General features: G+C 40.6%; 2 protein-coding genes across 4 annotated transcripts in view; one reads left to right on the forward strand and one right to left on the reverse strand.

The window, feature by feature from the left end:
• Positions 1-384: 384 nt before the first annotated feature.
• Positions 385-63,055, reverse strand: SLC7A2 (solute carrier family 7 member 2). 3 transcript variants are annotated; one of them, XM_060778563.2, is made up of 13 exons: positions 62,933-63,054; positions 25,008-25,189; positions 23,148-23,538; positions 22,107-22,262; positions 20,958-21,123; positions 18,885-19,021; positions 18,089-18,311; positions 13,489-13,628; positions 10,482-10,584; positions 8,982-9,184; positions 8,133-8,299; positions 6,799-6,907; positions 385-5,653 (listed from the first exon to the last, which is right to left on the reverse strand). In XM_060778563.2, exons 3-13 carry the CDS (start codon positions 23,521-23,523, stop codon positions 5,457-5,459), a joined length of 1,977 nt encoding a protein of 658 aa, XP_060634546.2. In that variant the 5' UTR covers positions 23,524-23,538; positions 25,008-25,189; positions 62,933-63,054; the 3' UTR covers positions 385-5,456. The 3 variants fall into 3 exon arrangements, with proteins under 3 accessions (XP_060634546.2, XP_060634551.2, XP_060634549.2); XM_060778568.2 differs by lacking the exon at positions 13,489-13,628 and adding an exon at positions 13,071-13,207 and having other exon boundaries at positions 62,933-63,053; XM_060778566.2 differs by lacking the exon at positions 25,008-25,189 and having other exon boundaries at positions 62,933-63,055.
• A 23,874-nt stretch (positions 63,056-86,929) lies between these two features.
• MTMR7 (myotubularin related protein 7) overlaps positions 86,930-144,179 on the forward strand; it is a 58,918-nt gene continuing 1,668 nt past the window's right edge. Inside the window, exons 1-14 of the mRNA XM_060778579.2 lie at positions 86,930-87,040; positions 107,263-107,385; positions 109,698-109,860; positions 114,296-114,453; positions 115,470-115,598; positions 115,992-116,126; positions 119,754-119,886; positions 124,051-124,160; positions 125,940-126,065; positions 126,212-126,261; positions 128,130-128,330; positions 129,675-129,806; positions 139,856-139,982; positions 141,944-144,179. The exon at positions 141,944-144,179 is cut by the window's right edge and continues 1,668 nt beyond it. Of these exons, the coding sequence (XP_060634562.2) occupies positions 87,017-87,040; positions 107,263-107,385; positions 109,698-109,860; positions 114,296-114,453; positions 115,470-115,598; positions 115,992-116,126; positions 119,754-119,886; positions 124,051-124,160; positions 125,940-126,065; positions 126,212-126,261; positions 128,130-128,330; positions 129,675-129,806; positions 139,856-139,982; positions 141,944-142,306 (1,974 nt within the window). The 5' untranslated portion in view covers positions 86,930-87,016 and the 3' untranslated portion in view covers positions 142,307-144,179. The remainder of the gene's footprint in view (positions 87,041-107,262; positions 107,386-109,697; positions 109,861-114,295; positions 114,454-115,469; positions 115,599-115,991; positions 116,127-119,753; positions 119,887-124,050; positions 124,161-125,939; positions 126,066-126,211; positions 126,262-128,129; positions 128,331-129,674; positions 129,807-139,855; positions 139,983-141,943) is intronic.

Genomic DNA, 144,179 nt, shown 5'->3' on the forward strand with positions numbered 1-144,179 from the left:
CTATCTGCAAAAGTCAAAACCACAAATACAAAGGAATGACTGTACTGTTAAACACAGGGATAGTTGGCCAGAAACTGTTTGAAAATTAAGAACAAGACTGTTAAAATTGCCAATTAAATACACTTCCACAGGGAAGTGTATTTAATTCCAGAACGTGGAAATAACTACCATAGTTGTAAATAAACAGTTGCATCAACCCATAGTTTTTTCCCTAATAGCTAAGATATAGCTAGTTTCACGAAATGATAAAATATGTGTAAAAATGACCATTAAGATTTTTGCTTTAAGATTCCTACAAAAAAACAAAAACAAAAAACAAACAGGGACGTTGCATGAGCGTATCCCTTCCACTGTGGATGTTAAAAATAAAAACTACACCACATGTAAACTTTTGCACTTTATTTTAAAAAATATACAATAAATGCACATGCATTGTCATAAGCAACATTTTTCACAACGAACAGCACCAGTATAAATTTTTCTTGAAGTCTACAGTAAGAATGAATCACTGATGTTTTCTTGTAAAAGTGAAAAGCCCAAAGCACCAAATATTTTATTTTTAAAAAATACATTTATGTACATAATTTTTTATAAAAAATCTGATTTTTCTCTAGTAAAGTTTTAAACATCTTGAATAAATTTAAAAATAATTTTCCGCATTTATGTGCACAGCAAACATATACATGATAGCCATGATTACAATGAACATTTATATAATTTATTACCTATAATGACATAGCCAAGGTAAGCACTTTTTAAGAACATTTTAACAATATCAAAGGACGCAAAAACATTTTTATATGCTGTGACCTTCTACGATAGTTCCTCCATCCTAGGTTTGACATCCAAGTTTGACACCACTGCTGTTTGGCATACTGGTTTGAGTGCTAAACTACAACTCTGGAGACTAAGATTTGAATCCCCATTTGGCCATGGAAACCCACTCACTGACCTGGGGCAAGTCAGGTGCTTTCAGTCCTAGAAAACCCCTATGATGGCCTTGTCACCATAAGTCAGAAACAACTTGAAGGCACACAACAACTAGAGTTCATAGCTTTCCTTAGTTGACAACAGAATTAGTCTGCCCAAGGCCCAGTTGTTGCAAGAGGAGAACTGTAAGCATATTTTATTTTCTTATTAAGATCACGGAGACATAAAGCTGCTAGGTGTTGGCTAACCACACACTACTGCCAACCTCAAGCCAAAGGCTTTAGTTTGTCTAACTGCATAGAGACATTGGGTTGTTTTTCTAAAACATACAAAAATATTTGAGCAATAATTACATCGAAGCGATACTGAGGACACTGCTTTATTTGCTGCATCTGAAAAACAAACAGTGTAATTGTGAACTGAATATACATTCAGTTCAAAAACAGAATGTACATTCAGTTCTAAAACACAAGTGATCATTTATCTAGATTGTAAAAAGTAGCTATACTTAGGTTGAGCATTACAGAATTGTAAAAAAAAAAAAAAAGAACAGGAAGAAAGGGAGAATGCAAGAAAGAAAACACTGATGTTTCTACTGTTTGGGCATTGTTGAGTAGTATGACTGTTATACTCACAAGGCTTTGTGTACTTGCAAACAAGTAAAATGGCATTTAATTTCATGTTAAAACAAAGTTGTTGCTCACTCAGTTGTATAACTTAGTTTGTAGATCCGGGTAAGTCATTCTAACCCTCATCTGCTTCATAGGTTAAATAAGAGAAACTATTCTGGTAGGGTCTCTTTTGGTCTTTTATTGGCTAAATGCAATCTTGGGCTAATTAGAGTAAGTGGGTTCTCATCCAGATTACTCCAAGTAATAAAAAAGGCTTATTTCGTATATGACTTCTTTCAAGATAAAGGTATAAATATCTATTCCTTATATCACCCAGATTTAGAAACGTTTTTTACATGTCAGAATTCCAAATGGGAAGATGTGAAAAAACTTTTAACATTCAATCAGTGTTAGAATCGGTTTCTCCTACTTTTTTCTACATATATAAAGGGACCTCTATAACCGTGGATGGGAAAGCTATTGGCCTGGAGAGAACATACATTGCCTGGAAACATTTTAAATTATTTCCTCAAGCCATAAGACTCCATGCACCAGTATTTTCAAAATGTAACAAGAGACTCCACAGAAGAAATAGACAACATGTGGCCAACCAAATGATTACAAGTTCAATCATTCCTCACCATTCAAATGCTGGCTAGGGCTGATGGGAGTTACATTCAAACATCAGAATCTCAGTTTGGCCATTCTGTTCTATAGTAACGTCTCTGAAAGAAGTTTCTCTATCATTTGAACAGATTCCATCTTAAAGATGCCCATAATCCAAATCATGAATATTTTGCTGTGGATGTATGATTTTATCACTTATATAAATTGTAGGTCCTTTGGTTGAGTTTCCATTGTTTGCAGCAGTTTCAGGAGCAATCAGACATTAACAAAGCTTTTAAAAATTATTGGTTAAAATCTATACAAATTGTATCAATCTCTGAATTTGGCATTATTCACAATTTTAATAAAGTGAATGCTTTAAGAAACTCTTGCAGTTATGTGTGCATATTTATATATATTTCAAATAGAACCACTATTTAGAGCAAGACATTAACTACTGCACTATTTTATTCATATTCCACAATGGCAGCAACCAAAACACTTTCTCTCTTATCATACTGCCCATTTAGAATTTTACATTTATTTCTATAAATGTTCTTTGACTGCATGCATAAAAACAGATGAAAATATAACTGTCCCTTAGCCTATCTTACATTAAAAAAATAAATGAAAATAGATCTTTGGAGTTGATGCCGTATCTGTGGTTCTTATTAAACCCAGTATTCCTGGGCTGGCTTCAGAAACGAAGTGAGGTAAAACAGAGAAGAGCAGTGCAACATACTAGTTTTCTGTTTCCACTACAGTATTCATATTCACATTTGAGTAAGTGACTTGAAGGAACATAGATACCAACATATTGTGTCCTGTTAAAGTATCTGACTATTATTATAGTAACAGTTTAAGATAAATTAAATTTTAAAAATTTGGGGGGGGGGGAGGGGAAATCTTGCCATTTTAACTTTAAATATGGTTTTCTAACCCCATAGTTGCAATGAAAAACTTAAAAGTTTCATCACACATGATCAGCAGGCATTTTACTTTTTTATTTCCACAGCATGGCAGAAGTATATGGGGAGATGTAATCAAAGAAAGAGAGACAATCGGAAACTTTTCTAAGCTCTATTTCATTCATTCCTACACTAGCCTATTTTCATTATCCTTTCCCTAATCTTTTGCTACCAAGGCAGTCAGGCAACCAGGAGATTTGGGATATGTCATCAGGAGAGATTTTTCTTCTCAATAAAAGGGATAGAGACAGTATAATCACAGATTTCTTGTGAAAACCCCTATGCCGTTGCATTTTGTTATTGTCAATTGCGAGACAATACATACTTTTCCCTAATCAAACAAGGAGGAGGAAGCACATACAACTAAACGGTTTTGCTTCCTCTTTGGCTGGCTCATATAACATATATTGCCTCATAAAAGTACAGTTATGTGAGAACCAAATCCTGGACATGTATAGAATACTCCTTTATCGTAAGTGATGTGCAACAAATACAACTTGCCTGTTGGACACAGTATCAAGCTATGGGCCATAAATGTGAGTGAAAATATGCAATCCTGCAGTGATGATTAGTACTAAGTAAGGTGCCTACATCTATCACAAAATACATATATACAGCTTTACTTCAAAATGAGTTACTTTTTTGGCTTTCCTCCCCTCTCCAGCATGAAAAACATTCATTTTTAACATTCTGTAGAAAAATAATTAATATTAGTGCAGTTATGATTTTTTTTTGTCGTGTCAGGAGCATCCTGTTGTGAGAGAATTGGCCGTCTGCAAGGATGTTGCCCAGGGGACAGCCGGATGCTTTTTGATGTTTATCATCCTTGTGGGAGGCTTCTCTCATGTCCCCGCATGAGGAGCTGGAGCTGATAGAGGGAGCTCATCCGCCTCTCCCCGGATTCGAACCTGTGACCTGTCGGTCTTCAGTCCTGCCGGCACAGGGGTTTAACCCACTGTGCCACCGCAGTGGGTCAAATGTTATGATGAAATGGATAGAAATATTTGGTAGTTCCAGCAAGGAACAGCATATTTTGATAGACCATGATGGGCTTTACTGAGCAGAATACAAGCTGTAGCAAATCTTGAGTTTTCCAGAGAAAATTAAAAACTTTTACTTCTGTTTTTGATAAAAGTGTAATTTAGTTATACTTGAACCCAAAACAACTTGCTCAAACAAGCCAGCTTCCTAAGTCATAATTTGGTTTTCTTTTTCAAAGAACCATAGTTAAGATGAACCGCAATTTGTTACTTTCAAACAGATTGCTAGACCATTGTGTCCATAATATTATAATAAAGCAATTCTAGGCGGGAAGTTTAAAATTCCTTAGCACTATGAATTTATTTGGATGGCCAGAGATCTAACAATTGTGTATGCAGCAGTCAGTCAGCTGAGGATGTCGTTTTGTTGTTAAAGGCCTCTAGCAGGTACTGACAACTTAGACTGTTCATAATGTAGCAAAATCACCAAACAATTCAACAGGTTAATCTGTACATAAGAAAGCCCCAAATTCCATTGATACATGCCATTTGCCTGTACTTATTTTTTTCTGTAATTCAGCAGCTATATTTACTTTCAGACTGAATAAAAACATAATTTCAAATATAGAAATATATCCATTTGTTAATATTTACAAACACTGTTCTTGAACATAAGAATTTTCAGGAGGATATTCATGCTTTACATTACCTGCAGATAAAAATGTAGCAATACTAAATGCATACCATTATTTCATAAAGACATACTATACAGCATTGCTAGTACATGCCAAAATGTCTCCGCTTTATATTCCCCAGCCCCTCCCTCCCACCTAATCGGCCTTATTTTGGAAAAATTTCAAGAATTAACATTTCTGTGAATGTAGAGCAGCAGAAGAAAGTCTACTTATGTGTGGCGATCTAAGACTACTACCACATTAAAAGAACAAATGCAAGAACGCACGTCTTCAGCAACAAAATATTTAACTTCCAGGTTTAGATACTTTGAAGAAATTAATTACAATGTGTTCTTTGACTTGATGTTGTAGGATGTAAATAAGGAAATCCTGAAGATTTTTTAACAATGACAGACAAGTAAGATGTGCCCACTGGAAAGCTTCTTCCCTTCTACTTCCTTGGTAGTTTTACTTCAGAAACGCACATATGGACGATCTCAGTTGGATGAGATATCTAGCAGCCAGTCCAGATGATCTTTCATGTTTTCTAGCAGACGTTTTCATAAAGCAAAAGCAGATTACTGCTGGCAAGTTTTTAGCCGTTCCATTCCACCCCACCCCCAGCAACTAGACTGTGTGACAATTCATTGCTTGTAAAGCATACACAACATGGCAGCTGGCAAACTATTAGCATTCACTTGTCCTTTCATCAGTAATAAACTGAGCACTTTCACTTGCATTTTCATTCTCATTTGCCTCTCTTCTATGGTCCTTTTCTAGCGTTTCACTTCTTTCTGAGCAGCTATCCTCTTCTTCTTCTTCTTCCTCTCGAGGACAGCTTTCCACACTATGTCGAATTCCATAGGAGAAGTAAATCAGAAAACCTGACAAAAGAAAACAAGAGCAAACCATTTTTTCCTCCTAAACTTGTGATATATTCTGCAATATTTCTATTCATGATTACCAAAATACACTCAGCGTCATATTAGATCAGTATCATGGGCATAGTCCTCTGCCTACTTATACTGAGCATTTAGCATAAATGTTATTTCACAATTTTAAACAGCTTTTTTGCAATTAGCTGAACGTAATATACATTACATTACATGGAAAGTTAGTCCAAGAGAGAGTGAACAAAAAGCAAATTGAATGATTTTTTTTCAAGTTTCTAAGTTTGATCCAGATAACACTAGTTGGAATCCATGATTGCAATTACAAACATGTAACTTAACATCCTTCAGTACCATGATTGTCCAAGCGTTGTGTTCTTGGTTCTAGATTGATTATTTAACTACCTACTTAGTTATGTAGCTAAATCATTTTCCCAGTTTGATCCCCCAAAACTTTACTTACTGAAATGTAGCTGCTGCAAGTGACAGGGGGCAGGGTGTAGTTGACTGAAGTCTCCACCATTGATTCCCAGTGTGACTGTCAGAAGCAGGATCCTTATAATAATTCCATTTCATAACAGAGATCACTTGTGCAAAGGAGGTGGAAATGCCAGTCAGCTACATCCCAATCAACAGGAGAACAGTCTCTTATTGCTTGCAGTAGCTGCTACCTGGTAAATCCAAATTGGGGGCTTTCACAACCCGTATATATTCCCTTCACTCTCAAATAGGTAGATATTGTGAATATAAATTTTAGGTTCTCCTCTGTTAGGACAAAGTAAGGAAAATCTTAACAGCTCTGAGTTTCTACTCTCAAGAATTTGTGGATGGGAAAATGTTCACTTTTGGAAAACACCTCCTCTTGACTAAAAATACTTCCAGCAATTCTTCCTTCAAAGGACCACAATATCTAAGACACAAGCGGTGCCAGAGAACTGAAGCCCGCTAGTCATATATAGTTGGTCCAAAACTAAGGGTCTAAGTCTAGGGCTAATTCAGAAACTTTGTGGAAAACTTTTACATCATGCAATGAGCCACATTCGATACCTATCCATTTTAGAAATCTAAGATATAAGAAATTGTCCTTTATTTGAAGGATGCTCATGACAAGATTCTTCTGCTCTTCCAGGTATACCTACCAAGGGCCATCCAGATGCTAAAACGGATCCAAGTTTCCCCACTTAGCTGCATCATTAAGTAAATGTTCACTAAGATGCTCAAAGAGGGCAGGAGTGGCAAGAGAGGAACCTAAGGACAAATATTTTACAATTTCAGTGTTTTCCCAAAACATTCAGAACATAACAATAACACTGGAATAACTACCTCATTTCTTTTATTATAAGACATTGAATATATGGTACTGTAGCCAAAAGGGAAGTTGATGCAGCTATCTCTAGCTGTAGAGTAGTGCTTCAAATGTGCGCACAGAAACTCAAGTACTGGTTAATAGCAGGACTGGACGACAGTGGAAGTCTGGAGACAAACTAATTCACATCACAGAAATTATCATGGGCTGCAGAAGCCTCTAAAATGTAAAAGAAAAAAACTCCAGCAGGGGGCACTGGGGGATCCAGGCCTAAAAAATTACTTTGATGGATACTCTTTGGCTACCCTTTTTTGGTACATGCATTAAGGTTCAGTTCTCTGACTTAAGGACATCTCCATGAAGAATGTTCTTAAGTCAGTGAACTGAAGGAAGCTTAGATATTAGGCTAAGGGACAATACTATTCTAGATGGACTAGTGCTTTGATCCAGCACATATAACCATTGTCATATATATTATTTCAAGACTATAATATTCCTAGACTATAATATGTACTTCAAGAGTCCCTATCCTTAAGTTTGTTGTCATTTGCTAAATGTGAAATCAGCAAGATTGCATAGAGCAGATATCCTCAAATTGCGGCCCTCCAACTGTTTGGGCCTTCAACCCCCAGAAGCCCCAATGAGCTTGTTCAATTGTCAGAAATTCTGGAAGTTGAAGGCCCAAACAGCTGGAGGGCCACAGTTTGAAGATGCCTGGCATAGAGTATTACTTCTAAGTAAATACACAGGATTATACTGGAGAGGGAAACTGCTAATTGGGATTGCTGAATCTACACCTCTTCCAACCTGTTCTACAATGGAGACCATTTTTTCAAGTTTGCTATTTAACTGGTTATTTACATTAAGAAGAATAAGTATTTCAACACCATACATACTAGCTTACCCATTCTGTTTTGAACTTTCACAATATATTTGTTTCATCAAATTATTTGCCTCTTAAGCGGACTTAAAAGGCTAGTTTATAAAATATCCTAGTAAATGAATAAACTATTGGGGTTATTTTGTAGCATTTATACATTTATCTTCAGTACTGAAACAGCAGTGGTGGCAGTACCATTTTGCTTAATTTTCCCCAAAGGGTTAGAAGGACTGTTGAACATATACCATCCACTGTCAAGGACTCCAGTTCTTTAGTTGTTTTCTCACCATGAATGCCACCTTCTGCTGACTCTGCGGTTGTCTCCAGATGACAAGAACGATGACGACAAATAGAATTGAAAGAGCTGCAAGGAGACAAATACTCCAGAGCTTCAGATTCGCAAGAAAATCTATCCCATAAGTGGTCAGGATGCTTAAGCCGCACACCAGGAGAGCTAGATGGAGGAGATTAAGGGAAACAGGAAAGAAACAGATTATTTTTGTGCACTGCTCTGAGTCCTCTTCGGGGTTGAGAAGGGCGAGATATAAATATGGAAAATAAATAAATAAAATTTCAGTATTTCAAAATCTTAGATATTTGAAAAAAAACTTTAGTTATGAAATCAGGATTTTCAAAAATGAAAGACATCCACTTTTTTCTGAGTTTATCATTCAAAACACAACTAGACTATTTGTATCATTTCAACATTACTCGCAGCCAAAACTTACTAGTCATCGATCTTTTTTCTCCAGTTCTCTACACTGGACATTTAATAGTAATAATAATAATTTTATTTTTTACTCGCCTCTCCTTGTGGCTCAAGGCAAGTTACAGCATAATTAAAACACATAAACATTATAAAATTCTATAAATATACATATTTCTATAAAAGATACATATTAAAATGTATTTCATATAAAATACATATTAAAAACACAGAACAGAGATTAAACAGAAGACACAAGTTTAAAATTCATGCTAAAAACTGGCTGGGTAGGCCTGCCAGAAAAGATAATTTCCAATGAATTCTCTATCATCTTACATATGAATCTAATGTTTTGTTTTGTTCAAATGCACTTTGCTTATTAGTTGGAATTTCAAAGATGTTCCACATACTTAAATGGGTTTTGACTTACCCAACAGACCTACAAGCAGGTTAACCATTGTAGCAGACTGTTCAGTTGGCAAACTTGATGGATTTATCAGTGTTTGTAAGCTAAAACCGTGCCCTGGTATCATGCTAATTTGAGATTCACTTGCACATTCACTTTCAGGTTCTGCGAGAGCTTCTTTTTCAGCTGAATATTTGGCTTGCTCATAATTCAAACTGGGTTGGTACCTGTATGCACAAGAGAAAATGATTGTGTGAAAGCAGATTTGATGCAAAGAAAATATTTTTAAACTACACTGAATAATACATCATACTGCAGGATATATTTTGGAGGCTGTCAGGGGTCAAAAGACCCTCCTGCACACTTTATGCGACATCCCTTCACCATTTGTATAGCTGCATTAGTTCAATTCAAATCATACAAATCATTGCAACCTCCACAATACAGATGACATGATTCATTTGAATGTGATTTTTCTGCTTCTTGGAAGGGGGTCGGACTGGATGGCCCATGAAGTCTCTTTCAACTCTATGATTCTATGAACTGTATGCCTGTAATTACCACATTGTGAAGCCTTGTTTGGCTCTGAATAGTGAAATTTCACACCCCATTGTTCCAGAGGGCTGCAGCAGACATTAAAGAGGTTTCATTTTGACAGACCATTTTTTGCTGCCATTTAATGAAAAGTAAAGCTGTTCTAGGCTGCGGACCCTCTAAAACAGTTTTAAATACATTAATCTGGTCTGACCTTTTTAAACTGAATTTTTTATTGTTCCTAAGAGCCACACAGAATCCCACAAAAGGAGAGATGTTTCCCACTTTGCCCTAAGGAATGCCAGGAGCCACTGGCCGAAGAAGCAAAGCAAGACTACTACTATATATGCTAGGTTTGCTGAGGGAGTTTTCTTGCGAGATGTATTCAGAGGAGGTTTGTCATTTCCTTGCTTCCTCTTAGGTTGAGAGTGTCATTTGCTCAGTGGGTTTTCATGGCTAAACAAGAAGTCAAAGTCTCCCAAAGTTCTATTTTAACACTTAAACCATTGTACTAGCCACTGACACTGGAGGGAAATGAATTTACTGTTGAAGAACAGCTGAAGGGATAAGAGAAAACCCACCCAGATTCCAGTTGTTCACAATGTCTTTGGCAAGGGAGGACTTCCATTCTACAACAGCCAACATTCTACAACCAAAAATGCCAAGAGTTGAATTCTTTCCCACATATATAACATTGGAAAGAAATCAACAATAGACAGACATTGCTGATAGAAGGAATAGTACAGTATATTTCACTACTATTTCATTGCATATCTTCTTACTATTCCTGGGGTATTTGCTATGATTTTTATTGTTTTTAAACTGCTTTGTATTGATTTTGTGCATACCCTATGTATTGGACAAGCATTTTGTTTGTTTAAGCATCTTTGAGAGAGAATAAAAAAAATCATTAGGAAATTACTAGAAAAGACTGTATTTCAAATGATTTATCAATAATAAAATAACAATGCATTAAGAAAAGGAGCTCACCTAAGAATAAGAACACAAGCAGCGACCAGTGAGTATGCAAGAAGTGTTCCGATAGACATCATGTCTACTAAGGCTTTTAGGTCAAAGAGAAAAGCCATTAGAGCTAGAAGAAAAAGAAGAAAAAATGTATTAAAATGTTATATATATTCAGCAAACTATGGATGATTGCTACTCAAGAACATCTAATGACTTTCCCTTAGAAAGATGCTTTTGCATAATTCAAGAAAAAATCTGCATCTTATAAATTATAAAAAGAACAAAAACTCTGTTATGCCAATATCAGCATTTCTGTATTACAGAAGTATTCTGTAACGTTTTTGTTATAATTTATTCAGAGGAATTTTACTGAGTTAATTCCCCTTCGTAATGTTATAACATCACTGTTTATACAGGGGTTTTTTTTAGCCAATTGCTTTTAATAAGGAGAATGATGGAGCATTTTTCATGGCAAACATGATACAGTTAAATACATGCATAAATGTAATGGGCAAAATGCACTGTGGACAGAGCCTTTTGAAACAGTGGGCATTGAGAAAGTATTGGTTTGTCTCAAATCTCATTTTTTGTGATAGGAAGTATTCTTGGTGCACTGTGCCCATGCTCCTTTCCTTTTCCTGCAAGAAGCTCATGCAAAGAATTAAGTATATTCAGCATTCAAACATTTATAAAAGATATTCTTTGTTTAAACAGTGTTAAAATGGAACAAAAGTATGTCAAGGGGTGTATAGGCTAAATATACTTTTTAAAAACATGGGAAATGATGTTCAACATTCTTTGGGGCAACTCCAAAGGCTATTAGGGAGATTGGAAAAGAAGGAAGGTTTGTTGCACTAGCACTGCAGTACCATAGCACCCACCATTTTGGGATATGTATCAATGCAAATCATTGATAAGAAAAGGGAATTCCTACAAGAGGGAGAAGGAATGGAAGAAAACATTCCCTAAGTTGGTTTCTGATGCAGCCTATGATTTTGTGGACCATTGTGTTATGTCTAGGTAAGATCTATTTCAGATGAGAAACCAAGGACGCTTCCAGACAGGACTAAAATCTGCACCAAATCAGGTTTAAATAACCTGCTTTGGCATGGGTTTGAGTCCCCACTCCCCTAAAAAAATCTGGGCTTTCCCAGGGGGGTGGCGTCTACATGCCATCCCAATAAAAATCAGGATGGCATGCATCCACCCTGAAGCCCCCAATTTCATCCTAAAAGTTAAGTAAAAGGTACCTGAATGCCATAACTTCTCGTGTCCTCCCGGAGCGAATAAATGATGCCTGAGAACAACCCTAAAGAGGCTGTGGACAACCTTTAAAAGGCACCAAATTGTAAAAACGGATCCTGAATAACTCTAAAGAGGCCCTGAACAACATTTAAAATGCACCAAATGGGTGCCTCCAGGAGTCCAAAAGGTTCGGGATGACAATGGAAACTCACCCCCGGGGTAGTCCTGAGACTACCTGGAAGTGAGTCTGAGCAGGCCCAATAACTCATTAGACCCATACCTTTCAGGAAGGCCCAGAGCTAATGGGATATCAAATTAATTCGGAACAAACCAGGGAAACCTTGGTTTGTTCTGAATTAATTCGTTTTTACTGGTGCCATCGTTTGGACGCCTCCAGTAAAAACCAAAACAGATCCCAGTTTTTGGGCCTGTCTGGATGAGCCCCTAGTGTTAGTTTAAAGGCAAGTGTTTCGCTTACATTTAAAATCAACATTAACTTTCATGCATTTATATTGGTATGGATAGGCGCACCTAACTCTAAATATTGAGTTCTTGGATGTTAACTTTTAAAAAATATATTGCTTTAAATCTCATGATGTCATAGAAACCTGCAAGCAAAATTATAGGAGCTTGAAGAAATGAATTTAAAATTAAATTTAAAAAGATGATTCTTCTCTGGTTCTACTGATAATGCGTTTGGCCAACTGTTTCTCTTTTCTCAAATCTTACAGATATTGTATGAGCAAAGAAGAAGAAAAAATCTGTGAATATATGAGTTTCATTTCATTACATTTCCAAATTCCAAACTTTTGAATTTTATTCTAAAGGTAATATCTAATCTCAACACTGTTTAGAACAGAGGGGTTATCATGCCCAAGTGTTAATAGCAATGCCATTTTGGAACAGGAAGAGAGATTAATGAAGGAAAGAAAAACAACGCACCTTTCAAGCTATATTCCACTTGCACTTTTTAAAATGTTGAATACAGCTTAAGCAGAGCTTTCACTACAGAGGTTTATGTAGGAAAGGTTTATATCAACATTGCACAAGGCACATGAAAAAGCAGGGGAGTTTTACCAAGGTATTCACATATGCTGCCATTATTCCACATGCACAACCAAGCATCATTGGTTACATTAGACAAATGGTTTAGAAAATAGAATAATTCCAGAAAATGTCTTCTTCTACCACCACCACCAACACCTTCCACCACCAACACCTTCACAATTCAGAGTTTCATTGCCTTCCAATTAGTAACCAGTTTCATTCCCCATTTACATGCATGCAGGCCTATGTTATCACAGAATTATGCATGTGAACACAGGATTCAGATCCCAGTTAAGTGGGACCTGGGTCGACAGAGCTTACCGGCAATGAGCCCTGCTGTCATTGTGGCAGCAACTGGAGACTGCCTCTTGCTCACTTTGGCAAGAAATCTAAACAGTAACCCGTCTCGTGCCATGGCAAACAGAATGCGGGGCAAAGGGAACATAGAGCCCAGAAGACTAGAACAAAAAATAGTTCATTGTTCAAGTACTATAGTAACAATGCTACATTATAAAGACTACCCAAAAACACACAAAATCAAGGGAACTTCAAAAGTAAAATGCACTTTTGTCAGAAGAATTTCAATAACCAAAAATAAAGTTTGTGAGAGCAAAAGTTTTAGTTTTTCCGTTTAGGGATTCATATTTTATAATTGGAACCATAACTGCCTTATCCATGTCTAACTTTGGTCTTTGACAGAGTTCATTTTCTTGAACAATTCGTTTGCTTACAGCCTCACCTGCTACAACCCCCGATGATAAAGTAGCAACAAGTGGAGTCTTCGTTTTGGAGTTGATTTGAGCTAGCCATTTGAAAAGCAACCCATCCTCTGCCATAGCATAGATTACCCGCGGCATTGGGAAAATGGATCCAAGGAGACTGGATAAAAAGCAAAAGAACATGCAACATGGCCAACACAAATACATGCAATGCATTAGGGAAAAGCAAAACAATGCCAATTAACAGCATGTGATACCAGAAAGATGATTGACATTTGGGGGACAAGGGAGAAAGGAGATACCTATGCAAGTCATGTTACAGTAAAGATACAAGTTACTTGAACCCTTCAACTAACCTTTCTGATATCTAAAACCCACGTTTATATGTAGACAGATTGATGTTCAGGTACATTCCCATTTTCTCCCTCATACAGCCTGTAGTGAATTCAATCAAGATTTTGAAATATTCCATGCAATATTTAGAAGAGTTCTTATCAAGTTCTAACACAACAATGTGTTTGTAATGCATTAAGAATGAAGGAGCTGGGCACTTGTTTAATCAATTATTTCTAATACTTTGAGGCAAGAGAATTTCAGATCTGATAAATAATCTGTATAGTTCCAAAAATGTGGATTTTTTATTCATTTTTTCTTTTTCATTTTCATAGATCATGCAACCCTTAGGTTTGGGTCATGCAATCCTAACCTCAGTGAATGCGGAAGGCTTACTATATTTCAGTTCAGTGCCCTGGAAAGTAATTCTATCTCTATCATTTTAATTACTTGTAAATATACTTTTTTTCATTTGTGTACATGCTCTTAATGGATGGAGTAAAATATTAAAGGAACGACGGTGACGCAATGGGTTAAACCCTTGTGCTGCTGAACTGCTGACCTAAAGGTTGGCTGAACTGCTGACCTGAGGGTCAGCAGTTCAAATCTGCGAGATGGGGTGAGCTCCCGCCTAGCAGCTCCAACTCCTGCCAACCTAGCAGTTTGAAAACATGCAAATGTGAGTGGATAAATAGATACCTCTTTGGCAGGAAAAGGCAAAAAGATGCTCCAAACAATCTTGCCGGCCACACAACCAGGAGGTGACAATGGAGGCTCCTTGGCTTGAAAATGGCACAAAGCACCTCCCCAGAGATGATCACCATCTCCAGAAGCTGGAAATGAAAGGAGGAGCCCCTGCCTTTGTTTGTGTGTCTCATTATATATGATTGTAAAGGCATTGAATGTTTGTCTATGTATGTAATACTGTAATCCACTCCGAGTCCCCTAGGGGAGAAGTGTGGAATATAAATAAAGTGTATTATTAAAAACTAGTAACTGAAGTAACTTGTGTCTTTACTGGAATCCTTTCAAAAGATGGTACCACCATGACATATCTAGTAATATTTACAATGCAATTAAGCATTACCACACCATGACAGATTGCATCAGGCAGCAGAATTAAAAATAGGTAACCTCATCCCTGCAGTCGGCAATCCTTACCAAAAAAAGAAGCTCGAATCTAATTATATAATCTATTTAAAATAAACATTTAAAAAGAAAGTTTATTCTTTTTTTCAAGTGACGCCTTTGTTGTATTTCTGCTTTACCAAAGTCAGAAAAACTCATTCAATAAGCATAGAGGATCCATCCCAGACTGCAATGGGTCTCCAGGATCAGATTGCTCTCGCTTAATCCATTTTGTTACATGGTCGTTCTTGAAGATTTGTTGGGAATTTGAGCACAATTGCAGTGCCAATTCATATGACTTCACCAGTTAGTGTTCTGGCAACATGGATACAACTAAGTAAAACATTTGAAATCTGAGCAAATACATTTATCCCCAATTTGCATATTAACAATTCCTGAGATTGCTAAGTGGCATGTTATCATATGACAGTAACATGAGTCTACTGGTCACAGATTTCAATTACTTGCCCTCTCAGCTGCATTCTATCTACATTTTAAAGGCTTGTTTATATTTAATGGAGGCTTTATGGCCCCCGACAATGCATCTCTGGACTGACAGGACAAAAATAATTTAAATGCTCATTTGTTTATCCTAGTCATATTACATCTATCATGTAGCTATGTTACAGAAGGTTTTTTTAAAGGCTAAGGGACTTTCTCGCCCATTGCAAACACAAGATTTTCAACCCTTTAGCAATGGTTAAGAGACTGGAACCGTGCATTCCCTTTTTTACTCAATGAATTATCCTCCTTTCTTTCTCTGGTTTGCATGAACCATGGCTCAGAATTACATTAGCCTCAAGTTAAACTAAAATGTCTCTTGCAAATTAATTTCAACCCAGTTACATAATTTAATTAGAAGGGCAATTCAAAGTAGCACTGATGTAGATTGAAGTCTTATACTGGTCAGAAAATGAGTCAGAGATGTGGTTCAACAAGGCTACCCTTCTAACTCCTGACAGATGTACGCTTAACAAGTCAAAAGAAGTAATGAGGGATTCACTGGGAAAGGATGAGAGAGGTCCTTTGCTTCAATTTTTTGTAATGTTGTGAGTTTATCACATGAAAATAATTCAGGAATTCAACCAATTTATGGCAAATGTCCTTTGCTGTAGGATACTGGACAGGTTGCTTACACTGTATGTGCCAAATTTAAATATCACATCAGCTAAGCAGTCTTAGCATTAATAGCAAACAAGCATATGCAAGTGTTAGGAAGCCAAGACAGCATTACTAGTTTTAAACATTAGATCTGGTCTTTGCAAAATGCTGAAACCAGCACTTGGTGCAGTGAAGTCACATTTACTTCAGGTTGAGCAGGACAAGAAAAGTTGGTCTTTACACTATTTGGTTCCTTTCAATTTCACAAATCTTACAGGAAATCTTCCTCAAGTGGCTTAAACAATTGACAAAAACCAAACTGGATGCAGCTTCTCTATATACAGTCTTATTTTAAAATATGAGGATATTATGCACATCAATTAAAAAGCAACAACCCGATTTTGATGTATGTGAGAGTGTCTTGTGATGCTATTTTGTTAAACGTATGCATTCTTTATGCAGGTCCATTTTAAGAATGTCAAAAGATTTTTTTTAAAGAACTCAAAGGCATTATTCTTGGTTGGCATTATGTATTGCAGCTGCAGATTCATAATCAAGAGTCATAGATCTCTAACTGTTCTATAATCAGCAACTCTACATAATATGTAAATGAAAAAGGTTTGTTCAGCTGGCAATCAGGGTACAGGGGGATGACATTTCTAGCCTCCTCCTGCCAGTGAATGAGGTTGTGACAATCTGAAGCAGGTCCACTTTTGCAGTTCCTCATCAGAACTGCATTCTTTGGCAGAAGGGATCTGGAAAACAAATCCTCCTGCAGCCTGACTGCCAGATGAATAGAACTCCTTTGATGTGGCTGCAGGCTTAAGGTAGGTCTGGGGGCATCAGGCCAAGGAGGTCTGGGGGCATTAAGGTAGGTCTGGGGGCATGTATAAGCTGAAGGCAGGTTTTGGGGCCAAAATAATGGATTTTGGTATGATCCTTGGATATATTGAGAACAACAGCACTGACTCAAGGGGGTAGCCTCTCCTCGCCTCAACCTCAATACTCAAAAAGGTCAGAAGTGGTGCCATGACAAAGGGAATAGAGAGTGTCAGTGCTTCTTTCAGATTCTCCCAGGATAGATACTACTCCAGTCATATATACCGTATTTTCCAGCATATAAGACAACTGCTCCGCCCTTCACTTACACCTTCCTGGTGAAGCACCCCCTCACCTCATCATCAGGACCACATTAAGTCACTTCTTTTTACAAATTGTGATTAGTGGATTTTCTTCTACCATACTTGTACAGAACCACCATTGCTGCTTTCATACAGTCGCCACATTCAACAGGGATGCGGCCGCTGCCATTTTTTAGCTCCCCCCACCATATGTGGCAACTACAGATCCTCCAGTCTGGCTTGGAAGTTTCAGCACCCACTCTATAAGACAACACCTGGCATATAAGACAACTCCCAACTTTTGATAATATATTCCTGGATTAAAAAGTATATAAAATATAGCTTCAAATAGCACAGGAAAGGATTAACAACCCTGTGGGGTTTGTTTTGCTGCCCATGTCCCTGTTCAGAAGACTTCGCCTCACTTTCCTTCCCATAATAATTGAATTTTGAAAATTTTGGCTTGTTGTGGAAACAAGGATAGGTGAGAAAGCTTCAGTGGAGACACCTTTTCCCAATAATAATTCTTTCCCTTCCAAGGGGTAGATTTCTCTCACTTCCTGTTGTCTCACCCCCTGTTCTTAACTATGAGTCATTTGTAAATCGGGTGTTTGTAACTCGGGGACTACCTGTATATAGGGTCATTACACATTCATAGCTAAGTAGGCCATTTAGGATCTTGATACATGCCTCTACTTATATTCTTATATTGTTTCAGTTGTGGACAATACTCAATAGACTGTGATGCGCCATTAATACTACAGGTAGTTCCCTTGAAAGTAAATTCTCTAGTTCAGTACAAAGGTGACATACCAATTAAGAACAGCGAGCTCAACTACACATTTGTGCAGGATTTGAAAAACAACATGCAGGCTTAGAACATCTCTATTTTCTCAATAAAAGAGTTAGGTGACAGTTCACTTCCATTATTTTTTACCTTGTTGACAGAGCACATAAAGATCCCACTGCTACAAGGTATTTTGCTGGTCCCCATCCAACATATTCAAATGCTACAGGGAGAGGGCTTTTCCCATCTATTAGGTAGTATGGCATCATAAGAGTTAAAGCAGCTGAAACCCCAAAATAGGCCATAAAACAGACAAGTAGAGAAGTTACAATTCCAATAGGTATGGCTTTCTGGGGATTCTTCACTTCTTCCCCTATGGAGGAAAGATAAACATGACATATTTATTGTCTTCATTATTATAATTATTTTTAAAAAACTGATTTAAAAAAAAACACAACCAGAACGATAACAATTAAACATAGGCATGACTTGATAATAAGATAAGATTGCAAATAAAGTTCAATTTTTTAACAACAGAAAATATACATGATGCAGAACTGATCATTTGTTTGAGGAGGTCAATAATAAAGTAGCAAGATCCAATAAGACGATTACATGTTCAGCATATTTCTCTCCAAAAATGTTACTTGCATTATTGGTGGCTTAGTCAAAATAAACAGCTTCTCAACCAATGTGACATTCTGAATTTTATTGTTTTATATTGCAAAAATTGAAAAAAATATAGCTTGGGAAGAAAAAACATATTAAATAAAAAAATTTAACAATACAGAGTATGCACTCTAATCATTAGAATATGAACTTTTCCACACATGCCTAGGAACAGCCAAAAGGAGTTCAAAATATATCCAATACAGACAGTACAATACCACACATATAAACTACAGTTTCAACCTAACAATCGCAAACAATGGACAAGTAAACTTACCTGTCGTTGCAATGCAATCAAATCCAATGAAAGCATAAAAACAAGTTGCAGCACCAGCAAGTGTTCCAGTAAAGCCATAAGGCATAAAGCCACCAACTCCAAATGCACTTGTTACATTCTCAGAAAATGTTACATTTCTAAAAAACACAATTTCAAAGATTTTCAGAGATGTTTTAAAGAAGGTATTTTTTACCTACAAATTTTACCCAAGACTTGCTTGTTTAGGTAGATGTTCAATAACATCTGTAGGTCATATTTGTTATGACATTTCTTTATAAACATATGGATTTTAAGACCTTGCGATCAATGACAACCACCTTAATACAACTCTCAAGAGGCATTGGTACACACTGCCTTTGTGTGTGCCAATGCCTTTTGAGAGTTGCATAAAAAATAAACTATCTGAAAGACAAAGTTTCCACATTTCATCTGATTTTCTTTTTAATAGCATCCCTCCTGAAGCCAGCATTAAAATGTGCCATCATATAAAATGTCTACACCAAGACTGTTTCCCCATACAACACAGTATATATGTCTGGAAACATTGTGATATTTTGTAATTGCCTATTATATGAAAAGATTTTGTGGTGACCATAATGTCTGGCCTGAACTGTCAGGATTTCTACAAGGAAACAATTTTTGTTTCCTGATAACCTAAGATTGTTCCAAAGTCTAAATTTATGCACCAGCTGCGCCTGTACCTTGAGAAGTCTGATCTGGCCACAGTGGTCCACGTTCTTGTTGCATTCCAAATAGATTACTGCAACGTGGGGTTGCCTTTGAAGACTGTTTGGAAACTCTAACTAGTCCAACGGGCATCATACAGGGAACACTCCCCCCCCCCCCCCCCCGTTATGTCAGCTCCACTGGCTGCCGGTCCAGTTCCAAGCACAATTCAAAGTGCTGGTCTTGACCTACAAAACCCTATACGGTTCTGGCCCAGCGTACCTGTCTGAACATATCTCTTTCTACGTCCCACCTTGGAGTTTAAGATTTTCTGGGGAGGACCTGCTCTCGGCCCCGCCTCTGTCGCAAACGCACTTGGCAAGGATGAGGGACAGGGCCTTCTCGGTGGTGGCTCCCCACCTGTGGAATTCACTCCCCAGTGAAATTAGATTATCAACGTCCCTCCTTTCCTTTAGAAAGATGTTAAAAATGTGGATGTGGGACCAGACCTTCGGGTAATCTTGCTGACAATGACAGTGACAATGATGACAATCACTATGGAAATAGACTATGGACATGCTTGATGGAGTCTCTAACTACAGAATTTGGCTCAGATAAGGCCACCAGGCTGTTGTTGAAACAGAAACAGATTTTAATGAATTGTGATTTAATTTTTTAAATGTATATAATTATTGGATTTTATTATGTATTAGGGCGGGGAACAAATATCTGAAATAAAAGAATAATAATAAACTAAAAACTAAAGGTCTTTTCTCCATCTTTCTGTAGTGTAACTAAAGTTGAAAGTCCTTTCTCCAACCCCGCAAAAGCATGCAATTAAAATCCACATCCTTTTTCCTAAATATGGTCTCCGTCCACATCTAGCTATGGAGCTGGTAGTTGAACATCAGTTCAAATGTTACATTGTCCTTGGAAACATTTACATGTAATACTAACGCATAACTTAGCACTACATGCATGAATACAAAAACTGGGCACAAAATGCGTTCACATCTGTTTCCGTACAACCAGAGGACAAATTCAGTTTGATTCCTCATTTGTTGTTATGCACAAATCGGGCATTTCTACTTGAAACCACTTATGTTTATCAAACATGCTGGCAAAACATCCCAGTGTTTGTTGTTAAATTGTTCAAAAATCATCTAGAAGTTTAATAAAACCCTTCACACAGTTCTTGGATTCCTTAGATAGGAATTCATTAGAGTGAAGCTGCTTTATTCCTCCCAGTCTCATGGGAGCAGGGGAGAAGGAAGATATGTAGCCCCAGCACTTTCCATGAATTCCTTTCTACACAAGTTATATTGTACTTGTCCATGGTACTACATGCAAAATACTCGCAAACAAAAGCTAACAGTCAAGCAGAAGTAGAATAAACACTGAAATTACATGACTTCCACGGTGTAGTTTATAAGACGTTCTTCTGTTATCTTCCAGTTATCAATGTCACCTTTCACAAAACCAGAGATCATAACAAAGAGAAGGACCAAGATGTTAACAGCAGTGAAGATTTTATTCACCCAGGCGGATTCTTTTACTCCAAATGATAATAGGCCTGTAAAGCAAGAAGGTTTTTTTTTTATGAGCAATTGCATATGTAAGGTTATTTCTTTTCAGGCAGGCTTTGAAAAAAGAAACTTTTTAAGGCTGAGCCAGAGGGTGCTGTGAACTGTTTTAACTATGTTAATGGGTTTTTAATTTGTTTTAATAGTTTTTAACTGATTATTTTTAATAGTTTCAATGTTTAATTCTGTTTTTATGTTTGTATGTTTTCTAGATTTTAAACTATATATTGGATTGCTTTCACTGTTAGTGATTTTGTGTCTCTTTTTTAGAGAGAGAAAGCAGGATATAAATTATATAACAACAACAACAAACGACAACCTGCACTGGTTGTAAAAGTGTAATTCCTGATTCCTGTAATAGTTCCAAGTAGGTTTTGAGATTATGGATTTTGGGAATCACACAAATTGAAATACCATTTCACATGGCATTGCATAATATATAGCATAAGGAACTCGGGCAGACGATTCAGAAACCATGCTTGTAAAAGCTATTCGACTAAAGTTACTTTAGTTGCAAGAGAGCTTCCAGAATCCCCCAACTAGAGGGCTATGTTGGATGGACGATTCTGGCAATAGGAAAAGTAACTTTTTTTGGCCTTCAACTCTCAGAAATCCTAACTGGCTTGGATTTCTGAGAGTTGAAGGCCAAAGCATCTGGGGACCTACAGGATGAGATCCACTGATTTAGAGAAATCCAAGTGATTAAATGAATACTTTTCAAATAAATGTGTCTTCTTGATGCAGCTACACCAGATTAGCAACTTTATGTTGCCACCTTAAGATCCTACATCAGAAGAAAGGTGGGATATACAAAAATAAAGTAAACAAAAGTAAGTAAATAAACAGCATAAAATCACGACAGTCAGAGTTTTAAAAACCATTTTTTCTTACAAAATTAAACGAATCATACTGGATGGTGCGCCTTAATTCGAATTCTAGGAATATGATAAGAATGAATTTTAAACATTTTTACCTGCTAGAAGCAATATAAGGCAGACTGCAAAAAAATCTGGATATTCTGCTAGACCAGAATAATTCATTCTGAAATAGGTTTTGAAAAAATAACCAATTTGTTTTCCAAGGAGTTCATCAAAGGTACCACTCCATGCTCTTGCTACACTTGATGTACCTAAGAAAACAGAACAAAATAGAACATACTATAGATTACAAAAAGGATTACAACAGTACTTTAGTAGCTTAAAATACAAATCCTACTTGAATTTAGAAAGCAGTATCAGAAGTATCATAATTATGTCGGAATCCAACACTACAGTATCAACACATTAAATCTTATCCAGATCCTTGATAAAGGGTGCCTTTAAAAATCAATATAGTTTTATAATATCTCGTTTCAGTAGCATAATGTTGTCTCCTTTACTCAAACCTGTCCCACTCATTATAGACAAAAATCACATGTTTCCTAAAATACCTAAATAACTGGAAAGGCCTAATTTGATACATTGGCTCTGTAGTACCCAATGAAATAAATAGTTAATTTACTTAATCTTTATAATAAATAGCTGTATGAAAAATCGTTTGGTGAGCTTGCCATCAGAACAAACCACATAACACAGCCATGTGGATAAAGAAAGATATGCTCAGCTGCAGACGTTGGTTCTTCAAAGAAACTCATAAGATATATTTGCCTTGCTACTCCATCTTCAAACGTAAGATATGGTTGTACACACAACATAATGTTTAACAAGGCTTAGATGTTATCCAGGGTACCATGGTCAAGAAACCTTTTAACTAGTACATCTATCACTGATACCACTACATTCCAATGTATCCCAAGTCTATTCCCCTCTTACAAGGGGAATATGTTGCTAATCACAGGATCCTGGTCCATTCATACTATTACCAAAAGTACAGAAAAACTAGGCTTAAAAAACATATGTGTCCAGATGACCTCTCACACATACGGATTCCAAGTACTTAGCAGGATCCAGGAGGCAAAAGCCAAGCAGGTTTGGACTGGCATTCTCCCAATAGTCTCAAAGGCTTCCAAACTCACCTATAACATAGGACAAAATGAGATTCCAGCCGGTGATAAAAGCCCAGAGTTCGCCGACAGTTACATATGTATACAGATAAGCAGAGCCAGTCTTTGGAACTCGAGCACCAAATTCGGCATAACAGAGGCCTGCCATCACAGAAGCTAAGGCCGCAATGAGAAAAGAAAGAACTATACTAGGTCCAGAATCTGCTTTGGCAACTTCTCCAGCGAGGACGTAAACACCAGCTCCCAGGGTACTTCCCACTCCAAGGGCAATGAGGTCCATGGTTGACAAACAGCGACATAATTTGGAATCTTCAAGGCTGTCCAAAGTTACAATCTTCCTCCGGAAAAGGCGCCGAACAAATGACAAAGCTGGTCCACAAGTAATCATTTTGGATTGGGAATTCTGAAAAATAAGAGAGTGGCTGAAATATTGAAATAGTAACGATACAGTACTTAGTCAGATAAATGCTCCATCTAGCTCTTGATTGGCAGCAAGCTTTCAAAGGTTTCAGGTAAGCCCATACCTAGAGATCACTGGTATCAATGTTGACCTCCCATCCAAGCACAAACCAGACCTCACCCACTCAGGTGGGATGATGATACACTGTGACTTATATGTATTTCTAGTTACTCATTTCTAATATTTGATACATAGTATATGTAGAAGGAATAGCACATTTTGTAACACTTGGAATTGCAATTGTGTCTGTCCTCCAATGGAGGGCCATTATGTTAGTGAAACAGTTTTCCAGCTTCCCAACTCTGCTCCAAAGGATCTCCCAACTCCAATTTGCAGGACAGGCAAATTCAGCTGTAAAGATGAAGCAAGCTGACAAAAGAGTGGATAAAACTGCTACTGGAAATGCTGATCAGAATGTGGTTATGGGAATGTCACAGGTTTTTTCTAGACAGCACCTATGACAAGCATCTGCCATCATTCTGTTGTTATTGTTGATGTATGCTTTGATGTTGTTTCCAATCCATGGTGACTTTATCATAGGGTTTTCTTGGCAAGATCTGCACAGAGGGGGTTGCCTTGCCTAGAGCTGAGAGAGCGTGACTTTCCAAGATCACCCAAGAGTTAAGCATGGATTCAAGTGTTGGCCTCCAGAATCATAATCCAACACTCAAACTACTACACAATACTGGCTCTCATTTGTTACCTTGTTTTGTTTTGTTTTGTTTTTAAAAAAAACTAAACACATCAGAAATTATGCATTACTTTTTCCTATCATTTTCCAGCCTTACCCCTTCAGAGCACCTTCCCATTCTTAAGCTATAAGAGTCAGAGACTACACACTGTTCAGTTATCAACCTGCGACCTCCCTGAAAACATTTACAAGACTGTAAATTTTCAACTATGCTATATGTCCTACTCCATTAAGGATTACAGTACTATAGCAAATTTTAATAATGTAACCTTACACTCCTGCTGAGTTCAAAACCTTTTCTACTTCCTAGAAAGTGCAGAAAAAATTATAAAAATATAGCTTACTTTTTGAAAATCCTTATAACAAAACAAAATATTAAATGCCACATAAGGATTACAAACTTTCAATAACTTAATTTCAAGTTAATCTAGTTAAGATTATTTCACAGCAATTATCTAGATTTTGAACATTAAATTGCTCTCTTCTTCTTGAGGATTTTTCTATATTCCTCCAAAATATTATAAACACTCTAGGTTTTTTATCTTTAGAAAGCCAGGTATTCAACATTAACAGTCTACTTTGGTGCACTGTTTGCAGACTGCTAAGCCATTTATAGAAAGTGACTCAAAGATTTTACAGACACCATTCAATGTCTTCTCAAGTGTTTTCAGTTGTTTTATAAAGCAACTGCCAACTTTCTTTCAGCCTAACCTTTACTTACCCAACAGAAATATTCAGTTTATGGACTTCTGGATTTCTTTGGTCTAGGAACAAATGGTGGAGGAAGATTTTTGCTTCAATATCTGCCTTAAAAGTCGAAGCAGTCGGTGGTGTGAAGCTGCAAGCTCTAAGGGGGTGGAGGAAAGGCAGCCACAGGTGATTGGATGACGGGAGCCTACCCACCTATTTGGCAAACAAAAATAATGTTTTGCTATTCATATAAGTCATTCCCATTAGACACACAAAGTCAAATTTTGCTGGCTCGCTTTCCTGTTTAAACAGCAAGCGGAGCATGTGGGGAATATACATCCACTAGAGTCAGAAGGCTGTTCATCTAATTGACAGATTAGCTGGAGTTATGCACCTCAGTACAACTCAATGTTGCATGTGAAAAAGTTACTTCCACATGACCAATTATGGCCAGAGCATGGAGTTATAGTATAACTTGACTCAAAGAAACACTGTTTTACTGTTTCTACACCAAGGCGCATGGTGCAATTACAGCTTCAGGAAGCAGAAGTGGACTTCTGAGAAAAGCCATGTGTTTTTGATTTGGGGCATCCCCTAAATTAATGGCTCTCAACCTGTGGGTCTCCAGGTGTTTTGACCTACAACTCCCAGAAATCTCAGCCAGTTTACCAGCTGTTAGGATTTCTGGGAGTTGAAGGTCAAAACATCTGGGGACCCACAGGTTGAGAACCACTGTCCTAAGTGAATCCAGAGTGGCAAGCTTTTAAACAGCAGGAGCCACCCAACAGAAGCTGTAACTTGGTCCCACAGATGTGTGCAAAAAAGCATGTTTTACACAACAGACATCTAGCTCAGCTCTACAAAAATATCCAAGAAAGTTTTCTAACCACTTTCAAACATTTTTTTTAAAGTAAAACAAAACAAATGCTCATCTGCATGCTTATTCACACATTGGCACACATCCTTTACAAACACAGGAGCAAAGACTATGTTGCTATTACCGCAAAGCTAAACCATTCAATCCTGTTTTATTCTCCTCCACGCCCCCCGTTCTGCTTCATGTCTCTCACTCCTCTGCAGAATAAAAAGTACTGCAGGATTAAGATTTATAAGAAAGGACTGAAATGGAAACCACCCTCATTGTAGTAAAGAAATGCACAGAACAGCCTTCTGGTGCCAAATAACACCCTTTCATATTTTAGGAGGCATTTGGCCTAAAGGGTTGTTTCCCTTTTGTTTCTGCTGTTCTGTTAAAACTTTCGTTTATTCATTCTGGTTGCTATGCTTATTTTCTCCCGCCAGATTTAATTCTGATATTGGCTTGAACCCTCCTGTTGACATTTGCAGGTATCGGTTGAACGTATATCTGTGCATATTTTATTTTAGTCATTACAGAAGTTGATCTTCTTTTCAACCCTCTCCAGCAACCAAAACCCTAGCTATCCTGATTCACTACTGAGGCTCCTTCTACACTGCCATATAAAATCCAGATTATATGCTTTGAACTGGATTATATGGCAGTGTAGACTGAGATAATCCAATTCAAAGCAGATAATCTGGATTATCTCCTTTGATAATCTGGATTATATGCCAGCATAGAAGGGGCCTAAAATGTTGCAGTCACCCCACCTCACACACCCAGCTACGCCATGGCTGCTAGAAGGGGGCATCAGAGAAATATGTAGCTGTATTCTCATAGCCAGAGGCGGAATAGTTATATGAGACCTTCAGTAGACTCCAAATTTTCCCAGCAGATAATGTAATCATTTTACATCTGGATACAGGGACATAGCCAGATGATTCTACAATCCATCCAGTGAAGAAGGTGTTGGGCACATATGTGATAGCAAAAATAGAAATGTGCCTTTATGAGTCAGACAAGATTTTGAAGCAATAGAAACAGGGTTTGGGATTTGATAGAGAAGGGTGTGTTGACATATTTTGGATTGAGGAGACACAGGATAGCCACTCAGATGGGGAAACTGACTACCGTTTTGGTGAGCCTAAAATAATGTTATATTAGAGGTTAATATATTGTTCTACTGTGCTTAATCAACCTATAATCAATGCAGTTTGAAAAATGTCTTGGTCTGTTTCTATCAAACCTGCACAGCAATACAGGAACCACAGAAACAACACAGCCACATTTAAGTGATAATCTTGAGGCCCAAGAAACCAGTCCATGAAGATATTAAATAGAGGAATAAGAAAATTGGCAAGGCAAGTGGCAGGATTCCTAGTGTTGAAACATGGGACTGGATCTACACTGCCCTAAATCCAAGGAACTAATCCCACATTATATTCTTACCCCAGATTATCCGGCAGTGGAGACTCATATGATCCAGGGCTCTTCCACACATTCATATAACCCAGAATATCAAGGCAGAAAATCCCACCATCTCTGCTTTGAACTGGGTTATCAGAGTCTGCACAGCCACATATTCTAGTTCAAAGCAGATAATGTGGGATTTTATTCAGCTGTGTGGAAGGGACCCCAGTTCAAAGCAGGTAATCTGGGATCAGATCCTGGGATATAGGCCAGTATAGATCCAGCCTGAGGGGATCCATACAAGGCTCTATCACACATACACATAACATAGTTTGGGGGCCTACAGATGCCCAATGCTGATTCTGGGGATATTAACTGGACATCTGGATTGTAGCTCCACGTGCAGAACTCTTATAGTGGGGCCAGACAGGATCTCAGCCATCGCTTGGTCATTTGCAATTTAAGTCTTCATACTGCAGATGTTATTGGTAACTACTTTGAGCACTTTTATGAGATGATAAGGTAAGCATTTAAAAAAAGGAAAGCCTTTCCTTTCCCGCTAGTTGGCTACATGTGCAACCTGTTCCTGCTTCAATAGGGATGTGGAAGGTCCTGAAACTTGCCATACTCTTCTCCTCAGCCCATTCATCCAGGAACTTTTATTTGTATTTCATGTGCTTTCCATCATGTACTTCAAAAGAAGAACAGAGGTAGCAAGTGGTCACTAGTGACTAAACATCAACAACTGCTGATTTCAAAGGCCTTTGGTATCTGAAATATTCGTATCACACTATTTCCCAGAATATGGCTTATGCTGGAGCTAAAAAGGAAAGAGAGAGCAGAGCTTTTTTTACAGCTGATAGAAGGCCCCCACCTGGTATCTGCTAAATATATGAATCAGACTAACACAAGGTATTTTGCTGCCTGAGACAGTGTAGAAATGTCTGTTTTGCACCCTCACCTGTTAAAGGTACACAGTGCATAAAGCCATATTGGCAGAAAATCCATCAAGCACTTCTCCTGGCAAAAAATAGAGTACAACTAATTAAGTAACCAAGAATTTGCCATTTCTTCATGACACCCCAAATATGATGCCTCACTTCTACCAAATGATGGGGCTAGACGTGATGTGAACACAACAGATAAGTAAAATGCTTGCTCTGCTTTCAGTAAAACACCATTCTCTGGCATGCAACTCCACCTTTAAAACAAACATAATGAAGATATAATAACACTCCTTTTAACATACATCCATTTAAAACAGTTGGCAAGGAACAAGAAGCTACATGTTTTATAACCCAAGAAGGTTTGAGTTACAGGTACATTCTTTTAACCATACTTTTAGCACTAGTAAGAGGCAGCGTAGTGTAGTGGTTTGAGTGTTGAACTACAATTCTGGAGACCAGATTTTGAATCTCCACTCCACGAGCAAACTCAATGAGTGACCTTGGGCAAGTCACACTCACTTAGCCCCAAAGGAATCCAATTATAAACTTCTTAGGAACATATCTTACCATATCTTACTAAGAAACCCTATGCCTTAGGGCAGGTATGGGTAAACCCAGGTCAAAGGGCCGCATGCAGCCCCTTGGGCTCTTTTCTTTGGCCCTCCTCTCTCTCACCATCCTAGCCTTTCTTCGTTCCTTCCCTGTTTACTTCCTCATTCCCTTCTTCCCTCCCTTACCTCCCTCTTTATCCCTCCCTTCTTCCTTCCCTTCCACCCTTTCATCCTACTTTCCTTCCCTCTTTTCTCCCCCCTTCCCTCTCTTTCTTTTCACTTCCTTCCTTCCCTTTTGTCTTCTCTCCCTCCCTTCCCTTCTGCCCTTCCTTCTTTCCAACCATCCCTCTCTTCTTCCTTCTTCCTTCTCTTTTTCCTTCCTCCTTTCCATTTGCAGGATGTTTGGCTGGGAGAAGAGAAGGTAGAGAGAGGGGACATGAGAACCATGTTTCAAGATTTACAAGGGTGTCCCATTGAGGAGGAGGAGGGGAGACTTTCTGCTGCTCTAGAGACCAGGGAACAAGGGAACAATGGTTTCAAATGGCAGGGAAAGAGAGTCGATTGAAAACATTAGGAAGAGCCTGAGAGTAAGAGCTATTGGAGCGTGGCATAGGTTGCCTTGGAGTGTGATGGAGTCTCCTTCTCTGGAGGCTTTTCCATAGAGGCTATCTATTGGGAGCGCTTTGATTGCACCTTCTTGCATGGTAGAAAGTTGGACTGGATGGCCCCTTCCAGCTCTAGGATTCTAGGATTTTATATCAGTCATGCTCCAGTAAGTAGAGATGAGGTGAAAAAATTCTCCCCTCTCAAATATTTGAGGCCATCAAAGAACTCCTTAGTACAAATCTGATGCATAAAAGTTAGTACAGAAAAGGTTGTCAGAATGCAATTGTATATTCATATCTTAATATACAGTGGCTGTAAGTGAAGTATGAAACTTCAGTTGAGTCAGAGTTTTTTGTGATAACGGCCTTTCATCACAAGAAGCAATGTGACAAGGAAGGACGAAGAGCCCTAGAAACTATTAAGGAAATGCATATTTCTTGTAATTCCCTATCAGAATGGTTTCCTGTCAGAGACATATACCTCAGTAATCAGACTTGAGAGTTAAACCTTTATCTACTTCCTCTGCCAAACTACAAACAGAGCAACTTAAATGCGAGATACATAGTTGAAGACACTCACATGCTGTGACGAACAAAACATCTTTCCCCATTTGAGGAAGCATTTCTTCTGAAGACGTGCTAAGCTTATCAGAGCAGAAACTATTAGAATTCAGGTTAGCAGGGCATGACTGAAAATCCACGCACATCCTGTCCACATCTAATCTTAACAACTAGAATTGCCTGAAGAAGATAGATCTATACTGTTTCCCCAGCATACTGCCATTTACCAAAGGCAATGACCTCTGAACTATTTATTTACTTTTCAGCAGTGCAAAGCAAATAGTATGATGCTTGACATTACTCCATGACTGCATGGCAAATTACCTGAAGTGCATAACTCTTGACTATGCATTATTGCAAGGTTATATTATCTTATGAGTAGCAGAAATGGCATGTATAGCATCCACCTTCCATCATGATAGTCTTCAGGTACATAACTACAGGTAGCCCCAGGTTATGAACAAGATAGGTTCTGTAGGTTTGCTCTTAAATTGAATTCGTTTGTAAATCAGAACAAGTACATATTTAAAGTGTAACACCAGCCAGATTTTTTTAGTTTTGATTATACACTAAGGTAAAGGTAAAGTTTTCCCCGTGACATTAAGTCCAGTCGTGTTCGACTCTGGGGGTTGGTGCTCATCTCCATTTCTAAGCCGAAGAGCCAGCGTTGTCTGTAGACAACTCCAAAGTCATGCGGCCAGCATGACTGCATGGAGTGTTGTTACCAGAGCAGTACCTATTGATCTACTCATATTTGCATGTTCTTGAACTGCTAGATTGACAGAAGCTGGGGCTGACAGCAAAAGCTCACCTCACTCCCTGGATTCGAACCTGTGACCTCTCGGTCAACAAGTTTAGCAGCTCAGTGGTTTAACCCACTGCACCACCGGGGGCTCCCTATGTAGCAAAATTGCAAAAACATGTAAACTTTCCTGGTTGGAAAGTGTTATTTCCTGTTTAATTGTGCAGTACTTACTCTGAAAGTAGTTGTTAAACTCCAGAAACTTTGTTTTTGTGGCTGCCACAAACGATACTGAATTAGTTGAGACTCTATGAGATATTTATTGAAACACTGTAGCAAAATGTGCTTCATTTTAACTAGTGCTATCCTACCGAACCATGATAATTTAAGCTTATTGTAATAATTCAATTCTTTTGTTGCATCAGCACTACTGAGTGCTGGTCTGCTTCTGGGCAGAATTCAAAGTGCCACTTACGATCTATAAAGCTATGCATGACTTGGGTTCAAGCAATTTAGAAAACAGTGGCAAGAAATCAGGTTGGAACATCCACACACATACACGTTCCTTTATGTGCAGATCTGAGTTTTGCAGCACTGCATGGGTTGGTATTCATGTCATCTCTGTGTAGCACCCAAAGCCCTTCTCCTGATGGCCAGGATTGGAGAATCAATTGGCAATCTTACACAAACACACAATGATTACAAAAGTGTTGAGAGCTCTACAGGACCTCTGAGAATCTCAGCACTGATGTAATCTTTGTACATCTAGTACAAGGGTGGTAATTAGATCGTTCTCAATACTATCTGCTGGTGTTAACGCTTATATGAGGCAACTTTGGGGCTTTAAGATGGGCTGAGGAAGGTTGTATATGTGCCAACATACCATAACATCTCCTCTGTGTATGGGGAGGGTGAAGTGAGCCTAGTATCTGCCTGTATGCACCTGATCGTTTAGTAAAGAGATGGGAGAGTCTTCTTTGTTAGCTCCTCAGCCAAGAAATTCTCTTCCATGGGAGGCAATCTGGTTGCCTTCTCTTCTTTCAGTTTCCCAGAAAGCAAAGACCTTTCCTTTCAACCAGACCTTTTGCTTTTAACTCAATCTGTAAGACAAATCTTTTAACAGGTTGTACTGTGTGATAATCTTCCATGTTTGAAATGTGTTTTGAACTTTCGGAACAACTCAATTTGTGAAGACATTCCAAATGTACAAAGGTAACAGCCCTTTGGGTATAATGTGAGAGTTACTTTATACTTTTTTGGATGCCCCACTTCCTTGGCCATTGAGGAACTCAGAGACAATAGCAAAGGGTCCTGTGTTTATTTTATTAAAATGCTGAACCCAAGAGAGCATATTAGAGATGGCATTGGAAGGTTGATACTACACCAGACTCTCAGAATTCAGATGGAGAAGAGGAGGCAGTTGCCAGGGAACTGCACCTTCTGATGATGATGGTCTTTCAGGGTCCAAGGTGCTAGACTGAGGTTAAGTTGAGCCCTACTCCCCAGAAGGACCTTGAAAGGACTCTGCAAATACTGGAAACCCATTGCAATCATTCATTTATTCATGAAGAGACAAAGAGATTGCACTGTTCCTGAGATTATTAAGTATAAGACACTGACCTAATTGGGCACCTGGTATGCATTTACTGATAAAACCCCTGGCAACTTTGTTGCTTTCAACCCTCTTTTTTGATGACTAGCAGTACTTTCCAGGCATTTGTGTTTTCCTGACCTTGAATTGGCTACAATTTAATACTTTAAATCTTGCTGGCTTTATTTATCTGGACCATTTACTTACTGAACAACTGGATGATGCCCATTCTATTGCTTCTCCCTTCATCTTGCCGAACATCTTGTGACTGATCTGGACTAAATTAACTACTTAACTCTTACACTCCAACCACCTAGTTCTTGGATTATTTGCTGACTGGAACATAGAACAGCTTTTGAATTGGCCATCTCTGTTTATCTCTCAATTGACTATCTGGAAACTTCTGCTCAATCCAGGTTGTTTTTAGCCTGCTCTATTCCCTCCTCTTGCACTGCATCAGGTTCCCTATTCCCAAAGTGAAAATTGTTTTTATCTCTCTTTCACCAGCACTCAAAGCATGTGATAATTAGACAAAACTATAGCAATGCACCCATTCCCAATGCAAACAATACAGCCTGAACTCATAACACCACCCTGCCTCAAAAAAGGAATGGTTGGCATTAGATGAGCTTTAGAAATACTTGTAGATTACTCTGGACAAAGGTTTATTTTCTTGAAATAGTAACTAGTAATTTTGCAGCTATGACACCATGTTTATTTTCTCTACTAAAAATTAATCATAGGTATTGGGTTGTTGTAGGTTTTTTCGGGCTATATGGCTATGGTCTTGAGGCATTCTCTCCTGACGTTTCGCCTGCATCTATGGCAAGCATCCTAAGAGGTAGTGAGGTCTGTTGGAACTAGGAAAAAGGGTTTATATATCTGTGGAATGACCAGGGTGAGACAAAGGACTCTTGTCTGCTGGAGCTAGATTAGCATATGCTAATCAAGGCGGTGAGTTGAAACATTCACACCTAGCACATCCTCTGAGGATGCTTGCCATAGATGCAGGCGAAACGTCAGGAGAGAATGCCTCTAGACCATGGCCATATAGCCCGAAAAAACCTACAACAACCCAGTGATTCTGGCCATGAAAGCCTTCGGCAATACAATCTTAGGTATTTTTAATAATATTCTTCATCATCCATAAATTTCATCTTTGACATTGCTCTCTTTTGAGACCTTATCTAAGAGCATTATAGACACCTACTTCCCATCCAATCAAGCACAGTCTTTTTATTTCCACTACTATTTCAGATGAAATTAAGCAAGTCTGAGCTGGCTATTAACCTAAGTGGAATCAGCATCTTTTTTTAAAAAAAGTATAGCAGTGAGCAAGCTGGTGAAGGTTTCCCTCTATGACCTTTCATCATACAACCTTTTCATTTTACTCTCAGTTTTTTGGCTGTACTGAGACCTGCTTAGATTACAAGTCTTCCACGTAAGCCAGAGTGATTCATATCAACATTACCCTTTTCATCACCTGGCTGAACAGGAGATGGATGGAATTACTTGGTTCATGGCCAAACATGAAGAAGACTGCGACATTTTGCTTATTGCCTTGTACATAACATGGAGTAAAATACCCATCTTATTACAGAAAGGTACCTAGCTATTTGAATCTCTCTGTCTTACCATTTTCACAACAACATGTAGACACAGCATATTGTTCTGGGTATCCATATCATTTCATAATATGGAACACTCTAGACACAAATGACCTATTCAAGCATTCAAGTCAATGCATGAGAGCACTTACGATGTATGTGGGAGCACTAAAATTTGAGTTGACTGCATCCTCAATGTTATTGTCCATTACCAAGTTTCCCAGTCTAGCTTTTCCCTTTAGGCCTTTGTGCAAAATACACAGAAGTCTCAAGAGGATATGTTCCGCATCTAAAGCACACATGTATTAGTAAATGTTTCAGTGGGAAGAAAGTTTCTACTTGAACTAATTCAAGTTCTCAAATGGACCAGATGGAACACCGACATATACACAAAGACATATAGTCTTCCAGCTGATCTTTTAAATTGTCACCTTCTTTGAACAGTCAACAGAAACCAATGTATCTTTTTGCTGCTTCTGCCCCATAAGACTCCAAGCATATTCACTGCCATATAGCATATGTCTACACATCACAAGAGACTGTTCTATTTTTCCTCATCAAAGAGGTTGCTTGGAATGGCTTGAGTCTTAGGCCAAGTATGCCTTGTGCCTTGCTCCAAGCTAAGACCAAAAGACATGGTGTGGAAACTTTAAAAAAGTTGAGGGCATCATTCAGTAGAGGGAAAATAGTCACCACTTTCATACAAAACTGGCAGTGGGTATGTGCAGTGACTGGAGGGGCCAAAATAAAAAAAACTGTCTGATACCTCTTTTTTCTCTCCCTTAGTTTCTATTCCATCCATTTTCTGTTTTTGTTCTGAACACCTTCTTTCCTCTTGCTCTCTTTCTGCCACCCCTTCATTCTTCTTTTACAGAAGCACACTGGCCCCATTCATAGGCATCCATCCATTTCTACATAGAGCCATCTCTGACGTGAGTATCATACTGTGCTGGGAGGATGGATGGGAAGGGAAGAGGAACACTTCCTTCTTCTCAATCCAGTATGGAAACGCAGTTTGCTTACACTAAGGGACCAAACTGCAGCCTGCTGCAAGAGAGCAAGGTCAGATGATGAGAGGCCACAGACTGGTTACATCCTTCAATTTCCAACCCAAGTTAAAACCTGGGAGGAATAGTTTTATTTTATTTGTTCAAACAGCAAAAGTGGCCCAATCAAGCCAGCTATCAGGAGAAGGCTTCCAAGTGAGTTTCACTCTATACATTTAGAGCAGTGGTTCTCAACCTGGGGTTCCCAGATGTTTTTGGCCTACAACTTCCAGAAATCCTAACAACTGGTAAACTAGCTGGGATTTCTGGGAGTTGCAGGCCAAAAACATCTGGGAACCCCAGGTTGAGAACCACTGATTTAGAGCTTCTGGGATGACTCCTACTGCAGAGGATGCACCAAGTGCAGGAGTCTGATCCTGCCCATTAAAGCAGGAATAGGAATCATTTAGCTCTCCATATATTGTTTCGCTACACATTCAATAGTTTCACACTGTTGGCTATGCTAGCTAGGGAAGATAAATTTACAGTCCAGTAATAGTTGAGGGGGAAAACATGATTCCCACCTTTTGCAATAAAACCCTTATAACACTAGTTCTCAACCTGTGGATCCCCAGATGTTTTGGCCTTCAACTGGTAAACTGGCTAGAATTTCTGAGAGTTGTAGGCCAAAACATCTGGGGACCCATAGCTTGAGAACCTCTGCCTTATATGTATATATGGGGTAAACATCTTAAGTGCGTTTTTCTGTTTTGGCAACCATTACCCTGATATACAAACACCATATTTTCTCCTCTGCTTTCTCTTTCTAATAGTCCCCCTATCCTGCTCCCTTCTTAGCCCCCCCCCCTATTTTTTCACACTTATCACATCTGGTAGGTTCCTCAAAATCCAAAGTCACTTATATCGCAATTGTATTGGGATTTAATCTCAATATTGTATATTAATGTATTCTATTTAATCCTACTTTGGTTCACCCCCGCAAAAAACTGAAAGCTTTTCAATCTAAAATTTGAGTTTGAGTAACAACTGTTTTTAGACTTCCATCAAGGTTTTCACCTTCTTCACATGAAACCTCAAACACTTGCATCTACTAAATTTGATGAGATATTCAAGCTTATTTTAAGAAAGATCACCAAGATGCTTACATTTACTTGACAGTACAGTTTGGGAAATTTACTTTTTGGCTAATTTTGCCCAGAATCTTCAGACAGCATGGCACTGGAGGACTATCATGTGCTGTATCTTCATTCACTAAGCAACTCACAATTTCTCTCCAAAGGAAGCATATCAGGCTTCAGCAACCAGTCTTAAATGCTCCTCTTTGCTCTAACTACTGAGAAAATCTGGGACTAATGCTAAAGCTTCCTTCACACAAAAATGAGCGTCTTCAATATTTGTTTTATTCATAAATATACAAACAAAAGATAGCAGAAGCAAACAGGTAGGTACGTCTACATCAAACACTGATACGGTATCAATTTCTCAGAGAGCCACTCTTGCAACTCCAGATCTGACCTCCAGGCCACACTAAAGCTTTAGTTTTTTTTTCTAAAATTCTCTTATATACAGGTGTGTGAACTCATATACAACACACAAAAAGTTTATTGTCGTTATCCCATTCCATTCAACAGATGTTTGTTTCTGGAGGATCTATCAGAAAATTAAATTTCTTTTGTGAAATGTGGTACTACTACTACTACCACCACATCTGTCTATGTTTAAAAACTTTGCTGGTCAACAGTGAATAGCAGAAGCTATTTTTCCACTTGCATCCCCCCATGTCATGAACCATAACTTGCTCTGCCATGGCCTTCTGGGTTTTAGATTTTTGCTTCAGTTTTGGAGGTTGGGGAAAGGGGCAGAGGATTCAAAAGGACTCAAGCTACCATGTTTCATGGCAATTTTGTTCTATACGTCAGGGGGTATGCAAAATTTGCTCACAAACAGCTTCTTTCTTTTAAAAAAATATCTGGATGTGGTGAGAAACTTGGTGGAGTCTCTTGAAGATCTTGGGGGACACCACAATGAGAACTGATCGTTCTTTCTGCAATCTTGTATTAACCCATGGGGACAGACCCATTTAGAGGAAGATCAAGACAATTTAAATGTTGCAGCTGGGATGAAGAAAACCTTTCCGCCACCTGATTTCCTCCAGATGTTTTGGATTACAGCTTACAGCATCCCTGACCAAAGAGGATGATGGCAAGGACTGATGAGATCTAAAGTCCAAAAAACTAGAGGGCACCAGGTTGCAGGAGGCTGGTCAAAATTCTGCTTTCATGGTAAACATTACCAAAGCATGAATATTTTAACCTTCCCATTTGTACTGCATGCAGAAACATCTATAACTACAAAAGCATGCATGAATAACTTTCTACATGTTTTAATATGAGAATTTGACATTTTAGCATTTCAATTTATAGCATAATTCACAAGACACTCCTATACGTGTTAACTCAGAAGTAAGATTGAGTTCCATGGGACAAACTCCCAAAAAAGTGAGCATAGGATCGTACCTTCAAATTTGTCACTTTTAAATAAACTTTAGAAAAAGTATTTATTGAAGAACTAGCTGTACCCGCCACGCATTGCTGTGGCCAACCTTCCCTCCCTCTTTCTCTCCTTCCTTCCTTCCTTCCTTCCTTCCTTCCTTCCTTCCTTCCTTCCCTCCCTCTTTCCTTCCTTCCCTCTTTTTCTTTTCCTTCCTTTTCCGTCCTTTTCTACCTGTTTCTGTCCTCCCTTTCTTTGCTCTTTGATTCCATCCTTCCTTCTCTTTCCTTCCTTCCCTCCCCCTCCTCTTTCTTTTCTTCGCTTTCTCTTTCCTTCCTTCTTTCACTTTTTTATTTCCTTCCCTCCTTCCTTCCTTCTCTTCTTCCCTCCTTCTTTCCCTTTGTCTCCTTCCTTTTCGGTGTATATGTGTTTTGTATGTGTATATATGCATATATGTGTGTATATATTCGTGTATGTGTGTATATATATGTGTTTGTGTATATATGTGGTTTTGTGCATGCGGTGTATTGTAATTTTGGGGGTTTTTAGCTTTTAAACTCCCTTTCGCTGTGTTTTCCAGTGTTTTATGAGTGATGGTCACTCGTTGGCCTGATAGGGGTATTGTGTCTAAATTTGGTGTCAATTTGTCCAGTGGTTCTTGAGTTATATTAATCCCACAAACTAACATTACATTTTTATTTATATAAAGTCCAAAGCATTTCTTAGAAGTGCACGCAAAATGTAAAATATTTCCTTCTTAATCATTGTTATTGTGAAGTGGTTACAACTCATTGCAGGAGAAGATGACATTATACTTATGATACAATCTAGAAAAACTTCATATGATTCTGTAAATCAAACATGCAAAAAGCCAGCATTTTAAAATTACGACATAATATAAACAGCATTGTCAGCTGATGCATTACTGTAAACTGGACTAGCAGAACAACTGCATTTATTAAGGACCAAGTAGCAACGCTAGTCATTTGTTAATTTTTCATTTCCACTGAAGTCTCATTTGCAAACACCCCTTGACAATCTAAACACACAACTCACCAGATTTTTTTGCCCTCAAGAATTCTGCTTCTTTCTTGTTTCAGAAGACAAAATGCTATCTTCTAAATATCCCTCTTGCACTTCCGCGAGATTCTTCAAAAATAACCACAGGTCTTTATCTTTGTTGATGTGTTGAAGTACTGCCAGCATAAGGATAAACTCATGCAAAATTCACTAGAAAGCAGCTTCAGGTCTACAGGAAATAAGGTTTAATCCATCCCATAGACAGAAGACTGCAGAAGCTATATAACTGCTAACTGCAGTAACTGAATCCCGCTTTCAATGTATCTAAAATTGTGACAGAGACCTACCGCTCTGTATCATCTTCCAACTCCAGATGTTCCCAAGCCAACTGAAGCAACTACTTATAATTTTGTTGGCAGCGTTGGACTCAGCTCCACCTCACAACTGCGATTATTTTAAAGCCAACTGTGGGAGGAACTGTCCTTTTTAAAGGCACAGGCATCGAATAATCTTCTGCAGTCAAATTGTAAGCAATATATTCAATATGAAAACAAAAAGGCGTCCTATACACAGCATTTTGAGCAACTGGGCAGAGGAAAAAGTGGGTTGAAATTGAAGCATTCATACTTATTCAATTTAGAATGAGGAATTATGCAAGTGAGAGGGGAAAGTATAATGCAAGCAAGTAGAGGATAGAATACCAATCTGGAACCAGCTGATAATTACCTACTTTTTTTCCCTTAGTTGGTCCTGTCCCTAGCCGGTTTCTCCTTCACTATTGGTATCAAGGATTCTTTTGGCAACTACTTTCTCTTTCCATGAAACCAGACCCAGCTTACACATCTAAGGGGGTTCATGAAGACAAATTTCACAATTGGAAACAGTAAACCAATGACTAGGTATTGATGAACTGAGTTTGTCATTTCCAAGTACACAGTGGCCACACTTCTGACCTCAATAAGAGAATATCCACATGATGCAAATATTCCACAATGGTACTGAGACCAGAATGACGACTGTCAACCTGCGCTTTTGAAACAAAAATACAAACTGATGGGCAACGCTTCATGGGCAGCAGTGGCAGCTATTTTTTCCCAGCTGCATCATGAACATCGTTCTATTTTTTGTGACAGTATTGAAATATACTTAACTCCATCTACAAAAGATAGAGTGCCTGGGGATGTGTCCTATGGTGGAACAAGCCAGCGTTTTGTGTCAAAGGTCCTGGAACTATGTCATGTTGAGCTCACTCAAGTCAAGAACATTTAAGCCTGACATGTGAAATGGTACTTCCACTTTGCACAGCAGCAACACAGTGTTCCTACTCCAACCCTGGGGGACAAGATTTGGCAGAAAGCATGCTATCTGCAGCCCTAAAGTAACAAGTTCTCCATGGGAACATGCTGATTGGGTAGGGAAGATGTCATTAATTACAGTATTGCCTGATTTGGTAGCAAAAGAAACTGTTCTATCTCTACCACAAATACAGCTGACATATGGGCTCTGACTACTACCTTACAATTATACACCTTTCTCGTGCTACAAAAATTAATCCACATGTCTGCAATTTGGCAAAAGACTGCATTCCAAGGAAGAATTTTTCATGTTTCTTGAACTTGGAGTTGGTTGTAGAAGGGACTGAACACATACTGTTGTCAATTATAAATGACACATCTGCTATTAAATTACTTGGATTTCCGCATAGGAAAGGTAAAAGTAAATGTTTCCCCTTTACATTAAGCCTAGTTGAGTTTGACTCTGAGGGTAGTGCTCATCTCCATTTCTAAGTTGAAGAGCCGGTGTTGTCCGTAGACAACTCCAAGGTCATGTGGCTGGCATGACTGCATGGAGCGCTGTTACCTTCCTGCCAGAGCGGTACCTATTGATCTACTCACATTTGCATGTTTTCGAACTGCTAGGTTGGCAGAAGCTGGGGCTATCAACAGGACCTCACCCCGTTCTGTGGATTCAAATCGGCGACCTTAATAATATAATAATAATAACTTTATTTTTTATACCCTGCCAACCATCTCCCCAAGGAGACTCTGGGCGGCTTACAAGGAACAAGCCCAAACATTACAAATAGAACACAACAATTAAAAACATCAGATAAAATATAAAAACAATCACAATTGTAAACAAAATCAAACAATATGGCTGAGAAAAAACATAGCTGAGGTTCAGCCTCCATAAGCACAATACATCCATAGGGAGTGCAAGGAAAGTGCAACAATCAAGTAGAGAGGGCTGGGAATAGTGTCATCAAAGGTGTTGAGGTGGACGATAAGGGACGTTCAGAGAGCCCGGCAGGTGAAGCACCGACACCGTCTATCGGGCAACACACCAGTCCCACAGAGTCATGGAAAGCGCCAACCGCTTTCTGGAGCCTGTACCACCCTGTTTGTTCACATAGTACAGTGTTTCTCAACCTTCCTAATGCTGCGACCCCTTAATGCAGTTCGTAATGTAGTGGTGACCCCCAACCACAACATTATTTTTGTTGCGATTTCATAATTGTAATTTTGCTAATGTTATGAATCATAATGTAAATATCTGATATGTAGAATGTATTTTCATTCACTGGACGAAGTCTGGCACAAATACCCAATACGCCCAAATTTGAATACTGATGGGGTCGGGGATTGATTTTGTCATTTGGGAGTTGTAGTTGCTGGGATTTATGGTTCATTTAAATAAAAAGAGCATTCTGAACTCCACCAACGAGGCAATTGAACCAGACTTGGCACACATAACTCTCATGACCAACAGAAAATAGTGGAAGGGTTTGGTGGGCTGTAGTTTGGGAGCTATAGTTCACTTACATCCAGCGAGCACTGTGACCTCAAACAATGATGTATCTGGACTAAACATGGCATGAATACATAATATGCCCAAATGTAAACACTGGTAGAGTTTAGGGAAAATAGACCTTGACATTTGGGAGTTGTAGTTGCTGGAATTTATAATTCACCTGCAATCTGCAATTCTGAAGCCCACCAATAATACAATTCAGCCAAACTTCCCACACAGAACCCCTATGACCAACAGAATATACTGTGTTTTCTGATAGTCTTTGGGGACCCCTCCGACCCACCCCCCTCGCGACCCCCCCAGGGGTCCCGACCCCCAGGTTGAGAAACACTGACATAGTACATGGCTACCATGTTGTCCGTAAGAATCTGCTGATGACTTTTTAAGACTCTGTGAGAGATTTTGATCACTCCATGCTGAAAATCTCAGGAAGCAGGTTGAACTAGATTGGACTGCGGTAAGAAAACTGCTTGGAATTAAGCCCTTTCCAATTCTGTGGTATGGTCTTTGGAAGAAAGTTCATATGGATGACCAATAAACTATCACAATTTCATCACACATTCACATGATAGGAAACCAGCTCTATTGCTAAAAAGGAAACCTTTACACTTACTTTTCTTAAGTTGATTAATAACATTGTTTTACCTGTCACCCAGAGTTTCTGTGCCAATCTTGGATAATGTTGCCAACACTTTCTATTTCTACTTAACTTTCACTTTGCTGTCTCTTTGAAAGAAATTGCTGATGAATTAGAAAGGCATGGTTCATTCTATGAAACATTTACTAAATATTTAAATAGTTGCCCATCTCACCTGCAAATCCATTTTTATAGGAATAAAGGTAAGTCTGTCCAGCATTGTTTTGTGGCTTTCCACCTTGTACAACTTTTTTAATTTTCTTTTGTACCCCTGCTCAGCTCTTGAGACAGTATCTTGCAAAATCTTATGATGAGACAGCTTAAAACCCAATATATCTGTGATGCTACATGGTTTCAGAGTCTACAGCCAGGAATTGTAAAGAGAAAAAATGTGTCAGGCAAACAATCTATTTCAAGATTATTATTATTTATTTTATTTATTTTGCAATTAGCTGTGCTGAATCTCACAGAATTTTCTGTGAATATGTTTAGACTTGCACAACCTTAACTGAGTTCAATTTTAAACCTCTCTGATTTCATTAGAAGTGAATTGTGATTTGCTTGGATTGGACTGTATTTTTTTTTATTTATTGTATCAGAAGTGAACCGAGGGTACAGTTGTAATGTATTTTTTTTAAAAATCACACACAAAGTTTAAAAAGCTTGACATTATAGTAAATGTCCTTTGACCAGTAGCTGACCACTTGGGAGTGCCCGTGGTGTTGCTGTAAGAAGGTCCTCCATTGTGTGTGGTCTGGAGTTTGCTCTTCTCCACACTCGCATGTCGTGGACTCCACTTTGTGGCTCCATTTCTTAAAGCTGGCTCTGCATCTCATGGTGCCAGTACACAGTCTGTTCAGCACCTTCCAAGTCACCCAGTCTTCTGTGTGCGTGGGAGTCTCTCATTCAGTATCAGCCATGGCTTGAGGTTCGGAGTTTTAGCCTGCCACTTTTGGACTCTTGCTTCCTGAGGTGTTCCTGCAAATATTTCTGTACTTCTTAGAAAACTATTTCTTGATTTAAGGTGTTGGCGTGCTGGCTGATCTCCGAACAGGGGATGGACCGGAGATGTCACTGCCTTGGTCTTTTCATTATTGGCTGCTACTTCCCAGCAAATGTCAGGTGGTACAATATAATTTCTCCAGTGGTATAGGGCATAGACATTCTGTGATAATGTGACATGTCCCGTTAAGAGCCACATCCACTGTTTTAATGTGATGACATGTGTTCCACACTGGGCATGTGTACTCAGCAGCAGAGTGGCAAAGCGCAAGGGCAAATGTCTTCACTGTATCTGGTTGTGAACCCCAGGTTGTGCCAGTCAGCTTTCGTATGATATAGTTTCTAGCACCCACGTTTCGCTTGATATTCAAGCACTGCTTCTTGTGTAAACATTTTGTATATGTTCTCTGTACAATTATGTATTTTTCTTTTATTTAGATTCAGAATCTTGTAGCCCTTAAAGTAGTTCATCCCCCCGCCAGATTTGTTTCAATTATTGGCTTTACCATGAAGTCGGAATTAAATTTAACTTTTTAAGAAACCAGGTGATGCAATTCTCCCCCAGGATGTTATCCTCTGTGTTTAAAACTCAGACGTCCTGCCCATTTCTGCAAACTTCATACATACATCGGTATATGTCCCTTCAAGATAGTATAAAATCGTTACTAGAAGAAACACTTATTTATATCTGAGGCAACCAAAGCCAGAGAGTTCCATTTTCAAGATGCATTCTTTACTTTAAATAGCACTTAATGTATCAGTAACAGGGCATGGAATACTTTCTCCCTACCTTCCCCTTTCCTCCCCCTTCCCACACCCTGAAATCATAGTGAGTTAAAAGTCCAGCTTTTTGGAGTAAGTTGATAAATAAGACACAGAAACACTCAGAAATTCAGTCTATGTGCAAATGGTAGAAGTATTTGTGCCTAGGCTTATAAAGGATTGAACCCTCTGAAATCAATTGGGAACCTGATCAAAGATTTTGAATCTGACCACGCAATGGCTGTGTCCAGTGACCTTCTGTTAACCCAAGCATATGCTGCAACTTTCTCTGCTGGAAGTGTGTGATGTGCAAAGTACGAAGTGTCTGTCTAGGACAGCCAAGGCAGAGCCATCTGCTTTGCATAGGCAAGCATTGCTCTGGTGCTCTTTCTGAGGTGCAGATATTAAACCATTCCACAAACCACAAGCTGGAGGAATGTAGTAACTACTTCTTGCTAGTAGGATGTCAAAAGTTTCACTTAAGGCAATGCTAAATGAAAAGGAATTTCCAGTACCTAGTAGTCATAAAAGGCAATAAAATATAAAATACTAAGGTAAAGGTAAAGTTTTCCCTTTGACATTAAGTCTAGTTGTGTCTGACTCTGGGGGTTGGTGCTCATCTCCATTTCTAGGCCAAAGAGCCGGCGTTGTCCATAGATGCCTCCAAGGTCATATTGCCAGCATGACTGCATGGAGTGCTGTTATCTTCCCGCCAGAGCAGTACCTATTGATCTATTCACATTTGCAGATTTTGAACTGCTAGGTTGGCAGAAGCTGGGGCTAACAGTGGGAGCTCACCCCAATCCCCGGATTTGACCTACCAACCTTTCGGTCAGCAAGTTCAGAAGCTCAGCAGTTTAACCTGCTGTGCCACCGGGGGCTCCAATAAAGTACTAGATAGATACGTTTTATTGATTGGCCTATTGGCCGTATCAAAACATTTAACACATTTAACACGGAGATTCAAACAACTGATAAAATAGAAAGCAAGATCTTGGCGTTAGACTGCGGCATGGAGGGGAGGAGGTGTTCCACGAGCCGAGGGGCCCCCATAGAGGTCGTGGTGGGAAGGAGGAGATGCGGGAAAAGGAGACCTCGAATTCGGCCTAATTCGGACCGCTTACCCATATTAACAACCCCCAACCGGTCTCCTAAGGTAAATTGGTGTAACCAGGTGAGCGGGCCCTCTGGTTTGAAGGTGGTGTTGTTGAACGCCAGATCTGTCAACGGTAAAATGACCTGGATCCAGGATTTAATCCTGGAGGAGCGGGCAGATCTGGCGTGCATCACGGAGACCTGGTTGGATGAAGCTGGGGGCGTAAACCTCTCCCAGCTCTGTCCTCCAGGCTTCTCCGTGCAACACCAGCCAAGAGCCGGAGGACGGGGAGGCGGGGTCGCAGTGGTCTATCGAGATTCCATCCATCTGACCAGGAGCCCCATCCCGCAGACCACAAATTTCGAATGCGTCCACCTGAGGGTGGGTGACCGGGACAGAATAGGGATTCTTGTAGTGTACCGTCCACCTCGCTGCACTACAGTCTCCCTGCCTGAGCTAGCGGGGGTGGTCTCGAGCCTGGTGGTGGAGTCCCAACGGCTTCTTGTGCTGGGGGACTTCAACATCCATGCCGAGGCAACCCTCACAGGAGCGGCTCAGGACTTCATGTCTGCCATGGCAACCATGGGGCTGTCCCAACAAATATCTGGCCCCACCCACTGTGCTGGACACACATTGGACTTGGTTTTCTGCCAGGGATGGGAGCAAAGTGGCGGTGTGGAGGAGTTGTCCATCTCTCCGTTGCCATGGACCGACCACTTCCTGATCAGATTTAGGCTCACTGCCCCCCCTAACCTCCGCAAGGGTGGAGGACCCATTAAGATGGTCCGCCCCAGGAGGCTTATGGATCCGAACGGATTCCTGACGGCTCTTGGGGATTTTCCCGCCACCTCGGTAGGTGACCATGTCGATGCCTTGGTCGCTCTCTGGAATGGGGAGATGACTAGGGCAATTGACAGGATCGCTCCGGAACGTCCCCTCTCAAGTAACCGAGCTAAACCAGCTCCTTGGTTTACTGAGGAGCTGGCAGCGATGAAGCGAAGGAAGAGGGAACTAGAGAGCGTGTGGCGCTCGGACCCAAGCGAGCCAAACCGAGCACGGTTTGTGTCCTTTTTAAGGGCATATGCCGCGGCAATAAAAGCCGCAAAGAAAACTTTCTTTGCGGCTACTATTGCGTCTGCAAAGAACCGTCCGGCGGAGTTGTTTCGGATTGTCAGAGGTCTTTTAACTCCCCCCATCTCAGGTGGGAGCCCTGACAATTCGGACACGCGCTGTGAAGCATTTGCTCGGTTCTTTGCAGACAAAGTCGCTTTAATCCGTTCTGGGCTGGACGCCACATTAAATGCAGTCTCTGTGGATGTGACACAAGCACCTGCTTGTCCTATTTTGATGGATTCTTTTCAGTTTGTGAAACCCGAGGATGTGGACAAGATACTTGGAGGAATGAGGCCCACCACGTCCATCCTAGACACCTGCCCATCCTGGCTTCTGAAAGAGGCCAGAGGGGGATTGGCTGAGTGGGTAACGGTGGTGGTCAATGCCTCCCTTCGGGAAGGCACAATTCCAGCGAGCCTAAAACAGGCTATTATAAAGCCGCTGTTGAAGAAACCATCACTGGACCCCACTAAATTCGAGAACTTTCGGCCTGTTTCCAATCTTCCCTTCTTGGGCAAAGTCATGGAAAGCGTGGTGGCCTCACAACTCCAGGTATTCTTGAGAGACACGGATTATCTGGATCCGGCACAGTCTGGCTTCAGACCGGGACATGGTACCGAGACGGTCTTGGTCGCCTTAGTGGGTGATCTCCGCCGGGAGCTAGACAGGGGGAGTGTGTCCCTGTTGGTGCTCCTGGACCTCTCAGCGGCCTTCGATACCGTCGACCACGGTATTCTTCTGGGACGCCTTGCAGAGATGGGCCTTGGGGGCACCGCTTTGCGGTGGCTCCAGTCATTTCTGGAGGGTCGTACCCAGAAGGTGTTAATGGGGGACTCCTGTTCAACACCACAGCCTTTGACCTGTGGTGTTCCTCAGGGCTCCATACTGTCCCCCATGCTGTTTAACATCTACATGAAGCCGCTGGGTGAGATCATCCGGAGTTTCGGGGTGCGGTGTCACCTGTACGCAGATGACGTCCAACTCTGTCACTCCTTCCCACCTACTACTAAGGAGGCTGTCGGAGTCCTGAACCGGTGCCTGGCCGCTGTGACGGTCTGGATGAGGGCGAACAAACTGAAATTAAATCCAGACAAGACAGAGGTACTCCTGGTCAGTCGCAAGGCCGAACAGGGTATAGGGTTACAGCCTGTGCTGGACGGGGTCGCACTCCCCTTGAAGGCGCAGGTTCGCAGCTTGGGTGTGACCCTGGACTCATCGCTGAGCCTGGATCCCCAGGTTTCAGCGGTGACCAGGGGAGCATTTGCACAGCTTTGGCTCGTGCGCCAGCTGCGCCCGTATCTTGGGAAGTCTGACTTGGCCACGGTGGTACACGCTTTGGTCACATCCCGCCTCGACTACTGCAACGCTCTCTACGTGGGGCTGCCCTTGAAGACGGCCCGGAAGCTCCAGCTAGTCCAGCGCGCGGCAGCCATGTTGTTAACCGGAGCGGGACGCAGGGAGCGTACAACGCCCTTGCTGTCCCAGCTCCACTGGCTGCCGATCAGCTACCGGGCCCAATTCAAGGTGCTGGTGCTAACCTACAAAGCCCTAAACGGTTCCGGCCCAAAATACCTTGAGTACCGCATCTCGGCCTACGAGCCCACGAGGACCTTGAGATCATCCGGGGAGGCCCTTCTCTCGGTCCCGCCTGCCTCACAGGCACGTTTGGCGGGGACCAGAGAGCGGGCCTTCTCGGTGGTGGCCCCCCGGCTGTGGAACTCCCTCCCTGCTGAAGTTAGACAGGCGCCTTCCCTCATGGCCTTCCGCAAGGGCCTGAAAACCTGGCTCTTCGAAAAGGCCTTCAATTAAGTGCTATGCTTTGGAACGACCACCGGAATGGACTAGGACTACGAGACTGATTATGACCCAAACAAGACGAAGCGGATTTTTAGTTTTAGTTTAATTAATTGTGTGTTAGTATGATGTATGTTTAGCCCTGAATTTATTGTAACTGTTGTCTTTTTGTTCTATGTTCTATACACCGCCACGAGTCGCCTTCGGGCTGAGAGTGGCGGTTAACAAATGCCAATAATAAATAATAAATAAATAAATAACACAATTAACACATAGTCATACATAGTCATACATACAACATACAACCCTCGGTATAAAAGGAGTTAAAATAAACAAGCTGTCAACAGGATCTCGTTCAGATCAAATGTCTGCGTCACCTCCACAGTTTACCCCAATTGATTCTAAATGTGCAATTCTCAGCTGTGCTGCTTTGAATAGAAAAAGGGCTGTTTTGTGTGTTTAGGGTTCTGTCCGGCCAACAAAAATGAGGTTTTAATATATGGGTCCCAGTGCAATAAAGTACTAGAAGTGTGTAAATCTTCATTTGTAAATCATAAGTCACATCTAATTTGTAAGATTTGTATATATGAACAGATATTAAGAAACTCCGGGGAGGGGGCACCCACTCAAAAACTTAAGAATCAAAACTCACCCAATACTTTTTCGTTTGAATTCTGTAATGCTCGGAAGTCGGTTTCATTTTCAGCCCAAGTAAGGCAAAGCCAAAAAGGCTGCAATTTCCCTTTAAGAAGAAAGGAAAACAGCAGGGCAGGATGAGCCCTGCTGGGAAAGAGACTGAGAGAGCACAGAATTATGGGAAATCATGATGGTAGTACTACAGTTGATTCCTGTATAGTTTCCTCTATACTGCTCCATCGGGTTGCCACAGACATCATTGTCAATCCATTTTCTTTTCTTAATTAGAAACTTTATCCATTTTAGTGGTAATTACTACAACTGAATCTGTAAATTGTGCAAACTGTAAAAGTTATAATGGCACCTACACTCGAACAGCCCAACACTCTACTTCTCTAGTGACCAAACCCTCTCTAGAGGTCTGTAAACAGAGGCTGGATGGCCATCTGTTGGGGGTGTTTTGATTGTATCCTCCGGCCTGATAGAAGGGGGTTTGACTGGATGCCCTTTTGGGCCCCTTCCAACTCTAGGACTCTTTAATTCTATAGCCCTATTTCTCCATGAACCTGCTAATGTTTATGAGAGAGGATGGCCATCTGTTAGGGATGCTTTGATTGTGTTTTTACTGCTTGACTGAAGTGGGCTAGACTGGGAGGGGAGGAGCATTTTTCATAGGACACAGCTAGGGACTACAGGTAACACGCTAGTTTGGAAAGCTGTACTTTAAAATCTTGATTTTTCTTTAAAAATTCCTCATTAATATTCTGGAAATCTTGCATAAACAAAAGGAACTTTAGTTCCTGAATTATCCATAGTTAATAGAAGGCAGCAGGTTTAAGTGTGTGTTTATTTATGCAGGGTTTTAAAATACATAAGGAGGCTGCAACAGATGGAAGAATCTAATCAAATTAGCACTTTGTTATTTGCACAAGCTGTTAATCAGTCTAATAGATGGCAAGTCTCAAAAGACAACAATAGAAAGTTTTCAGACAGATAATAATCAGCGAGAAAGTCCAGTGTGACACAATATTGCAAGTACTGGGTGACCTGGGCAAAATCTAGATAACATCCCAGCAAGGGATGATCTGGGACATCTGTCTAGAGATTTTGAATAATAAATTGAACACACAAAATTCAGTGAGGCCTATATTTCTCCTGTTACTGCAGGAACTTTAGAGACTGTCTGGTACCATCTGATTATGAGGTCTTCTCGCTGACCTGATGATCAATCCCTGTGTTGTTATTTCATAATAACATTTACTTTCTGTAGCCCATATAAAAATAATGAAGAGCACATAAAATACTTCTCTTTGGTTGGGATCAAAGATTTAGTACAGCATTGTGAAAATAATCATAAGAAAAAGCAGACTTTAACTTTGTTTTGGTGGGACATCCTGCAGCACATTTTGCTATAGGAGTATCTCATCTAGTCTCAATCAATTCAATATAGTTTGCAGCACAAAACAAAGTTTCTGGAGTATAACAACTACTTTCGAAGTAAGTAACACACAATGAACAACACTTTCAAACCAGGAATACATATTTCCCCCAAATTTTGTTAGTGTTATTACGAAGTCCATTGCTTAAACTTTTGTTGCTGAAGACCTTAAAGACAGCAAGGATTTGGCTAGCCTATATCTCAGTGGTAAATAGCAACAACTATACATTGTTGCTGTTTATTCGTTCAGTCATTTCCAACTCTTCGTGACCTCATGGGCCAGCCCACCCCAGAGCTCCCTGTCGGCCGTCACCACCCTCAGCTTCTTCAAGGTCAATCCAGTCACTGAAAGGATGCCGTCCATCCATCTTGCCCTTGGTCGGCCCCTCTTCCTTTTTCCTTCCATTTTCCCCAGCATTGTCTTCTCTAAGCTTTCCTTTCTTCTCATGATGGCCAAAGTACTTCATCTTTGCTTCTACTATTCTTCCCTCCAATGAGCAGTCGGCTTTATTTCCTGAATATGGACTGGTTGGATCTTCTCGGGGTCCAAGGTACTCTTAGAACTTCCCTCCAACACCACGGTTCAAAAGCATGTATCTTCTTTCGCTCAGCCCTCCCTATGGTCCAGTTCTCACATCCGTAGGTGACTATGGGGAATACCATTGCTTTAACTATGCAGAGCTTCGTTGCCAGTGTGATGTCTCTACTCTTCACTATTTTATCGAGATTGGACATTGCTCTCCTCCCAAGAAGTAAACGTCTCCTGATTTCCTGGCTGCAATGTGCGTCTGCCGTAATCTTTGCACCTAGATATACAAAGTCTGTCACTGCCTCCAGGTTTTCTGCCTCTATTTCCTAGTTGTCAATCATTCTTGTTGCCATAATCTTGGTTTCTTTGATGTTTAGCTGCAGCTTTTACACTTTCTTCTTTCACCTTGATTAGAAGGTTCCTCAGCTCCTCCTCGCTTTTGGCCATCAAAGTGGTGTCATCTGCATATCTAAGGTTGTTAATGTTTCTTCCAGAAATGTTTACCCCAGCCCTGCATTTGTCAAGCCCCGCATGCAAGTTGAATAGGTTGGGTGAGAGTATACAACTCTGCCATACGCCTTTCCCAATCTTGAACCAATCTGTTGTTCCATGGTCAGTTCTTAGTGTTGCTACTTGGCCCTTATACAGATTCCTCAGGAGAGAGATAAGGTGATTTGACATGGCCATACCACCAAGAAGTTGCCACAATCTATTATGATCCACATCATAGATAGAGCCTATCTATTATGATAGGCTTTAATAAAACAGAAATAGATGTTTTTCTGAAACTCCCTCCCTTTCTCCATTATCCAGTGGATATTGGCAATTTGGTCTCTTGTTCCTCTGCCTTTTCTAAAGCCAGCTTGTACATCTGGCAACTCTTGCTCCATGTATTGCTGGAGTCTTCCTTGCAGGATCTAACTATACATTACACACTCAAAAATACAATGAGATGAGTCTATTGTCCAGAAAGAAATGTTGATCCCCCTGGCATCTACATTTGGAAATCCAATTTTCTCAAAGCCCACAATGACTACATCTTGCCATCACTAAATAGCTCCCATTTTCACAAGCACAAGAACTACTCTGGTTTGTATTGCTCACATATCCCACCTCAATTGCCCCATTTATAAAGATACTCAATAGAAGAAGATATCATGTATCCAAATGGAAGGGTGTTCAGGGGACAACAAGAGAACATTTCCTAAGCTAATCCTTTCTATCAATATACTGCCTTCTTGTGGGTACATCTGAATTCTGCATATATACACACGTCTGTATTCTTTTTGGGGGGTGCAGCCCTGAATGGGGTGGATTTTTAGTTAAAACCCCATCAATATTTTAAGTTGGGTCATGAAGGACATGTGTGCCATATGTGGTCCAGATCCTTTAGGCTATGTAGGAACCTTTGTGGATCACACAAACATACACTGGCATTTAGACAGACAGACAGATAGATCAACCTTTGGTTCCTAGACATTATTCACATCGCCTGTTAAATTTCTGGTGTATAGAATAGAAAATGAGCTTGTTTAGACAAGCTAGATTATTGTGCCAAATCCCAAAAATGAGGTAACAGAAAAATGGCTTTATTCACTCACATCCTGAAAACATTTTAAGGAATTTTGATAGCAGAATATCAAATTCAATGCTAGACACTATCAAAAACAATAAAATAAGGTCACATTTGAACATCCTGTACCACATGGATTAAGAAAAACACAAAATTCAGGTTTTCACTGTCATATGTTATATTTTCAATTAGTCATAAAGCTTAACCGAAGGTTTAACTGCCACAGGAAAGTAGAGGGAAATTCCATTTAAAAGTGGAAGAAGTGTTAACAAAAGAATTTTGCTACATATATAAGTATACCTCAAACAAATACGCAGGTTAGCGCTGCACTACTTTTGTGTGGATAAGAATATGCAACATCGACAGTAATTTAATGCAAGTTCTGATCTTTATTTGGTTCAACGAACTAAGTGCAACCCCATCTGTCACTTCTTCCAGTAAAAACAGAAAAAAAACCCTCAGTCTAGTTGATAGTAACCTTATTTCCCACTTGCTGAAATCATGTTCTTATGCAATAAACTGGACATTCAGATAATGTAGTTTTAACTTGATTCAAAACTTAGATTTTAGATTTCAGTCAAGAAGAACAAAACTTTGTGGATGTAATATTGAATCAATAAGATTTAGGATTCAAGTTGCTTTTGTGACAAAAAACAGTTGGTATGTCCCCCAAAAAAGGGTATCCAGTAGGAAAAAAGTACCAGCTCTAAAACACAAAAGTCTTACCTTTATTCAGATGATAGTTATCACACATTACATATGATAGAATAACATTGTCAAAAGATATATATTTGTAGCTGTACTATGCCACTGTCTTAAGCTGTGTTACTAATAAATCTGCTTATGAATCTTAACACATAATCATGGTTTGCTTTCATTTATGAATATGGACTTTTTTTCAGACTCAATATATGCTGTTCGGTTTTACTGTTGAAAGAAGAACTGATGTCATATTTCAAATGTACATACATTAACCACTGGTCTTACTGAAATCAAAGGGACCTTAAATTGCAAGATCTCTTTCTTATGGTTTTCAAATCTGAATAGTAAAAACAAATTGTACTGCAATATCTTAAAACATGTTGCAAGCAGCACACACTCATAAATCATGCACTAAGGCAAAATTATATTTAAAACTCAGAAAAAATGTGGGTAAGTTGTATTCCATGTTAGATAACATAGGTCTTTGGTATCCACTGGAATTTGGTTCCATAGTCCTAAATGAATGCCAAAATCCATGGGTGCTCCAGTCCCATTATAACAGTGGTTCCCAACCTGTGGTCCGTGGACCACCATTGGTCGGCAAGAATGAAAATATGGTCCGTGGCCTCACCGTTACTGTACCGTTGCCTCAAAACAACGTGACAAGAGTGCCTGGTCTCATGAAACCTTCTTATAATGCTGAGACAACAGGTATATCGGGAGGGGAGAGGCCATCTACCCACGAAAGGTTACTACTACCACATCAGCTCTAGATTATTAAACATGGTTTCTGTGGACAAGCAGATGGCAACTACTGGATGGCATATGTTCTGTATCAGAAACTAGAGCTGATGTGGTGGTTCCAATGCAATTTTCTAAATCAGCACCCCAAATAACCAAACTGAATCCAAAGTTGGCCAAAAACCGATTCTTAACCCTTTTGGTACTTTTGCTGGAGATCCCTGGTCAAGTGGTCCCTGGTCAAAAAAAGGTTGGGAACCACTGCATTATAAAGTGGCACAGCATAAATTGGAAAAATCAAAGTTCGCTTTTTGGATTTAAAAAATAAAATCAAGTCATGGATGGTTGAATCTGTGGATACAGAATCCATTAATCTGGAGAGACAACTGTATTTGTTTATACTGCAAATTTCCAAGCTAAATCAATACTGTTCCAGCATCAATTACATGATGCTACTCAGACTATATGCATCTTCTTATATGCAGTTTGCCAACTTGCCAAAAAGTCCTGCTACCATCCCATAGCAAAAGAACCCGCTTCTTCCCTTCCTCTCACAATAATATTTAGCAGTCATATTGGCTCTTTGCATTGTTTAGCACTGTAAGAATAGTTTTGGGTGTTCTCTAAATATCAGCTTGAAACCTAAATAGAAAAAAACCCCTCAGTCTAAATCATATCTCATAACTACAATGTCACACAAAATAAATGTTAAGCATGCATTCAAATACCAGAGTTAGTAATCTCTGCAGTGTGGGTAAGACTTTGAAAGCCGATGTCAAAAAAAAAACCCCAAACTAAATCCACTCTCCTCAAAGGCAAATCTCACCCTCTTTAAGTATGATTTATAACAATCTTGCCTACTCTTTCATCAGAGACCTAATAGGGCTTGTTATCCTCTGCATGCTTTATTCTCAAGCCTTTGCACATGGGAGAAATAAAGATGTTGACATTAGTTTCCATCAGTTCAGAATTTAAAGCTTTTGCATAAAAAAGGGTGGCAAGAGTCCAGGGAACCATTTGCTTTTGACCATAAGATGAAAGAACAGAAGCAGCTACAGAAAAGAGAGAAGAAAGAAAGAAAAGACACAACTGCAGTCTCTTTTAGAAACAAATAGTTTTTTATGAGCAAGCCTATTATTGAATCAGTTACAGAAAAGTAAGTCATTTTAAACACTTCTGATCTTTTTTTAAAAAAATTCCTTGGATTATCCAATTATTTGATTTCATGTCAAAGGCATTTCATAAATAAATAAGAAACTGATAGAGAACAAGCAGCTAAATAATTTTAGACCAAAAATTGGCAACACTGATCGCATTGTCTGTAGCTTTAAACAGTTCTTCCTCTGTGCATGAGGCAGGACATTGTGGGCAGGCATTCCGATGATGAGCTGTTTGTTCTGCTCCACAATCACACAAGGTGGAGGATCCTTCTAGGTCAGTGGTTCCCAGCCTTTGGTCCTCCAGGGAATTCCTAACAACTGGTAAAATGGCTGTGATTTCTGGGAGATGGAGTCCAAAACAACTAGAGGACCATAGGTTGGGAACCACTGTCCTAGGTAGTGGCATTTTGACAGGTTGTCATTTGATCTGCCAAATCCACTTCTGAGTCTGTTCAGGGACTTCCAAGTTGCCCATTCTTGGTTTGCTCCTAGAGGAAGACCCTCGTGTAGGGCCATCCAGTTGGAATTGCCTGATTTTGCTGCCCACAGGGATACTCTTGCTATTGCTGGAGGAACATTTAGAGGAATTATAGTTCTCATGAAACTTTTCCTTGATTTACGTCTACTGGTAGGAGGCTGATAGCATGCAGTGGGTGGCTTTCACAGTGTTCAACCTTATTTCTCTCGCAGTTGGCAGCAACTTCCCATCACACATTGGGGGGGAGGGGGGGAATGCCAGCTAGCTTATAAAGTCTATCAGCATTGCTTTATAGTATCCAATTAAAAGTGCCTTTGATCAGATCTGGAAAAAGAAATTATATCCATTGTGACAAATTTGATATGACTTAACTGAAGCTCCATTGATTGATAGTGGTTCAACCCGCTGTGCCACCATGGCCCCATATCCCTAGTTAACATAGCCAATATATGCGATAACAGAAATTGTAGTCCAAACATCTGGACTACTTGCTCACCTACCCATCATTCATTACCCTAGAAAGATATCACATTAGCTTAGTGATTATACCAGTGAATTATACCACTTATTTTAAAAATACATGAAAGCTAAGTCCATCTTATATTTTATAATCACTGTACAATAAAAACAAATAAACACAAAAGACTGAGAAAAGTATGGTTGAAAACTTCATTAACCAGTTTAATCTCATAATAGTATTTTTTTATTTTTTTGGCCGTGCATCACCCACACTATAATGAAAATTGAGTGCTCATATTTAACTCCAAGACCTATATTTTAAGCACTGAAACTCCAACCATCCTTCCACCCCCAATGCCATTTGTCTGTGTATACTATATACTTAATACAGCTTCAGGTCTGCATTAGCCTACTGACACCCAAATCCTAGAACATATTTGTCTAAAAATAGGGTTGCAACAGTGTTAACTGCTGCATATCCTATGTTAACTGTTGCAGAACAAGCAGAAATCCATGTATTGCAGCACTTTCCTGAACATGCAGGTGCAGTAAGAGAGAAAGCACTGCATGTTGAATTTCAGCTTAAAATGCAACTGTTTTACTACAGAGGTCAAACCAGAAATACCTGTTTGAAAGCAAGTAGCACCAGTTTTGAACAGAATTTTCTTCCAAGTATGCATACCTATGACTAAAGTAGCAAAGTATGAAGGTAATGGTAGAAATTCTAGATATTTGAATTTGGCAAACTTTCTAATTTCTATCTGCTAGAACTGGCTGCAGGGGTGGAAGGGAAAGGGAGGGGAGGGAGGGGGAATGAAGGAAAAAGAGAAGGAAGGACAAAAGGGAGGAAGGGAAGGATGGAAGGAGAAGAGGGAGAGAGGGAAGGAGGGAGGAGAGAGGGAAGGAAGGAAAGACAAATGAGAAGGAAGCATGAAAGGGTGGAAGGGAAAGATGGAAAGAAGGAAGGAAGGAAAAAGAGAAGGAATTGAAGAACGAAAGGGAGGAAGGGAAGGATGGAAGGAGAAGAGAGAGGGAAGAAAGAGGGAAGAAAGGAAAGACAAATGAGAAGGAAGCATGAAAGGGTAGAAGGGAAGGATAGAAGGAAAAAGGAAGGAAAAAGAAAAGGAAGGAAGAATAAAAGGGAAGAAGGGAAGGATGGAAGGAGAAAGAGGGAGAGAGGAAGGAGGGAGGAAAGACGGAAAGACAAATAAGAAGAAAACTTGAAGGGGTGAAAGGGGAGGGAGGGAGGAAGGAAAAAAGGAAAAAGAGAAGGAAGGACAAAAGGGAGGAAGGGAAGGGTGGAAGGAGAAGGAGAGAGGTAAGAACAGAGGGAAAAGGGAAGGAATGAAAGACAAATGAGAAGGAAGCATGGAAGGGAAGGATGGAAGGAAAGAAGGAAGGAAGGAAGGACGAAAGGGCGGAAGGGAAGAAAAGAAGGCGAAGGGGGGAGAGAGGGAAGGAGCTAAGAAAGTGGGAAGGAAGGAAAGACAAAAGGGAAGAAAGAAAGGAGAAAGAGATGGAGGAAAGACAGAAGTAAGGACGAAAGATTGGAAGGGAAGGATGGAAGGAGAAAGGGAGGGAAGGAGAAAAGAAAAAAGGAAGGAAAGACAAAAGAAAGGGAAGAACAAAAGGGTGGACAGGAAGAAAAAACAGGGAGGGAAGGAGGAAGAAAAGAGAGAAGGAAGGATAGGATGGTGAGAGAGAGGAGGGCCTGAGAAAAGAGCCCAAGGGGGCGCATCCTGCCCCCGGGCCTAGGTTTGCCCATACTTGTTCTAGAATGTAGATCTGGAATATATCCATGGGAAGCAACTTACTTAACATGGTTAATGTGTTGTCAGAAGGATAAAGTATATCCATCTATGTTTGATGGATATACTTTATCCTTCAGCAAGATTCACAAATACTTGGTTTTCTCACCATTACTATACTTTCATCTGGCTTAGAAATCCATGCTTGCCTTGAAAAACATAATGTGCAAAGGGGCCCAGCTAAGAGTGAATGCCTGCCTTTTTCAGCCCACATTTCCACAGAATACAAGCTGTTCAAGAAAGCAGCACCAGCTGCTTGCTTTGTTGACTTGCAGCCAATTTTGATTCCACTCAAAAATGTCTTGTCAAGAGACCAAAAAATGCAAATACAAGAAAGAAGGGTTCCAGCAGGAATGTACTCCGCTGTCTTGTTGCCTAAGGAAATGCACCATGGGTGATAGTCAGAGCTACATAAATGATGTGACCCTTGTTTGTTGTGTTACTAAACTTCTCCATTATTCATCTTTCTTCAAAAGGTAACACAAATAAAATAAATATAAAAATTGGGAGAGAAATCTAACACTAAAACCTCTGGTAGATGCTGACAATCTGACAATGCAGCCACTTGCTGAAAACATAGCCATAGAATAACTGAGAAGATCTCAAAGATGGACAGGTTTCAATCTTGGAATATTAGCTTTGTTTTCCATACTAATCAGTATTCACCTATTTGTCAATCTAACAGGATTGACATATTGTGAACATTGCCCTCTCCAATGCCAGAGATACAGCTTAATGGTGTAACATTAGAAAATGTTGACCATTTCCGCTACCTTGGCAGCCACTTCTCCACCAAAGTCAACATCAACACCGAAATACAACACCGCCTGATCTCTGCAAGTGCAGCATTTTTCCAAATGAAGCAGAGAATGTTCGAGGATCGGGACATCCGTAGGGAGACCAAGGTGCTTGTTTATAAAGCTATTGTCCTCCCAACCCTGCTGTATGCCTGCGAAACGTGGACTGTTTACAGATGTCACATGCAACTCCTAGAATGATTCCATCAGCGCTGCCTCCGGAAAATCCTGCAACTTTCTTACGGAAAAAAGCGAACAAATGTCAGCATGCTGGAAGAAGCAAAGACCACCAGAATTAAAGTGATAGTCCTCTGCCATCAACTCCGCTGGACTGGCCACGTTGCCTGGATGCCTGACCACCGTCTCCCAAAGCAGTTGCTCTACTCCGAACTCAAGAATGGAAAATGGAATGTTGGTGAACAGGAAAAGGGATTTAAAGATGGGCTCAAAGTCAACCTTTAAAACTCTGGCATAGACACTGAGAACTAGGAAGCCCTGGCCTGTGAGTGCTCCAGCTGGAAGTCAGCTGTGACCAGCAGTGCTGCAGAATTTGAGGAGGCGCGAATGGAGGGTGAGACAAACGTGCCAAGAGGAAGGTGCATCAAGCCAACCCCAACCGGTACCACCTTCCACCTGGAAACCAATGCCCTCACTGCGGGAGACAATGCAGATCAAGAATAGATCTGCATCTATTCTTGATCACCTACAGACCCACCCTGCAGGATTATCCTACTCGGACAATGAGAGATCGCCTAAGTAAGTAAGTATTGTGAACATTAAAATAAAGCCCAGAGTTCACAGTCAAGTGTTAAATACAAGTGTTATATGACCCGAAATAAGAAGTATTTGTGAAACTACCACAAATTGCCAGAAGATTGTCTAGCAGATCAAAAGTGGGAAACTTTTAGCCCTTCAGATCTTTCAGATGTATATTTCTACAATGCCTTACCACATAACATGCTGGTTGGAGTTTTGAAACTAAACATCCAAAACATCTGGAGAGCCAAAGGCTTCCTGACTCTTGTAGTAGATATTGATATATATTTTCCCCATTCATCTGGAAGGTGGCAAGGACTTAGCTTCTCTGACATAGCAACTGTGTAGTGACTTCTAATGCTACTCCCACCATACCAGAAAGTCAAGTCATGATGAACAAATAACTAATATTCACCAATTATATTATCTCTCAAAGAGTTTTCGCATTTGGGAAGTTGAACAACAGAGCAACTGTAGTCAATTATTCTGTAAAATCAAAAACATCCTCCTACAGTCCTAAATGACTATTTCTACTGGTCTGGATCAACCCATAAACAACCACAACTTTGTCAAGAGAGTTGTATACATGGGTGAAAAAAATCGTACTCACTTTCTATCTGGTGCTGGCATAAGACATTATGTTCTTGAGGATTCTGATCTAATTCAGTTCTTTTTCACTTCTGAGGGATTAAATCCAAGTTTAAAAGATTGACCTTGTATTCTGCACTTTTCTGGAAAACATAGGTTATTTTATATATGCCGCCAGTCAGATTTGGCTTCAGTGTTGAGCTAGAAGATGGGGTTTGGGGTGGGGAAGTGAGACAGGTAAATGTGATGTCCTCTAATCTTTCCCACCATGAAATTCTACTCATTTCCATTTTGCCAGCATCTGATTTCCTTTATTTTTAAAAGGTGTATATGTGTGGATCTTCAAAAAAATAAAGGTAATCAGATGCTGGCATTTTAAAGGTATATATGTGTGGATGGCGCTCCCAGTGGCACAGGTTCGAATCCAGGGAGCGGTGTGAGCTTCCATTGTTAGCCCCAGCTTCTGCCAACCTAGCAGTTTGAAAACATGCAAATATGAGTAGATCAATAGGTACAACTCTGGCGGGAAGATAACAGTGCTCCATGTAGTCATGCTGGCCATATGACCTTGGAGGTGTGTATGGACAACGCCGGCTCTTCGGCTTTGAAATAGAGATGAGCACCAACCCCCAGAGTTGGACACGACTGAACTTAATGTTAGGGGAAAACCTTTACCTATGTATGGATACCTGCATTTAGATATTAGCCACTTTAATAGGATGGCTAATGCTCCATCAAGACATACATGGACTATGGATTTTGGAAAACTATCATAGATGTTTTTTGTCGTGTAAGGAGCAACTTGAGAAATTGCAAGTCGCTTCTGGTGTGAGAGAATTGGCCGTCTGCAAGGACATTGCCCAGGGGACACCTGGATGTTGTGATGTTTTACCACCCCTGTGGGAGGCTTCTCTCATGTCCCCGCATGAAGAGATGGAGTTGATAGAGGGAGCTCATCCGCACTCTCCCTGGATCCTTAGGACACACTAGCTTTGGCCTACTGACTCTAACAGGCTTTGGCCTTTTCTTTCAGTGCTTGACTCACACTTTTGTAGTAAAAAAATGCCCAGTTAATTTTTAATATTTCTGACACCTTCATGGTAGAATGAATGCATCATGACACCACTTTGTCATGGCTCAAAGCTATGGAATCCTGGGAGCTGTAGTGAAGCACCAGAACCCTTTTGGCACAGAAGGTAAAAGAACTTACAAAACTACAACTCCCACTATTCCATTACATTGAGCCATGCCAGGTGACACGATGTCAAACTGCATTAATTCCACCGTGTAGATGCACCCAGAGAGAACAAAGTTGGTAGCATAACCTTTCGTAACCTACTTCCTCTGAATGTGGTACTACTAAGCTTGCGATCGTTTCTCCTGGCAGGATTCCCGATTCTCTTACGAGCTGCACAATGGAAAAAGGTTCATCAAGTGCTCCACTTTGCCAGTACATAAGTTCATGACAGGAGAAGGCATGTTTGTTGAAAATCTGCCTGCTATGCAGCTATTTATGGCACAGGACTTCTGGGCCGGAGGGGGGCAGTTGCCCTACATGGCATTTCACAGCAAAGACATTGGCAAGAGTGCATTGGGAAGAAGGACCATGAATATCAGCCATTCCTCTGATTGTTATTATTCGCAGAGGGGGTTAAGAGTCTTGCAACTCCTTTTCCTTTTCCGACATCCCCCTTTCCACGTGCTTTCTTCATGAATGGATGTGTCACGGCTGCAGAACAGGGAGTCCTGTCAAAATGCACGTTCTTTGCCATTCTCTCATCCATATAGACAGACCGCAGGTGCCCAGAGAGAGCAGGTCTTGCTCCCAGCAGGAGTTGATTCTCATCTCACCCCCTTTTCTTTTCTTTTGAAGAGAGGTGCTTGGAAGGTTGCAGCTACACTAAAGAATGAATACAGTTCAACACCACTTTAACTGCCATGTCTCAGTGCTATTGAATCTCAGGAGTTGTCGTTTGGTGAGGCACCAGCATCCTTTTCTAGAGAAAGCGTGCAAAATTGCAGTTTCCAAAATTTCACAGCATTGACTCACCATGGCAGTTGAAGTGGTGTCAAACTGCATCCATTCCGCAATGTAGATGCACCCTTAAGATTGCTGGGGTGATGTAGTGGTTTGTGGATTGGACTAGGGATGCATCTGCACTGGGGAATTAATGCAGTTTGACACCACTTTGACTGCCAGGGCTCAAGACTACGAATTGTGCTTTTACATGGTGTTTAGTCTTGTTTGCTACTGATCAGCTTCACCAAACTACAAATTCCAGGATCCCACAGCAAAGAGCCAGGACTGTTAAAGTGATGTTGAACTGCATCAATTCTACAGAGTAGATGCAGCTTCCACACAATTGCATAAAATCCACATTGAAATGGATGCTATAGCAATGTGGACTCAAATAATCCAGTTCAAAGCAGATATTGTGGATTATCTGTTGTGCATAGCGGGTTGCAGTCAGGTCCAATGCAGAAGACACAATAACAATCCACACAAGCAAGAGGAAAATGAACAGAATATCTTTACTCTTATCAGCAGAGTTAAAACTTGAGTGTTGCAAACAAAAAAAGCAAACAGTGCAACAAACTCACATAGTCCTTGTAAGCAATACAAAATAAGGCTTCTTCAGCTTCATCCAAATGAGAGAGCAATACAAATGGTTGAGCATAATGCCTGAGCAAAGGCTCCTCAGAGCAAAGCTGAACTGTATTCTAAAATCCATACAGTTATACCCCACCGGATGTGGTCCAAACTTACTAGTTGACCTACAATAGCAGCTGAACACAATAATCAACAGTATAAGGCTTTCTTTAACACACATACATACTTGATCCTATTACAACTTACTGTAACATTATATGCCTTGATATTCTGGGTTATATGGCTGTGTGGAAGGCCTCCCAGAATATCAAGGCAGAATGAACCACAATGCTTTGAATGGATTAAGTCCACACTGCCATATATTCCAGTTCAAAGCAGATGTTGGATTTTATTCAGCTGTGTGGAAGGGGTCCTAGTCCCTCCTAGGATGCAATCTACACTGCAAGATTAATAATAATAATAATAATAATAATAATAATAATAGTATTAATTTATACCCTGCCACCGTCTCCCCAAAGGGGACTCGGGGCGGCTAACATGAGGCCAAGCCCAAAAATAATACAGCAAAGTTAGACACGAAACAACAGAAAAATTACATCAAATACAAAATACATAAAGTAAAAATAAAAATAAAAAAATAAACAGTGCAAAATAACATAATAAAATCAAACAGAAAGGGCGGACCGAATGCATGAGGTAAAATGTTAAATGTTAAAACTTTAAATGCAATGTGATACTACTTTTAACTGCTATGCCTCAATGTTATGGAATTATGGGAGTTGTAGTTTTGCAAAGCACTGAAAAAAAAACCACAACTCCCAGGAATCTATAGCATTGAGCCATGTCAGCCGAAGTGGTGTCAAACTGCATTAATCCTGTAGTACAGATGCACCTTGGGTTCAAACCCCTTTTCTGATGAGCAATAACAGCTTTTGCCAAGCAAACCAGATATAGCAAGGAGTCTCCTGAAGTTGGAACCACACACAACAACCCACAAGAGCCTATATGGAGAAAAGGAGGTTAAAAGAAAAGGGAAGAGAAGGAAATGAGAAGGCGAGGAGGAATTTCCACTCACTGGAGCCGGGCGGCGAGGGCGATGGTGGGAGCAAGAGGCTGGCTTTGGATGAGGTGGAGGAGAATCCTTGTTGGTGGCTCGACTTCCCGCGCTCAACGAGCGCGCCAAAAACAGTTCTCCAGGAGTTGCCCCTAGCCACGCCCCCTCATTAGCATCGCCCCGCCCATTACAGCGATAGTAGCCGCCCCTCGCTTTCCCTCCTTCTCTTTCCCCCACTCTCCCTGGCGCGAGCTCCTGGCTTGCTTTCCTGACCAATGGGGAGAGGGGGCGGGGCCTCCTGCCCACAGCAGGTCTCAAGGGGAGGGGCGGGGAGCTGGGCTTAGTTTGTCCTAAATGCCCTGTCTGATTTTGGAAGCTAAATAGGGTCGGCCCTGGTTCATACTTGGAGGGGAGCCCGCTTAGTTAATGCCATGATCCCTTAATACAGTTCCTCATGTTGTGGTGACCCCCAACCATAACATTATTTTCGTTGCTACTTCATTACTGGAATTTTGCTATTGTTATGAATTGTAATATAAATATCTGATATGCAGGATGGATTTTCATTCACTGTACCAAATTTGGCACAAATACCCAATATGCCAAAAATTCAATAATTATGAGGTTGGGGGTGTATTTGATTTTGTCATTTGGGAGTTGCAGTTGCTGGGATTTATAGTTCACCTACAATCAAAGTGCATTCTGAACTCCACCGACAATGGAATTGAACCAAACTTGGTACACAGAACTCCCATGACCAACAGAAAATACTGGAAGGGTTTGGTGGGCATTGATCTTGAGTTTTGGAGCTATAGTTCACCTACATCCAGAGAGCACTGTGGACTGAAGCAATGATGGATCTCGACCAAACTTGGCACGAATCCTCAATATGCCCAAATGTTAACATTGGTGGAGTTTGAGGGAAATAGACCTTGACATTTGGGAGTTGTAATTGCTGGGATTTATAGTTCACCTACAATCAAAGAGCATTCTAAACCCACAGGTCTGTAGCCAGGATTTTGTTTCGGGGGGAGCTGAGTTTGATTCGGGGTGGGGGGGGGCTGAGTCTGAGTGAAAGAGGGTCTACCTTAGCAAACCTTTTGTATCGTTACCCCAATACCCCCCCATGCATATGGGATATATTGAGCATGGTGATCAGATCATGATATGAATAAACATAACAGTTTAAATAATGTACCAGTAAGGCCTTCTCACGGACCACCATGAGAATTTCGGGGCGGGGGCTGAAGCCCCCCAAGCACCCCCCCCCCCCCCCGGCCGGCTACATGCCTGCCCACCAGTAATAGAATTGGGTCAAACTTCCCACACAGAGATCCCCATGACCAACAGAAAATACTGGAGGGATTTGGGATGAATTTATAGTGATTTAGGGGAGATGTAGTTCACCTACATCCGGAGAGTGACTATACCAAAGGGATTCCAAAACCATCAGAAATATGTGTTTTCCGATGGTCTTTGGCGACCCCTCTGAAACCACCTTGCGATCCCCCCCCCAGGGGTCCCGACCCCCAGGTTGAGAAACATTGCACTAGGCGCTAGGGATATGCAATCCATTAACAAAATGGTTCAAACATCATTACAAAACTGGGAGGGGGCAGGCATTTTGTTTCTAAAGTGTTTTTAAAATATAGTTAGTGAAAAATTGGTTATTACAAGAAGACTAATGAAATTACTTGATTTGCAGGATTTTTTGGAGGCAACACTGATGGAATCGTTCCAGGAGTTGAGTGTGACATCTGTAGACAGTAGGCCTGGGTAACAACGGAAAAATTTGTTTCTAAAATCGATTTGTATTTGGGGTTTTTTTTTGTTTCGATATTTAAAATAATTACAAAATTTTCCTTTTAAAAAGTTCGATATTTACAAAATTTCGTAAATGTGAAAAAAATTACAAAACATTAACGAATCGATTTCCGAAACAATAACGAATCGATTCGTTAATGGCGGACGCGACCGCGAAATACGCTAAAAAACCTCCAAAAACTTCTGAAGCTTCCCTCTCCCTCTGTTGTTGACTGTTGGTGTGATATTATAATTTTTTTTCACTAATTAAACAAAAAACTTGCCCCAGACATGCGGAAATAATAACGAAACGACCTCAGAACAATAACGAAACGAATACAATAACGAAATACGAAGCATTTACAAAACGTGTTTAAAAATTCGTTTTTTAAAAAAATTGCTCCAGAATGGTTCGTTATCGTTTTGTAATTGGAAAAATTAACGAATTATTAACGAATTACGAATTAACAAAACGAAACCGCCCAGCCCTAGTAGACAGTCCACGTTTCATAAGCATATAGTAAGGTTGGGAAGAAGTAGCTTTATAAACAAGCACCTTGGTCTCCCTATGGATGTCCCGATCCTCAAACACTCTCTGCTTCATTCGGAAAAATGCTGCACTCACAGAGCTCGGGCAGTGTTGGATTTCAGTGTCAATGTTGATTTTTGTGGAGAGGTGGCTGCCAAGGTAGCAGAAATGGTCGTTTTCTAATGTTACACCATTAAGCTGTATTTTTGGCATTGCAGAGGGATTGGCTGGTGACTGCTGGAAGAGCACTTTGGTTTTCTCGATTTTCAATGACAGGCCAAGCTTCTTGTATGCTTCACCAAAGGTGTTTAGAGTGGCTTGTAGGTCTTCTTCTGAATGCGCACAGACAGTATATTGGAGTTCTATAACAGATGTTGTTATGACCTTGGCTTTGGCTTTCAGTTTGCTGAGGTTAAATAGCTTACCATCTGTCCAATAGATGATTTCCACTCTGGTGGGAAGCTTGTAGGTCTTCTTCTGAATGCACACAGACTACGTTATCATCAGCATATTGGAGTTCTATAAGACGTTGTGACCTTGGTTTTGGCTTTCAGTTTGCCCTGAGCCAAAGCCCAATGTCAAACCATTAGGCCAAGCTGGTTCCATCTTCCACCTATTCAGCAATAATATCTAGAAGGAATTGAACCTAAAACACACTGTCGGCTTTAATTGGTCTAAAAAAATGTTCCAATAGAAGATCAAAGCCCCCATCTAACTTGGAAGGCTTACCCTGCTTATTCTTTCAGTTCAAATCCTTATTGTCATGAGCCATCAGACGCTCACACATCTTAGGTCTCGTCTAGATACATTTCAAGCGCAGTGTTATAATCCCTAGTCTGAATAAATGTTGGACAACGCAGTGAAGTCCTTTGATTCCTTCGTTCAGAATGAGCACGAGGTCCCCTCATATGACCTCAGCTATAAAAGCAAAAATGTTCTGTTACTCTCATTAAAATTATTCATTCCTTTATATGACTTGTAATTATGTATTTTACTGTACTCAGTTTTCATCTTGCCTGTGTTCTTTCTATATGGCTAAAACACAGAGGTGTTTTTTCCCCATATTAGGAGCGACTTGAGAAATTGCAAGTCGCTTCTGGTGTGAGAGAATTGGCAGTCTGCAAGGATGTTGCCCAGGAGACACCAGGATGTTTTGATGTTTTTACCATCCTTGTGGGAGACTTCTCTCATGTCCCCGCATGGGGAGCCAGAGCTGACAAAGGGAGCTCATCCACGCTCTCCCCGGATTTGAACCTGCAACCTGTCGGTCTTCAGTCCTGCTGGCACACAGGGGTTTAATCCACTGCACCACTGGGAGCTCCAACAAATGGTTATAGGCCAAGTATTCAGCACAATTAAACAAGAATGCAGAAAAAATGCTCCTTGTTCCCTAAAAAGAATTGTCAAATGTATCACATTGGTTAGCTTAAAAATTTCCTTAAAACATCATCTCAACACCCTATTTGTCTCTAGCTCAAATGAGTTACCTTCTGTAATGATCATTTTTGAAGATGAGCTAATTTGTGTCGTTGTCACTTTGTTGCCATATTGGGCCCATAGTATCCACTGGGGATTGGATCTAGGATTCTCAGTGTGTTGTCTGAAAGGGGATCCCCAAAAAGTTACTGCAGTACAGGAATGACTCAGAGTTATACCGACAGCTCCTCATTCCTTTCTCACCAATTGATTAATTCAGAGAAGGCTGCAGCTAAAGTCCCGATCCCATGCGCAACACAATGGACTTCTCCTTTGGAAAAGTTAAACCCATCAGTATGGAATGGCCACCCATTTTCCCACCAAGGAAACCTGCCCCTCTGCCAACCCTCAGGCAGAAAGGGGGGCATGGATACAGGAGATGGACTCAATAATTCATCTCGCTAAACTGTACACAAACCACAAACTCCAAACCTTGCAACCACACATGGACTTTGGAACCAATAAGGTTGCAAATTATAATTTGCACCAATCATAGGAATTCACTGCTCTCAAATGTCTATAAAATGTCCATGCTTGTAACTATGGATTATGTTGGCTTTGGGAAACTTTCCCTTGTCACCCTTCCTTGGCCAACAGAGCAATAAGTGATATTTGATCTTGCCCTCGATCTCTGCATATCTCTATTGGAACTGATTGGAATTGGTATGCCAGGAAATGGAGATGTGATTTTGGACATCATGTGGATACCAAAATCTGTAGGTGCTCAAGTTTTTTTTAATATACAAAGGTGTAGTAAAATAGCGTACTTTGTATACAAAATTCCAAAATTAAGATGCGCTTTGTGTGTATGTGTGTGTGTGTATATATATATGAGCTCCCGGTGGCACAGCAGATTAAACTGTTGAGCTGCTGAACTTGCTGACTGGAAGGTCAGCAGTTAGAATCCAGGGAGGGGAATGAGCTCCCACTGTTAGCACCAGCTTCTGTCAAACTAGCAGTTTGAAAACATGCAAATGTGAGTAGATCAATAGATACTGCTTCAGTGGGATGGTAACAGCATTCCATGCAGACATGCCAGCCACATGCCCTAGGAGGCATCTATGGACAACACTGGCTCTTTGGCTTAGAAATGGAGATGAGCACCACCTTGTTCCATAAACTGATGGCCAGCATTATGAATCGGGCCTAGAGGCACATTTAGGAAACTTCAGGAAATCAGTAAATGCTGGAATGTATAAAGCACATTGCAGAATGCTACACTATTCTGAGACATCTTATAGATTGGACTCACATAATGCACATTCTAGTAATCAGTCTGAAATATAGGGATGACAATGGCCAGATGACAGACAAAATGGAAGAATGACATTGCTGGCTCACCACCCAAGACTAGCAAAAGCCAAACCTTGGCATGATTGCCTCCCAAAATAGAATTACATTATTTGCTGGGAACTTTTTACGTAATTTTCTTCTGAATTTTGCTGTTGCCTTGTTTTTCTTAAAAACCACTATCTTTTGTAAAACAAAATGTTCTTCCAGCATCTCCTTTTTTTAAACAACACCTCTGCACAGAAATATTAAACTGATAAAGGTTTTTGCATCACTCTGCCAAGAGAAAAACGCCTGCTCCATTTCTAGAGGGCAGGTAGTTTTGAAAGTTCAAGAGCAGAGACAATAAAAGCTTTGATAGCCCTCTCAGATGTATCTCTTTACAGTATAGATGCTTTATAATAAAGTGGATTGAGTGCCCAACTAATAGGGCGAGTGAGTAGAGGATTGCAGCTTTAAGGCAATGAAAAGTAAGCTGCATCATACTCAATGATAAATTTCACAAAATATATTTTAAGAGTATTTATGGCTTCAGTCTTATACACGCTCTTTGATAATTGCTGAACTCAGTGAGGTTTGTTGTCAAAGGCTTTCATGGCTGGGATCACTGGGTTGCTATATGAGTCTTCGGGGCTGTATGACCATGTTCCAGAAGCATTCTCTCCTGATGTTTCACCCACATCTATTACAGGCATCCTCAGAAGTGAGGCCTATTGGAAACTATGCAAGTGAGGTTTATATATCTGTGGAATATCCAGGGTGGGAGAAAGAACTCTTGTCTGTTTGAAGCAAATGTGAATGTTGCAAATGGCCACCTTGACTAGCATTGAATTGCCTTGCAGCTTCAAAGCCTGTCTTATTATTGCCTAGGGAGATCCTTTGTTAGGAGGTGTTAGCCGCCCCTGATTGATTCTTGTCTGGAATTCCCCTGTTTTTGAGTGTTTCTTTACTGTCTTGATTTTAGAATTTTTAAATACAAAAGCCAGACTTTGTTCATTTTCATAGTTTCCTCCATTCTGTTGAAATTGCCCACATACCTGTGGATTTCAATGGTTTCTCTGTGTAGTCTGATATGGTAGTTGTTGGAGTGGACCAGCATTTCTGTGTTCTCAAAGAATAAGCAGTGTCCAGGTTGGTTAATTGGGTGCTCTGCTATGGCTGACTTCTCAGGTTGAATTATTCTGCAGTGCCTTTCATGTTCCTTGATTCGTGTTTGGGTGTTGCGTTTGGCAAAGGACAAGAGGGATCCTCTCACCTCTGCAGGAGTCTACTGTATGCCATGAAGCTGTGAACAACAACAACACTTTATTTATATTTCTCCCTTCTCATCTCGAAGGGACTCGGAGTGGATCACAGTACACATATACAGCAAACATTCAATGCTGCTTTGTTTAGACAAGACACAGACAGACAGAACAGAAGGAGGTGGTTTGTTTCAACCCAGTGTCCAGCTGTTTTGGTGCCATGGAAGGTTGGGCTACATATAAGTAAGTGAAATAAATAAATAAATAAAATAGGGACCACCAAATGCAGTGCCTAAACATTAATTAAGGAACATGAAAGGCATTCCCCAGGCAGCAACCAGCCAGGCTTTGAAGCTGCAAGGCAATTAAATGCTAATTAAGGTGGCCAATTACAACATTCACATTTGTCTCAAACAGACAAGAGTTATTTCTCCACCCTGGACTTTCCACAGATATATAAACCTCACTTGCCTAGTTTCCAAGAGACCTCACCTCTGAAGATGCCAGCCATAGATGTGGGCGAAACATCAGGAGATAATGCTTCTGGAACATGGCCATACAGCCTGGAAGGCTCACAGCAACTTGGTGAGATTTGCTTGTGCATAGACATATAGACATATAGGATGTGAAAATATGCAACATCCTAAGCAATGTAGGAGGTCAGACAGCATTATGCAAAGCTAGACAGTATTACGCCCATGTATTGTAGGTGGGTGTGACTGAATGTAGAATTTGGGGTTTGCTTAAGCCCATCTCGTTCGTGGCACTCACACTCTACTATTATGCACTATAAGCTTAAATCTTGTAGGATGCTTAACCACATCCTGAGTCCAAGATGGTGTGCTGAGCCAGAATGATTCAAAGGCTATCTAGGAGGAAAACTATTTCACATTGACAAAACAGTTTCTGTTTGGCCTAGACTACTCCACCCCTTCTCCGCCTCTTATTCAGAATCCATAGCGTCTATGAAGGGAAAATAATGCCAACTTAATGCCTCACTTGTGAAAAGGAGAGCAATGCCCTATGGAGCATGATGCAAATTTCTTTGGCAGAACAGCAAGAGTAATCTTATTCTGGGCTGCTTGAAATGTAGACTGCTAGATAAATAGAAGATATTATTATCCAGGACACAGCGTCCTTTAACCTTTGCTGAATATTACATACACTGGGGCAAAATTTGAAATGCACACAAATCAAGGTAGGCTGAAATAGATCATTTGTGAAAAAGATCTGCTTGTTTAATAGGTGCAGTTAATTCCTCATGTATTATAGAAAAGTTCTGCTGTTTTTAATTGCCCTCTGCCGAACAAATTGGTTTCAAACGGTATGTCATGAAGAGGAAACATAGCTTGCTTGGAATTTTGTACACAGATATAATTATAGCTATTGCTATGTCTTCTTGTTGTCAACTGACTTCAAGTCAACTTTGATTTATATGACTCTGTGAATGAGACACCTCCAAGTCACCCTATCATCATCAGCCTTGGTCAGGTCTTGCAGATTCAGGTCTTGGCTTCTAAATTAAGCCTATCCATATGTAATGCAGTCTTCTTATTTTGCTGCTGCCTTCTACCTTACCAAGTGTTATTGTCTTGTCTAGTGAGTAATGTCTTCTCATGATATGACCATAGTCATAGTTTAGTTGGCTTGGCTTCTAGAAAGAGTTCAGGCTTGATTTGTTCCAGGACCTATTTATGTGTCTTTTTAGCAGTCCACGGTATCCATCATGGTATCACGGTATCCAAATCTCTGGCATAGACACTGAGAACTGGGAAGCCCTGGCCTGTGGGTGCTCCAGCTAGAGGTCAGCTGTGACCAGTAGTGCTGCAGAATTTGAAGAGGCATGAATGGAGGGTGAAAGAGAGAAGCGTGCCAGGAGGAAGGCGCATCAAGCCAACCCCGACCAAGACTGCCTTCCACCTGGAAACCAATGCCCTCACTGCAGGAGAAGATGCAGGTCAAGAATAGGGCTCCACAGCTACCTACGGATCCACAAGAATACAGATAATGGAAGACTATCCTACTCGTCCAACGAGGGATCGCCTAAGTAAGTAAGTATCCATAGAATTCTTCTCCAGACCTACATCTCATATGAGATGATTTTCTCTCTATTAGTTTTCTTCATTCTCCAACTTACAGAAAACAGGATTTTGTTTCTAGGGCTTCTGTGTGTGTGTGCTTTCCCCACCCTCATTTTTCTGCAGAGTAGATAGACAACAAGATATCCATGGTTGTTGATAGCCTTCCATTACCTAGCACATTTTAAAATTAAAATTAGCATTACAGTAACAATCTCACAGCACATTGAACAATTAGATATTTTCACCCATCGGTAGAATAAAGTTGTAGTGAGCCCACATGGACTAGGACCCTTCTATACAGCCCCAAAAGCCGAGATGGGTTGCAGGTTAAGGCCTCACTTGTGATGACTCCAAACAACGCCAGGTTAATCCAGATTAATCTGGAATAAACTGGGATTTCTCAGTTTAGTCCAGATTAAGAAAACACCTGGAAAGATCTGAACCATACTGAAAGATCCAGATTTTACACCTGTGGGGATTGACTCCCGGGACAGCCTTCCGTGATCCAAGGAGCTAATCCTCATTGCCATCCTGAAAATAATAATAATTTATTTCTATCCCACTCCCACTCCCTCTCCCTCTCCCTCTCCCCAGGGGATTTGGGGTGGCTTACAACATAGATAATACAATAGCGTGCAGTACAGCAAAATAAATAAAATGAAATAAACAATCAACAACACATATAACACATGGACTACAGCATAACCAAATAACAAAATAAAAATGAAATTATAACTATTAGATTAAAACATAGTCATTCATATAAGCTAAAAGAGCATTGCCATCAAGGTAGATCCATATTCTAGAGACTTACTAATCACTGTCAAAGGCTTGTTTAAATAACCAGGTCTTCACGTCCCTCTTAATGCCGTAAGGGCGGACATTGATCTAATTCCCTACAGAGGACATTCCAGAGTCAGGGGGCCACTACTGACAAGGCCCTCACTCTCGTCCCCATCAACTTTGCTTGTGATGGAGGCGGGAAAAGCCAGAAGGAGTGGGATGGCAACCCCATCTCCGATCCCAGCCCCCTGTTTTCCCTCTAAATTTACTGGAGGGGTTATGCTTCATCTTTAGGCCTCTTGTAGAAAGCTTCTGACACATCAAAATTTAGCAACCAGTTCGGTCAGTTTCTGTATGTGGAAGAATGGAGTGATATTATATTATTCATTACCCCAAGATGGCCTGGGATTGTCCCAGTCATTACTCCTTTTACATAGATAATAGAACTGCAAGAGCAGATAATAGAACTGCAAGAGTTTTACATCACATCGTCCTCTATCTTTGGATATGTTTCTCTCTTCCCAGTTCCTTCCTTCCTTTTTGAGTGCTAAAACAACATAAATGATCCATGCTAAACATTCCCTCAGCTAACAACTAAGTACATCTGCAGTGGACTCATGAGATATGATCATGACTCTGGGTCGATGTGTGTGGCATTTTTTAATTCAGAGAGTTGTTGAGATTTTGAACTGAGATTCCCGTAGGAAAAGATGGCCAGATCAAATGTGAAGCCTTGGGGGCATTATATAAGAGTGTATAAATAAATATAACTTTCCCAATGGAGTTCAGTGTCTATTGAGAATACTGAGAATAAAGCAGGACTGGTCCAGCCACCATCCAGAAGGTCAGTGTGAGCTACACATTGCACTGAAAATGAGAAATGTTCTTTACCAGCAACTTCCCTGAGGACAATTCTCAAAATGTCCAGGGTCTGTAATGGCAATAGGAAAATGTCCCCAGGAAATATCATGCATGGTATCAAATCTTTTCAGATGTATCTATACTGCAGAATTAATGCATTTTGATACCATTTCAACTGCCATGCCTCGATGCTATGAAAGCATGAGATTTTAGTTTGAGGAGGCATTATCAAACTTGAAAGAAGGTGGCACATGGAAGCAGAACTATCAAGAAGCATACCTTGAGGTTGGAATTACACAATCACTTTCAGGATGTCCCATTAACTGGCAATTAACTGACTTGCCAGCCTCTGTGGTGAATCCACGGAGCCGCGGGGCAATTCCATCACCCCAAACTTTGCCTCGCCTGCAGCTAATCTTCCCGATCACACATGGGGAAGCGTTGCCACGTGGTTTCCCCCTGTGCTGGCCACGCCGCATCATACCAGCTGCCTCAGTTGTTCATACTGTGCAAAAAAATATCTTCCAGTCTATGTGTTGTTGTTGTTGTTGTGTGCCTTCAAGCTATTTCCAACCTATGGTGACCCTAAGGCAAACAGGGTTTTCTAGACACTATTTACTTAGGCCCCTTCTACACTGCCATCTAAAATCCATATTATCTGTTTTGAACTGGATTACATGGAAGTAAACTAATTTAATCCAGTTCAAAGCAGATAATGTGGATTATTGGTTTTGATAATATATGGCAGTGTAGGAGGGGTCTCAGAAGGGGATTGGCATTGCCTCTGAGGCTGAGATAGTGTGACTTGCCCAAGATCAACGAGTGGGTTACATGTTTGAGGGGGAGCTCAAACTCTCGTCTCAAAAGTCATACATGGATAAGGTATATATGAAATATAAATGGATTTAATGTTTAAGTGCCACAATATCTCATTATGCCTATATAAACAAATATGGCTATTCCAAAATCTGAAGAAAAAAAAAACCCAAACATTTCTACTTCCAAGCATTTCTGATAAGGGATACTCCACTTGTAATGGTATATTTAACCAGAAAGGGCATACAAGCACATATTTTGGGTGCTGCTACTTTCTAAATTCCACCACATTTCTAATCTATTTTGTCATGCCAGTTGGCATGCAAACAGAGCATCATAAGGGAAAAAAATGTATCCTGTCCCAATGTTTTAATGAGAGCACATGAGAACGCCCCTCATAAAAGTTAGGATAAAAATAGGAATCTCTCTGTGTCCCAAGACAAATGTGTATCTCTTAACTCATACTTGGTTGGAGTCTTAATTATACTCCATAATTCTTTATAACGTTTATGTTGGAAATAGCAACCTTCTACAAGCCTCCTATACTAGTTATTTGTTATGTACATAATTCAGATTGCTTACCGTATTGTATATGTGTGTATTGGTATGCATTTTCCTTAATGATTTGTTGTGAGAGAGGCAGCAGACCATGTGACCAGATCTGGGACTATTCAGGACTCAGACTTCATTTTAGAAAGGCAGAAGCCATTAGACTTTCAATGTAGAAACAGTATGCTTCCAGATGCCAGTAGAAACAGTACAGTTTAGAATATTGTAGAAATAGACAGAGACTTTATTAGACTCTCAGAACAGAGAAATGCTTTAGACCAGGGGTCCTCAAACTAAGGCCTAAGGGCTGGATACGGCCCCCCAAGGTCATTTTCCTGGCCCTCACTCAGGGTCAACCTAAGTTTGAAATGACTTGAAAGCACACAACAACAACAACAATCCTATCTCAACAGCCAAAAGCAGACCCATACTTCTCACTGAAATACTAATAAGTTTATATCTGTTAAGATTGTTCTTCATTTTAATTATTGTATTGTTTTAAAGTGTTTTTGCACTACAAATAAGATATGTGCAATGTTCATAGGAATTCATTCATTTTTTTTTCAAATTATAATCCGGCCCCCCAACAGTTTGAGAGACTGTGACTTGGCCCTCTGTTTAAAAAGTTTAAGGACCCCTGCTTTAGACTTTGGACTGTTGATTATAAGAAAGATGTCCTGTGTTACCTACACAGAGAAACTTCTTCCAGTTGTATCTGTAACTGGATTGATATGCAAACTACCTGTGTGCTGAATACATGAAGTTTGTGAGTAAACCAACTATGTTATTTTGACAAAGACTACTTTATTTTTGGTCTCTTGAGAGCATTACATAAACCAAGATGTTTTAAGGGAGAGTAGATGTTTTTTGGGTCACTGAAAGAGCACTTTTGAAACTCTGCTATATATACGATTTTTTTGTGCTTTGTCCCTAACAGTTCAAAGAGATATCGAGGTATCAGTTTAATGGCTAAGAAACCTAATTGCCTTGCATGAACACTAGTCGATATATTTACCACTAAGGAGAAGGTTGATTCAAGCAAGTTTTTAACTCTTCTCAGGGAGATTCCTGATTTCCCAAAAGGTTATAGTGAATGCCATTTTCCAAAAGGTTATGGCATCATTTTCCAAAAAGGTTATGATTTCTAACAAAGTCATGCCTTTCCAAAAGTTGAACTATGATTTTTAATCAAATTGTTTTCACACTTGCAGCATCATTTCTTATTTGGGGGAGTTCACTTGGGGTGACAGTCATGTTTGCCATTTATTTTCATAGTTTACTAGGTCACTAATATTTAACTAGCCATTAAATATAACACAGAAATGTAATATTTCTTGTTAAGGGACTCAATTTATTGAATTGAATTCTGAACTGATGTGAATCACATTGGTTTTAATACATACATTTCAAAATTCTGGATAAGAAAACAATGGAAAATTTAATATTATAAGACAGTACCACCCATAAATCTGTGTTGGACGTTGTGCTGGTAAGGCTGTACCAGGAGCTCCTACTTTATTTTCTTTCTATTGAGTGTTTGCATGTATTCCAAGGTTCCATGCATTTTGCAATAAGGTGGTTTTCCTTGCTCTGCAATTATAGGGCCAATGACCTATCAATCATCATGCAAGATACTCCACTTTGGCAGAAAAAATGAAATGCAAAGATACAGAATGGGTGATGCCTGGCTCGAGAGCAGTACGTGTGAAAAAGATCTTGGAGTCCTCGTGGACAACAAGTTAAACATGAGCCAACAATGTGATGTGGCAGCAAAAAAAGCCAATGGGATTTTGGCCTGCATCAATAGGAGCATAGTGTCTAGATCTAAGGAAGTAATGCTACCCCTCTATTCTGCTTTGGTTAGACCACATCTGGAATATTGTGTCCAATTCTGGGCACCACAATTCAAGAGAGATATTGACAAGCTGGAATGTGTCCAGAGGAGGGCGACTAATGATCAAGGGTCTGGAGAACAAGCCCTATGAGGAGCGGCTTAGGGAACTGGGCATGTTTAGCCTGACCCAAGAAGCAGTTTGGAGCGGGGAGTAGAGCCCACACCAGCAAAGTTTAGAAAGTAGATTGCCCAAGGAGGGGTTAAAAAGGGTTTTTCTCTTAAAGAAAAGAAACAGTTCACGAAGCCAGTTGCCTGTCCCTTGTGGACAAGATTAAGAAAGCCACCAGTTGATTCAAAGCCTTGAAGTATTTGTTTGACCTGTTGAAGATCTGAGAAGTATTTGTTTTGTTGAAGACCTAAGCAATAATAAAGGACTTTGTTAAACTTTTCAAGCTTTTAAAGACTCTGTACAGGAAAATCCTTAGGGCCTCTCATTCGAGGCACCCCGGCTTCCCGCTGGGCACAGAGAGCACGTTCTGTTCAAAAGCCAATTGCTGTAGGCCCAGCGCGTGACAGCACAGACGTGAACCCAGCATTTTCTACTGTTATAGCCCAACATTCAAGGATGTTCATTCTTATCCACTTTTTCTTCTATCATTTTAAAGAGTGGAATAAGAATTCATAATAAACGTTTCAACCTTCTGTTTTTTTTTTTTTCTGTTGATGGGTCTTTATTTTTTCCCCTTTCTTTTGCAGGTGAACTTTGATTCCTCTGTGATTTTCTTGGAAATCTCAAGGGCTTCTCTGTATTTAGAAGATTAGCCCTTCATCCGAATATTTGATAAGACAAGTCAGTTGGAGAGTACTTTGAAGAAGTAAAGTTACATTACAGTGTGATGCCAAGATAAGCAACCTTCAAAGTTTAAGAAAATCACAAGACTTGCAGGACTGGCCAAGTATTATTCTAAATCACTTGCTATAATGGTCATCTTAATTCCAAAATGTGACATTTAGAGCTATGTCCACAGGCCGATTATTGAATATTTTATGAAACATCCATTTGCCCCAAAGAGGTGTTTTATTTCCTAATCTGACTTCTACTCTACAGTAATTTTTTACTGTCTTTCTTAAAATTGTGAATTATAGTGGTTATTATTATTATTATTATTATTATTATTATTAAAGTAAATGTAGCAATTCAGTTTTAAAAACATCCTCATTTTGAGGGGAACAAGAATATACATGATTTCTACCACTGTCGTTCTTTGAACCTTTGTCTCAGTCACACAATAATTATTTTATTGTCGAAGGCTTTCATGGCCGGAATCACTCAGTTCTTGTGGGTTTTTTCGGGCTATATGGCCATGTTCTAGAGGCATTTCTCCTGACGTTTCGCCTGCATCTATGGCAAGCTTCCTCAGAGGTGACCTCACGTCAGGAGAAATGCCTCTAGAACATGGCCATATAGCCCGAAAAAACCCACAAGAACTGAATAATTATTTTAATTACTATATGTATTATTCAAATCTGAAAAGGGTCACAGTAAAACAACCATTATAGGCGTGTTATGCTATCCAAAACATTTAAGAAAATAGGTGGAGTTTCATTTAAAAAATGTACCTGTTCCGACTTACATACAAAGTCAAGTTAAGAACAAACCTACAAATCTTATTTGTAGACTGCTTGTATATATTTTTTCAGTATGTGCTATTTTCCTCTTTTTAACCCTTTTGAAGAAAAGAGTTTCCTACATGGCTTTTCCCCTGACCATATCCATATATGTGGTCTGACCCATTTATTTTGCATAATTCACTTTCTTGAATTTTCTGCCAAGATTTTACTAACTGTTGTTATTGGAACTACCTTCAGAGTAACCTTCCACTGTCCATGGAGTATTGAACACAGCATGCACAGATACTTGGGGTTACTTCCTGAGGGAACTATCCATCATTATATGATGGATAGTTCCCCACCTTCATAATTTTTACTAATTCCCAGAAATCAAAAATAAATTAAAAAGAGGGATATATATTCCAAACTTTTCCCATGTCCAAAGTTATTGTTAGAAATTGCTTGTTTAATAATAACCAACACTTTTTTTTACTTTCATCCATTTACCCTGCCAAATCATATTCTCAGTTTAATGTAACCCTTTAATTTTGGTTATCATTAAATCGCCACTTACTCTATAACGTATCTGAATTTATTAATATTATTGTTCAAACAAACAATGATCTTTCTTGTCACAGAGGCTTGTCTTGCTATGCTGACCTATTTTTTATTTAACATTTTTTATTTTATTTTTGATCCACTGTGAGGTGATTCACAAATACTTCTTAAAGTATGTGTTAAACATTAAACAGGGAAAAATAACTTAACAAAGTGAAAGGTTACAGCCTCACAAAACTCACTCACGTGAAAAGATTTCACCTCGGGATCAAGATCTCGTGTGTTGCTTCTAGTTGGACCCAAGTACAGGGAAAGTTTATAGCATTCAGATCAAGTGCCCAGTGACACAGAAATGTGACCTGAAAAACGACAAACAGAAACATTTATTTCAAATGTCAACTATGAAGAAAGAATGATAGGCATTAGTATCTGTGATGAACACAAACTTGAAGGGCATAATGAGGCCATGTAAAAATTATGTCTATCCAAATGAAATTTTAATTCATTTCCCTGATTTCTAGTATTGCAGAGAATGAGACAATGAAAATGGTTCATACCTAGAAATCTTCTATTTGCTGGTTACTGACTGCTTTTTTTCTTTGGATGCTCAACTTGTGCTTCCATGCACAATGGGCGGGTTGAGAGGGGAAATTTTCAAGTGATGGGAACCTCTGACGATGGCATAGTTTAAAAATACATTTAAAAGATGCACAGCCTCTAGTTTAGAGGAAAAGAGTCATGTTGAAGACATCATGTTGTGTAGTGGTTTGAGCACTGGACTAAGGACTTCATCCCACGCAATAAATAATACATTGGGGATCATTGTTTTCCCCTTAAGCTTCACAACACCATTTGGAAATTAAATGAATGACTTTCCTACCCCCATCACATGTTTTCCTTTGCCAATCATCTTAAGAAGCGTAGGGAAAAAATACACTTTAGAAACAGTTAAATACCTGGAACCCATGATACAAGTTTGCATCATGTGATGAGCTCGGTCAGTAATAGTTTCTTAAATGTGTAGAAAAACTGATTTTATTGCATGTAATGAAGTCTTATGACTCTGAAGACCTGGGTCCAACTCTCTGCTCAGCCATGTAAACCTTGCACAAGTTGCACTCTCTCAGACGAAGACATAAGCAAACCCCTTCTGAACAAGTCTTTCCAAGAAAAACCCATGATAGAGTCACCTTAGGGTTGCCATAAGTCAGAAACAAATTTATAGCACACAACAACAACAATTGTTTTATGTTAAATATTGCTGAGCAGTGTGCCTGAGTCTATTTAAAGGATGAATTCCAACTCCTGATGGATTCCAAGAGTGATTTTCTTTTCCAGAAAAATGTCTAGGTGACTGGATTACAAATAACCAGTGTTTGCCAAGCAACCAAGCGATAGCTTTAGGCTCTCAAGCCTGGTCAGGGTTATTGTCCTGATCTTTGGATTAACGTCTTTGTCTAGCTCCAAAAGGCCAGGTCCTTTGTTTTACTGTCCATTAAATGATTTAATTTAATGAAGCTGAGATTGGTTTTGGAGATTGGGATACAACACAGCAGGGGAGACGGCAACAATCCTTGGTTCCTCGCAGATGGGGAGATGTCCTTTGGGTTGAGTGATTTAGTATGTCCAGAGAATCCATTGTTCTGGATGGCCTGGCTATCAGCCCTCCGAGGTCCAGAAAAAAGAGCAATTTCCTTATTGTCCATGCAAATGGGTTTTGGTCAAGTCCTTTCTTAGGGGATTATTGGCTCAGGGAGTTTGGAGATTCCTAGAGCCATGAGTTGCTGGCATAGTTCATGAAAAGCTCACTTTGCTTCATAATTTCTTATATAGACATACACACATATAAGGAATGGGGCATGGGGGTATATACAGAGTTCATAGGGAAAGGCATGCAGGGTCAAAAGGGAATTCATTTCAGCCATCCCAAAGTTCCTAAAAGTTCCTAAAAGTTTCTAAAAAGTTCATGAGCATTCATAAAAGTTATGGACACTTTAACCAGCACTTTATCAACGTGTGTGTTATTAATGTGTGTTGCTGCTGACCAAATACGATCATTTACGATCACTGACGGGCTGCTTCTAAAATCTGTGCACTTTAAGAACTGTTCCACTGAAGCAGTCGGAAACACTGTCTACCATCTGTACCGCTGCTACCCATGTGGTCCCCTGCCCCCATTTGTGTACTGTTTCTGCTACTCTTGTGTACTGAAGGGGGCGGAAGAAGAGGTGGGCTGGAGCCTGTGATTGAAGGTGTGGTGGGGAGGGGGGAGGAGGGGGGGAAGGGATGCTGGCAAGAACCAATGAACTTAACAACGAACATAGGAGAGTGGAATCTCAGGGCTCTGGACTGCGGCATGGAGGGAGGGAGGTGTTCCACTAGCCGAGGGGCCCCCATAGAGGTCGTGGTGGGAAGGAGGAGATGCGGGAGAAGGAGACCTCGAATTCGGCCTAATTCGGACCGCTTATCCAAATTAATTACTCCCAATCGGTCTCCTAAGGTAAATTGGTGTAACCAGGTGAGCGGGCCCTCGGGCTTGAAGGTGGTGTTGTTGAACGCCAGATCTGTCAACGGAAAAACAACTTGGATTCAGGATTTAATCCTGGAAGAGCGGGCAGACCTGGCGTGCATCACGGAGACCTGGCTGGATGAAGCGGGGGGCGTAAATCTCTCCCAGCTTTGTCCTCCAGGTTTCTCCGTGCAACACCAACCAAGAGCCGGAGGACGGGGAGGCGGGGTCGCAGTGGTCTATAGGGATACCATCCATCTAACCAGGAGCCCCATCCCGCAGACCACAAATTTTGAATGTGTCCACCTGAGGGTGGGTGACCGGGACAGAATAGGGATTCTGCTAGTGTACCGTCCACCTCGCTGCACTACAGTCTCCCTACCTGAGCTAGCGGGGGTCGTCTCGAGCCTGGCGGTGGAGTCCCAACGGCTTCTTGTGCTGGGGGACTTCAACATCCACGCCGAGGCAACCCTCACAGGTGCGGCTCAGGACTTCATGTCCGCCATGGCAACCATGGGGCTGTCCCAACAAATAACTGGCCCCACCCACTGTGCTGGACACACATTGGACTTGGTTTTCTGCCAGGGATGGGAGCAAGGTGGCGGTGTGGAGGAGTTGTCCATCTCTCCGTTGCCGTGGACCGACCACTTCCTGATTAGATTTAGGCTCACTGCGCCCCCTAACCTCCGCAAGGGTGGAGGACCCATTAAGATGGTCCGCCCCAGGAGGCTAATGGATCCAAATGGATTCCTGACGGCTCTTGGGGAGTTTCCCGCCACCGCGGTAGGTGATCATGTCGAGGCCCTGGTCGCTCTCTGGAATGGGGAGATGACCAGGGCTATAGACAAGATCGCTCCGGAGCGTCCCCTCTCAAGTAACCGAGCTAAACCAGCCCCTTGGTTTACTGAGGAGCTGGCAGCGATGAAGCGAAGGAAGAGGGTTCTAGAGAGCGTGTGGCGCTCGGACCCAAGCGAGTCAAACCGAACATGGTTTGTGTCCTTTTTAAGGGCATATGCCGCGGCAATAAAAGCCGCAAAGAAAATTTTCTTTGCGGCCACTATTGCGTCTGCAAAAAACCGTCCGGCGGAGTTGTTCCGGGTTGTCAGAGGTCTTTTAACTCCCCCTACTGCAGGTGGGAGCCCTGACAACTCGGCAGCGCGCTGCGAAGCATTTGCTCGGTTCTTTGCAGACAAAGTCGCTTTGATCCGCTCTGGGCTGGACGCCACATTAGATGCAGTCTCTGTGGATGTGACACAAGCACCTGCTTGTCCAATTTTGTTGGATTCCTTTCAGTTTGTGAAACCCGAGGATGTGGACAAGATACTTGGAGGAATGAGACCCACCACGTCCATCCTAGACCCCTGCCCATCCTGGCTTCTGAAGGAGGCCAGAGGGGGATTGGCCGAGTGGGTAACGGTGGTGGTTAATGCCTCCCTCCGGGAAGGCAAGATTCCAGCGAGCCTAAAACAGGCTATTGTAAAGCCGCTGTTGAAGAAACCATCACTCGACCCCACTAAATTGGACAACTTTCGGCCTGTTTCCAATCTTCCCTTCTTGGGCAAAGTCATGGAAAGCGTGGTGGCCTCACAACTCCAGGTATTCTTGAGAGACACGGATATTCTGGATCCGGCACAGTCTGGTTTCAGACCGGGACATGGTACCGAGACGGTCTTGGTCGCCTTAGTGGATGATCTGCGCCGGGAGCTAGACAGGGGGAGTGTGTCCCTGTTGGTGCTCCTGGACCTCTCAGCGGCCTTCGATACCGTCGACCACGGTATCCTTCTGGGGCGCCTTGCAGAGATGGGTCTTGGGGGCACTGCTTTGCAGTGGCTCCGGTCATTTCTGGAGGGTCGTACTCAGAAGGTGTTGCTGGGGGACTCCTGTTCAGCGCCACAGCCGTTGATCTGTGGCGTTCCTCAGGGTTCCATCTTGTCCCCCTTGCTGTTTAACATCTACATGAAGCCGCTGGGTGAGATCATCCGGAGTTTCGGGGTGCGGTGTCACCTGTACGCAGATGACGTCCAACTCTGTCACTCCTTCCCACCTGCTACTAAGGAGGCCGTCGAAGTCCTGAACCGGTGCCTGGCCGCTGTAATGGTCTGGATGAGGGCGAACAAACTGAAACTAAATCCAGACAAGACAGAGGTACTCCTGGTCAGTCGCAAGGCCGAACAGGGTATAGGGTTACAGCCTGTGCTGGACGGGGTCGCACTCCCCTTGAAGGCACAGGTTCGCAGCTTGGGTGTGACCCTGGACTCATCGCTGAGCCTGGAGCCTCAGGTTTCAGCGGTGACCAGGGGAGCATTTGCACAGCTTAGGCTCGTGCGCCAGCTGCGCCCGTATCTTGGGAAGTCTGACTTGGCCACGGTGGTACACGCTTTGGTCACATCCCGCCTCGACTACTGCAACGCTCTCTACGTGGGGCTGCCCTTGAAGACGGCCCGGAAGCTTCAGCTAGTCCAACGCGCGGCAGCCATGTTGTTAACGGGAGCAGGACGCAGAGAGCATACAACGCCCCTGCTGTCCCAGCTCCACTGGCTGCCGATTCGCTACCGGGCCCAATTTAAGGTGCTGGTGTTATCCTACAAAGCCCTAAACGGTTCCGGCCCAAAATACCTTGCAGACCGCATCTCGGCCTATGAGCCCACGAGGGCCTTGAGATCATCCGGGGAGGCCCTTCTCTCGGTCCCGCCTGCCTCTCAGGCACGCCTGGCGGGGACGAGAGAGCGGGCCTTCTCGGTGGTGGCCCCCCGGCTGTGGAACACCCTCCCTGTTGAGGTTAGACAGGCGCCCTCCTTGATGGCCTTTCGTAGGGGCCTGAAGACATGGCTCTTCGAGCAGGCCTTCAACTGAGAGTATCTTGGAACGACTCTGGAATGGACTAGGACTAGGAATTTCGGCTATGACCCCAGGACTTGACGAAGCGGATTTTTAGTATAAGTATATGTCATGTTGTATTGTCTGGTTTGTGTTGTCCTGATTTATTGTACACTGTCCCCTTTTGTGTTGTTGTTCACCGCCCCGAGTCGCCTTCGGGCTGAGAGGGGCGGTCAATAAATGCAAAAAATAAATAAATAAATAATAAATAAAAATAGGGGATTATGGGGTCATTCCAACCTTATGTCCTTGGCAAAACTATTAATTCCCTGATTATGAACTATCTTTTACATAGCCCGGGGGGGGGGGGTCATCTCCGATTACACAAGGAGAGTGTTATGGCCACAAAACCAGCCATGAGGATCCACGTGTGGTCCTAGTGTTGTACTTTCCTCACATTTGATCTATGTATGAAGTTCCTTGTCTGATATTGTTGTTATTCTGTGCCTTCAAGTAATTTCTGATTGATGGAAAACCCATAACAGAGGGTTTTTTTTGGGGGGGGGGGATATTTGTTCATGGAGTGGGAGAGTCTTTGCTTGAGGATGAGATTGTATGACTTGCCCAAGATTACTCAGTAGATTTCCACAGTTGAGTGAGGATTTGAACTCTGGTCTCCAGAGTTGTAGCTGGAATCCCTATAGTCTCATGTCAATAATATAAAATATTTTCCCAGTATCCACAGGGGATATGTTCCCAACCTTCCCATGGATACTGGAAACTGTGGATAATAGCAAAACTTGTTAAAATGAAGGAATGATGACACAAGAATCCCATAATTACATGCAAGGGGAACTAGATAATGATTAGAAAGGACATATTTTGGTGGATAAATGAAACTGTGGATCCCAGTACCACTGATAAGGGGGGGCATACTGTAATTGCATGCAAATAATAATGGTTTCTATGCTATGTCCATATTGTAGGTCAATTCCAAACATGTTATGTGCCAATTGTTTCTCAAAACAAATGTTCTGATCGTAAAGGATCTTTGATATCGCTGGCAGGATTCCCATTGTTACAAGGATATTTAGTTCAGCTGTCTAAGTCATGTGAATTAACTCCTGCCTCTATCAATTATCTTCACCCAATTAAAACACTACTCCAGCCTTGCTTACACTCTTTACCTTGAAAGAACCCAAGAAATGATTTTCAGGACTCAGAAAGTTGCTGCATAGGGCTGTGTGGAAGGGCTCTAAGGCCCCTTCTAGACAACTGTATAAAATCCACATTGATCTGGATTATATGGCAGTGTGGACTCAGATAATCCTGTTCAAAGCAGATATTGTGTATTATCTGCCTCTATATTCTGGGTGATATGGCCATGTGGGAGGGTCCCTCAGAGGTCCCTTCTTCATTGCCATATTATGTGGCTTGAAAATGCATTATATGGTCAGCATAGATTCAGGCCCCATCTACATTGTCATATAATGCGGGGTGGCTCTTCCGCACAGCCCTATATCCCACACAGGCAGGAAATCCCACATTATCTGAGTGTGGACTCAGATAACACAGTTCAAAGCAGTTATTGTGGGATTTTCTGCCTTGATATTCTGAGATATAGGACTGTGTGGAAGGGCCCCCAGTTCCAGAAGGCAGATTAACTGAGGCCCCTTCTGCATTGCCATATAAAATTCAGATTATCTGCTTTGTATTGGATTATATGGCAGTGTAGAAGGGCCTGAGTCTACACTGCCATATAATCCAGTTCATAGCAGATAACCTGGTAGTGTATAAGGGGGATCTCATATAACCCAATTCAAAACAGATGATGTGTTATCTGCTTTGATAATCTGGATCATATGGCAGTGTAGAAGGAGCCCGAGGGCCCTTCCACACAGCCATATAACTCAGAATATCAAAGCAGAAAATCCCACAAGAGCTGCTTTGAGTCGGGTTATCTGAGGGCCCTTCCACGCAGCCCTATATCTCAGAATATCAAGGCAGGAAATTCCACATTATCTGAGTGTGGACTCAGATAACCTAGTTCAAAGCAGATATTATGGGGTTTTCTGTCTTGATATTCTGAGTTATTTGACTGTGTGGAAGGGCCCTCGGTAATCTGAGGCGCCTTCCACACAGCTGAAAAAAATCCCACATAATCTACTTTGAACTGGGATGTATGGTAGTGTGGATTTGGATAACCCAGGGCCCTTCCACACAGCCCTGTATCCCAGAATATCAAGGCAGAACACCCCACATTATTTGAATGTGGAGTCAGATAACCTAGTTCAGAGCAGGTATTGTGGGATTTTCTGCCTTGATATTCTGGGATATAGGACTGTGTGGAAGGGCCCTAAATTCAAAGCAGATATTGTGGATTATTCTGCCTTGATACTGAGGGTTATATGTCTGTGTGGAAGGGCCCTGAGTCCACACTGCCATATATTCCAGTTCAAAGAAGACATGGGATTTTCTGCCTTGATATTCTTGGATAAAGGGGTGTGTGGAAGGGCCCTAAGTTCAAAGCAGAAATTGTGGGTTATTCTGCTTGGATACTGAGGGTTATATGGCTGTGTGGAAGGGCCCTGAGTCCACATTGCTCTATATCCCAGTTCTAATCAGATAATGTGGGATTTTATTCAGCTTTATGGAAAAAGCCTGAGTCCACGCTGCTATGCCTTAGGCGATCCCTCGTTTTCCGAGGATGATTGTCGTTCAGTGTTCTTGTGGGTCCGTATGTGGCTGTGGAGCCCTATTCTTGCTCGGCATCTTCTTCCGCAGTGAGGGCATTGGTTTCCAGGTGGAAGGCGGTCTCGGTCCGGGTTGGCTTGACGTGCCTTCCTCTTGGCACGCTTCTCCCTTTGTGCCTCTTCAAATTCTGCAGCACTGCTGGTCACAGCTGACCTCCAGCTGGAGTGGTCAAGGGTCAGGGCTTCCCAGTACTCAGTGTCTATGCCAGAGTTTTTAAGGTTGGCTTTGAGCCCATCTTTAAATCTCTTTTCCTGTCCACTTTAAATCTCTTTTCCGTTCTCTGCTATATAATGCAGTTCAAAGCAATTATGCCCTACCACACAACATTAACCCACAGTGTTATTCTTCCACTTGAGTGGCTAATGGCAACCATGCTGGGAACTGTAGTTCATAGGGAGTCATCCAGCCCCCTCAGCCACGGCGCCCCTAGCCTGGCTGGACTACAACCCCCAGAATGCCTCGGGGTGCGGCCAGAGCAGGGAGAGAGGCAGAATGAGCGCGGCGGCCGCTGCAAGGGGCGGGGCTTAAGCCCTAACCTGCCTGAGAAGCATCACGACGCCGGGAAGGTCGGTGGATGGAGAGCCTGAGCCATGGAGTACATCCGCATGCCCAAGGTGAGCCAGGGATGCTTTGAGGCGGGAAGGAGCCCCCATTCTTTCATGCAGGATCCCTTTAGAGCAGTTTCCAATTGGATTTGGAACATTTCTATAAGGATCTGGGAAAGCCAGGATGCTCCCTGATCCATGGCTGCAGCATCCATTGCTGCCTGTCCATCTTACATAACATTCCCATATGAGTCAATTTCCCATAGTGATTAAGGGAGGCATATTTTCCCCTATAAAGCCAAAACAAGCATCTTCAAGACAGCACAGATGGGACATCCACTTCCCTTGTTTACTAAATGCCCCACCGTATTTTTCTCAGTAGCCAAATGAAGGCAAACAGAGCATCTTCAAGTAGGCCCCTTCCACACAGCTGAATAAAATCCTACATTTTCTGCTTTGAACTGGAATATATGGCAGTGTAGACTTGGATAACCCAGTTCAAAGTAGAGATTGGGGGATTTTTTGCCTTGATATTCGGGATTATAGGGCTGTGTGGAAGGGCCCACACAATCTCACCCATTAATCCCACTGCTTTGTTGTATTTTTTGAGAAATCAACAAATAACAACAATAATAACATGGTAATTCAGGTTAATGTGTTGTCGGAGGCTTTCATGGCTGGAATAACTGGGTTGCTGCGGGTTTTCCAGGCTGTATGGCCATGTTCTAGAAGCATTCTCTCCTGACGTTTCCCCTGCATCTGGCAAGCATCCTTTTTCAAGTTGTATGGCCATGTTCTAGAAGCATTCTCTCCTGACGTTTCACCTACATCTGTGGCAAGCATCCTTTTTCAAGTTGTATGGCCATGTTCTAGAAGCATTATCTCCTGACGTTTCATCTGCATCTGTGGCAAGCATCCTTTTTCAGGTTGTATGGACATGTTCTAGAAGCATTCTCTCCTGACGTTTTGCCTGCATCTGTGGCAAGCATCCTTTCTCAGGTTGTAAGGCCATGTTCTAGAAGCATTCTGTCCTGACGTTTCACCTACATCTGTGGCAAGCATCCTTTCTCAGGTTGTATGGACATGTTCTAGAAGCATTCTCTCATGACGTTTCACCTGCATCTGTGGCAAGCATCCTTTTTCAGGTTGCATGGCCACGTTCTAGAAGCATTCTCTCCTGACATTTCACCTGCATCTGAGGCAAGCATCCTCAGAGGTAGTGAGGTCTGTTGGAAACTAGGAAATTTGGGTGTATGGAAAGTCCAGGGCAGGAGAAAGAACTCTTGCCTGTTGGAGCTAGGTGTGAATGCTTAAATTGGCCATCTTGATTAGCATTTGATGGTCTGACAGTTTTTAGGATGCTTGCCACAGATGCAGGCAAAACGTCAGGAGAGAATGCTTCTAGAACATGGCCATACAACCCGAAAAGCCTACAACAACTCAGTAATTCCGGCCATGAAAGCCTTCGACAATAATAACATGACTGCCCTCTCTAGAGATGTAGAAACCAATTCAGAATATGACGTAATTGCCGCGTAAATAAATGTATTACTGCCCAGCTGGAAGATTACAGTGAATCATATGCGTGGCAATGATGCTATATGTAACCTGAATTACTTTGGACTAAATAGCAATATCAAGGATAAAGGGAAAGTTATTGTCTATTTCGAAAAAGGATTCTTGAGGCCTGTTTTTCAAATACTGCTGGTATATTTTTAGGACTCCGAAGAATGGCCTCTTGTTCTTAGGTTTTATACTATTAGGCCTCTAGGCCTTTGACGGGAAATCTGATATGATCATAGAGGAATATTGTTTCCTCTATCAACCAAAAAAAAAGCCTTGTTTCTGCTTTGTTTTTGCAATTTAAGCAACATGGATGAATTTAAAATTAATCCTGATATCTCTGACTAGAACAATGTAAATTATGTGAAGACTCTGTGTATAATGTGATACATTATTGTAAAAGATTGGGACTTTTACAAATCATTATTAAGTGGGAGACAAATGTATTCTTTTTGACAGGGTCGGATGTGCTAGCATCCATTGGCTCATTTTTTATTGATTTATTGGTCACCATTTCTCGAGATTTTCTTTTAGTTCTGTTTCTAGCTCTGGTGATTATTTAGAAAAGCTTGCAGACATTCCAATGTGCGTCATACTGTTCTTCCCCCTTGCTGAACAGAAATGCGAATGTAATTGCTAGTTGAGTGATACAAGTGAAATGAAAATAGAAGTATATCCACTTTTTATAAATTATTTTGTTTAGTATGCTGATTGTTAAATGTGGATATAAATTTGTCTTTGCAAAAGAAGATTTAGGCCCCTTCTGCATTGCCAAATAATCCAATTGATCAAAGCAGATAATCTGGATTTTATATGGCAGTGTAGAAGGGGCCTAAGCTTGGATCTGCACTGCCTTGTATTCCTGGATCTGATGCCAGATATCTTCTTTGAACTGGATTATATGAAAACTAATCTGGGATAAGTAGATAATTTGGGGTCAGATCCTGGGATATAGGGCAGTGTAGATCTAGTCTAAATGTGGCTTAGAATTTGTTTCTGAAGCTGATGTTGAGGAAGACACGCATACTTTTGACTGTAAGGAGAGTTGCTAATATATAATTGTTATTATTCTCAACTCAGCCCTGACTGATAGTTCAATTAAAATAATATTTGAAGACAAGTACTGTCCCCAGAGGGTGGGGGAGGAGGAGAGGGGTGTAAAATCGATAGACACAAGTGGGAGATAAAGGTGGAATAGGTAAGGATAAGAACACTAAGAAAATAATATTTGGTATGTATGTATGTATGTGTGTGTGTATATATATATATATACATACACATATAATATACATATTATAATGTAATACAATATAATACTAACAATAATACAATATATTAATTATATATTTTATATTACATGTAATATTACTAATACGCCAAATATTACTAATACACCAAACGCAGCGCCCAACACGAATCAAGGAACATGAAAGGCACTGCAGACTACTTCAACCAGAGAAGTCAGCCATAGCAGAGTACCTGATGAACCAACCTGGACATAGCATATTATTCGAGAACGCTCCAACAACCACCGTGTCAGACTGCACAAAGAAGCCATTGAAATCCACAAGCATGTGGACAATTTCAACAGAAAGGAGGAAACCAGGAAAATGAACAAAATCTGGCTACCAGTATTTAAAAAACTCTAAAATTACAACAGCACAACAACAGAGAGGAAACAAACAAGGACATCTAATCACCTCTCAACAAAAAATTGCTCCAGGCTCTGCCAGGCCATCAAATGCTAATCAAGGTGGTCAGTTCAAACATTCACACCTAGCTCCAACAGACAAGAGTTCTTTGTCCCACCCTGATCATTCCATAGATATATAAACCCACTTTCCTAGTTCCAACAGACCTCACTACCTCTGAAGATGCTTGCCATAGATGCAGGCAAAACGTCAGGAGAGAATGCCTCTAGAACATGGCCATATAGCCCGAAAAAACCTACAACAACCCAGTGAAGGCATTGTTTTATATGTTTAAATGTTTTAATGCATTTTATAATTCTATTTAAAATGTTTATTTTAACTGTACATTGTTTTGGAATGCATCAAATAGTTGTTTAAGTGTAAGCTGCATTGAGTCCCTCTGGGGTGGAGAAAAGTGCGATAGAAATGTTGTAAATAAACAAATGAATAAATCTATTATCATGTGGAAAAGTGGTCTTCAGGCCCCTGAGGGTTCAGTGTCCTTAGAGAAGATCCACGAAGGTTTGAAGAAATGTTATGAGCTTTTACAGTTAAAATAGAAAGAAAGGAGGGCGGCAGGCAGGCGGGCTGATCTCAAAGAGCAGGAGTCTTTGGCCAATGATAGATATCATTTCTACAATACCTCAAATTGTTTAAAAATCAAATTCAGCCTTTGTGGTCCACAGCAACAAAAGATATTTAAAGAGGTCTGTGGTAAAGAAAATGTTAAGAACTTCTGCTCTGGAAGCAAACCACTTGTTTTCACTTTGGGCTACAGCAGTTCCTTCCATTGTAAACTGGTCTGCTTTGGTGCAATGAACTGCTGCTTTATTTGTTGTAAGCAAGCATTGATGTAAAAATGATCATAAACAATTAATGAGATTTTGAAAGTGAAGTCCTTAGAGAAACTGCTAAAACCTGAAACAGCTGCAGGGTGTGATGATGAGACAATAACAGGCTGCCCAATGAATGTCAGCCAAGGTGGGGTGGGGTAGGGTAACACAAAACAATATTGTCTACTTTGGATGCATTGTGTAAGCTAGATGAATGGGTCACTACTGATGCCAAGAAGTAGATTGGCTCCAAAGCCATGGATGACATGTTTCACATAGAAGACAGTTTGTCAAGCCATGCGGAACATTATTTCTCCAATTTATATTACCATAGTGCTACATTGAGAGCAGAATTGTTTCACTTCATTTCCAGGGAGCATGCCAAATGTATCCCTAGTGTATACGGTGTAGTAATAACAGTGTCAGGAATGGTTCTCATCTTTGGTTAGTGCAATACTCCAGAGTATTCAGCTTGCTCTGATATTTAGATTTACCTCCATGTTCCTGAAGCATTTCCTTCTCTTTTTGTGTCAAGTGTGTATATGATATCCACCCTGAGCCCCTTTGGGGAGACAGAGCAGAATATAAATAAAGTTGTTGTTATTATTAATATTATTATTATTATTATTATTATTATTATTATTATTATTATATACGGGAAAACATTTGTATCACAAGTTTTCAGGCCTATCATCTTCAAAAATGGTAATGATGAAAATAGTCTTCATTTGTCCAGTAGTCTTCATTTGTTCAATAACCCAGATGATAACTGATCCTAGAGACCTTAGAGCAGCGGTTCTCAATCTTCTTAATGCCGTGACCCCTTAATACAGTTCCTTACGTTGTGATGACCCTCAACCATAAAATTATTTTCGTTGCTACTGTTATGAATTGTAATGTAAATATCTGATATCCAGGATGCATTTTCATTCACTGGACCAAATTTGGCACAAATACCCAATATGCCCAAATTTGAATACTGGAGGGATTGAGTTTGTTATTTGGGAGTTATAGTTGCTGGGATTTATAGTTAACCTACTATCAAAGAGCATTCTGAACTCCACCAACAATGAAATTGAATCAAACTTGGAATACAGAACGCCCATGACCAACAGAAAATACTGGAAGGATTTGGTGGGCATTGACTTGAGCTTTGGAGTTGTAGTTCACCTACATCCAGAGAGCACTGTGGACTCAAGCGATGATGGATCTACACCAAACTTGGTATGAATACTCATTATGCCCAAATGTGAACACCAGTGGAATTTGGGGAAAATAGATCTTGACATTTGGAAGTTGTAGTTGCTTGGATTTATAGTTCACCTGCAATCAAAGAGCATTCTGAACCCCACCAATGATAGAATTGGGTTAAATTTCCCACACAGAATCCTCATTTATTTATTTATCGTGTCATCAGCAACCATTCTACAATTACAATTACAATTCTAACAGAGCAAAACAAGCACAGAGATTAAAAGAAAAAGAAAAAAAAAGAAAGAAAAAAAAACCACACAGATTTTGTACATTTGGTATTTGGTTAAATGTCCTTTGACCAGTATCTGGCCACTTGGAGTGCCTCTGGGGTTGCTGCAAGAAGGTCCTCCATCGTGCATGTGGCAGGGCTCAGGGTGCACTGCAGCAGGTGGTCAGTGGTTTGCTCTTCTCCGCACTCGCATGTCGTTGATTCCACCCTGTAGCCCCATTTCTTAAGATTGGCTCTGCATCTCGTGGTGCCAGAGCGCAATCTGTTCAGTGCCTTCCAAGTCGCCCAGTCTTCTGAGTGCCCAGGGGGGAGTCTCTCATCTGGTATCACCCATGAATTGAGGTGCTGGGTTTGGGCCTGCCACTTTTGGACTCTCGCTTGCTGAGGTGTTCCAGCGAGTGTCTCTGTAGATCTAAGAAAACTATGTCTTGATTTAAGTCGTTGACGTGCTGGCTGATACCCAAACAGGGGATGAGCTGGAGATGTCTCTGCCTTGGTCCTTTCACTATTGGCTGCTACTTCCCGGCGGATGTCAGGTGGTGCAATACCGACTAAGCAGTGTAATTTCTCCAGTGGTGTGGGGCGCAGACACCCCGTGATAATGCGGCATGTCTCATTAAGAGCCACATCCACTGTTTTAGTGTGATGAGATGTGTTCCACACTGGGCATGCATACTCAGCAGCAGAGTAGCATAGCGCAAGGGCAGATGTCTTCACTGTGTCTGGTTGTGATCCCCAGGTTGTGCCAGTCAGCTTTCGTATGATGTTGTTTCTAGCGCCCACTTTTTGTTTGATGTTCAAGCAGTGCTTCTTGTAGGTCAGAGCACGGTCCAAAGTGACTCCCAGGTATTTGGGTGCGCTGCAATGCTCCAGTGGGATTCCTTCCCAGGTAATCCTCAGAGCTCGGGATGCTTGTCTGTTCTTAAGGTGAAAGGCGCATGTCTGGGTTTTAGATGGATTAGGGATCAGCTGGTTTTCCCTGTAATAGGCAGTAAGAGCACCTAGAGCTTCGGAGAGCTTCTGTTCTACCATCTCAAAGCTCCCTGCTTGAGCAGTAATGGCACGATCATCAGCATAGATGAAACTCTCTGTCCCTTCTGGCAGTGGCTGGTCATTCGTGTAGATGTTGAACATGGATGGAGCAAGCACGCTCCCCTGAGGCAGGCCGTTCTTCTGTTTCCGCCATCTGCTTCTCTGGCCCTGGAACTCAACAAAAAAGCTCCTGTTTTGTAGCAGGTTTCCTATGAGGCGGGTGAGGTGGTAGTCCTTTGTGATATTATACATTTTTCTCAGGAGGAGGCGGTGGTTCACAGTATCATAGGCTGCTGACAAGTCTATGAAGACAGCTCCTGTGATCTGCTGCCTTTCAAAGCCATCTTCTATGTGCTGGGTCAGGTTCAGCACTTGCGATGTGCAGCTTTTGCCTTTTCTGAAGCCAGCTTGCTGTGGGATCAGACAGGGGTCTATATTTTCCATAATTCTATGCAAAATAAGTCTCTCCAGAACTTTGTAGAGGTGGCACAACAGGGAGATTGGTCTGTAGCTTTTTGGGTCATTACGGTCTTTGCCTGGCTTCAAGATGGCGATGACTCTTGCTTTCCTCCAGATTTTGGGGATCTGACAGGATGCAGTGCAGTTGTTCATCAGCTCCAGCAGCCAGCGCCTTGCTTTTGGACCAAAGTTCTTGATTTGTTCCATCCGTAGATCATCCAAGCCAGCTGCTTTGCCATTCTTACATTTGTTGAGAGCCATGTCCAATTCAGTAGATGTAAAGGGTTCATGGAGGTTGTTGTTCTCAATCTCTGGTTGTCTGGCTATTGGTTTCTTTCCTACTTTGGTGGCAAGGTTGGGTTTCCCATTCTTCAAGAGTTGGTGTGCTATCTGATCTGCCTTTATGTTGGCATGGGTATTAGTTTGTGAGGGATCGTTGCTCAGCCGTCTCAGCAGCCTCCACGCCTTCTGGCTGCTCCTGCCCATGTCGACCTCTGTGATCAACTTGATCCACTGTTCTTTCTTGGCTTCAGAGATGGAGGACACAATGCTCTGCGCTGCCTGAAGAGTCTGCTCACTGAATGGGTCTTCGTTGTGGAGCCTGTAATAGTTTTCCAACAAGGCAGCTGTTTCAGGAGTAATGCCCTGGAGGTAGTGGGTTCTGCAGCCTCTCGGTATAGAGGCCCGTGAGCAGGTTTTCACTATTTCAATAAAATGTTCATATTCCTCAGGGATTGGCGCGACCGATGTGATCATGTTGTCTAACATGTCTGAGAATTTAGTCCAATCTGCCTTTCTGAAGTTGTATCTTCGTTTAAATCGAACTTCCTGAGGCCTTATTGTTGGGAACAGTTGGCATATTATTGGTCGGTGCTGTGTGTTTGGGATTGGTGGTCCCACTGATTTGGTGCATTGCTGTACGATGCTGTCGCTCACAAATAAGAGGTCTGGGTTATAACCTCGGTGCCATCTCCCGCTGTTGTAGGATGGTGGGAGCTTGCTATCATGGATGAGTGATAGTTTGTGCAGTTCAGACCAGGACAGGACAGCCTCCCCATTTCTGTCCTCTTGGGCATAGCCCCATACATGGCTATGGCTGTTGAAGTCACCAATTACTACCGCCCTTTGGTGCCTGTCAAAGTTCTCGGGAGAGGAGAAGCAGAAATCTTCATTTGGGGGCTTGTACACAGAGGTGATGGTGATGTTATTAAGCTCTACTGTTATAACCTCGATATTGTTTTCTTCAGTGATGTGGGCACTGCTGACTTGGAGGCCTGGTTTGACAAAGACAGCACTTCCATACTGCGCATGTGGTCTTTCCGCTACTAGGATCATTCCTGGAACTTTGGGTCGTTTCTGTCGTTCATCCCTGTGTGTTTCTTGGACACACAGCACGTCACATTTCTTATCTCGGCACAGTTCATAGAACAGTTGTTCTTTGGCAGCTGACATGCCTTCGATGTTGATTGCGATTATTGTCATGGTTGGTCCTGAAAAGGACCGTTGGTTGTTTTGCTTCCTTTTTTGCATGCTTCAAGTCGTCTCTGGTTGCTTCTGGGTTGAGAGAATCGGCCGTCTACGAAGACGTTGCCCAGGGGACGCCCGGATGTCTTGCAATCCTGCGAGGAGGCTTCTCTCATGTCCCCCAGAATCCTCATGACCAACAGAAAATACTGTGTTTTCTGATAATCTTTGGCAACCCCTCCGACACCTCACGACCCTCCACCCCAGGGGTCCCGGCCTCCAGGTTGAGAAACGCTGCCTTAGAGTATTTCTCACTGCACTATCAAGGCCCACATTGGGGATTTATGGGAAAATGATATCAGGAGAACCATAATTCTATACAAATGTCACTCCCCCTCTCTCTTAAAGATTTGATGGCCATGTTTTGCAATCCTGCTGCTAAAACTGTAAGATTTGGGATGCAGCATTGCCAAAATAGCACAGTAAATCACAGAAGAGGTTTCTTTTCACTAGTGTGCATTTCAAAGTCTGTAATGTGTATTCATTTAAATATAATAACAGACAACTTGTATGACAGGAAAAGATAGAATGTCTCTCCAGTTTTAGAATGATATAACAGTATGTAACAAAATTTCCAAAGAAATTTCTGGTCCTGGTTAGAAAGAGTTATTCCTGTTTAATTGTGCGGTCCTTACTTTGAAAGTAGCTGTTACGCTCCAGAAACTTCCTTTTTGTGGCTGTCACAAACTATGTTGAATTGGTAGAGACTTCATGAGATATACATTGAAAAACTATAGCAAAATGTGCTGCAGGATACATTTTTCAATAGGAAATGACATTTATAACCCAGGAACAAAAATGGTGTTACATAGTGTCATTGATCTCATTCAATTTGTTAAAACCAATCTTTGACACACTATCAATAAGGTGATTTTTAAAGATCTTTCCATGAAAGATAAAATTGCATACTGGATGGAGAAAAACATCTGACAAATCCTAAGTATAATATGGCATTGATGAAGTTAAACACATAATAAATATGCACTTCTCTGTTTTGTTTTGAGGGGAGTGTGTTCGGTTTATAATAAGTAAAGGTGAAGGTATATCCTTGCCATTAAGTCTAGTTACATCCGACTGTGGGAGGTAGTGCTCATCTCAGTTTATAAGCCGAAAAGCCGGCGTTGTCTGTAGACACCTCCAAGGTCATGTGGCTGGCATGACTATATGGAGCGCTGTTACCTTCCCGTCAAGGCGGTACCTATTGATCTATTCACATTTGCATATTTTCAAACAGCTAGGTTGGCAGAAGCTGGGGCTAACAGCAGGAGCTCAGCCCACTCCCCGGATTTGAACCACCGACCTTTCAGTCAGCAAGTTCAGCAGCTCAGCGATTTAATCCGCTGAACCACCGGGGGCTCCTCTGTCTATAATATCTTGGTTTGAAAGTGTTATTCATTTTTAATTTTAATTTGAAAGTAGTTGTTATGCTCCAGAAACTTTGTTTTTGTAGCTGTTTATAATATCTTGGCCTATAACCCTTTTTGAAAAAACAGTCCACTGGCTGTCCCCCCTTTTAGGTCTTGGGAATCAATGAATCTTCATTTCTGTTTGACAAAAGAAAATTATGGTTTGAAAGGAATGGAAAATTGAGAGAGCTGTTTGATTCATAGTCTAGTATTTGGCAGTGTGGCTTAGCAGATGCAGAGCCATAAACATCGCATATTTCCTTTCTTACTGAATTAAATTTCCCACCAGTCTGCCTTCCCTTGAACAGCCTGATGCTGTGGCTCACCGAATGCCCTGGAGATTTCAATCCCTAGGTTGACATTCTTCAATCTCGGCCCAATAGCTATATTTTAACCTAACTTATGCTACAGGATTGTGGTAAAGATCAAATAGGAAAGAGGACCATATATGACACCTTTTTCTTCTTTGGGGAAAAGATGGAATAAAAATAGAAGAAATAAACAGAACTGCTGTGGAAACCAGAAAATAAAATGTGGCATAGCATGAAGGTGGATATAATCACTTAGTGCTGGAAAATAGCTTTGTGGCTTTGGGTACAGCATTGGGTACAAATGGCCTTTGATTCAACCTTGGGATTTTTCGGTTCTTCAAGAATCTCAGCCAGTCACCACAGTCTGAATCAATAATAGACAACCTAGATTGACTCTGAGCTGTTTGTTCAGCTGCTTATGCAACATTTTGGTTACTGTGGTTCATAATTCAGTGACAAAGAACTTTCTAAGTATATATTCCCAGGTTAAATCTTTGACGATTTTGTTTTTTAAAAAAACTTGAGAAAACACGGAGCAGGGACAGAAAACTGTCTAACGGATGCTATATCACTTTGCCCTTTGTGTTCTATTTATTTTTTTATTTCAAACATTTGTACCCTGTCCTTCTCAACCCCGAGGGGGGACTCAGGGTGGCTTACTATGGCAACAATTCAATGCCAACATGTACAAAAACACAACACAATATAACAGAGTAGATAAAAACATTAGGTTAAAATCCATTTAAAACATATTGCCATATCCGAGTCTGATTCAGCAACCAATGACCCAGTCCAAAGCCTGTCCATAGTCCGTTCTAAAATATTGCGATTGCTGTCAAGCCTGTTACCCGAATGCCTGGTCCCAAAACCATGTTTTGAGCTTCTTCCTAAAGGAAAGGAGGGATGGAGCTGACCTAATTTCACTGGGGAGCATGTCCCACAGGCGGGGGCCACCAGCGAGAAGGCCATGTCTCTAGTCCCTGCCAAATGTGTTTGCGAAGAAGGCGGGATTGAGAGCAGGGCCTCTCTGGACAATCTTAAACTCTGAGGCGGGACTTATAGGGAGATACATTCTGACAAGTAAGCTGGACTGTATATATAACCACCATCTTCCTTCATTCTGTATGTCTTTTAGGATGGAATTCTGTGACACAAAACCCCTATCTTGAATTAAGTATAGAGCTTTTGGAGTGAAATCTACATATCCGTTAACTAATCAGTCAAACTGCCATTGGTATACTGCCTACATTTTGGTCGTGAATTATTAGATTCCCATGTATAAGTCTAGATCAGGGGTCCTCAAACTAAGGCCCGAGGGTCGGATACGGTCCTCCAAGGTCACTTACCTGGCCCTCACTTAGGATCAACCTAAGTCTGAAATTACTTGGAAGCACAAAACAAAGACAACAATAACAATTGTATCTCATCAGCCAAAAGCAAGCCCACACTTCCCATTGAAATGCTAATAAGTTTATATTTGTTGAAATTGTTCTTCATTTTAATTTTTGCATTGTTTTAAAGTGTTTTTTGCACTACAAATAAAATATGTGCAGTGTGCATAGGAATCCATTAATTTTTTTTCAAATTATAATCCGGCCCTCCAACATTTTGAGGGATTGTGACCTGGCCCTCTGTTTAAAAAGTTTGAGGATCCCTGGTCTAGATATTTTGATCGAAAATCAATCCCCAAAAGCTGGGTTGACTTATCCATGGGTCAGTGTGAGTGCTGTACCTTCACTCTTTTTTCATGAAATAACCAAAGTACGACAGCCTCAATTTAGACATTTGGGCATCTAGAGAGAGTTCAGGTGTGATTTTCTATAGGATTCATTCATTTGTGTTTTTTAGCAGTCCACGGTATCTGTAAAACTATTTAAAATTTCAAATGAGTTCATGTTTTTCCATCAGCGTTTATCACAACAAAAGTTAGCAATTTGAAATGCAGTGGTATGGACAGTCTTGACTTGGGACTTTTATTGTATGAAGCAGGCCTATTAGCATTTTAGTCATATGGAGATGTGTTTATATTTATTGTTTTGTAATAATAATAATAATAATAATAATAATAATAAATTTTATTGATATTCTGCTTTATGTCAGAACGGATTACAGTTTTACATATATAAGGCAAACATTCAATGCCTTTTTACACAGTAAACAACGACATACAACACAGACAGAGGTAAAAGCCTTCCCTTCCATCTCCAGGGTCTGGAGGTGATGCTCAACTCCGCCCATGGGGAGGTGTTCTTGTTCCATTTTTTATGCCCAGTAGCCTGTTGTGCATAGACTTCTCTGACCGTGTTGCTGGCATGTCTGCATGGGGTGCCCTTTTACCTCCCTGCCGAGGCGATACAAAGGGATCTATTTGCATTACATGCTTTCAAACTGCTAGGTAGACAGAAGCTAGGGTGAAAGCCAGCAGCTCACCCCGACTCTCGACTGCAGCTAGTGACTTAATGCACTGCACTACTCTTTGTACTCTTATCTTCATATACTTACAACATATTTTTGACCAAGTTGTAGGTTAATTTCGCTCCAGATACTTTTAGAGAATTGTACAATCAATGCATACCCAATTCTGCCTTTTCTTCAACATTCTTTGACATCTATGACAAATGTGCACCTTATTTCAAGAGCTTTCTGTGTTAAGATGATACTGGAAAGTGTTAATTTAAGCTGAGATTCAGCTACAGTTTAGAACTATGCGGGTTTGTTTTTTTCATGAAACCCAGATACTGTACTTTCCTTCTGTTCTTTTTTCCTGATCCCAGTTTCTACAGTTGGGACCACAAGCATGGCATTCACACTGATTGCATTACAGAGAACTCTTTGTCCTAATATTAGCACTTTGGGCTAGAAAAGTCTCATCATCCATCTGTTTCTCACTTAACTTTCTCTTGTCAGTCAGCTTGAGGTCATCTAAGGAAAAAAGCAGCATGATTCTTCCTCTTGGACCCTCTGACAGTCTTTGCTTTATTACTGTTCATTATATTGGCTCAGAACAAGTGCTTTCTGTTTAACTGCTTTCCAGAGAACAGCCCAGTAAGGAATTTTGACCATTTTGTCTTGGAGAAGACATGTTCAAGCAGTCAGTTTGGTGCTCTTTTCCACTCAGATATGCACAACCTCCTTAAGACTTGCATAATTTTATTTTTCAACAAAAATGGTTGTCTATAACACAATATTTAATAGTACTGTTTTGAGACTTCTGAGGGTTTTAAAACCAGAATCAATTCAAGGCATTAATTTTCTTGCGACAGTCCCATGTTTTGGGAACAACCCCACCAATGAACACATTACAGGCCAAACTAAACCTTTCATGCAGTGATATGGATTTTTAAAAATTTGTGACTGCTCACTGGTTGTGTAGTATATTTGTATTAAGAACTCAAGTTATAGACATTATTTTCTAAAACTATGTTTCAAATTTTCACCTTATTTTGGTTTATGTTTGAATTCAACCTATATTATAGTTTTGGTCTACTAGTCCCATTAATCGTGATGACTGGGGATTCAGGGGGTCTGAAGATTAAGTTTTCTATCATTTGAAAACACATATGGAAAGTCCACATTATGCAATCAACAAACCAGGTTGTGGTATAAAAAAGCTTCTGTCAGAGTAAAATATAAGAGTAAGGAGTCCTGTTATTTTATATATCTTTCCATAATCTTGTTGTTTCATTTCTCACTCCCACATAACCAGTGATAATCCTTATTTATTATTATTATTATTATTATTATTATTATTATCATTATTATGTTTATTTATACCCTGCTTTATCTCTCCCAAAGGAGACTCAAAGCGTCTTACATTAAAAGTATGACCACATAATTTTAAATATAAACTTTGCAAATATTAAAACAGAATTAAACATAACAGTATTATCACAATTAAAATCCATTAAAACATCTTCAAAGCTGTTCTGATCTGCACTTCTATTTTCTCTGAAGTACTTTCAACCACACGTAGTTCAACTATGGAAGATACTAGGTAGAAGAAGGCTGCAATATATCCTGCTATCTCCTATGGCTGAAGAACAAATCAATCAATAATAATATAATAATAATAAACTTTATTTATACCCTGACACCATCCCCCTGAAGGGTACTCGCCAGGAAGACTAACATGAGGCCAAGCCCAAAATTACAACAAAATACAATACAAGTACAGCAAAATGAAATACAAAAAGCAAAAATACCATCAAAATAAATACATAACATAAATCAAACATATAGTTTGCAGCCATAACACAATCTTAATTTAGGCTGCATTTTTTCTCTTAAATAAATCTTCCAACTCTCTCTTGCTGTCCTATGTAAATCAGATTTTACAAAGGCAGCCTCAAAGGTGTCATAAAACATATTATCCTCAGTATCAACCACCTTTATTTATTGCATTTTAATTCTGTTTTTACCACACTGTTTCTATTTAATTGTTTTTTTTTACTTTTGTATTGCACTTTTAAAACTTGTCTTGTGTGGGATTGTTAGCTGCCTTGAGTTCCCACAGGGAGAAAGGCGAGTTTAAGTAAAGTTAATAATATTAATATTTATAATAATAATAAATGCTGTTACATTAAGGTTTCCTTTATAAGAAATAGCATTGACTTGCTCTGTTTCTTTAGACATGATAGGCAACTGTCCACATTTGTATTAATCACATTTTTGTATGGATGCATGTGTCTGTGGGTTATTCTTTATATATCAGTGCCAAGGAATATGATATGCCAATGTTACCTAGCCATAGCATCAGTTTTAGCTTGTTGACGATGTCAGAATCACGGGTCACTCTTGGATGAAGCTGGAATGATAACATTTGGTGGTAAGATCCATATGTATGATCATATTCTGCTCCATGAATTAATTTGAATGTGGGAAGCAAATACTAGACAGAAAGGCAACATTGCGCATGTTCATATAAATGGTTGCTGCTGTGCCAGATTTCCATTACTCTCAATTTTTTGGAATGTCATAGGGTGCTTATTTGAATCTTGTTCTCCAGAGTCATACTGTGCTGGCAGAGATTGTGGAGTACAATAAATCTCAATGTTGTATCTCCAAATCCTTGAAGAGATATAAACATAATTTGTGGACTTGAACTACATGGTCCTGACAGTCATTTTACTGTTGATATTCAGACTGCAATAAAAGTATATCTGCAGTCATCATTCATTCACATTAACAAACCAGAAATATATTTAGGAACAGTCTTTGGAGACAAGTTACTATGTAGAGATGGTTGTATACTTTCCCAGCAATTACTTTTCTAAGTGTTTCTCTTCTCTGAAGCATGCCTAAGAATGTCGCCTATCCTTTTCCCAAATATGACCTCCTTTTCCTTGAATGGTCTCCCAGTAACCTTGTTTAGAAGGTCAGTTTTCAAGTTTATTTGTTGAAAGCACTAAACAGCTGTTTGCAATTTGTATTCTATTTCTATTTTTTGCTCCCACCCCCTTTGCTCATAAAAAGTGCTATTCTGAAAATAGCATGTTTGGCTTACTTTGTATATGTCATGTAAGTTTCCTCCCGCAATCTGGTGCTTTTCGTGTGCCTTGGACATTTTTGCAGTACAACACATGTGGGGGGTACCACATAGACCACAAAACATTCTGCTTTAATTCCTATCCACTCCTTTTCTCCTCCAGGCCATGAAACATGGTTTTAAATTAATATTTATGTCACTTACAGTTTATAAATCCAGGTGATCTTTCCAAGGAACTATTTATTTTGATCTTGTATACCTCATAATCTCTCATGCTTTCACACATATACACTGTGTTTAAGAAGATACGGTGGTTCAGTTTTTGTATACGGGAACTAGGTCATGGAATTCTCCAAAGTATTTTTATGTCTCCTCAAAATCAGTCTAAGGTTCTCTTGGCTAATATTTATGATGGCTAAAATGTAATTGGCTCTACAAGCAGCTATGAGTAAACCCATATCATATTAATTTTTTGGTCTATATATATATCTTCAGTTGAATGCCCTGTGCTCCACATAAATCTTCCTGCAGAAGTTGACCATAAAATTGCACTGGAGACCTAGAGAGAACACTTCTCTATTCATTTGTAAGTCCTCTACTACAATGTTACAGTCAACCTCTGGAGGTAGTTATTAGTTAACAAAACATACATATGCCCTATAACAGGGGTCCTCAAACTAAGGCTCGGGGGCCAGATACGGCCCTCCAAGGTCATTTACCTGGCCCTCGCTCAGGGTCACCCTAAATCTGAAATGACTTGATAGCACACAACAACAACAATCCTATCTCATCAGCTAAAAGCAGGCCAACACTTCCCATTGAAATACTAATTGTTTATATTTGTTAAAATTGTTCTTCATTTTAATTATGCATTATTTTTAAGTGTCTTTTTAGCACTACAAATAAGATATGTGCAGTGTGCATAGGAATTCTTTCATTTTTTTTCAAATTATAATCTGGCCCTCCAACAGTTTGACGGAGAGACCTGGCCCTCTGCTTAAAAAGTTTGAGGACCCCTGCCCTGTAATAATTACACAAACCCAAAAAGGTTTATGCGGAGGACAATGCACACTTCTAAATAGGGATCCAGATTATATGTAAAAGGACCTCATCACATGGATGTTGAGAACTGTGGGGTTTTTTTATGTTTGGTGAAAGCAATCATCCTTTTCAATTGCCAATTGTCCCATTTCAAGTTCTATCTTCCCATCACACGTGTTTGCCTCTTCGATTTTTCCCCATTGTTGCCCGGGTTCTGAATCATCACATGGGAAGCCTTTTATCCGCCCTTTCCATCTTACTTTTTTTAAAAGGGAAAATCTTCTGCCTCCTTCCACCTCTAGCTCAACCAAGGCATAATTCTTAAGACACCACTTCCAAGGGATTCTTTCCTTCCCAAGACCCGCTCTTAAGACACCCCCCCCCAAATATTGCCCATCAAATACCACCAAGCGGGAGGGCGTTAGACACTTCCCTTTCCACATATTTGACACACTAGGAGCTCTGAACATGATTACTGGCCGTGTTCAGAGTTCCCTTCTTTCAGGATATTTCTGCTTCTTTGCAACCAAGGAGGGCTATGCATGATGGCCAGAAGTAGTTTAAAGTCATGTGATGAGCTCCGTGCCTCTCCATGGTTGAAAAGAGGCTGAAGTGTCCTAAGATGGGGAGATTTCTCAATGTGATGAGGTCCTAAATCATATTATAGAGAGGATCCTAGACCAGATCTCTCAAGCAATACACAGGCTTGTTGTATATTGTTTTCATTATGTTGTTTTAATTTATATCGTAAATGACTGGATGCTATCCTGGAAAAAAAAAACAAGATATAAAACATACCAACACATACACTTCCCTTTTGATAATGAGATTTTGTGTATTAAACTGCAAGTTGCCTTTTGCTTTGCATCTCAGAAAGATTCCTTTAGTTAATGTGTGTTAATATGGGAATATATTCAAATATAATTGGCTGGGAATTCTTTAATTTAACAGTCCTGTGATAACAAAGCTTGGAAAACTTTTCCTGTTTTGTATTACAAATTTCAGAATTTCTCAGACAGCATCAACAGTTATCATGTCCTGCTGTTTAGTTCATTTCCAGGCTGTGTTTTTCCCATTTTCATCTCTAGCTAGACCACTTTTGAATCTGTTCTCTAATAGAGGGCTTTCCCAAGCTTTGTTAACTAAGATAGAATGGTTAAATGAAAGAATTATTTATTCTCAGTGAAACTCCAGTTGGCCTGCGTACTTTGACCTGGCAGTAAGCCACCTTAAGGGTGAGTTCAGAGCTTACGCAGCCCAGTTCATTTCTCCACTGGGAATAATGTGAGATGCACAAAAATAGGAGGCCAAGTTTGCTAGGAAATCTGCGCCATGAAGGCAGTTTAACGTTTTGCTTGTTTAGCCAGTTCTTGACATAGGTCAGGCATTATCTAGCCAAGAAATCAGCGAAGTATGACTTTTATTTAGCAATCGGGTCAAGTCATGGTGTTCCAGTCTTAACTCATTGTTTCCTAAAATAAATTCTTTGTGATGAAAAAGGACAAAACAGATTTCACAGAAATACTGTAGCTGTATTGGGTTAACTAAATCCGAAAGATAATTTTAACTTGTTCAGATAGCAATGTGGATTGAAACTGGGAAAAAATGTACTCTGTAATCTTTTCAATGTTGAAAAATTAGAAATCAGCTGGAAATTAGTACTTTCCAGCTGTTTTATTTCTTGGGATGTATGAGCTAGAGACCATTGAGGGAAGACCTTCTCTAACTTCCAAATAATTTCTCAGGTCCTTTTGGTGTGGAAAAGTGGCGACTGCTCCCAGACTTTGGAAGTCATTTTCATGGGTGCACCTACACTTTGGAATTAATGCAGTTTGACAACACTTTAACAGCTATGGCTCCCAAGATTCCATAGGATTAAACCAGTGGTTCTCAACCTGTTTTGGCCTTCAACTCCCAGAAATCCTAACAGTTGGTAAATTGGCTGGAGTTTCTGGGAGTTGTAGGCCAAAAGACCTGGGAACCCACAGGTTGAGAACCACTGGATTAAACGGTGGTAAAAGTAGTGTCACTGTCAATGTCACCTACTGTATAGACCAGGAGTCCTCAAACTTTTAAAGCAGAGAGCCAGTTCAAGTCGTTTCAGACTTAGGGTGACTCTAAGGCAACCCTGTCACAAAGTTATCATGCCAAGATTTATTCAAAAGGGATTTGCCTTTGCCTTCATCTGAGGCTGAGAGAGTGACTTTCCTAGTCACCTAGTGCATTCAGAGCCACCGCCCTAAATTCGAACCACTACACTATGCTTTCTTGTTTAATTTTTAAAAAAGCATTAGGTTGTATAAGAGGATCATATCATTTCAAAATTACGTTACAGGAATAATGAAAAGAGACAATAATAATTTTTTCCATAGATACTCATACTGTTCTGGTATAGCTTGTTTTCTTATCCTTTCCAATTCTGTACTTATCTACTACTTACATCTGTCTCTCCCCCTGCCCTCACCCTCTTCCTCCGGGAACAGTTATACCTCCATTTCAACTTTTATTTTATTAATTTTATCATGAAAATGGTCTGAGTTAGTCCATTGTGTTTTCCTTTTCCTACACTACGCTTTCTGAATTATTTCCCTCTCTGTTTCCTACCTACCTACCTACCTTTCTTTTTTCCTTCCCTTCTTTTCCTTATCATTTTTCTTCTTTCTTTCTTTCTTTCTTTCTTTCTTTCTTTCTCCTCTTTTCCTTTCCTCTGTTTTGGAGGGAACAAGAAGGGGGTGCGGTGGACTTCTACGTTTTGGAGGAAGATAGACAAAGGAAAGGAAAAGAAAGCTAAGGAGCAAGAAGGGGTGCAGAGATCCCTCTGTTTTGGAGGGAGATGGAGGAAAGGAAAGGAGAGATAAGGAGGAGGAAGAAGAGGGTGATGGTGGTGGGGCACAAATTGTGGTAACAGAAAGTCTAAAGTTTAGGTCAGGGGATGGGGAAATGACTGGTGGGCCTGATATGGCCTGTGGGCCATAATTTGAGGACCCTTGGTATAGATGCACCCTATATTGGCTCCCGCCTTGCTTTCTTGTGAAGAAGTGAAAACTTTCATATTTTATCACACTTCTAGGAATTGGTTGTGATGGGCTTTTAAAAGTGTGCTGTTTTGTAGTTTTGTTTTGTTTTGTTTTCCAAAATAATTACTTTGCAATGAATATTAAATTGATTTAATCAGATGATTTAATTTTTGAAAACAACATTTGTGTGTGTGTGTATAATCATTTGTAAACCACCTTGAGTCCCATTACTGGGGAAAAGGTGGAATATAAATGTTTAAAATAATAATAAATAATAAAAAAATATCGTTGCATGGTTGGAGCAGAACCCTGACTTCACACAACAGCCATAAAAGTGAGTTATGACAGCATATGTGCTTGACTTGTAGGATGCCATTCTACTTGTATGTATTTCAAAAACAAATATTGAACATCATGGTAATATCCTCCTCCTTTATTTATTTTAGGTGGAAAATGTCCGCTTAATTGATGGTATTTCATCCAAAAGAGCTGCGCCAGGGACTCTGTACTTAACAGCCACACATGTCATCTTTGTGGAAAACGAATCCGATGCTCGTAAGGAAACATGGGTACGTCATATTGCTGCTATGAAAATCTTGTAAAGATAGAGATGTTTTTAGTATCAACTTCCATACATTTCAGTGAGCATGATCACTGACTGGATGCAGTCAGCCATCCAGATCCACAGTTTCTACAAACCACATGTAGTGGGGACTGGAGTATCCAAACATTTTGGTATCTGGATCCTGAACCAAACATCAGCGGACACCAAGAGCTTACTTTTATATTAAACATCCATAAGAAACAAAGTTGCCTATTCTTCCCAATCCATACTCTGCATTGGAACATTATAAGATAAGACTCTAACTTTTCCTGTGTTTTTTTAGCTGAACATTTCCCCTCTCTCAATTCTTTAAATTGTACACCCAATGTTTGAAAGGCGAATTTGTGCTTGTAGAAAGCATGATGTGTCTTTTCTTCCCTTCCACCGATTATCACCATACAAATTACCTTCCCATGTTTAACTGTTTGGGAAGACAGAGTTGCTGGAACACATTTAGGTCCCACTCTCTGCTGTTTCATTTTGCTTCTCCCCTTAGGGAACCTTCCAGAATGCGTGCTTAGAACGTGAATATGTAGATTAAAAGCTAGCAAACACTAAAGCAGCGTATCTTCAGAACTTTCCATTTCAAATTATTATTATTTATTCATAATAAATGAATTATACAACTTACACACAACTAACATTAACACAAAGCATACAATAAATCGGTTAAACAATTAGTTGTATATTTTTATACATTTGATCTCTGTGGGCATTCACCACCCATGGGACATGTATTTATCCTTAATATTCATGGTGCTTATATGCACCTCTTCTCCAGAATACTAATATATGTTGATTTGGTTTTATTCCTTTTTCTTTGAGAAATATATATTCTAAGAATTCACCCCATACTGCCTCAAAACCATTTATTTTTTGTTAGTCCCTTTTTGCATTTTATTTCACATGTCATTTTATCATTTATTACGATATTCCGCACCTCTTTGTACCAATCATCAATTTGGTATTCATAATTTTACTTCCATTTTTGCCTATAATTAATCTTAGAGCAGTAACAAAAGTTTTTATTGATTCTTTTGCCATTTTAATTTTACATCTCCAAAATTTAGTAGAATTCCTCTATTTGATTTTTTTTTGGCAGATTAATGGATAATATGTCATTAATTTCAACAAAGACTTTCCCCCATTTTTGAAAAAAAAATCACATTCCCACCATAAATGTATCTAAGTCGCAGTTTCAGTACTGTTTCATTATCCTGGTGGAGACCACGAGGGGATGTTAGAGAGAGAGAAGGATAGTCCATATTATGGGGGTGATGGGTGGGTTGAAGGAGTAAAACTATTTTCTCCTGTTTTCCTATTATTCCCCCCAAACATGTTGCCGTCGTGGAAACAACTCTTATTTATGAAATGGGAAGTGGGGAGGGAGAGCAACCAGTGGTTTTCCTCCTTCAACTCCCCCCCCCCATAAAATGGACTACCCTTCACTTTCTAGTGCCACTAGTGGCCTCCACTCAAATAATGGAACAGTACCCTAGTTTCTTTATGGAGGGGAAATATTTTCAAGCCATGGATGGTTCAATCTATGGGCACAGAATCTGTGTATACGGTGAGCCAACCGTATATATAAAATTAACTCAAACTTCTCCAAACTAAATCATTCCAAAAGGGTGTTTCATAAGATAACTACAAGGGGTGGGGGTGGGGAGAATTTGTGGATGCAGAATTCATGAGTATAGGGGGCCAATTGCACTTACTTATATTTAACATGTTGCTATTCGTTTTGAGTGGAACCCAGTCTGGCTCACAAAAGGAATCAGCATAAACTTAGTAAAAAAATTTAGTCATAGAACTGGGTCGCAGGTTCTCCCCCTGGCATAAATGATGTCCAATGTTTTAAAGGAATTATTTGTGTTTTCCCACGAAGAACAATATAGCAAAATCAAATCCAATGAAAACAAATCCAAAGAAGGCTTCAGCATACAATAGACATGTGACCAAAATGTAAAATTGCTGTTTAGGGAGAAATGTAGTTAAATAATGACCATTTTCTCTTCATCACAAGGAGCTCTTTTTCCATGAGCTATGTAACTCAGGAGAAATGATTTCTCCATGGATGAGAAATCATTTCTTCACGTTATCAATTCAGAAATCTGCGGCACTCATGCTTTATGCTCTGACACTTTGCTGACTCTTGTCATTGCGAGCTTTGCATTAATTAATGAACATGGAACAAGTGGATTGAGCTGATTCTTTTGCTGCAGCATATCCTTTGTTGCTCTTCTTCATGTCTTTTCTCCTCTTCATTCTTTACAGATTCTTCACAGTCAGATCTCCTCTATTGAGAAACAGGCTACAACAGCCACCGGTTGCCCATTGCTGATTCGTTGCAAGAATTTCCAAAACATTCAGTTTGTTATGCCCCAGGAAAGAGATTGCCATGATGTTTATATCTCTTTAATACGTCTGGCACGTCCAGGTATGGAATGAAAGTCAAGAAGGTGTAACATAAATAGAAACAGATGATTTATCTCATTGAGACATTTCTTGTAGATACTTTTAGAAGTCAAGGAGGTTCCACCTTGTGGTGGAATGCTGCTGATTGACTTGAAGCTGTCTGAGTAGTTCGACCTCTGTTTCACTTAATATGGAAAGCACGCAATTCCCATTTACTTTCTTTCAGAGGAGTCCTTTCCTATCTCATTCTGTTCCTGGTTTGAAAATGTTATTTAATTGTGTGTTACATACTTTGAAAGTAGTTGTTATACTCCAGAAAACTACAAATAATAATAATAATAATAATAATAATAATAATAGTAATAATAGTAGTAATAATAATAATAATAAGACTTTATTTGTACCCCACTACCATCTCTCGAGGGGCTTGGTGCGGCTTACATGAGGCCGAGCCCACAACACAACAATAACAATAACAGCAATAATACAAAAACAATACAAAACTCATAGCAAAATAAGCAAAAACAATAACAATAACACGACGCATTTAAAAACCAATGGCTGGGCCAAATGCAATAATTAAAAAATTAAAAAATATTTTAAAAAATAAAAATTTAAAATTTAAATTTAAATTAGTGCATTTGGGGGTAAACCTTGCCCCGTTTTATGTCCTGGGTTTTGTTGGGGACCTGATCTGTTTTTTTGTGAGCCTCCTGAAATCGGGAGGGTTGTTTTCGGTTCTTTCAGTTTGGAACCCCGAAAATCAGACCATAGGCGAGGGGGGGAGCTTCCCACCATCTCCCTTTCCCGGTGTACGTTCTTATTACCTGATACCTGCTGTTTCTACTCTAGAGTAAGAGGCGCTCGGCTATAGGCACTAGCAGGCGTGCACACTTTCTGGGCCTGCCTGCACGCCACACATACACACACTTTCCTTGTAAAAAGAGTGCATTGGTGGCAATGCGTGCAGGCCTCACGCCTGGCAGTGCCTGCAGCCAAGAGGCGATAAGTTGCAGGTGTGATCCAAGCCTGCATGCGTGCCCGCTACACATGACCCACCACACTCTCTGAGACTCCGTGTATGGCAGGGCATGCAGGCAGGCCTGAAGCATGCCTGCAGTTGAGCTCCGTGCCTGCGTGTCTGCACGCCCCGCCAAACATGCCACACTTTCCAAAGCAAGGAGGCATGTTTAGATGCACATAGAAGCAGGCTTTTGTGTCGAGCAGCTTTTGTGTGGGGAGGGAGTTTTCCGTTTTGTGTTTCCGAAGAAATGGAAGACGTGAAACAAACTGTAGAAACAGTAGGAACGAATTTTGCACACATCTCTACTACAAACTGTGTTGAGACTCTATGAAATATTCATTGAAAAACTATAGCAAAATGTGCTGCAGGATATTCTGCAAAAACAAAATTAAGAAAGAAAATGTTCAAACTTTTTCTAGAGTTTAGACTTCACTTGTGCTCAGACTCTCTCTGTCTATTGTCAAGGTACAATTGTACATCCACTCTCTCATTTGCTTATATACAATTGTTATATTTAGCCTACCAAAAAAAATCTGTAGCAGAAAGACTGGAATGGAAATCACCATTGTCCAAAACATGGGATAAAACCATCAATTACACCCGCTACAACTTCACCGGCTGGAAATTCTTCCAGCTAAATTAAATTAGGACAAATGTGTGTTAATGGAATGTTTTATCAGCATTGCAGTTACAAAGTGCAAGATGCAAAGCTTCTTCCTGTTCACAGGTTATAAAACGTGTTTGACAAAGTCAGCCTGGATAAAGAAGAACAGGCAGTTCATGGCCTTCTTTCACAACATGCACAGATTCAAATTACCCCATCCCACTTTTCTAAAGACTTACAGCCCTAGATAAGCCTAGATCCACAATATCCCCTTATTGGTTTCTTCCTGTTCACATTTTATAGGTATTTATTTGGAGATTGACTCTTCCTTGTCCCATTCAGCCATGTTATCCTACCATAGAATCATAGAGTTGGAAGACACCTTGTGGACCTTCCAGTCCGACCCCCCTGCCATAAAACAGGAAAATCACATTCAAAGCACCCCTGACAGATGGCCATCCAGCTTCTGCTTAAAAGCCTCCAAAGAAGGAGCCTCCACCACAGTCCAGGGCAGAGAGTTCCACTGCTGAGCAGCTCTCACAGTTAGGAAGTTCTTCCTAATGTTCAGGTGGAATCCCTTTTCTTGTGGTTTGAAGCCGTTGTTCCATATCCTAGTCTCCAGGGCTGCAGAAAGCAAGCTTGCTTCCTCCTTCCTATGACTTTCCCTCACATACTTATACATGGCCATCATGTCTCCTCTCAGCCTTCTCTTCTGAAGGCTAAACATGTCCAGCTCTTTAAGCCACTCCTCATAGTGCTTGTTCTCCAGATCCTTGTTCATGTTAGTTGCCTTCCTTTGGACACATTCCAGCTTGTTAACATCTCCCTTCAACTGTGGTGCCCAGAATTGGACACAGTTTTCCAGGTGTGGTCTGACCAAGGCAGAATAGAGGGGTAGCATTACTTCGCTAGATCTAGACACTATGCTCATATTGATGCAGGCCAAAATCCCATTGGAATGTTCCTTTCTATTATAATGTCAGGGATGAAACTCTGTTAAGTGGCAAACAGATATGAGAAAAAAGTAGAAAACACAAAAAGTAGAAAAAAGAGAAAGAAATATAAGAGACAGTTGTCATTCAAAGCATATGCAAAAACACAAAAATGTATGAATAATATACATTTTAATATAAATAGTAAAAGGAAAGGTACTAGACATAGAGGTTTATGCAGACTTCACTGTAAGCAAAAAGAGAAGAATTTAAAAAAAAGAAATGACAGGATAATAACTATACCCTTAAAAACAAAATTAAGAGGGAAATGGACCACGAATGGCTAAAGTGAAAAAAGATCAATGGGATCCTACCAAATAATGAAAAAATTATAATCTGGCTTTCCTGCTCTCTAATAGACATATAACACTATGTAAACATGAGATTTGTTACTGGGATAATAATAATAATAATAATAATAATAATATAATACACTTTATTTATATTCTGCCCCTTTCCCCCTAGGGCAGCGTTTCTCAATCTTCCTAATGCCATGACCCCTTAATACAGTTCTTCATTTCATGGTGACCCCCAACCATAATATTATTTTTGTTGCTACTTCATAACTGTAATTTTGCTACTGTTATGAATCGTAATGTAAATATCTGATATGCAGGATGTATTTTCATTCACTGGACCAAATTTGCACAAATACCCAATACACCAAAATTTGAATATTGGTGGGGTTGGGGGGGGGATTGATTTTGTCATTTGGGAGTTGTAGTTGCTGGGATTTATAGTTCAGCTACAATCAAAGAGCATTCTGGACTCCACCAATGATGGAACTGAAGCAAACTTGACTCACAGAACACCCATGAGTAACAGAAAATACTGGAAGGGTTTGTTGGGCATTGACCTTGAGTTTTGGAGTTGTAGTTCACTACCATCCAGAATATAAAGTATTATTATTATTATTATTATTATTATTTTCATCCAGAGAGCACTGTGGACTCAAACAATGATGTATCTGGACCAAACTTATTACGAATACTCAATATGCCCATATGTGAACATTGGTGGACTTTGGGGAAAATAGACATGATATTTAGGAGTTGTAGTTGCTGGGATTTATAGTTCACCTACAATCAAAGAGCATTCTGAATTCCACCACTGATAGAATTGGGACAAACTTCCTACACAGAACTTCCATGACCCACAGAAAATACTGTGCTTTCTGATGGTCCTTGGTGACCCCTCTGACACCCCCTCGTGACCCCTCCAGAGGTCCCGTCCTCCAGGTTGAGAAATGCTGGCATAGGGGACTCAGGGCAGATTACAGAATGTACATACATAGGCAATCATTCAATGCCTTTACAATCATATACAAATGAGACACACAAACAAAGGCAGAGGCTTCTCCTTTCATTTCCGGATTTCTGGAGGCGGTGCTTCATCTCTGGCTCTGGGGAGGTGCTCTCTTCCATTTTTTCAAGCCGAGGATGCTAGTTGTATGGCCGGCAAGATTGCTTGGAGCGTCTCTTTGCCTTTTCCCACCAAAGTGATACCTATTTCTCTACTCACATTACATGTTTTTTGAATATCTAGATTGATTTTGCAGATGGATTACTTTTGAGAAAAGACTGGCTTTCTACAAACTTCAGGGTCAGAATGTCTCGACAGACAAAATACAGAGCTGGTCTAAAAAGTCTTCAATAGTCATCATGCATACAAAAAAGATCCTACTAACAAATTACAAACTTCACTTTTTTGGAAACAATCTGTGAAAAAATGTGACAGCTGGAACAATTGAGCAAATAAGTGTTGATGGCTGTGGTGTAATAATAATAAATCAAATGGATGAATAATGTCTGCTTCTGTTTCTTTTCTCTTGCTCCAGTGAAATATGAAGAGTTGTACTGTTTTTCTTTCAACCCCAAATTAAACAAAGAAGAGCGAGAACAAGGCTGGAATTTGACAAACATGAAAGAAGAATATAATCGGATGGGGGTTCCCAATAATTACTGGCAGATCAGTGATGTTAACAGAGACTATCGAGTGAGTTGCTGATTTTGAAGGTATAGTCTGTGCCCTAAACTACTTGAGAGCAACATAAAGCAAGATGGCAGCTGCATGCCTTTCTTGCATATCCGAACAGCCTAATTTGGTTGTAATAGTCTTGGGACACAAAATCATGGTTTGTTCAATTGTATCTTTGTGCTTTTCACTTATGTGTACTGACGTGTACACATAAGTGTACATAAATAGATGCTTAGTTAACCAGAACTCTCAAGCAACTGGCAAAAAATAAATAGAAGAAGAATACTGTAAAGAAAAATTAAAATAAAATCAATTTTTAGCAGAAATGTAAGTTGAAACTTAGTTCACCACGTCCTTAGTCAGCACACATTTATGTTAATGAAGTTTATGAAGTTGAAAAATGTACTGACTGCCATTTAACTAAAATGGTATACTACGTTCACAAAGCTGTTTTTATAATACAAGTTAAGTTTGTCTTTATTTACTTTTAATCACTGTATTTTGATATTAATATCAAGTAAGTACAGAGTTTATAGCATTGTATAGTATGAAATATAGTTAAAATAGGAAGGCCTAGAAAAAAGTGGAAAAATTGGGGAAAAACCTGGAAAAATGGGGGGAAACGTAAAAAAACCCAACAGAAAAAATGGGGAAAAACATTGCCCCCCCCCCATTTTTCTGCGTTTATTTTTTCAGACCTTTCCATCTCTAGGTATGATATTAGGCCTATTTCTAATAGTAACTCTGCAGCAATTGGGAACTACATTTACTCTGCGTCTACCAATCTCCATGGGTGATGGTTAACTGAAGTCCCTTTTACACTGCCATATAATCAAAATTATCAAAGCAGATAATCCATATTATCTGCTTTGAACTGGATTATCTGAGTCTACACTGCCATATAATCCAGTTCAAAGCAGATCATCTGGATTTTATATGGCACTGTAGAAGGGGCCTGCGGTCTACTGTAGTTCTACGTTCTCTTTCCGTTAACTAACCAATAATATGTAATTATATCCTTTTTACTTGAGCAGATATGTGACTCTTATCCCACTGAACTCTATGTGCCTAAATCAGCCACTGCCCATATCATTGTGGGAAGCTCTAAATTCCGCAGCAGAAGGCGTTTCCCAGCACTCTCCTATTACTACAAGCAGAATAATGTAAGTGTAACATTGACATCTTAAATACTGTAATTTGTAACTTTCTGTATGTTTAAGGGACAAAATGTCAGAGTGTATTGCTAAGGAGGACTCCTGAGAGATATTTATTGTTATTGACACCAAGGAGAACCACTTAAAGAGCCTCTGGCATATGTCTTGGCTTGAAAACACAGTGTAGTGTGAAAGGACTGCTTCTTTGAAACCGAAGTTTATGCTTGGAATGAAACTAGATCTTGGGATGTGGCCTGCTTATCCCAAATCTATGGGTGTGCTTGTACTTCTCTCAAGTGGCAAGCTTCTGGAAGTCTTTCTTCTTTCCAAAGGTTCAGCTCCATTTAGTCCTACTAAGTTTATTAGTGTAAATCTTTCTGTCCCTGCTTTGCTTTCTCGCAGGCATCCATATGCAGGAGCAGCCAGCCTCTCTCAGGCTTCAGCGCTCGATGTCTTGAAGATGAACAGATGCTACAGTCCATCAGAAAGGCCAATCCAGGGAGCGATTTCATCTATGTTGTTGACACACGGCCCAAAGTAAGACAATTCATACACTGTTGCGTAATTATTAATGCAGAGTATTGACGGCCGTATTTCTGAAGAGCTAGAAAAAGGTGCTTGTGAAAGTATGTCAAAGTTATCTGGGTTGAAATAAATAGCCTTGAATTTACAATTTTTTAAAATTAGAATATGGACAGTTGCTGTATCCCAGTGCAATATCAGCTCTTGAAATTGAAGTCGTGGTTCTGGTACCAGGCTTTTGGACAACAGACATAGATAGCACTTTGGACATGGAATTGGATATGTAATTGACTGGAATGATGTTACGGCTATTAATACGTTTTTTTTACTGTTTTAATGTTTTACTTATTGTTATTATATTGATATATATTGTGTTATATGTATTGTGTTATAACACAATATATATATTGTGTTATATGTAGTGGCATCGAATTGCTGCCAAACGTAAGCCGTCCTGAGTCCCCCTTCAGGGGTTGAGAAGGAACGGGATAGAAATACCAGAAATAATAAATAAATAAATAAATAAATAAATAATACATGAAAGGAAACACCTGAGATTCCTCCAACTTTGTAGGTTGTACTGTACATGCCCCAAAGACTTCTTCTGCAGTGTAAAGTGAGACAACATTTGAAATTGGTGTAGCAGATGTTTGTGTATGTATAACATGTGATACACTATCACGGTGGTTCTCAACCTGTGGGTCCCCAGGTGTTTTGGCCTACAACTCTCAAAAATCCCAGCCAGTTTACCAGCTGTTAGGATTTCTGGGAGTTGAAGCCCAAAACATCTGGGGACCCACACGTTGAGAACCACTGCACTATCAAAAAGACTTCCAGACTTGTAGTAGAATTCTACAGGGATTTGTTAAATGTGAGTTCCCAAATGTTTTATACCAGAGCTTTCCAAACTCTGTGTCGCAACACATTAGTATGTTGCCTGCAGTGTGTAGGTGTAACAAGAAACAACAACAACAATAACAATAATAAAATAAAACTTTATTTATATACCGCTCCATCTCCTAAGGGGACTCACAGCGGTTCCCAGGTAAAAAATCATATAGTTCAAAGAATATAAATGAAAGGCTTTTGTGTGATATGTTGTGTCCCCATACATTTCATTATTACAATTTATGTATCTCTTATAAGGCGTTAGTTTAATCTCCGGTTTACAAGTAAAACTGAATTACTGTATTGCAAAATGATGTACATTTAAAAAAAGTGTATCACCAACATTAAATGTTTGGAAAACTCTGCTTTATACTGTAGTCAGAACTACAAGTCTACCACTGGGCCAGGCTTTAGCACAATAGGGTAACCAAACTTTCAACTGGCAATAAATCTTGGCAGTTGAAAGGCTGACAGTTCGAAGCCTGGGTCGGGGTGAGCTCCTGGCCCTTAGTCCAGCTTCTGCCTACCTAGCAGTTTGAAAGCAAAGTGTGTGGATAAATAGGTACTGCTTAAAAGTGGGAAGGTATTTAAGGCACCCATAAGGAAATGCCAGAAATGTCGGCGATTCGATCAAGGAGAAAGTTTACGAACAAAGCTCTTAATCAAGGAGATAGAGTAACAGCAGCCCCCCCCCCCCGGTGGCCGGAATTGGGCAAGCCTCCAAGATACTGAAGATGGGCAATGCCTATGTATAATAGTTTGTCTTGTCAGTGTATGAATGGCATTGAATGTTTGACGTATATGTGTTCTGTGATCTTCCCTGAGTCCCCTTCAGAGTGAGAAGGGCGGAATATAAATACTATAAATAAAAAATTGATTTACCCCTAAATGTATATCTTTCAGATTTCAATATTAATGTCAAAAATACGTAGTATGATTTTACATAGGATTTGTGCTACATTAGAACAGTAAAGGCAAAATCACTTAAGTAAAGGTAAAGGTAAAGGCTTTCCCCTGACATTAAGTCCAGTCGTACCTGACTCTGGGGATTATTATTATTATTATTATTATTATTATTATTATCTTTATTTATACCCTGCAAAATCTCCCGAAGGACTCAATGGGGCTTACAATGGCCAAGGCCGCCAAAAAAACAACAACATACAAATATAACAGTAAAACTCATAAGCAAATAATAAAACATCAAGCAAAACAATAAAACTCTAAAAACAATGACACCATGACGCACTTAAAACCTAAAGGCCGGGCCAAGTGTAATGGATAAAATTTAAAAGTGCTGAACTTGACAGGAGGTATGTAGAGGTTTTTGGAGGTAGGTGCAATGTGCAGACAGTCCTAGTCTCTAATAAAGTGCATTTGGGACATGATGCCAGGAGTTTCCTTATCTGGAAAGGCACATTGGAACAGCCAGGTCTTCAGGCTCTTCCTAAAGATTGGTGCTCATCTCTAATTCTAAGCCAAAGAGCTGGCGTTGTCTGTAGACACCTCCAAGGTCATGTAGCCAGAATAAGTAAAATAAACATTAAATATTAAATAACCAAATAAAATAAAATAATTCCCAGACTAGTCCTCCGGATGTTTTCGACTTCAGCTCCCCAAAGCCTCAGCTTGGCCAGTGCTCAGGATTCTGGGGCCTGAAGTCTAAAATACCTGGAAGACCAGTGTTTGGGAAGCAGTGTTTTAAGTTGAGTTCTACAGCATCACTACATGCAAATTTATCATTGTACACAGAGCATTCGAAATGAAAGAGTTTATTTACAGCATAATTGATTACTTTGATAGCACAGGAGCTGAAATTTCAATGTCTGGAACTTTCTGAGGACACCTATTTTCAGAAAATGTTGATTTTTAATGAGTTCATTTATATCTTTTGCAAATCAACACGGATCATCAGAATTTCAACATCTGGGAACAAATCTGCATATTTCTATGTACGGTAGCAATGAATAGAGATTGCCCTCTTCTGGATCAACTGAGCAGTTAAAAGTAATACCGTGTTGTGTTTAATTGATCCAAAAAGTAGCTCAGCAAGATGTGAAGTTAAATATTTTTATTTACATTTTTATTTTTATTTACATTCTTATTTTAATATCCCCACATGCAAATATTAATGTGTGTCACCATGGGCACTTCTACTAAAGTGACAAACAAGACTGGTAAAGGCATGACTATAGCCTTTAGAGACAGAGCCTTTTCATGGTTTCATAATAGGTTTTGAAATCCGCTCCATCATTCCATTATTATTATTATTATTATTATTATTATTATTATTATTATTATTGTATTTGGCCCATCAGCTTAACCAAACTCATAAAATAAAATGTGGAGGTAATATTATTGTGCTTCGAGCTTTTTGAATAACAGTGGATTAAAAACTGCCTTAAAACTGCAACAATAATTGTGAAGTAAACTCCAGTTTTGTCCAGTATTCTCTGTGGTTGTGTATAACCATTTAAATGATAGCTTTAGAGCAGGGACTGCAAACATGGATTGTCTCCACCTTCCATAGCCCATCACTACAAACTATACTGGCTAGAGGAAATGGGAGTTGTTGGCCATATGAAGGACAGAATTACTTATCACAGTTTTGTGGTTTAGGTTTGCGGCAAAGGTAAGTGATTTACTTCTCTTCATACTGCACATAATGTCTTTATCTTATCGTGACAGAATAAATATTATCATGGGATAACAGAATAATCCCTTGCTTCCCTCTCCCCTCTTCTGCCTTTGCAGCTCAATGCAATGGCAAACAGAGCAGCTGGAAAAGGATACGAAAATGAGGACAATTACTCAAACATCAAGTTTCAGTTCATTGGTATTGAGAACATCCACGTCATGAGAAGCAGCCTCCAAAAAATGCTTGAAGGTAAAATATTATTTGTGTTTTATTACTACTTGTGTTTCAACTGCTTTCTTTGGAGGGCTGAATTCATATAAGCTTGAAAATTACCAGTATCTCTGCATTTCAGCAACCACTATCAATATTTCAAAAACCAGACATGTTAAGGCTCTGGCTCTAAGATTTCAATTTTATAAAGGATGTAAGAAGCTACCTTAAACTATATCTGACCATTAATTCCTGTGGCACAGCATTGGCTATTCCATCATCCTCCAACTTGCTCCTTGCAGATGAGTATCCAGTTTAACTTGACAAGATAAGATGTGAGTTGGAGTCTGACATGTCTTGAAAGTGAAGAAAGCTGGTCTGTAATTACTGGTTTCCGCAGATCAGTGCCTCCAAATTTGCTTCCAGAGATTCCTGTAACGCTCCAAAATGGAAGGACTCTTCTACATGATTCTATCTGCATTGATGCACTGTAATCTAAGAGGCAGACAAACTTTGATTTTTTGGAAATCCTTTGGAAATTGTTGCACAGAACCCAAAAAAAGATAGGAAGATGTGTTGTCGAAGGTTTTCATGGCCGGAATCACTGGGTTGCTGTGAATTTTCCGGGCTGTATGCCCATGTTCCAGAAGCATTCTCTCCTGATGTTTCACCCACATCTATGGCAGGCATCCTCAGAGGTTGTGAGGTATATTGGAAACTAAGCAAGGGAGGTTTATATATCTATGGAAGGTCCAGGGTAGGAGAAAGAACTCTTGTCTGTTGGGGCCAATTGTGAATATTGCAGCTAGTCACCTTGAAGCCTTACAGCTTCAAAGCTTGGCTGATTCCTGCCTGGGGGAAACCTTTTTTTTGGGAGGTGTAAGCTGGCTGTGGTTGTTTCATGTCTGGAATTCCCCTGTTTTCAGAGTGTTGTTCTTTATTTACTGTCCTAATTTTAGAGGTTTTTTTAAATACTGGTAGCCAGATTTTCATGGTTTCCTCTTTCTGTTGAAAACTCTAAAATTAGGACAGTAAATAAAACATCTGTGAAATAAAACATGAAAAATACATGTTGGCAATTCATTCTCTTTCTCAATCTTGTCAGCCTGTCCTTCTCGTTGTAAACTAGCTCAAGATAAATATCAATATATCTGAGCATTATAGGAGAAGAGGAGAGAAATGTCAAAAGCAAATGAAAAATCAGATCAGTCATTACCTCTTTCTTCAATGTGTATAGTTTAGAGGGCTAACATTCTATCACTTCATTTTTCCTCCTCTGCATCCTTTTTTATTAGTCATAAAAATAAACAAGGTCAACTTGTGAATTACTGAAATTGCATTTGATTTGATCACTCCTCCCTGCACGCCCCCCATTGCATGTTGCTTAAGGATGGATCTGCTCTATACTCTTAGCAGTGATAATACTCGGGTCTTGGAAGTGCCACTGGATCTAACACAGCTTTTGCTTAGTAATAGAATTCCTTGCTAAGTGAGTTCACTATTCACCTCCAGGTCAGTGGCCAGTATTGCTAGCTCTATATGTGACGTAGGTTGGCAATTTAGGGTTTTATGGACTTTACTTGGTAAAGTGGAGAGCAAATATTGATTCTGATTGGGGAGTAAAGCTCTATTTTGGCTTTATCTGCGCTTTGCAAACAGGAGGCAGGCATCCCAGGTCACATTCAACCATTAATGGATTGCGCTCCCATCTGGTGGGTACATTAATCATTTGACAGGGATTTTTTTGCTGTCACCAGTGTCTAGCTCGAGGACAGTTTAGTGAGATATTATTTTGAAAATGACCTTTTTGGATAGGGGGTAAAAAGAACCACTATGTTTGCATAGAGGTAAGTAAGGGCTTACAAGTCAAATGCATCAGATGCAGTCTTATACTTGGGCAGTCTGTTCATCAACAAAAACCCATGTGGTCTGCTCTGGAAATACAACTCAGGCGGACAGCTTGGAAAAGTTACTTTTTATTATAACTTCAGAACCACTGGCTATGCTGACTGGGTGATCCTGGTAGTGGTTCTCTGAGGGGTTTTTGTTGTTGTGTCAGGAGTGACTTAAGAAACTGCAAGTCACTTCTTGTGTGACAGAATTTGTAGTCTGCAAGGACGTTGCCCAGGGATGCCCGGATGTTTTTGATGTTTTATCATCCTTCTGGGAGGCTTCTCTCATGTCTCCGCATGGGGAGCTGGAGCAGATAGAGGGAGCTCATCCACGCTCTCCCCAGATTAAAACCTGCGACCTGTTGGTCTTCAGTCCTGCCAGCACAGGGGTTTAACCCACTGTGCCACCGGGGGCTTTCTGAGGTTTCAGAAAGGAATTTTCCTAGTCCTATGTAGAAGCGTCAGGAATTTCTAGAGCAATGGTTCCCAAACTGTGTTCCACGGAACTTTAGAGTTCCACAAAAGCATCATACAGGTTCCATGAACATCTTTTAAAAAACATTTTAAAAAGTCCATGCCAGGTTATGAAATCCAATGTACTCTTGCTTTAAAAACTAATTTTGAATCACTATTTCCAAACCGACATTACTCAAAACATCTCGATGAAAGAAGGAAGAGCTTTGGGGGTTCAAAGTGTTTAGGGACAGAGTTAGGTTCTGTGGAAAAATCAGGGACGGAGCTAGGTTTCCGTGGAAAAATCAGTAACAGTTAGGGTTCCATGAAAATATCTGGGGCAGGGTTAGGGTTTCCATGGAAAAATCAAGGACAAGGTAAGAGTTCCATGGAAAATGAGGAACAGAGTTAGGGTTTAGTGGGGGGGGGGGGGGGGGGGATAAAGGACAGAGTTAGGGTTCTGCGGAAAAATCAGGGACAGAGTTGTAGTTCCATGGAAAAATCAGGGACAGAATTAGGGTTCTATGGGAAAAAACCTTTTTCTTCTTTTTCCTTTTTCCTTTTAATGATTTTAATTAAATTCTCAATAAATATTATTTACAAAAAAAAAATCAGGGACAGAGTTAGGATTCTATGGAAAAATCTGAGACAGAATTAGGGTTCTGTGGAAATATCAGGAAAAGAGTTAGGGTTTCCATGGAAAAATCAGGGACAGCTAGGGTTCAGCAGGAAAATAAAATCCGAGACAGAGTTAGGGTTCCACAGAAAAATCCAGGACAGAGTTGGGGTTCCATGGAAAAATCAGGGACAGGGTTAGTGTCCTGTGGAAAAATCTGGGACAGGATTAGGGTTCCATGGAAAAATTTGGAACAGATTTAAGATTGCATGCGGAAAAAATCTTCGGAAGGGTTCCATAACCAAAAAGATTTTGAGACTGATGTTCTTGAGTCCTCTGATAAGAATTGCTTTAGAGCTGTTACTTTTTAGATTATAGCAGATGAAATATATTTCTTGGCAAATATTGATCATGCCCTTTAAAAAGTATGTGAAGGTATCTGGCCAGCAACTACCCACATACAGAGGTTTTCATGATAATAGGTTCATGTATTTCTCAAGGATCAAAATTTCTTCCAGAACATTTTCATTTATAGTTGAACCTTGAATTAAAGCTGGTAGGTAAGAGGATAAGCCACCTTCCCTTTGTGCCCCTCATAATCGTTTCCTCTCTGGATTGCTCTTTGTTTGAAAAGTAGGCTTTATTATGCAGTCAGTCCCTCCACATTTACTGGGGTTAGGGGAACAGGAGCCCCATGAAAGTGAAACATAAGAAATCAAGAAATTGCTATTTTTTATCTGAGGAAGCAGTTCTCTAGGATTTTCTAGGTCTTCTAGCACAACTTGTATTGGAAGCTGACTCTAAAATTGCATTTGACAACCTAGATTCCTAGAGAGATGTTCTTTCTAGAAATCTAGTTTTTCAGCATGACTAGAGAAAGTTGTCCACACATTGACACTGGAGGACCTAGAGATTCCTACAGACAATTTTTTAAATCAATTCCCTGATTAATAAAATCCGCAAAAGTCAGAACTGCAAATATGAAGGGACTACTATACATCTTAGCTTGTAACTTTGATTTTCTTTCTAAATGTATGCCTTGATTTCATTTAGACACATTCTGTTTTTCTGAGTTATTTGACATTTGTATGATCTGTGATAAGCATATTTGCACATACAACACATCCCTGCAAGAAAAGTGATGACTATGCTGTGCAAACAGACACTTTATTCGTGTGATATATATTGGAACTGTCATGTAAATTTCAGATTTTGCTAATTAGTTTTTCTGATTTTGCAAAGTTTGCGAGCTGAGAGCTCCTTCAATGAGCGACTTCCTCTGGGGGCTGGAGAATTCAGGCTGGCTGAAACACATCAAAGCAATCATGGACGCAGGCATCTTTATCGCAAAGGTACAGTCAGCACTTCTTCGCCTTTAAAGAAAACAGGGAATGTGCTGACCCAGGAAAACTGGTTGTGTGCTGTTGGCTCACTGCTCCCTTTGGGAATTCAAGGAACGAATGTGACCCAGATAAATGGGCAAGAAAGAGACAGCGGGTTCCCTATGGGACAATGTCAAACCAAGAAACTGTGAACAGGTTCTGCTAGTGCTGTCCACTGGAGTATCATATGTCCCATGTGTCTATTCTTCATTGCATCATATCCATAACATCCAGGATGCATTATCTTTACACCAACATGGATTACACTATGTAACATGATTTTTGTTCCTGGGTTATAAATGTCATTTCCTAATCGGTCCTATCATAAAAACATAGAAAACGTTTCTTAGAGTGCAAAAACTTTGTTTTTGCAGGACATCCTGCAGTACATTTTGCTATAGTTTTTCAATGAATATCTCATTGAGTCTCAACCAATTCAACTTAGTTTGGGGTAGCCACAAAAATGAAGTTTCTGGAGTATAACAGCTACTTTCAAAATAAGTACTACACAGTTAAACAAGAATAACACTTTCAAACCAAGAATAGATTATTTTTTCAGGTTTTGTAACATAGTGTTAGGTAAAGGTAAAGGTTTCCCCTTGACATTAAGTCTAGTCATGTCCGATTTTGGGTGCTGGTACTCATCTCCATTTCTAAGCCGAAGAGCCAGCGTTGTCCATAGACACCTCCAAGGTCATGTGACCGGCATGACTGCATGGAGTGCTGTTACTTTCCCGTTAGAGCAGTACCTATTGATCTACTCATATTTGCATGTTAGTGAACTGCTAGGTTGGCAGAAGCTAGGGCTAACAGCGGGAGCTCATTCCGCTCCCCAGATTTGAACTTGAGACCTTTCAGTTTGCAAATTCAGCAGCTCAGTGCTTTAACCCACTGCGTTACCTCAGAGTCTAACTCCAGATCAAAGGTGAAGGTTTTCCCTTGACATTAAGTCCAGTCATGTCCGACTCTGGAGATTGGTGCATAGTCTTATTAAACAGAAATATTGCAGCTGAGGCTAGAGCACTAGCAAGGTAATTTTTCTGTAAATTGGTGCCTAGAGTCCTAGTGGCTATTCTGCCAGAATGAGTTCTAGGAATTGTAGTCTAAAATCGTAAACTCTTTAAACAGTAGGAAGAGACAGGAAGATGCAGAGAAAAATGACGTATAGCAAGTAGGCTGGTTGAACTATCTTCAGTGGCCCGAGGCTATTGCCCACTCTGTAATGTGACATCCTTTCAAATATTCATTTAAACATGGCTAACACTATTTATTACATGTAATATTACTAATAATATTACAATATAGTGGTATGTTGCAATATAGCAATGTTTAATGCTAATAATATAATATATTGTATGTAATATATACCTTATAAGCCACTCTGAGTCCCCTTCGGGGTGAGGAGGGTGGCGTATAAATGTCGTAAGTAAGTAAGTAAGTAAGTAAGTAAATAACATGTCCCCTCTCTGCCTTCTTTTCTCCAAGATAAACGTATCCAGCTCCCTAAGCTGTTCCTTATAGGGCTTGGCTTCCAAACATTTGATCATTTTGCTCACCCTTCTCTGGACACGTTCTAGCTTGTCAATATCCTTTTTGAATTGTGGTGCCTAGAACTGGACACAGTATTCCAGACTATTTTGGTCTGCCTCCTCTTGCAGCTTCTCTTCTCTTTGAAAGAGTAAGGAACAAAAACAAGAAAATGTTCCTTTTTTGCCACAATTATCTCTTTCTTCCTCTTCTGCTTTTTAGGCTGTAGCTGAAGAAGGCGTCAGTGTTCTTGTTCATTGTTCTGATGGATGGGATCGAACAGCTCAGGTTTGCTCTGTAGCAAGCCTTCTCTTGGATCCATATTACCGAACTATGAAGGGGTTTATGGTAAGTGTGCTTGCTGGGGCTTATTGGTAGCTGTGTACTCTGTAATTAACCTAATGAACATAGAAGAAGCTTTCCTTTAATACTAGAAAATAATCAAAGTACCTTCTAACATGGAGTGTCAGTCTGACATGCATTTTATATTTTAGGTATTAATTGACAAAGACTGGGTTTCATTTGGACATAAATTCAATCATAGGTAAGTATTATTTAATATAAGTATATTTTGTAAGGCTTAATGTGCTTGAATATGACTTTTTTGCTGGTGGACACTAAATAAACAATACTGTCTGAATGATGCACTTAGATGCTAGGAGTTATTTCTGTGCTGAAGACTTTTGGCTCCGCATATTTTGACCTAAAATATAGAATCATAGAGTTGGAAGAGACTTCATGGGTCATCCAGTCCAACCCCCTGCCAAGAAGCAGGAAAACTGCATTCAAAGCACCCCTGACAGATGGCCATCCAGCCTCTGTTTAAAAGGCTCCAAAGAAGGAGCCTCCATCATACTCCGGGGCAGAGAGTTCCACTGCTGAACAGCTCTCACAGTCAGGAAGTTTTTCCTAATGTTCAGATGGAATCTCCTTCCTTGTAGTTTGAAGCCATTGTTCTACATCCTAGTCTCCAGGGTAGCAGAAAACAAGCTTGCTCCCTCCTCCCTATGACTTCCTCTCACATACTTATACATGGCTATCATGTCTTCTCTCAGCCTTCTCTCCTTCAGGCTAAACATGCTCAGCTCTTTATGCTGCTTCTCATAGGGCTTATTCTCCAGACCTTTGATCATTTTAGTTGCCCTCCTCTGCACTCATTCCAGCTTGTCAATATCTCCCTTCAATTGTGGTGCCCAGAATTGGACACAGTATTCCAGATGTGGTCTAACTGAGGCAGAATAGAGGGGTAGCATGACTTTGCTGGATTTAGACACTATACTCCTATTGATGCAGGCCAAAATCCCATTGGCTTTTTTTGCCGCCGCATCACATTGTTGGCTCATTTTTATCTTGTTGTCCATGAGGACTCCAAGATCTTTTTCACACATACTGCTCTCGAGCCATGCATCCCCCGTTCTGTATCTGTATCTATATCTATCATTCCTTAACGTTCCTTATACCAAATATGGTTGACAGCAGTTTTAGGCCAAAGCATATGAATGGCAATATTTCCCAGGCCTCTAGTACATTCATTTTTTTCCTTAATCTGGCTGCAAAAGCAGTTCTTCCAATTATTTGTTGGGCTGTGTACCAATTATTACACAGCCCAACAAAAAAATATTGGTGTCTTGGTTTTAGGCATGTTTGTGAGATTCTTTGGGGTGCTAATTCAGAAGATTGCATTGGATAGACCGCATCAGCTCTAGTTTCTTAGATATGGTTATCATGGTTTTCTATGGGTGGGCAGATGACAACAGATGGATAGCATATGTTACGTACCTCAAAAACTAGAGAGGATAGCGGGAAACTGATGCCATTTTAGAATCAGCAGGTCGGATACACTAAGAAGCAGGGCTAACATTTAAGGCACTGAAATGAGTGTTGGACAGGGTTACAGTTTTGACTAGGGACCTCAGTGACTTGGAGTGTTCCCAATGTATAGCTGCATTGATAATAGAAGACTATAGCAGTTGCGGCTATATCACACCGACAAGACCAACATAAACCTTTGCATAATATTGTGGTGTAAATGGTTTGACACATTTATAATTCTAAAATATTTTTCTGTTGTGACGCGAGCTATGCTGTGGCTTTTGGAAAGATGCTGAGTTCTTGTAAACTCAGTGGCATCACCATTTGGTAGGCTCACCAGAAGGACACCATTTGCTTCAGACTAGACCTCCCATATTTTTCAATGCATTGATTTACACAAAATTTTTGGCTTGGATCCTGAAGTTTCATTGTAGATCTCAGGACAGATTCGAGTACAGTGTATTCACCTATTTGTGGAAAGGGGATGGAGTGCGGGCAGCTGATTTTTGCCAATTTTCTGCTTCTTTCTGTAACCTCTGACCTCAGAGCCATCTCATTCATTTCTAAGAACTCATTTTTTCCTCTTCCTTTTTGGTTTAGGTATGGCAATTTAGATGGAGACCCAAAGGAGATATCGCCTGTCATCGATCAGTTCATCGAATGTGTTTGGCAGCTTATGGAACAATTTCCCTGTGCCTTTGAATTCAACGAAAGTTTTCTGATCCATATACAGCATCATATCTATTCCTGCCAATTTGGGAACTTTCTGTGCAACAGTCAGAAGGAGAGGCAAGAGCTGAAGTAAGGCAGCTTATTTCTTCATATGTACATACAATATATCTTTCAGTATTTTCTCTTTCAATGAATGGAAGACTGCTGAAGGGCCAGGCATAAAAAATGTTTTTGGTTGGCCCCTCCTTGTTAGATGCAAACTTGATTGCAGTTATTTCTTGACTATTTGTTAAGTAAATAAGTAAGTTGTAGCTCACCATCAAGGGACAAAACCCGACTTAAGTTGACATGCATATTAAAACCCAAATATAATAATAGGTGGGAAGTACGGAATATAAGTAAACAGTAACCAAATATCTATCACAGAATCTGAAAAAAATCAACTAATAAACTAAAGAAAACCCATCTCAACAGAAAAGTAAAGGAACCACTCTCAGCTGAGTAGTTACAGCAGTCTGATCATGTATCGAAAGGATTAGGATTTTGCCATGATTTGGATATTTAATGGTTTACTTCCCTAAACCTATATATTGATTGTGCAGATGTGCCTACTCATAAAAATTACTAGTGGTAAAATTTTGGAGGAGGCATTTTTCCAAACTCTCTTGTCCATGCTTTACAAGCCCACCCTTCCCGGAATGTTATGTGTGTACAAGTGTCATGACAGGTGAAATAAATGATGCCATGTTGCATGTCTGACAGTCTTCTATGAGGCTGTTTCTCTTAATGGTAGTTTGGGAAAACCATTTGGACTATCTACTTCAGGGATTCTCAAACTTATTAAGCAGAGGGCCGGTTCACGGTCCCTCCAATTGTTGGGGGTCCAGAATATGGTTTGAAAAAAAAATGAACGAATTCCTATTCACACTGTACATATCTTATTTGAAGTGCAAAGAAACATGCGAGACCAATAGAATGAATAAAATGAAGGACATTTAGCCAATATAAACTTACCAGTATTTTAATGGGAAATATGGGCCTGCTTTTAGCTGAGAGTCAAGTTAATTAAGATTGTTGTTGTTGTGTGCCTTTAAGTTGTTTCAGACTTAAGGCGACCCTAAATGTAAAGATTAGGGTGAGGTCTGGATAAATTACCTGGGAGAGCTGTATCACAGGCCTTAGTTTGGGTCCTCTTTTCTACTGAATCTACATTTCTACATATTTTTTTCTCAAAATGACCTACTGCTGCCACCTACTGTTGTAGAGGGCAGCACATGAGCTAGTAGCTGCAATGCATGAGGCTGGGAAGTTAAAAGATGTCATTATTCATTTTATACTGTAGCATCTGGCAAGTCACAAGTGTTTCCAGAATCATGAGAAACAACAACTCTTCAAATCAGGATCACTTGAGTTCTAGCTGCCCTAAATGTAGACCTATTTTCTCGAACACTTCTTTTTAAAATCTACTCTCAGGATCCAAGAGCGAACTTACTCACTTTGGGCTCACTTGTGGAAGAATCGTCCCGATTACATGAATCCCCTATATAGAGAAAACCACAACAGGACCCTGCACCCAAAGTCTGCCCCCTGCCATTTTATCTACAAGTAAGTTACTTTCTTGATGCTAGATATTCTGTGATGGAAAATATTGATACAAAATGCCATTATTCATTTTCGCTGTTTATGAACAAATGTTAGGAGCTGTAATAATAATAATAATAATAATAATAATAATAATAATAATAATTTCAATTGTGTTAAAAAACAAAGTATGGATTGTCAATGTTGCAATCCTGGGTGACAGCAGGATTGAAGAGAAACAACTGGAAAAGATGACACGCTATGAGGATTTAAAGATCGAACTGCAAAGACTCTGGCACAAGCCAGTAAAAGTGGTCCCAGAGGTGATCAGCACACTGGGTGCAGTGCCTAAAGACCTTGGCCTGCACTTAAATACAATCGGCACAGACAAGATTACCATCTGCCAGCTGCAAAAGGCCACCTTACTGGGATCTGCACGCATTATTCGCCAATACATCACACAGCCCTAGACACTTGGGAAGTGTCTGACATGTGATCCAATACAACAGCCAGCAGAGTGTCTGCTGTGGAATCATCTTGTTGTGTTTCAAATAATAATATACTTTATTAATATTCCACTTTATCTCCACGAGGGGACTCAGGGAGGATTACAGAACACATATACGGCAAACATTCAGTGCTGTTGTACAACTAAACAAGGACAGGCAATACATAATCAGAGGTAAAGGAATTTCCCATCTTTTCCATTTATGGCATCTGGAGGCTGCGCTCGACTCCAGCCATTGTTGGCATGTGTGTATGTGCTGTTGCTCCATCTTCCATGCTGAAGAGCTTTGTTATCCTTAGATGTCCTCCTGATCAAATTGCCTTTTATTATAGGAGCCTTTTATTACCTCCCTGCTTAAAACAGTACCTATTTATCTACTCACATTTCTGTTTTTGATCTGCTATGTCTGCTAGGGAGCTGGGGCTGACGGTGGGTGCTCACTCCAACCCGGGCTGGAACTGCCAACCTTTCAATTGACAGGATTTTCTGCAACTTAGTGGTTTAACCTGCTGTGGTAATTTATTTGACAGATTGACTCTAAACTTTTTCCATGCCACTGGATTATTCCCCCCAAATAAAATGAGGCTCCATTCACAAAGGAATTCTTGAGAATGTCTGTCCTAAAATTACATGTTCCTATTTAAAACAACTTCACGTAGAGTAATGAGGCTGTTGGCACACACTTTGTTAATCTTGCAGTTACTTGGGAACTGGGTTTTCAACAACTAGGGCATATTACCTTTCTATTGAAAATGGGATACTGTGACGTACTGGTATTGAGAAGTATGCTGCTTTAGGTACTGGTGATAGCATATTGGCCTCAGGACTACTAAATGCCTTTCTGCCCATAAATTTGTCTAATCCACTTTTAAATCAATGTACGTGAGTGGCCAAGTACTTTTAAATGCCCCAAAGGCGCCTGTCTGATCTTGGAGGCTAAGCAGGTATGTCCTGGTTAGTACTAGGTTGGGAGACTGCCAATGAATACCAGACACTGTAGTCTACGTTTCATTTCAGAGGAAGGAACTGGCAAACTCCCTCTCGGGTATCCCTTCCCTAAGAAAACCTTGTGAAATCGATTGGGTCACTATGAGTTGACAGACAACTTTAAGGCACATCTACACATACAAGTTAATGGCCATGACCATATGTTGTAAAAAGGAGTGCTGTAATTACGTACGGATTTGTATGAAGTGCTACTTTCTATTTCTGTTTCCTGAATTTATCACCATTCACCTTCATAGGATGTCCCTGTGTTTTGATATTAAGACCAGGGATAATCAGGGGCGGCCCGTCCATTACTCGAAGTAAGCGGTGGCGGAATACTTTTTTTGCCAGGGGGCGCTGTTCTGTCCTTAGGCCACGCCTCCTCCTGCAGGCCCCATGCGCCCTCCACAGCCTTCTTCTAATGGAGAAGCGCAGGCCCCGCCCACTAGGCGAGAGGGAAGTCCTCCCTCCCTCCCTCCCTCCACGTGCTGCTGCCAGGAGGGAGGGAGGCAGCCAGCCAGGCTCTTTCTTTGGCTTTCGCTTTCCTTCCCTGCTGCAGCTGAGCCTGGACCCCTCCTCTCAGGGCAGCAAGGAGGCCTGGTCAAAAGGTACTGCAAATGTCATCTTCTGTACATGCCTCCCCCAAACCCCTCTAGTATTTGGTAATAATGGAAGTCCTATATGCCAAGCTTGGTTCAATTCTATTGTTGGTGGAGCTCAGAATGTTCTTTGGTGCTTGGTAAACTGCAATTCCCAAATGTCAGGGTCTATTTTTCCCAACCCCCTCTCCAGTATTTTCTGTTAGTCATGGAAGTCCTGTATGCCAAGTTTGGTTCAGTTCTATTATTGGTGGAGTTCAGAATGCTCTTTGGTGCTTGGTGAAGCATTCTCACCTGATGTTTCACCCACATCTATGGCAGGCATCCTCAAGAGGCTGTGAGGTCTGTTTGTAACTAGGCAAGTGGGGTATGTATATCTGTGGAATGTCCAGGGTGGGAAAAAGAACTCCTGTCTGCTTGAGGTAAGTGTGAATGTTGCAATTGGTCATCTTGATGAGTATTTAATGGCCTTGCAGCTTCGAAGCCGAGCTAGTTGCTGCCCAGGAATCCTTTGTTGGGAGCGGTTAACTGGCCCTGATTGCTTTATGTCAGGAATCTTCCCCCCCCCTTTTTAGTGTTGCTCTTTATTTATTGTTCTGATTTTAGAGGGTTATTTTAGAGGGTACTGGTAGCCAGATTTTGGGCGAGGGGCGAGCGAGGCATTCTCTCCTGACGTTTTGCCTGCATCTATGGCAAGCAGCATCCTCAGAGGTAGTGAAGTCTATATTTATAAGGGTTTATATTTATGTGGAATAATGACCAGGGTGGGACAAAGGACTCTTGTCTGCTGGAGCGAGGTGTGAATGTTTCAACTGACCACCTTGATTAGCATTTGATGGCCTGGCAGTGCCTGGAGCAATCTTTTGTTGAGAGGTGATTAGATGTCCCTGATTGGGTTGTTGTAGGTTTTTTCAGGCCATATGGCCATGGCCTAGAGGCATTTTCTCCTGACTTTTCGCCTGCATCTATGGCGAGCGAGAGGGGCGAGTGAGGCATTCTCTCCTGACGTTTTGCCTGCATCTATGGCAAGCAGCATCCTCAGAGGTAGTGAAGTCTATATTTATAAGGGTTTATATTTATGTGGAATAATGACCAGGGTGGGACAAAGGACTCTTGTCTGCTGGAGCGAGGTGTGAATGTTTCAACTGACCACCTTGATTAGCATTTGATGGCCTGGCAGTGCCTGGAGCAATCTTTTGTTGAGAGGTGATTAGATGTCCCTGATTGGGTTGTTGTAGGTTTTTTCAGGCCATATGGCCATGGCCTAGAGGCATTTTCTCCTGACTTTTCGCCTGCATCTATGGCGAGCGAGAGGGGCGAGTGAGGCATTCTCTCCTGACGTTTTGCCTGCATCTATGGCAAGCAGCATCCTCAGAGGTAGTGAAGTCTATATTTATAAGGGTTTATATTTATGTGGAAGAATGACCAGGGTGGGACAAAGGACTCTTGTCTGCTGGAGCGAGGTGTGAATGTTTCAACTGACCACCTTGATTAGCATTTGATGGCCTGGCAGTGCCTGGAGCAATCTTTTGTTGAGAGGTGATTACAGATGTCCCTGATTGGGTTGTTGTAGGTTTTTTCAGGCCATATGGCCATGGCCTAGAGGCATTTTCTCCTGACTTTTCGCCTGCATCTATGGCGAGCGAGAAGGGCGAGTGAGGCATTCTCTCCTGACGTTTTGCCTGCATCTATGGCAAGCAGCATCCTCAGAGGTAGTGAAGTCTATATTTATAAGGATTTATATTTATGTGGAAGAATGACCAGGGTGGGACAAAGGACTCTTGTCTGCTGGAGCGAGGTGTGAATGTTTCAACTGACCACCTTGATTAGCATTTGATGGCCTGGCAGTGCCTGGAGCAATCTTTTGTTGAGAGGTGATTACAGATGTCCCTGATTGGGTTGTTGTAGGTTTTTTCAGGCCATATGGCCATGGCCTAGAGGCATTTTCTCCTGACTTTTTGCCTGCATCTATGGCGAGTGAGAGGGGCGAGCGAGCAGCGAGCGAGAGGGGCGAGCGAGCGGCGAGCGAGAGGGGCGAGCAAGGCATTCTCTCCTGACGTTTTGCCTGCATCTATGGCAAGCATCCTCTACTAGTGAGGTCTGTTGGAAGTAGGAAAAAGGGTTTATACATTTATGTGGAATAATGACCAGGGTGGGACAAAGGACTCTTGTCTGCTGGAGCGAGGTGTGAATGTTTCAACTGACCACCTTGATTAGCATTTGATGGCCTGGCAGTGCCTGGAGCAATCTTTTGTTGAGAGGTGATTAGATGTCCCTGATTGGGTTGTTGTAGGTTTTTTCAGGCCATATGGCCATGGCCTAGAGGCATTTTCTCCTGACTTTTCGCCTGCATCTATGGCGAGCGAGAGGGGCGAGTGAGGCATTCTCTCCTGACGTTTTGCCTGCATCTATGGCAAGCAGCATCCTCAGAGGTAGTGAAGTCTATATTTATAAGGGTTTATATTTATGTGGAATAATGACCAGGGTGGGACAAAGGACTCTTGTCTGCTGGAGCGAGGTGTGAATGTTTCAACTGACCACCTTGATTAGCATTTGATGGCCTGGCAGTGCCTGGAGCAATCTTTTGTTGAGAGGTGATTAGATGTCCCTGATTGGGTTGTTGTAGGTTTTTTCAGGCCATATGGCCATGGCCTAGAGGCATTTTCTCCTGACTTTTTGCCTGCATCTATGGCGAGCGAGAGGGGCGAGCGAGGCATTCTCTCCTGACGTTTTGCCTGCATCTATGGCAAGCAGCATCCTCAGAGGTAGTGAAGTCTATATTTATAAGGATTTATATTTATGTGGAATAATGACCAGGGTGGGACAAAGGACTCTTGTCTGCTGGAGCGAGGTGTGAATGTTTCAACTGACCACCTTGATTAGCATTTGATGGCCTGGCAGTGCCTGGAGCAATCTTTTGTTGAGAGGTGATTACAGATGTCCCTGATTGGGTTGTTGTAGGTTTTTTCAGGCCATATGGCCATGGCCTAGAGGCATTTTCTCCTGACTTTTTGCCTGCATCTATGGCGAGCGAGAGGGGCGAGCAAGGCATTCTCTCCTGACGTTTTGCCTGCATCTATGGCAAGCATCCTCTACTAGTGAGGTCTGTTGGAAGTAGGAAAAAGGGTTTATACATTTATGTGGAATAATGACCAGGGTGGGACAAAGGACTCTTGTCTGCTGGAGCGAGGTGTGAATGTTTCAACTGACCACCTTGATTAGCATTTGATGGCCTGGCAGTGCCTGGAGCAATCTTTTGTTGAGAGGTGATTAGATGTCCCTGATTGGGTTGTTGTAGGTTTTTTCAGGCCATATGGCCATGGCCTAGAGGCATTTTCTCCTGACTTTTCGCCTGCATCTATGGCGAGCGAGAGGGGCGAGTGAGGCATTCTCTCCTGACGTTTTGCCTGCATCTATGGCAAGCAGCATCCTCAGAGGTAGTGAAGTCTATATTTATAAGGATTTATATTTATGTGGAATAATGACCAGGGTGGGACAAAGGACTCTTGTCTGCTGGAGCGAGGTGTGAATGTTTCAACTGACCACCTTGATTAGCATTTGATGGCCTGGCAGTGCCTGGAGCAATCTTTTGTTGAGAGGTGATTACAGATGTCCCTGATTGGGTTGTTGTAGGTTTTTTCAGGCCATATGGCCATGGCCTAGAGGCATTTTCTCCTGACTTTTTGCCTGCATCTATGGCGAGTGAGAGGGGCGAGCGAGCAGCGAGCGAGAGGGGCGAGCGAGCGGCGAGCGAGAGGGGCGAGCAAGGCATTCTCTCCTGACGTTTTGCCTGCATCTATGGCAAGCATCCTCTACTAGTGAGGTCTGTTGGAAGTAGGAAAAAGGGTTTATACATTTATGTGGAATAATGACCAGGGTGGGACAAAGGACTCTTGTCTGCTGGAGCGAGGTGTGAATGTTTCAACTGACCACCTTGATTAGCATTTGATGGCCTGGCAGTGCCTGGAGCAATCTTTTGTTGAGAGGTGATTAGATGTCCCTGATTGGGTTGTTGTAGGTTTTTTCAGGCCATATGGCCATGGCCTAGAGGCATTTTCTCCTGACTTTTCGCCTGCATCTATGGCGAGCGAGAGGGGCGAGTGAGGCATTCTCTCCTGACGTTTTGCCTGCATCTATGGCAAGCAGCATCCTCAGAGGTAGTGAAGTCTATATTTATAAGGGTTTATATTTATGTGGAATAATGACCAGGGTGGGACAAAGGACTCTTGTCTGCTGGAGCGAGGTGTGAATGTTTCAACTGACCACCTTGATTAGCATTTGATGGCCTGGCAGTGCCTGGAGCAATCTTTTGTTGAGAGGTGATTAGATGTCCCTGATTGGGTTGTTGTAGGTTTTTTCAGGCCATATGGCCATGGCCTAGAGGCATTTTCTCCTGACTTTTTGCCTGCATCTATGGCGAGCGAGAGGGGCGAGCGAGGCATTCTCTCCTGACGTTTTGCCTGCATCTATGGCAAGCAGCATCCTCAGAGGTAGTGAAGTCTATATTTATAAGGGTTTATATTTATGTGGAATAATGACCAGGGTGGGACAAAGGACTCTTGTCTGCTGGAGCGAGGTGTGAATGTTTCAACTGACCACCTTGATTAGCATTTGATGGCCTGGCAGTGCCTGGAGCAATCTTTTGTTGAGAGGTGATTAGATGTCCCTGATTGGGTTGTTGTAGGTTTTTTCAGGCCATATGGCCATGGCCTAGAGGCATTTTCTCCTGACTTTTCGCCTGCATCTATGGCGAGCGAGAAGGGCGAGTGAGGCATTCTCTCCTGACGTTTTGCCTGCATCTATGGCAAGCAGCATCCTCAGAGGTAGTGAAGTCTATATTTATAAGGATTTATATTTATGTGGAAGAATGACCAGGGTGGGACAAAGGACTCTTGTCTGCTGGAGCGAGGTGTGAATGTTTCAACTGACCACCTTGATTAGCATTTGATGGCCTGGCAGTGCCTGGAGCAATCTTTTGTTGAGAGGTGATTACAGATGTCCCTGATTGGGTTGTTGTAGGTTTTTTCAGGCCATATGGCCATGGCCTAGAGGCATTTTCTCCTGACTTTTTGCCTGCATCTATGGCGAGTGAGAGGGGCGAGCGAGCAGCGAGCGAGAGGGGCGAGCGAGCGGCGAGCGAGAGGGGCGAGCAAGGCATTCTCTCCTGACGTTTTGCCTGCATCTATGGCAAGCATCCTCTACTAGTGAGGTCTGTTGGAAGTAGGAAAAAGGGTTTATACATTTATGTGGAATAATGACCAGGGTGGGACAAAGGACTCTTGTCTGCTGGAGCGAGGTGTGAATGTTTCAACTGACCACCTTGATTAGCATTTGATGGCCTGGCAGTGCCTGGAGCAATCTTTTGTTGAGAGGTGATTAGATGTCCCTGATTGGGTTGTTGTAGGTTTTTTCAGGCCATATGGCCATGGCCTAGAGGCATTTTCTCCTGACTTTTCGCCTGCATCTATGGCGAGCGAGAAGGGCGAGTGAGGCATTCTCTCCTGACGTTTTGCCTGCATCTATGGCAAGCAGCATCCTCAGAGGTAGTGAAGTCTATATTTATAAGGATTTATATTTATGTGGAAGAATGACCAGGGTGGGACAAAGGACTCTTGTCTGCTGGAGCGAGGTGTGAATGTTTCAACTGACCACCTTGATTAGAGGGCCCGCCAGAGTGAGTGCCTGCCTTCCCTCCTTAATAATAATTTTAATTTCTCCTCCCTATTCTACTAAATTAATAATTAAATTTAAAAAATATTGAAAAAATATTGAAAAAATATTGAAAAAAAAGGGCGCCATCTTTACAAAATGTTTTGTAAATATTTACGAAATTTCGTAAATACCGAACTTTTTTTTTTGAAAATTTTGTAATTATTTTAAATATCGAAACAAAAAAAAAACCCCAATTACAAAACGATTTTAGAAACAAATTTTTGCGTTGTTACCCAGGCCTAATAGATAGATAGATAGATAGATAGATAGATAGTGATTGGTTTTTTGGGGGGGGGGGGGGGGGCGCCAAAATACTGTTTGCTTACCATTGAAAATTACCTAGGGCCGCCTCTGGGGATAATAATGTGTTTTTTAGTATTTTCTATATTATGCTAATTTCTTGACAGTTCTATTGTTCTAAGTGACAACACACACACACACGATGTTCAAGTAATGTGTAGTTTTACTAAAATTTGAAAGTAACTCCACCAATACAGAGAGAAACAAATAGGGAAAACTGTAATATTCAAACTTATTTCATTACTATTTTTTAGGGGTAGTGATGGTTCTGCCCTTTTTATTCTCGTTATCTTGGAAAGGGATTTGCTCTTTAATTTGAATTTCAAGTCAACAGTGTCTTCTGAGAACAGAACTGAAGTACTATAGACTTGGGAACAGGGAGTGGGGACGGATGCCCTCAGGGCTATCATTAGGCCCTATAGTGTTACAGAGCCTCTCAAAATAGCTTCTCAAGCCCTTTCTAGACAGCTCCATGTTGAATCCACGTCTGACTGTTACTTAACCCAGCCACTGATCTGCTTATGCGCACGCAATTGACTGGTGGCCACATATAACCAGAGAAGTGAGGCAATGAGGCAGATCAGTTTCACTCAAGTTGTCTACGACTTGTCTTACAATTTACATCTCCCTTTCCCTGAGATTTAAATGCAATCTGTGACATTAGATTAAACAAGATAAGGCAACCAGTGGCTGAGGACTATTTAAGAAAGTGGTGACCTAGACAATCAGGTGTTTCCTTGTGTACCAGATTTTCAGGTGTACCTTAACCCACATGAATGGATCCCCCTCCTTGCTTTGTACCATTCATTTTAATGGAGGCTCCATACTAAGCATAGAAAGGATCAGCACCTTCTACCGCATTAGTCCACAGGAAACCTTGGAGGGACATTCCTCACTACACCTGAAAATAACTCTCTCTTTCTTTCTCTCTCTCTCAGGGGCCAATAGGGTAATTTTTTTGCATATTTTGGGGGCTTTCTGGGCCATATTAAGTCCAAGGCATCTTTTTCTTAACTTCAGCAAACAGAAGTTCCTTCCTGTTCATTCCCATTTCAAACAATGCATCTCTTGGGTCTGAAGTGGCCTAGATGGGACCAAGATGCGGTGGAAATGCCCAGACACCTCCCAGAGTGCATTTTGGGGCTGTACTTTGCCAAATGATCCAAATGAATGGGAGAGCTTTGGCAGTCCTAGGGCTTTGTGGGTACATCCAAGTTTCTGCACCCGTAAGAATACAGCAGAGCAAGGCAGTTTGCTCAGTAACAGTAACATACGGCAATTTAATTTTACAGGAACCCATCATTTCTCTTTCTTGCTTATTTGTCCTATGTCCAAAAATACCAGGGACAGGGTATAGATCACTTAAATGATCTAAACCAGTAGTTCTCAACCTGTGGGTCCCCAGATGTTTTAGCCTTTAACTCCCAGAAATCCTAAAAGCTGGTGAACTGTCAGGGATTTCTGGGAGTTGGAGGGCAAAACACCTGGGGACCCACAGGTTGAGAACCACTGATCTAAACCAATTTCACAAGCAAAACCAAAATGTTCTGATTTATAGATCACAAACCATGCCATGAGATTGCTAGGCCTCAAGTGCTTAAGTGAAAAGCCAAGGCAAGTGCAAGGCAGTGCCCGTTAAGTCTCCAAGGGGAAAGCATTCCACAAAATGGGCATTATAGCCTTTATTAGCTGAAATATAGCATGGCATCAGGATTTGAGTAACCCCTCCCCCAAACTGAAATGTACCTAAAAATCAGGTAATTTTCTGTGCCAGTTTAAAATTTGAGAACATTTGCTGTCATGTTTGAGGCTGCCATAGCACAGAACCTAAGATGCACCCTTATTTAACGTTTTGGGCAGCTATTGTCTACCTTCTTACCTACAATTGTACTCAGTGGGAGCTACTTCGGAGTCGAATTGCTCTGTGAATCTCATAGGTTTGTTCTCATTTCTCTTCTATGGTCCAGGTTTTGGAGTGGAATGTATAACCGCTTTGAAAAAGGATTTCACCCTCGTCAGTCTGTTACTGAGTACTTGATGGCCGTGAAAGAAGAAACACAACAGTTAGAGGAAGAGTTGGTGGTGCTAGAAGAGGTACAGGCCCTGAGTTTTGTGAAGTCATTTTGATGCCCAGCCCTTAAGTTGGCTTTAGCTTCAGGCACTGAATGCATTGTGGTCTCAGATATGAGAATGGCCATTTCCCTTGCACAAGTGTCCTCCGCACGATGCATCCATCACACTCAGTGAAACCCAGAGAAGGATCACAAACATGTCAATTTGCTTACATTGAGGCCCCTTCCACACAGCTGAATAAAATCCCACATTTTCTTCTTTGAACTGAAATATATGGCAGCGTGGATTCAGATAACCCAGTTCAAAGCAGATATTGTGGGATTTTCTGCTTTGATATTCGGGATTATATGGTTGTGTGGAAGGGCCCTTGGTCACTTGTGGTTATTCACCAGTTCATGATAATTCACTATGTAACAAAATGTGATAAACTTTCTGTTTCTGGTTTGAAAATGTCGTTCCCTAATTGGTTCTATCATAAAAACATAGGGAAAGTTTATTGAACTGCAAAAACTTTGTTTTTGCGGGGCATTCTGCAGCACATTTTGCTATCGTGTTTCAATGACTATCTCATAGAGGCTCAACCAATCCAACATTGTTTGTGACAGCAACAAATACAATGTTTCTGGAGTATAACAACTTTCAAAATAAGTACCACATAATCAAACAGAAAACAACACTTTTAAACCAGGAACAGAACACAGTTCAAATGTTGTTTCATAGTGTAATTTTTCACCTTTTCCTTAGTAATAGCCTGAAGGTGGAAACACAATTTTGGCCACAATCCATTGTTGGAATGCTGGACATTTTCTGGCAAACCACTCAATGGTTGCTTGGTAGGGATAGAAAGAATATTCACCATTATTCATTTCCTGGTCAAAACTGGGCGTCTAACAGTGTAGGAAGAATAATATAATTTTCCTCCAGTATTGGTACACCCCTAAGCATTTCAGAAAATTAATCTGCACAGAAATGCATGTGAGTTCATCGTGAGGCTATCAGTTGTTTTTTTTTGGGGGGGGGGCGTGTTGGGGTTGAACAAACACGCTATTTGCAACCAGTGTTTTTCCCTCAAAGCCACACACTCCCATGTATGTTGGTACAGAAGAATTTCCTGAAACCCTTTGGGATGTGTAAATACTGGGTGGGAACTGTAGAAAAACACAGACACACACAAACACACACACATATCCCCACAATGGGGAGGAACAGTTGGAATTATTTATCTTCATCTACAAGAATTATTAAATATTTATATTCATATAGCTGGGGATTCATGTACAGAATGTTGAATGGGGAAAATCTTGATACTAAATAATCATGTTTGGCAATTAAGACATTTAAATATTCACTTTTTGGCTTTTAAAAATAATGGACCTTATGTTGAAGGGGGATTCTATTAAAAACAACAGACACACAGATCGGAAAGGAGACCAAAGTTTTTCTGGCTGGGAAATAACTTTACCCACCCCTTTCCTACTTTTTCAATAGCCACTTCTATCTAATGCCATCTAACTGGAAAGAAGAGCTGAGCTAGTGGAGGCATAGTGAGGTAGCGGTTTGATATTTGGGGCCGAAGTCTGCTCACTTATGGCGTATTCACCTGCCATTGAACCAGTTTCTTTAACTTTGGATTTTCTCTTTGAACATATATTATTTTTTGTCAAGGCCTCTTACATAATGCTACATATTTAGTGTGTAGGAGTGTGTAGAAGAAAAAAAAATATATTCTGTTTGTTTTTATTGTACTTTCTCAGTTGTACCAAACACATTGTCTGTCTCAAAGACTATATTCTTCCCTGGGGAATAAAACAGCACCTAGCAGTTACGTATAACTCCCCAAAGATGACTTACTTCTCAATCAGTCTATTCCAGTCCATTTCTGTTTCTTCGTGTGGGTTTCCACCAATACACATATACAGTGTCAATGTAATTAAGCATACAGTAATATGGGAATGAATGAGCCTATGTTTCTTATCTTACAGAGGTTGGCAAAGCTTACAAAAGTGCAATTTAAAAATGGCGAGATCATGGCAATGCAACAAAATGGAAGCAATGGCTTTGGACACTCTACCTCCAACGATAGCATCGCCAACACTCCCCAGGACTATACTGGCAATCTGAAATCATTCCCATCCCGGAGTACTTCTCAGGGAGACGAAGACTCGGCCCTGATTCTTACACAAGATAACCTGAAAAGCTCAGATCCAGATCTTTCAGCCAACAGTGACCAGGAATCAGGGGTGGAGGATATGAGCTGTCGGTCACCCAGTGGAGGTGGATGTTTGCCCAGCGAGGATAGTACCAAATACCGAGATTCAGATGAAGCTGTTTGTCTTACTGTCTGAAATGACAGTTGGTCAGTAAGTGATAGAAAGAGCCCCAAAGTCCAAAGAAGGGGAGTTGTGCATTCAAAGAAGCCCCTATGTAACCAAGTTGTAAAGCTACAGTGTTAAACAGGAAATAGCCTCTCATATTTAGAACAATCATGTACATAATAGCTTTCTCAGTTGTCAGTAGTTTACAGAGCCATGTGGAATATTTATATTTTATTTTTGGATGTTTGCTCAGTGTTTAGTTTGTCAACCATACTATCCTTCCAAAGAATCCTCAAGGGAACATGCTTATGTACGACATGCCAAAAACACCCACCCAAATGCAAATAATTCCCTCCACAACACGAATAGATAAACAAACAAAAGCAAAATAAGTAAACGACGATAAAAGCATTTCCTCTTTGTTTTAAATTCTTGGAAGATGTAGCAGTTTTGTCATCTGTGTATTTAAAATATTGCTAGATAAGGGTGAAGATCATTTAATGACTATCATTGCTGCTCACATTCAGACAATAAAAAAATAAAAGTCAAAAAGAGTTCCAAGTTTTTGAGTTTGTTCCATGGGTTGATGGCATATCTATACTATCAGTGTATCTCATTTTTGCATCAGTTTAATAAATAGGACTTCTCCCTGTGAAATTCTAGCTTGATGAAGATGTTGTGATCCATCTCCTTCCCATTCATATGCCATTGTGCCCCTGAGAGATAAATTGGATTGGCAAATCTTATTCTGCAGAGATTGCAGCAGGATTTCTTGAAACTGAGAAATCTCAAGAAACAAGCTACCGTATTTTTAAAACGATTTTACTTTAAAAAGGCAATATAAAATACATAGCTGCTATGGTATATTGTGTATCCCAGGTTAGTCTGGAATATCAGTATGCAAAAAGTTCTGTAGTATCTTGGAGATGGAGAGAACAAATTTGGCAGCATAAGCTTTTGTAGACTAAGGAGTTTATTACGCGAGGCAAGCAAATCGCAATTGCAGCAGGACAATAATGTCTGCCTCAGAATTATCAAGCAACTTGCTGTTCTCTGAGTGGGAGATCATTGGGGGTTCCTTTCACAAAAGGCCATTTACAGATTATTTGTGTTTGCAAAAGACATGCTTTCCAGGCTGTTTCCTACCAAAGGAATAATACAAAACAAGTGATGTCATGTGATGCTGTTCTCAGGCTATAATTGTGAATTTCATTAGTATTTTATGTATTTTCTTCTGACTTTGCATATGAGGCTATTTATGCTATTCTGTCAGCCTGTAAGGTGCTACAAGCAGCCTTATCTTGTGGTATAGTGCTTAGAGTGTAGGACTGTGATCTAGAATGGATACACACTCAAATATCTACGGTTATCTCGGGCCAGTCATGCCATCTTGGGGCTTCCATGATGATTAAGTAGCAATGGCATCAAGAAATCATTGGAGAAAAGGTGGGGTATGAAAGACATCTTACAGTGTTGTTAGAGGAGCTTGCCTTGATGCAAAAGTCTATGAATCTACTTTAGCTGCCTTAAGAGTCCAGGAATCTAACTCTCTTAAGGTGTCAGTGAAGCAGCCCTTTTCAAACAGGAAGTAGACCCACTTTGCTTTTGGGGACATTAATTCCTAGTGAAAACGGAACTCTTTTTCAGCCTGTCCCTTTAGAGCAGGGGTCCCCAAACCTTTTAAACAGAGGGCCAGGTCACAGTCCCTCAGACTGTTGGAGGGCCAGATTATAATTTGAAAAAAAAAAAAAAGGAATGAATTCCTATGCATGCTGCACATGTCTTATTTGTAGTGCAAAAACACTTTAAAACAATACAATAATTAAAATGAAGAACAATTTTAACAAATATAAACGTATTAGCATTTCAATGGGAATTGTGGGCCTGATTTTGGCTGATGATA

This window comes from Anolis sagrei, chromosome 5, assembly GCF_037176765.1.
Source record: "Anolis sagrei isolate rAnoSag1 chromosome 5, rAnoSag1.mat, whole genome shotgun sequence".
Lineage (NCBI taxonomy): Eukaryota > Metazoa > Chordata > Lepidosauria > Squamata > Dactyloidae > Anolis > Anolis sagrei.

Excerpts from the sequence above, each read along its gene's own strand:
- SLC7A2 (XM_060778566.2), bottom strand. The coding sequence starts at position 23,523 with ATGATTACTTGTGGACCAGCTTTGTCATTTGTTCGGCGCCTTTTCCGG. Across the intron at positions 18,312-18,884 it reads TGATTGCATTGCAACGACAG|GGGAAGAAGTGAAGAATCCC; the intron begins GTAAGTTTACTT and ends TTTCCTCCATAG. Across the intron at positions 13,629-18,088 it reads TTATGTGCTCTGTCAACAAG|TCTCCTTGGATCCATTTTCC; the intron begins GTAAAAAATAAT and ends CTTTTTATCCAG.